This window comes from Phascolarctos cinereus, unplaced genomic scaffold (genome assembly GCF_003287225.1).
Source record: "Phascolarctos cinereus isolate Bilbo 61053 unplaced genomic scaffold, phaCin_HiC Scaffold_726;HRSCAF=1367, whole genome shotgun sequence".
Taxonomy (NCBI): Eukaryota; Metazoa; Chordata; class Mammalia; order Diprotodontia; family Phascolarctidae; genus Phascolarctos; species Phascolarctos cinereus.
In genome coordinates, this window is record NW_027556098.1 from 373,895,707 (window position 1) to 374,013,037 (window position 117,331).

At 43.6% G+C, this 117,331-nt stretch overlaps 4 protein-coding genes and 2 long non-coding RNA genes across 10 annotated transcripts; 4 read left to right on the forward strand and 2 right to left on the reverse strand.

Moving 5' to 3' along the window:
* Positions 1 to 21,988: 21,988 nt before the first annotated feature.
* On the forward strand, positions 21,989 to 41,591 carry PAQR7 (progestin and adipoQ receptor family member 7). 5 transcript variants are annotated; one of them, XM_078145583.1, is made up of 5 exons: positions 22,085 to 22,174; positions 22,352 to 22,473; positions 25,791 to 25,934; positions 27,445 to 27,559; positions 38,811 to 41,591. In XM_078145583.1, the coding sequence occupies exon 5, from the start codon at positions 38,833 to 38,835 to the stop codon at positions 39,886 to 39,888; it is 1,056 nt and encodes a 351-aa protein (XP_078001709.1). In that variant the 5' UTR covers positions 22,085 to 22,174; positions 22,352 to 22,473; positions 25,791 to 25,934; positions 27,445 to 27,559; positions 38,811 to 38,832; the 3' UTR covers positions 39,889 to 41,591. The 5 variants fall into 5 exon arrangements, with proteins under 5 accessions (XP_020838818.1, XP_078001709.1, XP_020838825.1 ...); XM_078145582.1 differs by lacking the exon at positions 22,085 to 22,174 and having other exon boundaries at positions 22,279 to 22,473; XM_020983159.2 differs by lacking the exons at positions 22,085 to 22,174; positions 25,791 to 25,934; positions 27,445 to 27,559 and adding an exon at positions 21,989 to 22,058.
* Positions 41,592 to 42,213: 622 nt separating this feature from the next.
* On the forward strand, positions 42,214 to 54,505 carry AUNIP (aurora kinase A and ninein interacting protein). Its single transcript, XM_020983157.2, is given in 4 exon segments — positions 42,214 to 42,491; positions 50,331 to 50,472; positions 52,350 to 52,846; positions 52,848 to 54,505. Coding segments are annotated over 4 exon segments (1,065 nt in total). The 5' UTR covers positions 42,214 to 42,410; the 3' UTR covers positions 53,193 to 54,505.
* Positions 54,506 to 55,691: 1,186 nt separating this feature from the next.
* Positions 55,692 to 71,725, reverse strand: MTFR1L (mitochondrial fission regulator 1 like). The gene is made up of 7 exons (XM_020983158.2): positions 71,636 to 71,725; positions 70,550 to 70,648; positions 69,902 to 70,006; positions 63,066 to 63,175; positions 60,856 to 61,067; positions 59,218 to 59,539; positions 55,692 to 56,692 (listed from the first exon to the last, which is right to left on the reverse strand). Exons 2-7 carry the CDS (start codon positions 70,562 to 70,564, stop codon positions 56,587 to 56,589), a joined length of 870 nt encoding a protein of 289 aa, XP_020838817.1. The 5' UTR covers positions 70,565 to 70,648; positions 71,636 to 71,725; the 3' UTR covers positions 55,692 to 56,586.
* A 122-nt stretch (positions 71,726 to 71,847) lies between these two features.
* On the forward strand, positions 71,848 to 79,319 carry LOC144454194 (uncharacterized). Its single transcript, XR_013482506.1, has 2 exons — positions 71,848 to 71,930; positions 75,723 to 79,319. It is a non-coding gene; the product is annotated as an uncharacterized LOC144454194 (long non-coding RNA).
* On the forward strand, positions 72,046 to 73,069 carry LOC144454193 (uncharacterized). The gene is made up of 2 exons (XR_013482504.1): positions 72,046 to 72,306; positions 72,564 to 73,069. It is a non-coding gene; the product is annotated as an uncharacterized LOC144454193 (long non-coding RNA).
* Positions 79,320 to 80,284: 965 nt separating the features above from the next.
* Positions 80,285 to 103,987, reverse strand: LOC110206099 (selenoprotein N-like). Its single transcript, XM_020983155.2, has 12 exons — positions 103,739 to 103,987; positions 102,695 to 102,812; positions 100,207 to 100,376; positions 98,653 to 98,865; positions 97,990 to 98,114; positions 96,390 to 96,527; positions 94,319 to 94,400; positions 90,509 to 90,697; positions 89,578 to 89,683; positions 89,236 to 89,348; positions 89,003 to 89,104; positions 80,285 to 83,880 (listed from the first exon to the last, which is right to left on the reverse strand). Exons 1-12 carry the CDS (start codon positions 103,916 to 103,918, stop codon positions 83,710 to 83,712), a joined length of 1,707 nt encoding a protein of 568 aa, XP_020838814.1. The 5' UTR covers positions 103,919 to 103,987; the 3' UTR covers positions 80,285 to 83,709.
* Between the last annotated feature and the right edge of the window lie 13,344 nt (positions 103,988 to 117,331).

The window sequence follows — 117,331 nt, forward strand, 5'->3', positions numbered from 1 at the left end:
CAGTGTTCATAAGAGGGAGGCTAGGGGCAGCTAGGTGGCTTAGTGAATAGAGCACCAACCCTGGAGTCAGAAGGACCAGAGTTCAAATGTGACCTGACACTTACTTAGCTATGTGACCCTGGGCAAGTCACTTAACCCTAATTGCCTTTAAAAAAAAAAAAGAGAGAGAGAGAGAGGCAATTACATCCTCCTATAGACTAAGGAGCAGGTAGGTGGTGCAGTGGATAGAGCTCCAGCCTTGCAGTCAGAAGGACCTGAGTTCAAATGTGACACTTGACACTTACTTAGCTGTGTGACCCTGGGCAAGTCACTTAACCCCGATTGCCTCACCAAAAAACAAAAACAAACAAACAAAAAACCCAGGGAGGCTGGAGTTTGGAGAGGATGCTCACAAGCAAAACAAACCTTTTAATTATGGAGAGCAGATCATAAAGTGAGAATTAAAAGAAGAGAAAGTACAAGAATTAGCGATCAGATGTGGGCTGGATGAAGAAAAGAAGGGCATTTGGAGTGGGACCAGACCACTTCAGTTATATGTTACTAATGCCGATCCCTTTCTTTCCCTACTTGCATTTTCTTTGTAAAAAGATGAGCAGAAGGCAAAGAAGAAAAATTATAAGAGATTATGCTGGGAAAACTACAATTAATCATTGTAACCTTGAATGTGAATGGAAGTAACTCACTCCTCAGAGTTGGTGAGTAGCAGAAGTGGCAAGGTGAGTGGCAAGCTAAAAGAAAATTAAGTTACTAGCAAATCAAACTTTTTCAAAGACCACATCTGTGATGTCAAAAAAAATTGCTTGCCTGATTTAAGTTGCTTATAGTATTTCTAAGTGTAAAAAGTCTCATTCAGTAGGAGAAATAGTACTACCTAAAGCTATTGATATGGTCACTGTGGTACCTGTTGATTTATGTGCAAATGAGTTTCTAACAGTTCCACTGCAGATAGTACAGCAGGAAAGAGAATCACCCATATTTATGAAGATGTTTGCAGTTAGTTAATTAGGAAAATAAAATCTTCCTATTTTGCCCTGCAAGTGGATAAAACAAATTAGAGAAAAGGGTCTTTGTTTAATTACATATAAACAATATTTTGTTGAAATGATGCTAGGGAAGATTTGCTACTTTATAAACCTATTAATGATACGTCAAGAAAAATGTTCAACAATATTGATACATTTTTAAATGGAAACCATATGACAGACTATTGGATTCTGCAGTGACAACTCAATTGATGCCCACTAATTGCAGGTCTGTAAACACTAGTTTAAAATGTCTAATCTACAGACAGATCCAAAGTACTGGAATAGCGGGAAGAAGTACAATGAACTCTTCCCACACCCTCCAACAACAAAACATCCGTACAGACTTAGAAAATGTACCAGACCAAATTTTGATCAGGAAATCCAAGAAAAAAAAATCACAATGAGTAATTTTTCCAGCCCAGGTTGATAGAGAGAGACACACAAGGAAGTCAGCTGATGCTGGGAACAGGGTCTGGCCAAGAACACAGGAGTGTTCCAACACAGGGGCACATAGTAAGTGGCTTAATAAATGCCTCTTGAATTGTTGACAGAGGGAAGCTGTGCTCCAGGGAAAGATGAAGTCTCAGATCCAGCATAGTGGTGATGAGATCTAGAGGTTTGGGGGTGCTGGAACTCCAAGAGGGCGACGTGGGCCCTGCCTGAATGAATTCAACCCAAATCTTCCTCCAGCCAGAGAAAAAGTTTATTAGAGATGTGTGGGATGCCACTCAAATTAAAAATAAAACAAAACACAGAGGTGTACAAGGAGAAACAGAAAGTTAATTTATTATAGCTATAATTATTATTATTTCAAATCTCGAGATTTGGGTGTCCCTCCATCAGTAAGCTCTGATGATGGGAGATGACCCGCAGAGGTAGAAATCACTTTAAATAACCCTGAAGACTCAATTCCCCCCTCCCTCCCCCAACTATGGGCTCACAATCTCACAGGCCAGACTCTAACCTAGGACAAAGGACATAGTATACATCTCTGTATTTCTTAGTTTGTTGAGATAATGTCAAAGAAGCAATAAAAAATGTGCAGTTAGGAAGATAATTTACAGTTGGTTTGGAAGGTCTTAGGGATTGAACAGACAATGCTGGGAACTGGAAGACATCTGAATAAGATCCTGTCAAAAGGAGATAAGGAGAGTAGATAAGGAACCTTTTAAGGGTTTTCTGGAGCCAGATTCCTTTAGGGGCAAAGATGCATTTGAATAAGATTAAAAAGTAAGTTAAGACTTAACCACTAGACAAATTTTAACTACTGATATATGTCACAAAAAATAACTCACAGAAATCTATTCTTAACCCTATCTTACCTTCTGAACTCATTACCTTAATTACACTGAGAAGTCTTCACTGGGACATCCCATTCAGAGATAAACCATACAGGCCAGACTCTTAAGCAGTCTGAGCATTAGTAACTCCCATGGGGAGGAGTGGGCATGAGAAAGTCTCAGCCTTTTGGGCATGAAAGAGTCTCAGCATTTGAATGGGGGCCAGGGTGGATCTTATATATACTAAAGTAACTTTGGGTGGCCAGAGGAGGGGGCTGGGAAAAGAGTGTAGGTGAGAATTCCAATTGGAAGGTCTGAGAGATTGAATAGACAGTGGGAATGGACAATGAAGGGAACTGGAAGGAAGTAGTTTGAAAGGCATCTGAATAAGATCAAGAGGTGGGGTTAGGGCTTTCAAAGGGTAATAAGGGGAGTCATAAGGAACCGTTTGAGACCAGAGTAAGGACTTTCTGGGGCCCATAGACAAAGAGGAGCCAAATTCTTTTTGGCAAAAGGGGCAAAGGTCTTGGCTTCTGAAACTGAATGATGGGCCCATACCCCATCAGAGGGTCTTATCCTGGTATAGGGCACAAGAAGAAGTGCCAACTGGCAGCTCTGTTGTTTACTTCCCAGGCCCAGGTCACAGATCCAGGGTGCATTGAGGATGGGACTTGTGTGCCTCAGTGGCATTCCAGGATAACAAATGGTTGTGGGCATTAGGCAGATTCAAAAGCAAGCTGCAGCTGTGTGGTGTGACCACAGGAAAAGAGCAGGAATTCAGTTCTCCTCTCCAGCCCAGTCTGAAGCCTGCAGCAAAAGAGCCAGAGCAGGAATCCCAGACTGACGGGAGACCAGCTGGCTGAGAGTGGGTGAGTCCAGCAGCAGTCTACTGGAACTCCAGACAGACAAGCCCATGGGCCTGTTGCTCAGACCCAACCCGTAACAGGAACTTGCAGAGCTCCGACCAGGGGTAGAGCATCAGACTTTGCTCTGGATCACACCATTTTGGGAGCACTAAAAGCTTTCAGATCTCCAGTATGAGCTGACCTTGAGATCCTGGAATAGCATAACAAGAAAGCCCCAAGAAAGCACAGCAGGACCAACCTAGACCTTCCTTCCAGAAGTGCACAGAGTTTGGCTTTAATATCGAGTCCCAACTCAGGAAGTAGCCTGGAAGAGTGAGCAAACAAAAGAAGAATTTCACCGCAAAGAGCATTTATGGTGACAGGGGGGCTCAAGGCACAAACCCGGAAGAAGAGAATGATTTCAAAACATATACAAGCAAATCCTCAGAGAAAAGCACAGCTTGGGCATAAATTTGACTAGAATTCCTGGAAGAGATAAAGCAAGAATTTTTTTAAAGAAAGTTAAAATATTTTTATTAGTGAAATGACAGTGCTAAAGGGAAAATAGGAAAAGAAATGAGAGCTCTATGGAAGAATAAATTTGAAAAGGAATGAACAGATTGGTACAAGAATTACAAAACTTTGCCCATGCAACAAATTCCCTAAACACTAGAATAGACCAAATAGAAGCCAATGATTCTCTGAGACAAAAAAAAAAATTTTAAAGTAAAGAAAATTTTAAAAAATAGAAAATGTAAGGTATCTTATAGCAAAAATAATTGATATGGAAAACAGATTGAGGAGAAAAAATTTTAAGAATCACTGGACTACTTGAAAACTATGACCAAAAAGAGAACTTAGACATATATTTCAAGGAATCTTAAAACTACCTAGACATCTTAGAACCAGAGTGCAAAATGGAAACACAGAGAATCCCTTGGTTACCCCCTGAAAGAAACCCCAAAATGAAACCTCCCAAGAACATTCAAATCCAAGGCTTCCAGGTCAGAGAAAAAATAGTGCAAGCAGCCAGAAAGATATGTTACCAAAGAGCCACAGTCAGTATCACATGTGATTTAGTAGCTACTACTATGCAGGAGTGGAGAGTTTGAAATACAGTAGTCCAGAGGGCAAAGGATATAGGCTTATAACCAAGTATATCTTACACAGAAAACTGAGTATAATACTACAGGGGGGGGAAATGGATTTTTATTGAAATAGAGGACTTCTGAACATTCCTGATGAAAAGGCTGGAGTTGTATAAAAACCTTCAAGTATAAATACGTGTAAACATGAATAAACACTGATAAAGGGACTAAAGGGAGATGATAGGTGTCCCCTCAGAAGCTAACTAACATAATCAGGGTTTATAGAGTCCAGTTAGACAAGGCCTGGGAATGGCTCTGTTATGTCTTGGTGATCTTAAAAGAAGCATGGAAAAAGATTGAAGAGTAATACACTGGGGGAAGGAGGGAGGGAAAGGAAGATTAGGGGAAATGATCTCACATGATCAGTTATGCACGTAGAAATCTGTACAAACAATGAGGAAGGCAGAGGAGCAGGTGACTTTAACCTAATTCTCTTTTAGCTGGTCAAGAGAGGGAAGAATACATGTGCACATAGTTGGGTACACTCAACAAAGAAATAAGAAGGAAAGGGAAAAAGGAAGGAGAGGAGTTACAGGGAGAGTAGATTAAGGGAGGTTAGTCCTAAGCAAAAAAATTCTACATAAGGATATACAAAAATATAGCTTTTATTGTGGTAGCAAAAATTTTAAACTAAGGGGGTACTCACTGCTTGGGAAGCAACCAAACAAGTTAGAGTATATGAATATGATAAAATGATATTATGCTATAAGAAATGATGAAGGGGATGGTTTCAAAGAAACCTGAGAAAACGTGTATCAACTGATGAAGAGTGAAGTGAGCAAAGGCAGCAGAATAATGTGTACAATGACAACTACATGGTAAAGACAGACAACTTAGAAAGATTTGGGAGCTCTGATCAGTGTAATGACCAACATACCTGCCTCTGATAGAGAGGTGAAGGACTCAGACTGCAGAATGAGCTGTTTTTCTGACAGAAAAGAATTTTAGTTAAAAAAAAGTACTACCCTATACAATTTGCACACATTACAAGCTTCATAAGCAGTCACTGTATTAAGATACATGAATGAAGTCTACAGACCACTTTTTCAAGTTATGACAAGAATAACCATTTTTTTGGCTTTAAATAATACTTTTCCCCAGTTACATGTAAAGACAATTTTTCACAATCATTTAAAAAATATTGTGTTAGAAATTTTCTCTCTCCCTCCCTCACTTCTCCTCTTCCTGAGACAGTGAGCAATTTGATATAGGTTATACATGTACAATCATGCAAAACATATTACTATATTAGTCATGTTATGAAAGAAGACAGAACCTAAGGGGGGAAAAATACAGAAAGTGAAAAATAGTATGCGTCAATCTGCATTCAGATTCCATTAGTTTTTTTTTTTTTGAGCTAGGCAATGGGGTTAAGTGACTTGCCCAGGGTCACACAGCTAGTAAGTATTATGTGTCCGAGGCTAGATTTGAACTCAGGTCCTCCTGAATCCAGGGCTGGTGCTCTATCCATTGTGCCACCTAGCTGCCCAAAAGAACATTTTTTAATAATGCTTTCTCATTCAATTCATTAATTATTCCCCTGCTGAAATTCCTCCATTGACTCTTTCTGTTTTTTTTTTTTTGCTAGGCAGTGGGGTTAAGTGACTTGCCCAGAGTCACACCGCTGAGTAAGTGTTATGTGTCTGAGGCCAGATTTGAACTCAGGTCCTCCTGAATCCAGGGTAGGTGCTCCATCCACTACACCACCTAGCTGCCCCTCCATTAGTTCTTTCTCTGGAGGTGAATAGCATTTTTCATCATGAATCCTTGAGAAGAGTTAAGTTTATCAAAGTTGATCATCATACAATATTGCTGTTACTCTGTACACTGTTTTCCTGGTTCTGCTCACTTCATTTTGCATCAGTTCATGTAAATCTTTTCAGATTTTCCTGAAATCATTCTGCTCATCATTTCTTATAGTATAACGGTATTCCATTACATTCATATTCCACAGCTTGTTCAGCTGTTCCCCATTTGATGGGCATCTCCTCAATTTCCAATTCTTTGCCACCACAAAAAGAGCTGCTATAAATATTTTTGTACAAATGAGTCCTTCCCCTTCCCCCTTTTAAAAAATGTCTTTGGGATACAGACCTAGTAGTGGTATTTCTGGATCAAAAGGTATGCACAGTTTTATTCCCTTTGGGAATATTTCCAAATTGCTCTACCAACTTTGTTTTTTTTTTTTTAATCCATCAGGAAGAGATTGCATTTTGCAAAATTGTGTGATGATATGAGGGCATCTCCAGATTATTGAATAGACTGATATAATGCCAAGTACTTCTAAAGATATTCAAGTTAAAAGAAGAAACTGACTCTTGGGGGCGATGATGAAGATGAAGCAGATTCATTTTATGACACAAATTTCATCTTGAAATTTTGCACTGAAAAACAAGCTCAGTCATCACATTAATAATAATATTAGTTATTGTTGAGAGACAGCATGGTACCAGCCTCAAAACAGGGGAGACCTGGAATCAAATCCTGCCTGTGACATAGGCTCTATGACCTTGGGCAAATCACAGCTTTTCATCACTTTAAGAAACTCTAAGACTAAGTTTCTTTACAGAGGAATTTCTTATAACAATTAAATCATAGGTCCAATCCCTACTGTTATTATTTTTAGGTGATAAATATCAAGCTATGCAGGATTTTATTTTTAAAAATCAGTTATTTTGTTGCATATTATAAATTCTTCATTTGTGAGAAAAAATGAACTAAAACTGCATAGTTTGTTTTATTAAAAAGTGGACAGCATGACTTTTTTTTGCAGTGAATATAACTACACAAAGTTCAGAAACCACTGTGTAGTCACTTAATAAATATTTGATGAATTTTTGTTTTGTCAAATGCATGGCATTAGCTCAATCTGAAGAAAAACAGTTGTACTTCTTTGTACTATTAATTATTATTTCAAATGTCATTTCTCTTCACCCAGACTTTGAGTGCCTCAAGGGTAGGGACTATGTTATTAAACTCTTTGTATCCTTTGGCACATATCCAATTCCCTGTTTGAAGAAGTTGTGCCTGGCTGAATACCACCTCTACACCCTCTTCACCCTGGCAGTTGGGTTTACTTCACTTTCACCTACAGGCTGCTCTAGATTCTGATACCACTCCTGGCCCTGGCCTTTGGACTGTGCATCCAGTTAGTCTTGCTGCTATTCCTGCTTTAAAAGTTGGTTTTACTGTGATTGAGTTTCCTAATTTACACCTCCACTCTGGCTTGAAGCCTAATATCAAAAAAAACTAAGATCTTAGCAACTGGTCCCATTACTTCCTGACAAATAGAGGGAGAAGAAATGGAAGCAGTGTCAGATTTTGTATTGTTGGGCTCAAAGATCACTGCAGACAGGGACTGCAGCCATCAAATTAAAAGACACTTGTTCTTTGGAAGGAAAGCTACGGCAAATCTGGACAGCATACTAAAAAGCAGAGACACCACCTTGCCAACAAAGATCTGTATAGTCAAAGATACGGCTTTTCTAGTGGCAATGTATGGCTGTGAGAGCTAGACCATAAGGAAAACTGAATCTATGCCTTCAAACTGTGGTGCTGGAGAAGACTTGAGAGTCCCTTGGGCAGCAGAGATCAAATCAGTCAGTACAAAGAAATTAATTCAGACTATTCATTGGGAGGTCAAATACTGAAGCTGAAGCTTAAATACTTTGGCCACCTAATGAGAAGACAGGCAGGACTCATTGGAAAAGACCCTGATGTTGGGAAAGGTTGAAGGCAAAAGGAGAAGGGGGTGGCAGAGGATGAGACAGATGGATAGTGTCATGGAAGCAAGGAATGCGAGCTTGGACAGACTTCAGGAAATAATCAAGGACAGAAGGGCTCGCTCTGCTAGAGTCCATAGGATCACAAAGAGTCAGACACGACTGGGCAGCTAAACAATTTTATGTCATAATTGCTCCCAACACACACATTGACTGGGTTCTCATTAAAGCTTTTTTAAGGATCTCTGTGTATTAGACATTTGTCTCAGCACTAGAGTCTAAGTTAGTATTCTTTTTTTTTGGCTTTCTTTTAAAAGCTTTTGTTCAGTATTTTATTTTTCCCCAGTTACATGTAAAAAACAATTTTTAACATTCATTTTTAAAACTTTGAGTTCCAAATTCTCTCCCTCCCTCCCCAATTCCCCTCCATTGATAAAGCAAGCAATTCGATATAAGTTGTACATGTATAGTCATGCAAAACATATCCATAGTAGTCATATTGTGAAAGAAAACAGATAAGAAAAAACTTAAGAAAAATAAAGCTTAGGGGCAGCTAGGTGGCACAGTGGGTAGAGCACCGGCCCTGGAGTCAGGAGTACCTGAGTTCAAATCTGGCCTCAGACACATAACACTTACTAACTGTGTGACCCTGGGCAAGTCACTTAACCCCATTGCCTAGCCCCAAAAAGGGGGGGGGAAGTGTAAAACAAAAAGAAAGAAAAATAAAGCTTAAAAAAGTATGTTTCAATCTGTATTCAGACACCCATTTTTCATCATAAGTCCTTCAGAGTCATCTTGGATCATTGTATTGCTGAGAATAGCTAAGTCATTCACAGCTGACCATCTTACAATATTGCTGTTACTTTGTACACAGTACGTACATTTCACTTTGCATCAGCCCATGCAAGTCTTTCTAGGTTTTTCTGAAAGCAACCTATCATTTCTTATAGTACAATGGTATTCCATCATAATCCCATACCACAACTTCTTCAGCCATTCCCCAATTGATGGGCTTCCCCTCAATTTCTAATTCCTTACCCCCGGAAAAGAGCTGTTATAAACATTTTTGTACATATAGGTCCTTTTCCTTTTATAAAAAATCTCTTTTGGTATACAGACCTAGTAGTGGTATTGCTAGGCAAAAGGATAGGCGTGGTTTTATAGCCCTTTGGCATTAGTTTCAAATTGCTCAACAGAGTGGTTGAATCAGTTTACAACTCTACCAGTGGTGCATTAAAGTCTCATTTTCCCCACATTGCCTCCAGTATTTGTCGTTTACCTTTACTGTCCTGTTAACCAATCTAATAGGTATGAGGTAGTACTTCAGAATTCTTTTAATTTGTTTTTCTCTAATCAGTAGTGGGTTAGACTGTTTTTCCATATGGCTATAGATAACTTTGATTACTTCATCTGAAAATTGATCATATCTTTTGATCATTTATCAATTGGGGAATGGCTCTTATTTTTTATAAATTTGACTCGGTTCTCTATGTGTCTGAGAAATGAGGCCTTTATCAGAGAAATTTGCTTCAAAAATTTTTTTGGTTATATTGCTAACTATATTTCCCTCCAATCTATCCCCCCTGTTTATTCTATTCTCTCTCTCCTTTCACGCTGTCTCTCCTCAAAAGTGTTTTGCTTCTGACTACCTCTTCTTCCCATCTGCCTTCCCATCTATCACACCCCCCTTCTCTTATCCCTTTCCCTTCCTACTTTCCTGTAGGGTAAGATAGATTTCTATACGCAATTGCTTGTGTATGTTATTCCCTCTTTGAACCAATTCTAATGAGAGTAAGGTTCTCTCACTCCCCCTCACCTCTCCCTTCTTCCCCTCTACTGTAAAGGCTTTTTCTTGCCTCTTTTATGTGAGATAATTTATCCCATTCTACCTTTCCCTTTCTCTGTCTCTCATCCTTTAATTTTACTTTTTAGATATCATCCCTCCATACTCAAGTCACACCTGTGCCCTCTGTCTATATGTACTCCTTCTAACTACCCTAATAATGAGAAAGGTCTTATGAGTTACAAATATCATCTTCCCATGTAGGAATGTAAACAGTTTGAAATTATCAAGTCCCTTATGATTTCCCTTTTCTGTTTACCTTTGTATGTATTTGAAAGTCAAATTTTCTATTCAGCTGTGGTCTTTTCATCAAGAATGCTTGAAATTACTCTATCTCATTTGAATGGCCATTTTCCCCCCTGAAGGATTATACTCAGTTTTTTCGGGTAGTTGATTCTTGGTTGTAACCTAGCTCCTTTGCCCTCTGTAATATCATATTCCAAGCCCTCTGATCCTTTAATGTAGAAGCTACTAAATCTTGTGTTATCCTGACTGTGGCTTCATGATACTTAAATTGTTTCTTTCTGGCTGCTTGCAATATTTTCTCCTTGACCTGAGAGCTCTGGAATTTGGCTATAACATTCCTGGGAGTTTTCATTTTGGGATTTCTTTCAGGAGGTGATTGGTGGATTCTTTCGATTTCTATTTTGCCCTCTGGTTCTAGAATATCAGGGCAGTTTTCTTGGATAATTTCTTGAAGGATCATGTCATGGCTCTTTTTTTGATTGTAGCTTTCAGGAAATCCAATACTTTTAAAATTTTCTCTCCTAGATCTATTTTCCAGGTCAGTTATTTTTCCAGTGAGATAGTTCATATTGTCTTCTGTTTTTTTCATTCTTTTGCTTTTGTTTTATTGTTTCTTGATTTCTCATAAAGTCATTAGCTTCCATTTGCTCCATTCTAATTTTTAAGGAATTATCTTCTTCAGTGATCTTTCAGACCTCCTTTTGCATTTGGCTAGTTCTGCTTTTTAAGGCATTCTTCTCCTCATTGGCTTTTTGTACCTCTTTTACCTTTTGGCCTAGTTTATTTTTAAAGGTGTTATTTTCTTCAGTATTTTTTGGTGTCTCCTTTACTAAGCTGTTGACTTTTCTTGCATCAGTCTCATTTCTCTTCCCAATTTTTCCTCTACCTCTCTTACTTAATTTTCAAAATCCTTTTTGAGCTCTTCCATGGCCTGAGACCAATTCATATTTTTCTTGGAGGCTTTGGATATAGGAGCTTTGACTTTGTTGTCTTCTTCTGAGTGTGTATTTTGGTCTTCCTTGTGTTTTGGGGTTTTTTTTAAGGCAATTAGGGTTCAGTGTCTTGCCCCAGGGTCATACATACAGCTAGTGTCAAGTGTTTGGTCTGAGTCAGGATTTGAACTCAGGTCCTCCTGGGCTGGTGCTCTATCCACTGTGCCACCTAGCTGCCCTTTGATCTTCCTTGTCACCATAGTAATGTTCAATAGTTGGAGTTTTTTTCCTATTGTTTGCCCCTTTTCCCAGCCTATCAGTTGACTTTTAACTCTGTTAAAGTAGGGCTCTGCTTCCAGGATGGAGGGCATATTCTCCCAAGTCTCAGCCAGCTGTTTTCAGAGATATTTCTAGAGACCTGTAAGTTTTCAGTTCTTCCAAGGTGGTATGATCTAATGAGATGTGTTTATTCCTCTCCTGGCCTGTGCTGTAGTCAGTGAGCAACCACAAGCACTCTTTGCTACTTGGAAAACAGGAACTGTGGAATTGTAAGGAGGGTCCCACCTTCGCTACTGCCACAAGCTCTGCTATGCTGGTGCTCCTCCTTGCCCTGGGGCTGCCACCTGACTGTGACCCGGGTCCGAGTATGGGCAGAGCAACAGAGTCTTGCCTCAGTGCTAGCAAAAAGACCCCTGTAATCTCCTTCTGACCAGTTGTTCAACTCCCTTAACATCTGTGGGTTGAGAGCTCTGGAAGTAGCTGCTGCTGTTGTTGCTAATCCATTTACATTCCCAAGACCTGCCCCTGGTTTGCTAGGGCCCAGGCTGTGCTGGCCTAAGTTAGCATTCTTAACATAAAATCCTGAGGTAAATAAGCACCTCTTTGAGGCCTTTAATTTCTCATTTGAGGAAGCAACCTAAATCCATTCTCTTGACAGTCATTATTCAATTTAAGAGGCAGACTTCCTTGGGAATACTCACATCTATATCAATTAGCTAGTATCTTGTAAATTGTAGTTGTTCCTTGCTTTCTTTTGCTTTTATCCCACCAAACCAACCGAAAGGGTCTCTCCCTTCTCTTCCCTCCCAATAATAACTTACAGACAAGTGTTTTTCTGAGCCCCAACAGCCCCATTGTACCTGGCATCATACACACCACTACTCACATCCTCGTTAGCCAACCTTAAATAAATAGGTAAATATTCTAATCTCATGCTCTCATTACCCTTCATTATTTACTGCAATCAAAAATCCCAAAGTGAAGATCTGAAAGTAGAAGTAGCAGATAATACCTAGTTCTCTACCAGTCATTATCCTGGAACTCCTGAAAAGGAGGAAGTATCTCCTAATTTATTGTATAAAAAAAGGAAAGCTGGGGTGTCACCTTCAGAACTGCCATGCCACCAGTCCAATTCAGATGCTGGTTGAGAGGCGTGTAGCATCCTGTTCATATCTTTAGGCTTCTGAAGCCTCTGTTGGTTGTACTGCATATCCTTTAACAAATCTTTTGGACATATCAGTCTTGTACGTGGGCCTTTTCCTCTCTCATACAAATGCTGAGAGGTAACTTAACAATGATTCATTTGGACGTGCCTTTGCCAGCAGATGTAGAGAGTCACTTCGTCCTCAGCTGCCGCTGAGTGGTCCTAATTTAATAGGTTCCACCTAGAGATAAACCACTTTTAGTTGCACTCAACAAATAGAGTGGCAATTACCAGTTTTCATCCTTCACTCTTGTGTTGTGAGGTGAGGTACGTTTGCTCCAAAAGTATTTCTGTAAATGTTTAACCAGTTTGCCATGTGCTCTGAGAACGTCTATCAATCCTCTTCTAGTTTGACAAGAAAGCTCTTCTGTGACTGTCTTGGAGTGACAAGCCCTGTGATCTGTAAACATTATACAGGTTTTTGTTAGGACACTTATTATTATCATTATTATATAATTGCATCCATCTCAAAGCCAAGTGATTTGTTTTTATTAATCCAGTATTTTGAATTATTTATGCCTCTATCTTCAAATCTTCCCCATGGATAATCCAGAGAACACTAATCAATCTGCACCTAGGACAGGGGTGGATTTCAGCCAAAGGGCCACACTTGAGGACCTAGAGGGCCACATGTGGCTACAAGGCCGCAGGTTCCCCAACCCTGACCTAGGATCATAAGATCACAGATCTCCAGCTGGAAGGGATCTCAGAGGTTATCCATACAGTGCTTCATTTCAGAGAAGAGGAACTGAGGCTCTGGGAGGATGATACATCACCCCACAGCGCACAGGGAGTAACACAGGCAGGATTTGAACACCAAGTCCTCCAGCTCTTGAGCCAGTGATCTCTCCAGCCATACCACCTAGTTATCTTTGGGCTTTTGCATGTTTTCAGGTCCAGCCTATCAGATGCTAAAATCCTTGAGGTCAAAGCTGGTATCTCCCTTATCCTTGACACCTGTTTTTGACGCCTCTGTTCATCAGACTGGGAGTTCCCTGAAACTCGGAGGCAGTGGGGTCGCTGTCAGGGAAAGGAAACTAGACCTGGGATTGGAAGTGCTGAGTTGGAATCTATGTAACTGTGGACAAACCACGTAACATCCTAGTGCTACAGTTTCCTCCTCTGTAAAGGTAGGAGTTTAATTCAATACAGCAAACTTTCATTAAGTTCCTAGCTGTGAGAAGTCCCTAGCTGCCAGAAGAGGCCCTAGAAAAGATGTGAGGTATAGATAAGATATGCTCCTTGCCACATAAAAAGATGAACTTTGTGCTCCTAGAATGATAAGCTGAAATAGGCTGCTTCTGCCCTTGAGAGTTTAGTAGGATGATAGGATGGACAGATAGCATGTATTTTTGTGTATCACAGGTAAGTCCATTAGGGTAGTGTAAGCAAAGGGTTGTGTGAGATCTGAGGGGAAAAGGAGGTGGATCTGGTCAGGCAATGTGATAATAGCTAAATGTGGAGTCAGAGGACCAGAGTTCAGTTCCCTACTCTGACATTTATGAGTGGATGATCTCCATCAAGTCATTTTGGGCCTGAAATGAGGGGGTTGGGGTAGATGGCTTTGGGAGTACCTTCCAGTTCTAGATCTAGAATCGCTAGCTTAAGCAGCATGGCACCCTGAAGAGGAGGTGGGCAAGCCCACTTGAGGCCAAGGCACCCTGAGCCCAAGAGCCTTGGGAATAGCAGTGGACCCCATACCATCAGATGTGCTTCCAGCCCAGCCTCCATAGCCTGCATCAATGGGAGAAATCATTGTGTGTGTGTGCGTGTGCGTGTGTGTGAAGCTTCTTTATCATCACCAGCAGCAACTGTTGACCAACTGGCACCAGTTGTTGTAAAGACACAGGAACCCTGAGAGTGGCAGCGCCTCATAGGCCACCAGACCTGACTCTAGCCCAGCCCTCATAGCCATCATCCAGAGAATAAAGTCCTGTGTAGTAGGCAGTAGCCATCCTCACTAACCACTAACCAAATGTCACACCCAGGGCAGCCAAACCCACTTAGCTGAAGCAGCAAGGTACACTGAAGGACAGAAAGAGGCAGCATGTGTCAGGAAAATTAGAGCACTGCCACAGCCTTGACTAGCGTCTCTCCTCAGATCCTGATGGAGTCAGCCAGCCCAGGACTTTGAATCATGGGGATAGTAATGCTTTTAGCATCATCCTAGGAAACAAGCCGTACAGAGATGCCGCTGGGGAACTCCTGTAAGTGCTACAGCTACAGCTACTGAAAACTCAGAAAAGAAAGTTCCTGTCGCCACAGTCCTTGATCCTGTCAAATGGTTCAGCATCAGAAACTGATATGATCTTATCAGTGGAAATGACATTAAAGAAGAGGCATCACCATTTGCTTTGTCTCTGCACCCTAAGGTTCATGAGACTTTTCCATCTAACTTGCCCCTGAAACCTTCCATATGTGTTATCTTCCTCTTTAGAATGGGAGCTCCCTGAGAGCGAGGGTTGTCTTCTATTTGTATTCCCAGTATTTAGTAGTGTATGCAATAAGTGCTTAATAAAGACTTCATTCAAATCATAGAAACAATAATTTCATTCAAGAGAATGACTATAATGAGACAACATACCAAAACCTATGGGATGCAGCAAAAGCAGTTCTTAGGGGAAGTTTTATATCTCTAAATGCTTACATAAATAAAATAGAAAAAGAGGAGATTAATGGATTGGGCATACAACTAAAAAACTAGAAAAAGAACAACTTAAAAATCCTCAACTAAACACCAAGTTAGAAATATTGAAAACCAAAGGAAAAATTAATAAAATTGAAATAAAGACTTCATTCATTCCTCTCTCAGGTCCCTTCTAGCTCAAATATTCTGAATTGTAGGGTTCCATCTTCCCACTTAGAGCAGGTCTCATATACTTGCTACTTGTTGATAAATGGCCTAAATGAGGAAATGGGGTCGTCTGGTCCCTGCCCCTGTGACAGAAACTATCCCAAAGTCTTAAACCAGGTTTGGTTCCTTTATAATAAATTAAAATACTCACACCATCAGATCTGCTAAGATGACAAAAAGGTAAAATGACGAATGTAGGAAAATAGTACACTAGTGTATTGTTTTGTTTATGGAGCTGTGAAGTAGTCCAGTCATTCTGGAGAGCAATTTGGAACTATCCCCCAAAAGCTATTAAATTGTTCATACCCTTTTACCCAGTAATCTCTACCCCAAAGAGACCAAAGAAAGAGAAAAGAATCCACATGTACAAAAATATTTATAGCAGTTTTTCACCAGGGTAAAGAATTGGAAACTGAGGGGATATCTATCAATTGGGGAAATTGTTGAACAAGTTGTGGTATATGAATGTGATGGAATACTATTGTTTTGTAACAAATAATGAAGGGATGGTTTGAGAAAAACCTGGGAAGAATTGCATGAACTGATGCAGAATGAATTGAGCAGAACCAAGAGAACAATTTATACAATAACAGCAATGTTGTAAAGAAAGTCAACTTTGAAAGATTTAGTAATGCTAACACAATGACCCACCACAATTCCAAAGGATTTTTTTCCTTTTTTAAGTAATATTTAAATAATATTTTAGGTTTTCTCCAATTACATGTAAAAACAATTTTTAACATTTTTTAAAAATTTTGTGTACCAAATTCTCTCCCTCCATTACCTCTCCCCTCCCTGAGACAACAAGCAGTTTGATATAGGTTATTCATGTATAAGCAAACATATTAGTCATGTTGTGAAAGAAAACAGACAAAAAAAAACCATGAAAAAAATAAAGTGGAAACTAGTATGCTTTCATCAGTTCTTTCTCTGGAGGTGGATAGCATTCTTCAGCATGAGTCCTTTGGAACTGTCTTGGATCATTGTATTGCTGAGAAGAGCTAAGTCCATCATAGTTGATCATCGTACACTATTTCTGTGTACAATGTTCTCCTGGTTCTGCTCACTTCACTCAGCATCAGTTCATGGGAATCTTTCCACGTTTTTCTGAAATCATGCTGCTTGTCATTTCTTATAGCACAATAGTATTTCTTTTTTTTGGGGGGGGGCAGTGGGGTTAAGTGACTTGCCCAGGGTCACACAGCTAGTAAGTGTTATGTGTCTGAGACTGGATTTGAACTCAGGTCCTCCTGAATCCAGAGCCAGTGCTCTATCTACTGCGCCACCTAGCTGCCCCCAGGATAGTATGTCTTTACAATCATATACCACAACTTGTTCAGCCATTCCCCAGTTGATGGGCATCCTCTCTATTTCCAGTTCTTTGCTACCACAAAAAGAGCTGCTATAGATATTTTTTGTACAAATAAGTTCCTTAGCCCTCCTTTTTATGCACAGTTTTATAGCACTCTGGGCAGAGTTCCAAATTGATTTCCAGAATGGTGGAGTCAGTTCACAATTCTACCAATAGTGCATTAGTGTCCCAGTTTTTTCACATCCCCTCCAACATTTATCATTTTCCTTTTCTGTCATGTTAGCTACTCTGATAGCTGTAAGTTGATATTTCAGAGTTGTTTTACTTTGCATTTCTCTAACCAATAGTGATTTAGAGCATTTTTTTTATGTGACTATAGATAGCTTTGATTTCTTCATCTGAAAACTGCCTGTCCATATCCTTTGACCATTTATCAATTAGGGAATGACTTGTATTCCTAGAAATTTTATCAGTTTTCTATATATTTGAGGAATGAAGTCTTTGTCAGAGGTACTTGCTATAAAATATATTTTCCCAGCTTTCTGCTTTCCTTCTAATCTTAGTTACATTGGTTTTGTTTGTGCAAAATTTTTAAAATTTAATATTAATCAAAATTATCCATTTTACATTTCATAATGCTCTCTGTCTCTTGTTTTGTCATAAATTCTTCCCTTATCCATAGACCTGACATATAAACTGTTCCAAGCTCCCCTAATCTGGTTTTGGTATCACCCTTTACGTCTAAATCGTGTACCCATTTTGGCCTTATCTTGTTATATAGTGTAAGATGTTGCTCTATATCTAGTTTCTGCCATACTTTTTTCCAGTTTTCTCAGCAGTTTTTGTCAGATAGTGAGCTTTTGTCCTCAAAGCCTGGCTCTTTGAGTTCATCAAACACTGGATTGCTATGGTCATATGCTACTTGCTGTGTGTGTATTGTGTACCTAATCTATTTTACTGATACACCACTCTATTTCTTAGCTAGTGCCAGAATGTTTTTATGATTACTACTTTATAATACAGCTTGAGACCTGGTATGGCTAGGCACCTTCCTTCACTTTTTTTTCCCCATTAGTTCTCTTAATATTCTTGACATTCTGTTAATATTTTTTCTAGTTCTTTAAAATAATTATTTGGGAGTTTGGCATGGCACTGAATAAGTAAATTAATTTAGGTAGAATTATCATTTTTATTATATTATCTTGGCTTACCCATGAGCAATTTATATTTTTTCCAGTTGTTTAGCTCTGACTTTATTTGTGTGAAAAGTGTTTTGTAATTGTGTTAATATAGTTCCTGGGTCCAAAGGACTCTTGATGAAACATGCTCTCCACTTTCAGATAGAGAGTGCAGACTGAAGTGCATTCTCTTCTTTCTTTTTTCTTTTTGGACATAAATAATGTGAGCATTTGTTTTTCATTACTAATATATATTTATAATAGGCTTGGTTTCTCTTGCTTCTCAATGGGTGAGGGAAGGGAATGGAGGAGGGAGAGAATTCAGAATGAAAAATAATATAAAATTGACTATTAAAAATAACAAATTAAAATAGTTAAGCAAAAACAACTGGTACAGTAGCTATATATGACAGTGTTTGCAACATTTTACTCTAGTAGTCTCCTGCCACTCTGCCCAGAGGAAGTAGGTATCTCACTATCTCTTCTTTGAGACCATTACTAGCTTTTCAGTTGCTCAAAGTTAAACCTCCTTTCAGTGATCTTTCATTCATACACACACACACACACACACACACACGTATGTATGTATGTATATAATTTATTTGTTTCCAATTACACGTAAAAACATTTTAAACCTTTGTTTTTTACAATGTCGAGTTCAGCATTCTATCTTCCCTCTCTCTCCTCACCCCTCCCTGAGTATGCAATTTGATAAAGGTTATACATGTGCAATCATGCAAAAATTTCCATATTAGTCATCTTGTGAAAGAAAAAACAGACAAAAAAAAACTCACCAAGAAAAATAAAGTAAAATAAACAGTATGCTTTGATTTGCATTCAGATTCCATCAGTTCTTTCTCTGGAGGTGAATAGCATTTATCATCTTAGGTCTTTCAAAATTGTCTTGGATCTCAGTGATCTTTCACTTCCATTGCTGTAGTCATTATATATACACATATATGGCACTTTATGTATATTGTGTGCGACACTTGGGGTTCTGCAGTAGTGGCCAAAGTCCAAATTGGTTTTTGAGCTGGCTTCCTTAAGTCTACAGAAAGGCAGCATGCCACCATATTATCTCTCAAGGGGGTATAGTATCTGAGTTGCCCATCAGGTGGTGTCATCTGCTTGAACCACTAGCCTTGTAGCCACCTTAATTCCTTTCTGGGATATGAGTGGCCAGAAGACCACAGTATCCTCTCTTGTCTATCAGAGGATAACAACCTGAAAACCCTTAAATCACTTCCATATCCCCACTCACTTCATCCCCACACCCCCACCTCTCTCCAATCTACATGATCACAGTGGTTTCAAAGCAGTGACGTTGAACAGTTTAAACCCAAGACAGCTGGGTTCAGAATTTAGCTAGGGGATGATTTGGAATGTTGTTCAAAATATCAAAACCATGAAATCTGAAGGCCCCCCAACTCTCTACTCCACATTTAGAATCTCCTCTCTTAGTTAGCAATCCCTTTTATTTCCAGAACACAAGTTCTAAACCCACGGTGGTCACATCGTTTATTGAATATGGTAAAAATTAAAGGACAGAGATTAAGTTCCCTTACATAATAATGATAACCAAAATTAACATACTGTGCTTTAAGGTTAGCAGAGACCTTCATGGAGCAATCTACTTCAAGTTTCCTTCTGCTTGCCCTCCCAGGTGTTTGGGACGAGAGGAAGTTTCTGAAACGCCTGTAAAGGATGAAAAGGGGGCTGAGGTGTCAAAGGGTATATGTCTGGGACCTAGCTCCAGGTGTCAGACTGTACCCAGGAAAAATAGAGAACTGTGGGGCAAAAGAGAGAGAGAGCAAGCAGTATCTTCCCCTCTAGCTTACCAGCTAAAGAAATGAATTTTCAGTGACTTAGTCCTGACCACTCTACTTTTCTCTTGGCTCTAGGCTATGACTTGCCTCTGCAAGACTAACCTCTGCCCCTCTGGTCCCTGGTCAGCCACTTGAATTTCTGCCCATAGCCACATTGGCAATAGCTACTAGAGTGGCCCAGGCCACCACCTCACCTCGTGGAAACCTGAAGTCGTAGTCTGCAATGACTGCAAGTGCTTCCTCCCTGTGGCCTGCGTGTTGGGCAGCAACAGCAACGGAAGGAAGCAGAGGGAGCCAATTCTGGATGGCCTTGTCTGAATCACATTCCCTTTCTCCTATTGAATGGCTTCATGCTCATTGTAGATGCATACCCCCCTACTCCAGTTTCCTTTTAGAGGAGTGAGGGGAGGAGGAGGGGCAGCTAGGTGGTGCAGTGGATAGAGCACCAGCCCTGGAGTCAGGAGGACCTAAGTTCAAGTCCGGCCTCAGACACATAACACCCACTAGCTGTATGACTCTGGGCAAGTCACTTAACCCTAATTGCCTCACCTAAGTAAATAAAAAGTAAAGGAGTGAGAGGTGAGATCTCCAGGCTTGCTTTCTTCCCAAATCATCATAACCTCAGAATAAATAATTTAAAAGAGACAAAAGGGCACATATACGAAATAAGGTTCCTCTCTGGGCCTTAATTTCCTCCAATGTAAAATGAAGGAGTCGAGAAGTAATATTTCTTCTAGCTCTAATAGTACTTAGCACAGTACTTGGTGCATAGGTGCTTGGTATTAAATGCTAGTTGACTATCATTCCTGGCAACACAATTATAGATTGCAGTTCCCACAATAGGAAGAACCTGAGAGGCTATTTTGTTAAATCAGTCCCTGACCAATAAGCCACCCTCTTTACAAGACCTCCCCTATCACAAGTTCATGCCGTCTTTGCTTAAAGACCTCTAGTCACAGGGTACCCATTGTTTTCTCTGGCTGCGCATTCCACTTTAGATGAATTCTAATCATTAGAAATTTCCTCCTTACACCAGACCTAAATCTGTCCATTTGCACCTGCCACACATTGCTCCTGATTTTGTAATGTTCAGCCAATCAGAGTCTACCTGACAAGTCTACATGACAGCCTTTCAGTTACTTGGCCATTCCTCCTCGTGATTCCCTAGAGAACCAGCTTTGGTTTCATTGATCAATTCTCTGGTATTTTTGGTTTCCAGTTTATATTTTTTCTCATCTAATTTGTGCTTACTTGGGGTTCATCTATCTATTTTGTTAATGTATATTCTGAGATGAGATTTCCCCCTGAGGACTATTTTAATGTGCCTCACAAGTTTTGAAATGCAGTTTCATTATTATTTTTCTCTTTCATATAAGTTATTGTTTCTTTGATTTGTTCTCCAAAGCATTCATTATTCAGGATGTCATCAAATCTTCATTTAAGTCTAGCTTTGTGTTCTCTGTAGCAATTATTTTTTTTCTGCATGATGGCCTGTAAAGGATATGTTTAGTATTTCTGCTTTTTTAAGAAAAAAATTTTTTTTACACTATGTAAAGTTTCTTTGTACCTTGATACATGGTCTGTTTTGTTGAGATGCTCTTAGGTGTTTTTAAATGTTCCTATGCAGAAGACAGCTTCAATTTTTCAGCTTTAAATCCAACAATTTCTTCAGTTCTATATTTTCTTTTTTCCTCTTCAAGACTTCTTTTCTCCAGGCTAAACACCCCTAATTCCTTCAAGTCCAGTTTTCCCACCACTGCTGTGATTGCCCCCCTCTGGACATTTCCTGTAATGTGCATTCAGAATTGCACTCAGCACTTCAAATGTGGTGTGACCAGGTATAGGACAGTGGGACAATCACCCTTCACTTTCTGAACGTTCTAGTTATAGCCTGTAGAATCATTTTTTTTTAAAGATCTAAGCTATGCTCTTCTATGCTTTAGGGTCCTTTCTATCAGGTCCCTTCCAGTTTAGCCAGCAAAATTTTGAGTGAGCACTTTTGGATGGGAGTGGGAGGGAGACGAGGGCGTGATGAGCACCAGGGAGAGGAGAGTGAGTGATGTACCCTCTAAAGTTCCTTCCAACTCCAAGATTCTATTACTTATGTGCAGAATAGCCAGTATTGGCAGCTTTCTGAAGCTACTTAGAGGGCAAAGAGCTGGAACCTTTTTGGAGACAGACAGATAGGACCGGAACACAGGGGGAGGGCGGACGGAGGAAAAGCACGGAGGAGGAGGGATCTATCTAGTTGTCGTTTATGTAAAAATAACGCAGGCGGTGCCCAGAAAGGGATACGGCGTTTGGACATCCGGTTGCCGGATGGTGCTTTCATTCATTCATTCCCCATCTCCTGCTGTGTTCAAGGTTCTTTGCTAGGCACCAGGGGACAGGCAAAGGAGGGAGGGATACAGACAGCCGTGACACTTATTCTCAGCCCCGGGCACTTGGAGATCCGCTCTACCGAGGTCTCCCTATCTGGGGTGAGGATTGCCCAGAGAGGCCGCAGTTCCCAAGGGGGAGGGACAGAGGAGGGGCAAGGGCACGCTGTCTGGGCGGCTCCCTCGTGGGGAGGGTGTTCGGGAGGTCGGGCTGAGGCCGGGGCGGAGTCGCTCCTAGCTCCCTGCTGACTGTTTCTCCTTGCCTCTTCTCTTTCCTAGGTTCTCTGGAGACGGAAACCTGGGGTTGGGGCTGGGGCTGAGATTGGGGCTGTGCCTGCCAGTCTAGGAAAGCGGCGGCTGCAACCTCTCCTAGCCACAGCGCGGAGGGGCTCGGGCGGCAGGTATGTGAGGAGGCCAGGGAAAGAGGGATGGGAGGGAAAGGAGAGGGAGGTAAAAGGAGGGGAGCAGAGAAGCCTGTGGTGAGCAGAGGAGGGGATCGCAGCTGGATTTGAGTGTGCCCACTAGGGCCAGTAGCCCTGAGGGGTCAAGAAGGAGGTGAGTGGTGCACATCTGGGGAGGCCGTGAGCGAAGACCGAAGGAAAAAAATCACTGGATAAAGCTGAGGGTAGGAGAATGAGTTTAAGAAGTAGGAGGTGGGGATCGAGAGAGCCGTGACATTTATTTTCAGCCCGTGCTCTTGGAGAGAGAGATCCTCTCTACCGAGGTCTCCCCAGCTTCACAGAGCACACAGCTGGAGAATGAGTAAGAAAGAAACGGGGTCAGGGGCTTTAAGGGATCTGAGCTTTGCTGATACTTTAGCAAAGCTCGGGGCAGCGGCGGGATGGGAGGTAGGGGGTGGAGAAAGAAGATTGGACACTGCCTCTTAGCTACCCCTAGAAACAGCCAAACCCTTAACACCGGGGGATCCGCTCCTCTGAAAGGAGTCTTTCAGGAAATGGAGAAATAAAGGCCTAGATATATGGAATCCTTAATATTCATAAATTCATAGACATTTATGTCAGAGCTGTGGGGACCCTTAGTACAGAGGAGGATAGGACACAGGTTTAGCAAGGAAAGAGGACCCAAACTTGTCCATCCTTATTTTATGGTTGAGAAAATGGAAGGCCAGAGAGATGAAGTCACACAGCCAGTTAATCCAACGGACAACTTAATACACTTCTGTATGTACAGGACGCTATTGTAGGTGCCCATACTCAGAAGGCCTAGGAGGGCCTTGTGCCTACCCCCAGGGGACCAGGGAAGTGTGAAGAAGTCTCCCAGGAGAAGCTCTGGTATTTCTGAGTTATACATCCTAAAGGGTGCAGAAAGGCCCTGGGATCTTTTTCCTAGAACAAGATGGAAAAAGCTCCTGGATGGAGTGTGGAGGGTGGGAGTGGGGGATGTGAGAAATGACTGGGAAGTGAGTGTGACTAGTAGAGATGTAAAGAAATTATAGCCTCAAGGTTCTTGGAGTAGGACGTATTTCACTTCACTAAGCTTCTATGTTTCCTTGGGCCCTTTGTGGCTTGGCTCAGAACACTGTGTCCTGGCTCAGAGAAGAGATAGGGGACAGAGCATCCTTTCTTCGCTGGGACTAATGCCAACTTCATGATACCTTGGCCAGGGATGCTACTTCTCTCTGTTTCCCTCATCTGTTTTCTCCTCTTTGGCTCTGTTGTGTATGTCTTATGTCCCTATAGGAGACTGAATTTTGGGGAGCTCTTACAGGCTGGTCATGAGCTCCCTAGAGAAAAAAGACCAGATTCTATTTTTGTCCCTCATGTGCTGTGTGATCCTGAGCAGCTCTGTTGGTCTCTCTGTGCCTGAGCTTCCTTATCTTTAAAGTAAGAGTAACCAACTTCTTGGAGTATGCTGTAATTAGGAATTGAGGGATTGTTATTATTCAACTTTTAGCTGTCTGAAATCATTAGAGAAATAATAATTCACATTTATATGCATTCATAACAGCAGGAAATTTTAAAAATTTTCTATTTGGTTTTAGAATGCATTGTGGGATTTACTTTTTTAAAAGCATAGCAGACTTAATAGGGTTCAGCATGTAGGTGAGCCAGATGTTTGGCGGCAGGAGAAAGCCAGCCAGGCATTAAATTCTCTTTGCCATTTATATTCCACAGAGTGTCTAATCATAATGCAGATAATTGAGAATTGACTGGATAACTAGTTCCTCTTTTCTATCTCCCAAGAAATGCATCTTACTCATTAACCACTATATATCCCCCCTGGGGCCCTGGACACCCCCTTTCACAGACCTGCCCTCTTCATGTATTCCCATGTGCAGAAGCCGTATTTACACCCTGCCCCCCAAGGGCTTACCTCATTAGATGCCTTACATACCTCCATCAGGGGCCCCTGTGTCTTTGCCAGGGCCTTGTGGAGGGGCCCCTTGGACTCACCCCCCCCCCCAGGGACCTTGTGTGTGGTTCAGGTAGACTGCAGACAGAGATTATAGGAGTAGAGTGGGGATCGAGATGGAGAACAAGACTTAAGCTAGGTACAGAATCCATCAGGAAGAAAGGATACCTGGAGAATCTGGACAGTGATGAGTGGTAGAGGGAGGGTTTGAAAGTAACATTGGGGAACAAGGAGTAGGTTAACTCTTCCTCCTGGCTCTGGAGAGGGTGCCAAGAGATGGGGTGTTTTTTAGAGAAAGCTAGGTTTCAGTGAGCACCAGGAGATGGAAGGAATGTAAGAGGAAGAGGTCTGGCTAAATGAAAGTTTGTTAACTATAGAGGAGGGTTCCAGAGAGTACAGTAGAAAGCGAAGACAGAAAAGGAAACGGATTGTGGAGGGCTAGGATTGAGTTCACCTTTAGGGGTGAGATCCTCAGGCTGGGAGATGCATTTTGGGACAGCAGGTTACACTTCTGGGAGAAGGACACGATGGCCATTGGACTGTGGGGGTGACAGCTAGGGGGCTGGGCTGGGAAGGGAAGTCAAGAACTCCCTCTCCATGTTGGTGCCTGGGTCAAAGTTCTGGCCATCCCATGCTGCCTTCATGCATATGTGCCCCGTGTATGAAGTACCCCAGAAGGGCCAATATTGGAGCCTTCCCACAGACAGCCACAGCATTATCAGGGCATACTAATGACATTGTTAAACTTTACTTTAAAGGGTAAGATAAGCCTTTTATGGGTACATGGAGTGGAACATTCAGGACCTCAAAAAAGCAACAAAGGCATTTTTCAGGAAGAGAAGAGAAATGATTAACTCAATAGGTCAAGCATGGTTTGTCTGTGTCTGCCAGAGTTGAACTATAAGGTGCCCAGAACAGGGTCATAGTCAGGTCACCCAGCACTTAACAAGTTAGTAGCTTGGACTGAGCAGTGGCCTTAACACAGTCCCCAAATCATAAAGTCAAAGGTGTTTCCCCATTTAGCCAAGTGAATAGGAATGGTATCCAAGAATCTGGATTTTCTGCTTGGAGACGAGCAAACCCCTTTCATTTGGTTGTTGTTCAGTTGTGTCCAACTCTTCATGACCCCATTGGGGGTTTTTTCTTGGCAGAGATGCTGGAGTGCTTCACCATTTCCTTCTCCAGCTCATTTTGCAGATGAGGAAACTGAGGCAAATAGGGTGAAGTGACTTGCCCAGGGTCACACAGCTAGAAAGTATCTGAGGCCAGATTTGAACTCATGTCTTCCTGACTCCAGGCCTGGCACTTTGTGTACCACACCACCTACCTGCCCTTCATTTTACAGATGAGGAAACTGAGACACAGAGCTGTTAAATGATTTCTCCAGAGTCACAGAGCTAGCAAGTGTCTGAGATGGATTTTGAACCTCTGTCTTCCTGATTCCCAAGTTCCTGTGCCCTCTCCACTACACCAAGCTAACTACCATCATGTAAGTAGTGGCATGAGTACTGGATTTGGAGTCAAAGGACCTGGCTTTGAGCCCTGGTTTTGCCACTTTATTATCTATGTTTGTGGAATTAATCTACTGACAAGTATTTATTAAGTATCTACTACCAGCCAAGCACTGGGAATACAAAGATTAAAAGCAAAACCAAAAAGTTTCTGCCCTCAAAGAGTTGATAAGGGAATGTGACAAAGGCTAGAGTTCAATGAGGACTTGGGTTTGAATCCTGTCTCTGCCATTTGCCACCTGTGTTATTTCAGACAAAGTCACTTCCCCTCTCTGGGTCTCACTTTCTTCATCTTTAAAATGAAGGGGCCTGGACAAGCTGATTTCTGAGATCCCTTTTAGCATCTAAGTCAATGGTTCATCCTTCCAGAGATGTTGACAACCGTAATAGAACCCTCAGTTTCTAAGAGGAACATGGCCAAAGTGTGTGATTCCATAACAGTATTCCCTACTGCCTGGCTGCCTATTGGTCAGAGTGGATTTGGGCAGTGCAGAATGGTTTTTACATCAGCTCCTGCCGAACTAGAAGGGCAGACTCGCATCTGCCCACTCCCCACAACATCATACTATCTGTGCCAGTATGGGAGAGGTTATCTGGAACATCCATTATTTTTGATTACCATACCTCCCCCTCTGGGCTGGATCATTGTCTGGGCCCCTGTTTGTGAGCTGGCTTCTGCCTTGGGGTCTACACATAGGCTTCTGCTAATTTTCAAGGCTGTGGGAATCTCAGAGGACTTTTTGAATGGATCCAATGAGCTCTAGACAGTGAACAGTGCAATTATTTAGCAGTTGAGAGATACACTTGACGACAGTGTCTTTAGGAAGTCAAAACCTTGACAACAGCTCAGGCAAACTTCCACCTCCAACCTCCCCCATATCTCCAAGGGTTTCCTTTGGACCAAGGTGAGACTCTCCAGGAATCAGAGTTCTCAGTATTCTTTGAGGCCACAAGACCCTAGGGGATCAGTTGGTACTCCAAGGCTTACTAGAGACTTAAGTCCTTGGGGAGAATTGAATCACTTAAAATAGCTCCAACACAACCCTCTCTAGGGTTTTGGTATTGAGATTTGATGCCTATCCCATTTGGAAGGCTCTAGGTTACAGGAGAAAGCATGCTCTGGTTATAGGCACAGGGCTCAAATTCATGTCATGGCTGAGTATTTTTGTCTGTGTCAAATGAGGGGGTTATCAACACAATTATCAAGTGATTCCAAAAGCCTGAGGGTGAAGCCTGCTACCCACCTTGGGACAGAGGGGATGGATTCATGATGCAGAATGGACAAACATTTTTGGATATGGAAAATATGGGAATTGTTTTTGCTTGATTATACCTATTACAAGAGTTTTCTTTTTTTCCCATTGGGGTTTGGGAGACAAAGAGAAAAAAATGCTTGATAATTGAAAAAAAATGTAAAACTGAGGGGATCTGGACAGGATGACCTAAGTTCTGCTTTTGTTACAAATTTACTCCCGTTTGCATGAGTAGATTGGAGAACACTTCTATTTTCCTAATATCCTGTCAAAAGAGTTTTGGATTGAGAGAGAGCCTGGAGGCCTGAGAACTGGGATTGTCCTTGCTTTTGACTGCTGGGTGATTTGGGGTAAGTCTACTTCTTTGGATCTCAGTTTCTTTATCTGTACGTTAAGACAATATCTATAAATGGCATCTGCCTCCCCTGACCTCTTTCTGATGTGAGGAGAAAAGGTGTGAAACTTTTTTAGGGGAACTTCCAGAGGCCAGTAGAGTGGGGATGGGAACTTCTAGGCTGATCCCTCCTTTACCTAAAGATGAGTAATGGGAGGCAGGTAGTAGGACTGTCCTCAGCCCCACCCTTTGGTGACATCACACAGGACATCTCTGATCCCTGTAAACCCTACCTGTAGCAATCTCACCTGTCTTGTAGCAGTGGAGCATCCTGGGAAGTTGCCTGTTCCCCTAGCAGAGATCATCTGCCCTGGGCTTGAGAGAACCCTCCCCTTACCCCCAGGTGACCTTGGCATGCTTTGAAAGCTTTATCAGCATCGAAGGGTGGGACATTGGGCCGGTGTATTTAATATATTAATTGCATGGCCCAGATGGGCAAGGGTAGCCAGGGCTCAGCAGTCAGACTTGTTGGAGCAGGTTCCAGAGAGGCATCCAGATGCTTCCCCCACCATGCCCATCACCCCATGTCAGGTGTCCATTCCTTATGACCTCCTTTCTACCAAGTCAGTGTTCATTTCACCAGCATCTAGAGATGGGACATGATTTTGAAAAACAGATTCTGGTTGGAAGGACATCCACTATGAAATGGAGCCCCATTAAAGATCTGAAGACTTTCAACACCAGAGCCTCTCCTTCCTGAATAGCCTAGGCTCTCCCTGTTCTCTTGGGCTTTTTCCTGGGAGAGGAGGGGGAGGGAGGAGATCCTGAGATGTTTACTGAGGCCCAGGGAGATGGGGGCTTAAGGAGGTGCGTGATCCTTGAAGGCTGCTGGGAAATTGTGTGTGTGTGTGTATGTGTGTGTGTGTGTGTGTGTGTGTGTGTGTGTTGGGGGGTTTTCTGTGGAGCTTAAGGGTTAAATTCGTAGGTTTGTGAGCTAGAATCTAGCCTAAGTACCTCATTTTACAAAGAAAAAAAACAAGGCCCCGAGGGAGGAAGTAGCTGCCCAAACTTCCACATTTAGTAAGAATTAGTAACTAGCAGAGTTAGGAGATGAAGAACCCAAGGCAGATAGATGGTATAAGAAGATAAAAAAAAAAAGACTAACTTGTAGTCACATTGCATCAGTCACAGGAGCTGAGGACAGAGCCCTGTCCTAGGGCTGAGCCCACTGTGGGGGTTGACAGAGGAATGAGCAAAAGTCCTGGATCTCAGAGAGCTGGGGGACAGAACAGATACTTCAGAAATGGCTTAATGTTTTTAAAGCAACACTAAAAGTCATCCAAAGTAATAAGAGCAAACTAGGCCCTTCAGGGCTTGGGATGAGGAAGCCAAGTTTTCTAGAGGGAGAGACTTGTCAATCTCAGAGCACGGAAGATGGATGGAGACAAAGGATGTTGAAACCAGAGAAAAAGGGTGTGGAGTCAGGGGAATGTTGGGTTTGGATTCTAGCTACCGCCCCTGCTGTCTGAGTGACCATGGGCCAATAGCCTTAACCTGTTTCTTAATTTCCTTTATTTGTAAAATAGGGGTCATTGTTACACTACTCATTCATCACAGGATGCATGAGTAAAGAAAAGGCCCAGTTCACCTGGCAGGGCTTTAGAAATGTGAATTGTGTTTTTGTCATCTGCACCATCATGATTATGGGGTCTGTTTTCTTGTCTTTGGCTCTGCTGTTGTGTTCTCTGGGCCTCAGTTTCCTCTTCAGTAAAATGAAAGGGTTGGGCTGGAATAGATGCTATTTGAGATAGCTTAAAAGTCTGCTTCTGGGAAGCTCTCCTGCTGATCCTATGAGCTCTGGAGGCTTTACTGTTTTTTAAATTTAAAAAAAAAATTTTTTTTCCATATGCTTTTGAGTTGAAAATTTTTCTCCCTTTTCTCCTCCTCACCCTCCCCAAGATGGCACACAATCTGATATACATGCATTTACATACCCATTAAACATATTTTCAAATTACTGATGTTGTAAGTAAAAATTAAAACCAATAGGAGGAACCATCAGAAAGATGAAACAAAACTCAACAGAAGGTAAAAATAAGTGAGAGTGATTCGACTTCCATAGTTCTTTCTTTGGATGTGGACAGCATTTTCCATCCCGAGGCCTCTGGAGATGTCTTAGATCCTTGTAATGCTGAGAAGGGTTCAGTTTAACATTCTTAGTCATTGCATAACGTGGCTGCTATTGTGTACAAAGTCCTCTTGGTTCTGCTCACTTCACTCAGCATCAGACCATATAAGTCTTTCCAGGTTTTTCTGAAGTCAGCCTGTTCATCATTTCTTATAGCACAATAGTATTCCATTACATTCATATACCACAACTTGCTCAGCCATTCCCCAATTGATGGGCATCCTCTCAATTTCCAATTCTTTGCCACCACAAAAAGAGCTGCTATGAATATTTTTGTACATGTGGGTCCTTTTCCCATTTGTTTGATCTCTTTGGGATATAGCCCTAGAAGTGCTATTGCTGGATCAAAGGGTATGCACATTTTTTGTAGCCCTTTGGGCATAGTTCCAAATTGTTCTCCAAAATGGTTCATTTCACAACTCCACCAACAATGTATTAGTTCCAATTTTCCCACATCTCTCCAACATTTATCATTTTCCTGTTTTGTCATGTTGGCCAATCTGATAGGTGTGATGTGGTACCTCAGAGTTGTTTTGATTTGCATTTCTCTAATCAATAATGATTTAGAGCATTTTTTCATATGACTATAGATGGCTTTAATTTCTTCATCTGAGAACTGTCTGTTCATATCCTTTGACCATTTATCAATTGGGGAATGGCTTGTGTTCTTATAAATTTGTCTTAATTCTCTATATATTTTAGAAATGAGGCCTTTATCAGAGAGACTGGTTGTAAAAATTCTTTCCCAATTTTCTACCTTCCTTCTAATCTTAGTTGCTTTGTTTGTGCAAAAACTTTTCAATTTAATGTAATCAAAATTATCCATTTTGCTTTTCATAATGTTCTCTATCTCCTGTTTGGTCATGAATTCTTCTGTTCTCCATAGATCTGATAGGTAAACTATTCCTTGTTCTCCCAGTTTACTTATGGTATCAGCCTTTATATCTAAGTCTGAACCCATTTTGACTTTATTTTGGTATATGGTGTGAGATTTGGGTCTATGCCTAGTTTCTGCCATACTCTTTTCCAGTTTTCCCAGCAGTTTTTTTCAAAGAGTGGGTTCTTATCCCAGAAGCTGGGGTCTTTGGGTTTATCAAATAATAGATTACTATAGTCATTGACTACTGTGTCTTGCATATTTAACCTATTCCACTGATCCACCTCCCTATTTCTTAGCCAGTACCAAGCAGTTTTGATGATTGCTGCTTTATAATACAATTTAAGATCTGGAATTGCTAGGCCACCTTCCCCTGCATTTCTTTTCATTAGTTCCTTTGATATTCTGGACCTTTTGTTTTTCCAACTGAATCTTGTTATTATTTTTTCTAACTCTATAAAATAATTTTTGGTAGTTTGATTGGTATGGCACTGAATAAGTAAATTAGCTTAGGTAGGATTGTCATTTTTATTATATTAGCTCGGCCTACCCATGAGCAACTGATGTTTTTCCAATTATTTAGATCTGATTTTATTTGTGTGAAAAGTGTTTTGTAATTGTGTTCATAGAGTTCCTGGGTTTGTTTCGGAGGTAGACTCCTAAATATTTTATAATGTCTACAGTAAGTTTAAATGGGATTTCTCTTTCTATCTCTTGCTGTTGGGCTTTGTTGGTAATATATAGAAATGCTGATGATTTATGTGGGTTTATTTTATAGCCTGCAACTTTGCTAAAGTTGTTTATTATTTCAAGTAGTTTTTTACTTGATTCTCTAGGATTCTCTAAGTATATCATCATGTCATCTGCAAAGAGTGATAGCTTTGTTTCTTCTTTGCCTATTCTAATGCCTTCAATTTCTTTTTCTTCTCTTATTGCTAAAGCTAAGGTTTCCAGTACAATATTGAATAACAGTGGTGATAATGGACATCCTTGTTTCACCCCGATCTTATTGGAAATGCTTCTAGCCTGTCCCCATTACATATAATGCTTGCTGAAGGTTTTAGATATATGCTATTTATTATTTTAAGGAAGACTCCATTTATACCTATGCTTTCTAGTGTTTTTAATAGGAATGGGTGTTGTATTTTATCAAAAGCTTTTTCTGCATCTATTGAGATGATCATGTGGTTTCTGTTGGTTTTGTTGTTGATATGCTCAATGATGCTGATAGTTTTCCTAATATTGAACCAACCCTGCATTCCTGGTATAAATCCTACCTGGTCATAGTGTATTATTCTTGTGATAAGTTGCTGCAATCTACTTGCTAGTATTTTGTTTAAAATTTTTGCATCTATATTCATTAGAGAAATTGGTCTATAATTTTCTTTCTCTATTTTGACTCTTCCTGGTTTAGGTATCAACACCATATTTGTATCATAAAAAGAATTTGGTAAGACTCCTTCTTCACCTATTTTCCCAAATAGTCTATATAGTATTGGAATTAATTGTTCTTTAAATGTTTGATAGAATTCGCATGTAAATCCATCTGGCCCTGGAGATTTTTTCCTAGGGAGTTCATCAATGGCTTGTTCAATTTCTTTTTCTGAGATGGATGGGGTTATTTAAGTATTTTACTTCCTCTTCGTTAATCTGGGCAATTTATATTTTTGTAAATATGTATCCATTTCACTAAGATTGTCAAATTTGTTGGCATATAGTTGGGCAAAATAATTCCTAATTATTGTTTTAATTTCCTCTTCCTTGGTGGTAGCTTCCCTTTTCATTCTTGATACTAGTAATTTGGTTTTCTTCTTTTTTTTTTTAATTAAATTAACCAAAGGCTTATCTATTTTATTGTTTTTTCATAAAACCAGCTCTTAGTTTTATTATTAGTTCAATAGTTTTCTTAATTTCAATTTTATTAATTTTTCCTTTGGTTTTTCAATATTTCTAATTTAGTGTTTAGTTGTGAGGATTTTTAATTTGTTCTTTTTCTAGTTTTTTTAGTTGTATGCCCAATTCATTAATCTCCTCTTTTTCTATTTTATTTATGTAAGCATTTAGAGATATAAAACTTCCCCTAAGAACTGCTTTCAGCTGCATCCCATAGGTTTTGGTATGTTGTCTCATTATTGTCATTCTCTTGAATGAAATTATTGATTGTTTCTATGATTTGTTGTTTGACCCAATCATTTTTTAGGATTAGATTATTTAGTTTCCAATTATTTTTTAGTCTATCTTTCCATGGCCCTTTATTACATATAATTTTTTATTGCATCATGATCTGAAAAGGATGCATTTAATATTTCTGCCTTTCTGCATTGGATTGTGAGGTTTTTATGCCCTAGTAATGGTCAATTTTTGTGTATGTGCCATGTACTGAAGAGAAAAAAGTATATTCCTTTCTATCCCCATTCAGTTTTCTCCAGAGGTCTATCATACCTAACTTTTCTAATGTTCTATTCACCTCCTTAACTTCTTTCTTGTTTATTTTGTGGTTAGACTTATCTAGTGCTGAGAGGGGGAGGTTCAGGTCCCCCACTAGTATAGTTTTGCTGTCTATTTCTTCCTGTAACTCCCTGAACTTCTCCTGTAAGAATTTGGATGCTATACCATTTGGTGCATATATATTTAGTAATGATATTACTTCATTGTCTATGGTGCCTTTTAGCAGGATGTAGTTTCCTTCCTTATCTCTTTTGATTAGATCTATTTTTGCTTTTGCTTTGTCTGAGATCAGGATTGCTACCCCTGCTTTTTTTACTTCAGCTGACGCATAATATATTCTGCTCCAGCCTTTTACCTTTACCCTGTATGTGTCACTCTTTTTCAAATGTGTTTCCTGTAAACAACATATTGTAGGATTATGGTTTTTAATCCATTCTGCAATCCTTTTCCGTTTTATGGGAGAGTTCATCCCATTCACATTCACAGTTATGATTACTATCTGTGTCTTTTTCTCCATCCTTTCCCCCCATTTATGCTTTTCTTTCTCCTTTTTCCTTTCTCCCCTTCACTAGTGTTTTGCTTTTGATCGCAGCCTCCTTCAGTCCCTTCCCCCTTTTATTATCCCTTTCCCTTTTCTTCCCCTTTAGTCTTACTGCTGCTTCCCTCCCTTTCCTCCCCTCCCTTTTCTTTCCCCTTTTCCCTCCTACTGTCTATAGGGCAAGTTAGATTTCTTTACCTAACTGATTATGTTATGCCCTTCTTGAGCCTAATCTGATGAGAGTAAGGTTCAAACAATGCTCCCCCCCCTTCTTTCTGCTGCTAATAGGATTTTGTGTCTTTTCCTGTAATGTAATTTACCCTTGTCTGCCTCCTCCTTTCTCAGTACCTTTCTAAGATCAGATTGATCCACTTATTTGGATCCATTTAACCCACTTGATTAGATTTTTTTTTATCATTACATCAAAGTCAACTAATATCCACCCTCTTTATGTATACTCCTTTAACAAGGTGTAATAACAATACAGTTCTCAAGGGTTGCAAGTCTCATATTCCCTTGTAGGGGTTTAAACAGCCCCCCCCTTATTAACAACATATTGTATCCTTCTGTCCCATTTACCTTTTTAAGTCCTTCTTGAGTCCTGTACTTGAAGATCAAATTTTTTGTTGAGCTCTGGTCTTTTTATCAGGAAAGTTTGGAAGTCTCCTATTTCGTGAATATCCACCTCCTCCCTTGAAAAATGATGCTCATTTTTGCTGGGTAATTGATCCTTGGCTGCATTCCAAGCTCCTTTGCCTTACAGAATATCATGTTCCATGCCCTGGGTCTTTTAATGTAGAAGCTCCTGTGTAATCCTGTGGTTCCATGATATTTAAATTCTTTCTTTCTGGCTGCTTGCAGCACCTTCTCTTTCATCTGGTAATTTTGGAATTTTGCTATTATATTTCTTGGCATTGTCAATTTGGGATCTCTTTCAGGTGGTGATCGGTGGATTCTTTCTATGGTTATTTTCCCTTCTGGTTCTAGGACTTCTGGGCAGTTTTCCTTTATGATTTCCTGAAAGATACTGTCCAGGCTCTTTTTTTCATCATGATTTTCAGGTAGTCCAATAATTTTTAAATTGTCTCTCCTGAGTCGATTTTCCAGGTCGGTTGTTTTACTGATGAGGTATTTTACATTTTCATCTATTTTTTCATTTTTTTGTTTCTGTTTGACTGATTCTTGCTCTCTCATAGAGACATTAGTTTCCATTTGTCCAATTCTAGTTTTTAACAGATTGTTTTCTTCTGTTAGTTTTTGTACTTCCTTTCTTCAACTGGCCAATTGTGTTTATTAGGGACTGTTTTCTTCAGTGTACTCTTCTGTTAGTTTTTGTCCTTCCTTCTTCAATTGGCCAATTGTGTTTTTTAGGGACTTGTTTTCTTCAGTGTATTTTTTTTCCAACTGGCCAATTGTATTTTTGAAGGACTCTTTTACCTCTCTCATTTGACTATTAAAATCCTTCTTGAGCTCTTCTAAGAAGGCTTTTTGGGCTTCAGACCAGTTCATATTCCCTTTTGTTGTTGCAGATGTGGGTTTGTTGACAATGTTGTCCTCTTCAGAATTTCTGTCTTGATCTTCACTCTTCTCATAATATGAATCTATGGTACATTTCTTTTTACTCATGGTGTTTCTTTATTCCCTGGCCTTTAAAGAGATTGAGCTCTCCTGCTGGGGAACAGAGGGTACTGACCCAAGCTTCTTGTGTTGGGAGCCTAGGTCTTGGTCACTGGCTTTGCGTTCTGGGGCCTCTTATGCTGGGAATTGGAGGCTGTAGGTTTCTGGCAGCTTACCTTGTGTTGGGCTGGAATCAGCAAGGCTGGAACTTTCAGGCAATTCTAGGTTGCCTGCTTTTCCTTTCCTTTAGCTTTCTTCAGCTCCTTTTAGATGGGTGCTGCAGGATGTTTATCTGCCTGGGGCCCCCTGCAGTGTTGTCTCCCTCGTTTCTGCTAATGCACCGGGAGATTCCTTTGCAGTGGATTGCTGAGACTCCTGGTGGTTTTCTGAGCTGGTTTCCACCGGTTCCCCCCCCCCCCTCACTGAGGCACTCGGAGGTCCAGGTGTTGGTGTTTCCCTGCTCTACCACCTGGGCTTCAGGATCTCTTCACAATTGGGGGCTTCAGGGCTCCTACAGCTCACCTGGTGTTGGGTTGGAATCAGCAAGGTCGGGGCTTTAGGAAGCCTTTAGGTTGTTTTCTTCACCTCCTTTCAGATGAATGCCACAGGGTACTTATCTGCCTGGGGCCCCTTGTTTTTGCTGAGGCACTGGGAGACCCATTTGCTGGGCTACTGCACTGCTGCTCCTTGTCTTTCTTCTAGTTCAGGTGTTCCAGGGTTTTTTTTTCTTCTGGTGTGATATTTTCTGGGTTTTCAGAGGTTGATAGGGGAGAGTGACAGCGACTACCTTTTCACTGCGCCATCTTGGCTCCCGGAAGCGGAAGTCCGCTTTTTAAATTTGTTAAATGAAGGGTTGGGCTAAGTAGTTGCAAAGATATCTTCCAATCACTGCATTCTATTTTCTAACATTCTGTCCTAAGGTCTCCTCCAGCTCTGACATTCTGTGTTCTAAGGGCCCTCCCAGCTCTCACATTCTGTGTTCTAAGGGCCCTCCCAGCTCTGACATTCTGGGTTCTAAGGGCCCTCCGAGTTCTGACATTCTGTGTCCTAAGGTCTCCTCCAGCTCTGATATTCTGTGTTCTAAGGGCCCTCCCAGCTCTGACATTCTCTGTTCTAAGGGTCGTCCCAGCTCTGACATCCTGTATTCTAAGGGCCCTCTCAGCTCTCACATTCTGGGTTCTAAGGGCCCTCCCAGCTCTGACCTTCTTGTTCTAAGGATCCTCCCAGCTCTGACAGTCTGTGTTCTAAGGGCCCTCCCAGCCCTGACATCCTGTGTTCTAAGGGCCCTCCCAGCTCTGACATCCTGTGTTCTAAGGGCCCTCCCAGCTCTGACAGCCTGTGTTCTAAGGGCCCTCCCAGCTCTCACATTCTGTGTTCTAAGATCCCTCCCAGCTCTGACATCCTGTGTTCTAAGGATCCTCCCAGCTCTGACATTCTGTGTTCTAAGATCCCTCCCAGCTCTGACATCCTATGTTCTAAGGATCCTCCCAGCTCTGACATTCTGTGTTCTAAGGGCCCTCCCAGCTCTGACATCCTGGGTTCTAAGGGCCCTCCCAGCTCTGATATCCTGTGTTCTAAGGATCCTCCCAGCTCTGACATCCTGTGTTCTAAGGGCCCTCCCAGCTCTGACATTCTGGGTTCTAAGGGCCCTCTGAGTTCTGACATTCTGTGTCCTAAGGTCTCCTCCAGCTCTGATATTCTGTGTTCTAAGGGCCCTCCCAGCTCTGACATTCTCTGTTCTAAGGGTCGTCCCAGCTCTGACATCCTGTATTCTAAGGGCCCTCTCAGCTCTCACATTCTGGGTTCTAAGGGCCCTCCCAGCTCTGATATCCTATGTTCTAAGGATCCTCCCAGCTCTGACATCCTGTGTTCTAAGGGCCCTCCCAGCTCTCACATTCTGTGTTCTAAGATCCCTCCCAGCTCTGACATCCTGTGTTCTAAGGATCCTCCCAGCTCTGACATCCTGTGTCTAAGGGCCCTCCCAGCTCTGACATCCTGTGTTCTAAGCCCTCTCCCATCTCTGAGGTTCTAAGGTCTGTTCCATCTCTGACATCCCGTGATCTGAGGTCTCTAACAGTTCCACCACTGTTGTCCTGAGGGGCCGCCTTGCTGTAATGTATGATTTTTGTGATTGGTGGAGAGGAGAGGGCAGGATGTTCCACTGAAAGGGAATGAAATTGGGAAGGAAAAGTGACAGGTGTAGTGAGTGTGAGTTAGAGAGTAGATAACAAATTGTAATATTTGTAGGAAGTTAGTTGGGAGGAGGCCCCTCCCTACCTAATGGCTGAATACAAAAAAAGAGTGGGGATGCTTAAGAACAGACAGCATCCCTAATTCTGTGTACCATAGGGGAAGATTCAGAATACAGAAGAGAGAGGTGTAGGTTCTTAGGCGGGGTGACTGTAGGATGGTGACACAATGGTCTAGACTGGGAATTTGGCAGGGGGATACACTGATTTGGGGAAGACGACTGTTCTTTGATTTTGGACATATTGCCTCTGATAGGGCTGGAATAGACGGCTACTTCAGAGGCATCGATAGAGGTAATAATTGAGAGAAGACATAGTATAGAGACAGAAGGAAGAGCGGATGCCAGAGGATGAAAGGAGGAAGAAGGGAAGTCAAAGGAAGGAAACAGAAGGGACAGCAGAGAAAGAGGCAGGAGAAGTTCCTGTAGGACAGTGTGAATTTAAGGACAGGTTACAGGCAGTGCCAGACGATGAAGACGGATGGATGAAGTTGTGCTAACCCTTGTTAAGCCTTCTTCCACCAAGCTTTTGTGGAGGCTGTCCATGTAACCAGAATGCTCTGCCTCCTCCTTTCTTGGGATCCCTAGCTCCCTTCAAGGCTCAGGTCACGTCTACTTTCTATGAAGCCTTTTCCAATCTTCTGCCTCTTCCCCCAGATTGTTAGTGTTCTTTCCCCAATCCCCAAAATTACAGTGTTGGAGCTAGAGGATCTCAGTTGGAATCCCACCTTTGCTGACTGTCTGTGTGACTTTTGACAAGTCTTTAAACCTCTTAGGGTTTTAAACTTCCTCTGTAAAAAGAGGAGGATTGAATCAGATGGCCTCTTAAGATGCCTTATGGTCTCTAAATCTGTGGGTCCTTGGACTCACCGCTGTATCATTCCTTCAGTAGAGTATAAGCTTTTTGAGGGCAGGAACTATTCCCTTTTTGTCTTGGGCTCTACCCAATGCCAAGCACAGTGCCTGGCACACAGTAGGCACTTAAATGCTTATTGGCTGTCTGACTGAAGAAGCTTGTTGGATTTGGCATCTGTGAGATCCTTGGTTTTTGAGAGAGCTCTCTGCCATTAGTGGGCATTTAGCAAATGCTCGTTGGCTGTTTGATTGGAGAGGCCGTAGGACTGGGAGATGGGGAGGTCCTTGGCCTTCAAGAGAGCTCTTTCACTAAAATGGTCAGGTCAACCTGCCCGAAGGTACGTGACCTACAGAGGGAGTGACCATAGAGGAAATGGACCACTCTCTTTTGTGTAATACACTGAGCACTTCCCAGGCTATTGTGCTTTGTAAACTTTGAAGTGGCACAGAAACAGAGGCTATTTTCATGATTGTTCTATTTGTTCATTTTCCACAGCTCTCTGCCCTCAGCCCCTACCATGGCCACAGCCGTAGCCCAGAAGCTCAGCCGCTTCTTCCCCAGTGTCCGGCAGCTGGGGCAGATGCCCAGGCTCCTGGGGGAGCTGGCATCCCCCTTGCCAGACAGTACTGTGGGCCGGGCTGAGGTGCCTCGCCTCTTCTGGAAGCCATATATCTACTCAGGCTACCGGCCCCTACATCGCACCTGGCGTTTCTACTTCCTGAGCCTTTTCCAAAAGCACAATGAGGCTGTCAACGTCTGGACCCACCTGGTGGCTGCCCTGGTGCTGCTCCTGCGCCTGGCCTACTTTGCGGGCACCGTGGACTTTGTGGGCGACCCCCACGCCCAGCCCCTCTTCCTCATTGTCCTTGCTTCCATCACCTATCTGCTGTTCAGTGCCCTGGCCCACCTTCTCCAGGCCAAGTCTGAGTTCTGGCATTACAGCTTCTTCTTCCTGGACTACGTGGGTGTGGCCGTGTATCAGTTTGGCAGTGCCCTGGCCCATTTCTACTACGCCATTGAGCCCGCATGGCATGCTCGCGTGGCGGCCATCTTCCTGCCCGCCGCTGCCTTCCTTGCCTGGCTGTCTTGCGCTGGCTCCTGCTATACCAAGTACCGCCAGTTGCCGGGGCTGCTGGGCCGACTTTGCCAGGAGGTGCCCTCAGGATTGGCCTACGCATTGGACATCAGCCCGGTGGTGCACCGCATCTATGTGGCCCAGGCCCTGGGCCAGGAGGACCCTGCCGTGCTCTATCATAAGTGTCAAGTGGCTTTTTTTCTTCTGGCAGCCGCCTTCTTCTCAGCTTGCTCCCCTGAGAGGTGGTTCCCTGGAAAGTGCCACATCTTTGGGCAGGGTCACCAACTGTTCCATGTCTTCCTGGTGCTGTGCACACTGGCCCAGCTGGAAGCCGTGGCCCTGGACTATGAGGCCCGACGGTCCATCTATGAAGGGCTCCACCACCGTGCCCCCCACAACTTCTCTGCCCTCTTCCTCCTGACTGTGATCTGTAGTGTCCTCACTGCCCTCTTCCTCAGCCACCGTGTGAAGCGGGAGCTCAGCTGCAAAGAAGACTGAAGGGGCAATGAGGGGGTGCTGGGTAGGGAGGGTGGAGGGGCCTCGGTGGGCCCAGCTCAAGAGCAAAGCGAGGAGAGCAATCAGACTACCGTAGAAGCCCCAGTAAAGTTGTTTGTATCTGGCCATTGGTGAATCCAAGTACCCTCCCCCCCCTCAGTGCCCTTCTTCTCCCAGTTCCAGAGGGGTGGGGGAGGATAGTAGATCTGGGCTGTGATAGGAAGATGGAATATGAAGCTTTAGGATGATAGGATATTTCTTTGTCTCCAGACTGGCAGACCACTCCCCCTTTCTACCCTGTCCTGTATGCATTCCTCACCCATCTCTCCTTCCATGGAGCTAGAAGAAATAGACTGGTAGGAGAGGTGAATGTGTTTGACTTGATCACTAGTAGGCATGGTCATGATCCCCTCCTTTCTCTGAAGTTACTTTGGGTACAATGGATGTGGCATGTGCTCCTGTCCTTTGGGCAAAAGGGGCATGCATCTGGGTGTCAGATTGGGTCAGAGGCAAAGCCCAGGGCTCTGAGGTTGACTGGAAGGTGAAGACAATGGAGCCACAGATGGATTTGAGAGTGGGGAAAGGAGGTTCTAGGGTGGTCTCAAGACTCAGCAATCCTCAGTGGTAGAGAGAAATGGGGAAAGAGATTTTAGGATGTTCTTGGGATTGAGGTCTTACACTCACTGGGACAGGGTACCAAAGCTTCCTTCTCTCCCAGCAAAGCTGGTGGGCACTTTTCAGCCACAGAAGGGTGCCTCAGGAGGTAGTCTGAAGTGAACAGAGGAACCAGAAGTTGAGTTGGAGGGCTACATAATAGCAGTACTGTTTCCTTCCCGGTGGACACCCTCCCTAGTCCCTACCCTTTGTTGTGTGAACATGGGGGAGGTAGAATTTTTTGTTTCCTTTCCCACTCAGAACCTATCCTTTTTATCCAAAGGTGTTTTCCTTCTTTGGGCTCTAGGCCAAAACCTAGATGAAAACTTAAAGGATAGGTCTGGCTGGCCTAGCCCACCTCTCCTAGCTGTCATGGGTCTCTCTTTCCTGGACCCTGGAGTTACCCGGTCTATCTCTCAGATGATCTCTGCTCAGGTCTTGCCATTCTGGGCTGAATTAGGCTTGACTTCTCCCTGAGCTGGGGGTAGTGGGGGTGGGGAATAGAAATCCTCTAATCCACCTTCTTCATTTAATGAGGAAACTGAGGCCAGAGATGAGAACATACCTGCCCAAAGTCACATGGCAATTTAGTGATATAACTAAGGTTAAAACTCAGGTTCTCTGATCCCCTTTCACTATACTGTGCTACAGCTGTCTGCTTGCTCTTCTTCCAGGGAGAGTCTCAGATCTTTTCAATGAGGCCCTGAGGACTGAGCTGAGGGAGGTACTTGGGGCATAATGCTGTCCTTGGGGGTCAGGGGAGACCCGATGCTACTGCTGCTACGTGTAGGAAAGTGTGTGAGTGGGCTGGGTAGAGATCCAGGCCCTTCATCTTAAGAAAACTGTCCTGATTGCAACTTCCTGCCTCCTGTCCTCTGGCCACAGCCCCACAGAGAGGTCCAGGAGGTTCGAGGGAGGAAGGAAGCCTAAGTCAGCCTTTCCTGAGACACTGGTCTGGCTGGGCAGCATGGGGCAGGGCTTCTTCTTTCGTGATTTTCCGGGCCGGTTGCCTGGACTGAAATGGGCCTTAATAAATATTAACTGAATTTGAATCTGTTGCCTGGCTGACCAGAGCCTTTGTCTGGGGAGGAACACAGTGTTCCTGGTCTGAGCCCAGAGCCCGGCTGGACACTGCAGAGCCCACAGCTCAGTTGACACGACCCGGGCTGGGATGTGAGGCAGGGGTCCAAGCCCGGGGTCTGCTCGTGGAGCGGGCCGTGGGGGCTGCAGGAGAGTAGTCCAGAGGAAGTAATGTCGAAGACTGAGCCATCACAGTCTGCTCGGCATCCAAATCTGGGACGCTGCGGGGGCGGGGCCAACAGGAGGGGGAGGGGGGGTCCAGCGACGGGGGCGGGGCCTGGCCAAACCTCGCCCACAGGCCCGCCTGGCACTGGCCGGGAGAAGGGGGATCCAGAGTGGGTGGACGCCCGTCCAAGAGGCTTGGGGGCGGTAGAAGTGGTGATGGGCGGGGCCTTAAATTGGCGAGGGAGAGGCAGTAAGGAGTTATGGGCCCGGAGCATTGTGGGTGGGGGCTTGTAGGCGGGGCTCGGAGGAGTCCAGGACTGGCCTCGGGCTAGTGGACTCGGGGAGGATTCCCTAGGTAACGGGGGCGGGTCTGGAGGCGGTGGGGGCGGCTAGGCGACTGGCGGTCTGGGGAGTGGCCTGACGCGTGAGGGCGTGGCTCGGAGGGTGGGCAGGTCCAGGGCGCAGGAGGAGGGGCTGTCTTGGGCCGTCCAGCACGCGTTTTTCTCGTTGGGTGCCGCGCGTAGCCCCGCCCATCGCGCCGGCGCGAGATACAAACGGCTCTTGGCGCGCGCTGAAGGTCTGTGTGAGGACGTGGTCCGGCCCGGCCTAGGAGGCCCTGGGCGACCATGAGGAGAAGAGGCCCCGCCGAGGCCGAGGCCTGCGGCGTGTGGCTGGATGCGGCGGCTCTGAAGAAGCGGAAAGTGCAGGTGGGCTCCGTGGGCTGGGGGGACCCTGACGCGGAGGACAGAGGTGAGGGGCGGGGCGTGTCCTGCTGAGGGCTCCGTGCATGTCATGAGGGACAGGGGTCAGGGGTCGGGGAATGCTTGTGTGTAGGAATGAAGGTGACCCATGGTGTAAATGACCCAAGGCTGACGATATGAGAAGGGGGCCAGGGACTCAAGAGAAGAGGGCAGTGTGGAGTTGAACTGGTCAAGGAGTCAGATGGGGAGTAGAGGAGAGTGGGCTAGTGCAGGCAGACGGCCTGGGAGAGAATTGGGGGCTCAGGGGATTGGGGGTGACAGTGCCGGGGAAGAGTTGAGTGATTGTGGTGGGATTAGGGGATCTGCGAGCTCTGCATTTGTGGGTGATGGCCATACCTAGGGTTTGACCATGTGGCTGGGGGGGGAGGTAGAATGGGAGCTCCCGTGGAGCTCGTGGGAAGTGAGTAGGTTGAGGAACGGCGTGGTTCGGCTGTTTGAGAATCACTGTATATTGAAGTCCCCAAGTACGAGGTCAGGAATTAGAGAGGAGGGGTGTCAGACTCACTGAGGAAAGAAGGGGAATGACCTGGGGAGTCAGGAGGCAACAGCTACCAGGATTTTGATTGGGTAGTAGATAGAAATAGCACGAACCTCAAAAGAAGAGAAGGCATGAGTGATAGAGGAAGGTGGAGAACCTGGAAGTAGTAATGGGGAGCAAGGAGTATTTCAGCTTGCCCCCGTAGACTAGGGAGCTGAGGAGAACAGATTTCAGCGTGTCCCTTATCCTTGCCTCTTTGCATTCTCTTGTTGGCGCCGTGCACTTTTGGGAGAAGAGAATTGGGACCAGAGAGAACAAATAAGGGGAATATAAATATACAATAGAACATGAGCACCATTTCTTGATTCTGTGGGAAGATATGACAATAATTGTTTATGTTTGTAGAGGGCTTTTACAGTTTTAAAGTGTATTACATATGTTGTCTTATTTGATTCTCACACCAGCCCTGTGAAGTCAGGTGGTTCATTATTACACCTGTTTTGCAGAAAACTAAATTCAAGTTAAGTTGACTTTAAAGTCATATGGCTTTGTGGGAGGAGTTCAGTAATGAAATTGAGATTTGAACCCCTTCTTCAGCCTCTACTTCCACCCATTTCTCTTAATACTTTCCACATTTAGACCAGCTTTCTTTAAAAAGAAGCTTTGTTTTCAAAGAAGTTAACAACCTTAAGATTTAGAAAGTGCTTCCATATAATGACCCTGAGGTAGGTAGTAGCAAGCATTATTATCCCCGTTTTACAAAGGAGAAAACTGAGGCTTACAACAAAATGAGAATGAGGCTTACAACTTTTAGAATTCTTTTGTTGACAGAACAAAAAAAGTGAACTTTACAATGATCTTATGGAAAGTATAATATAAGCAAATAAGCATGAGGGCTAAGATTTTAGTTGAAGTCTTCTGACTCAAATTATGTTGTACCGAGAAATCAGCGAGCAAGACCCAGACGTAATTTAAAATGTGGGTTTATTATCACGAGACTGCAAGGAGTATGCACACCCAAATCAAGCAGCCCCGTTCAGGGGTCGAGCTAGGGTTTATATGGAAAAGAGCATGAGAAAGAAATGCTGGCCCAGAACACTGATGAGGTAATCCAAAGGTGCAGGTGTCTTTGGGGGCTATGGATGGGAAAGTACAGGGAGTATATCGGACAGGGAGAGAGATGACAGAGGTATGGATCTTTGGAGTCTGGCAGGAGGAAGAGTCCTTGGCCTGGCCAAGGACAAAACTCCTTGGGCTGGGCAAGACACCCCTCTCCCTCTGTCTTGATGAGAGAATGCTCTGCAGTAAGGGAAAGCTTTCTCACAAGACAGGAACTTACTAAGGAATTGGGAGGCTTCCAGAGACATGATCTGAGGGCTGGGGCCTGAGAAGCCCAGCTCTGTGTAGCTGTACCAGGGAGAGAGATAAGGGTCATGCTGAGGGCCCATGCATGAATGACTGCTAGGCACAGTGTCCTTGGGCTGGGGAGTGGTTGTCAGAGACAGTGTTTCTGAGACTAGGGAGAAATTGGGGCACAAGTACAAGCACCGAGCACCCCATCATTACAGGTCAGAGATCACACAAACCAGACCAGGTGTCCTGGTCTCTGGTGTAAACATAAGTATCTAAAGCAATTATGTTGCAAGCTGTCTTATCCATTTGGTTGGAGGCTGTGCTGAGCTATGCAAGAGTACATTTCACTATTGTTTAGATTTAGGAGGAGAGAGGTCTGGGGCAAGATTAAGCAGTAATTTCATGGCTTAAAGGGCCCTACTACCTAAAATGGTAAAATAATGTTCTGCATTACAATTATATTCTGAATTTTTCACTATGCTTTGCTGGTTGAAGATATTTTCTGAAGTTATGTTTACTTAGCTTACTAATGCATAGAAGGAAATTGACTACCTACTCCTGAGCAGAAGGAAGCCTAAGTAAACACATAATATAGTAATTGGAAGATTCTCTAAGTTCCATAGGGTAGATAAATGTATAGATAGGTAAAGTATTTATTAAATGCTCATTATATACTGGCCTTGTGCTAAGCACTGGGGATACTAATACAATTGAGCAATACTGACCTTATCTTCAAGGAGCTTATGTTCTAATGGGAGAAGATGACTCTTTGAAATGCTACTAAGGCTGGGAGGAGAGAATACCCAGAGGGTGCTCTTTTGGGGAGCTTGACTGGATGTGGAGTGGAGACCTCAGTTTTGATGAGATAAGGCAGAGCTCACCTGGCAGAACCTGGGAAGCCTGGTGCTGAGTCCAAGGTTCTGGTGGGGAGGAGGTGTGGATGGTGGTCTGGGTAGAGAAAGCATGGTAAGGAGATGGACAGGAAGTAGTGTAGATGCCTGGATACTGACACAAACTCACCTTTCAGAGCTAAGGGACATAGATATAGAAATAGTGGTTGGAATAGAGAAAGCAGGGTGAGGAAATGGCCAGGAATTGCCTGGGATATAGTTCTAGTGGTTCAGTCCAGTCAGTTTTAACTGTAGAACACTGTAGAGAGTTGGGGTGAATTGCCGGCTGGGCCATGGTCCTGTAGATGATAGCATTAGAAAAAGCATGCTCTATAGCTAAGGTCTGCTTGATGACCTCAACATAGTACTCAAAGTCCCTGCCTTGTTTGCTCTTTGAGATCTGGGATACTTTTTGTTTGTGCACAGTCTTTCATCACCTTACCTGGTAAAAGTCAAAGTGATTTGAGGGGAAGTATCTATCATGTCAAAATTTAGATCTCTACATTGTCACATACTGTTTCTCAAGGCACATACCTATGACTTCCTCAGTGACCCTGCCACTAAATAAATAGACCTTTTTGTCCTTGTATGTTCCTAATGTTCCAGAAGCATCGGTCAGTGGTATGAACCATCTCCTCAGTGACAAATACCTGACAAATACTCTTTGTTGACATTAAGGAAGTATCCTTCACAAACTCCAAACCATAAATTACTTAAGAAAGAACTTCTTGTTTTACAAAAATTGCTGAGAAAACTGGAAAGCAGTTTGGCAGAAATTAGATCTAGGGTACCACCATTCTCCTAGTCATCCAGGTTCTTAATTCTCTTCTCCAAACTCTGCTCACTCTCACTTCAAACATAGGAAAAAAATAAGCATGTATTGAGTTCCTACTAATTGTAAGCACTGGGCTACTTTATAAATATTGTCTCATTTGAGCCTCACAACAACTCTGGGAGATAGGGGCTATTATTATCCCTATTTTACAGTTTGGGGAAATTGAGGCAGGCAGACATTTTTAAATGACTTGTCCAGGGTCACACAGCTAGTAAGTGTCTTTGGCCAAATTTGAACTCAGATCTTCCAGGTCCAGTGCTTTGTCCACTAAGCTACTTAGTAGCCTAACAGTTATATTTAAACAGTTGCCAAATCTTGTCATTTCTCTTTTTATGACAGCTTCTTTCACCTCTTTTTCCAACATGTTAAAGCAATTTTTAACATTTGTTTTTTTAAATTTTCAGTTCCAAATTCTCTTCTTCTCTCCCTCTCCTTCCTCTTCATTGAGAAGAAGCAATTTGATACAGGCTCAGCAGCTTCTTTTCACTCACATAAACAGCCACCGCCCTAGTTGAGGCATCATCACTTCTAACCTGGACCATTGTAATAACCTTCTAATTGGTCTTCCTGCCTGAAGCCTCTCTCTACTCCAGTCCATCTTCTACATAACTGCCAAAGTGCTAAAGCACAGGCCTAATCATGTCACTTCTCTTCCTCCCATATAATAAACTCTGCTAGTTCCACAGTTACCTTCAGGATCAAATATAAAGTCCTATGTATTCTGTGATCTAGCCATGTTGGCTTATTTGCTGTTCTCCTCCTTTTCTCCTGTCTCTGAGTCTTTGTCTTGTCTCTCTCCCATGTTTGAAATGTTTTCCTTCTTCACATGTGTCTCTTAAAATCACTGGCTTCCTTCAATACTTGGCTCAAATGCCACCTTCCACAGGTGGTCTTCCCCTCTAAGATTACCTGCCATGTGTTCACTATGTGTCCTGTGTGTGCCTGGTTATTTATATGTTGTCTCTCCTGTTAGAATGCACACTCACTGAAGAGAGGAGCTATTTTTGCCTTTGTATTCCCAGTTCTTATTACCTGGCCCATATTTAAATGCTTATTAACTGATATTTTGTAACAAATTCAATGGGTATGTGACCTGAATATTAAAGATCATGCTATAAAAATTAGAAGAGAATCAGATCAGGTACCTTTCACAGCTGTGGCTGAGAGATGAACTCTAAATCAAACAAAGGAGAGAGATGATCACAAAAGAGAAACTCAGTAATTTCAGTTACATGAAGCTGTTGATTGGAAGAAAAATCTTTGCACCAGATATCTCTGATAAGAGTCTAATATCCAAGATACATAGACAACAGAAATATATGACTGAAAGTCATATTTCAGTTGACTAGTGGTAAAAGGATATAAACAAAATGTCTTAGAAAGAAGAATTGCAGACTATTAACAGCCATATGAAAGATGACTGCAGCACTAATAATAAGTCCAAATCAAAACAACTCCTCCATCAAATTGGCAAAGGTGACAAAAGATGGGAATAGTTAATATTAGAGGGGTTATGGAAAGATAGGAACACTAATGCTTTGTGAAGTCATGAATTGGTCTAGTCATTCTGGAAAGCAATTTGGAATCATGCTAAGAAATGACAAAAATTTCCACATTCTTTGACCCAGAGATCCCACTGCTAAGCATATAATCCTGGGAGGTCAGTGATAAAAGAAAGGCCCCATACACACATATACACAATTACATATGCATATATATATATATATATATATATATATATATATATATATGTAAAACAGTACTTTTTTTGTAATAGCAAAGAATTGGAGACAAAGTATATGCTCATCATTTGAAGAAATGAATAAATGTGGTATTTAAGGTAAGGGAATATTACTGCTCTGTAAGAAGTGATGAATCTGATGAATATAGAGAGAAACTTGGGGAAATTTATTTGCAGAAGGAGTAAGCACAACCAGAAAAACAATATGCTCAGTGGGGATGAGGAGATGGGGGAAGGGAAGGAAATAAGCATTTATATAGCACCTGCTGTGCACTAATAACTTTCCAAACATCTCATTTGAGCCTTCTAATGATCCTGAGAGATAGGTACTACTATTATCCACATTTTACAGTTGAAGAAACTGAGGCAAACAGCTGTTAAGTAAGATGTCCAGGGTCTGAGAAAGGATTTGACCTCAGGTCTCCCTGATTCTGGGCCCAGTGCTCTAATCACTGTGCCACCTAGTTGCTATAACAATGTAAATAAAAACAATGAAACAATTAAAACGTAATGTTGTAAAATATTATTACTAAGCTTGACCCTAAAGAAGATAAATGGAAAAGGCTTGTCTCTCTCTCTTTGTAGAAGTGAGGGATTATGGGTGTGGAATAATATATATTATTATATAATTTCAGGGTTTTTCTAGAAGTGTTGGTTAGTTTTGATGAACTGGTTCCCACCGCCACCTTTTTTTTTTTTGTTAAGGAATAGCTCTTCGAGAAAGGGGAGGGGAAAAGGATATTTTGAGAAGTGTAGCTGATACAAAACAAAAGATATAAATACAGATTTACTTTTTGAAAAAAAATGCTCTTAAATATGTTCTTATAGGTGATCACATAGCTAGTAGGTAGTAGTTAATGGGTGTTTAACCTAGATCTTTTTCTTCATCTTTATTTCTTTTTAAAAATTATTAACACCAAATAAAACGAGAATTTCATATAAATAGTAGAACAGAAAAAGATTTTACACAAAACTCTTACGTGTTCCTTTTCTTTTTAAGTATATAATAAATTAAAAATGTAATTTTAAAAGCAGTACTATTGATGTTTTTCTTTTGGGCTTTCCTTCTGGGGTATTTTTTTTCCCTCCCTTAGATCCTTCTAGGAAAGTAAATCTTTCTGATACATCAGGCCAACTTGGGAGGTGGCTTTGTGACCAAGCAGAACCAGGAGCTGCCATCTGGAAATATTTGCTTGCTTTTCCTACTAGTAGTATTTTTTTTTTAAAAATTCAATCAATTTATTAGAAAACAATTGAATAAAAAACTAACCAACAAACATTTATTAAGTTCCCATTATGTGTCATACATTATGCTAGGTGCTGGAGATACAAAGAATAAAAAAATTTATATTCTAACAAAAAAAATAACAAACTTCCCCTTGATGAATCCAATATCTCATGTTGTATGGAAACGCAAACTAAATGTTTACAAAATTACTGCATTTGCCATTTTAAATGTAGTATTGTTTGATGTAGACACAGTTTAAAATAAGCCACTTAGTAAATGTCTGCTGGGTAGTTATTAAAACCAAAAGGATTTTATTTTCTACCATTTTGTAATAAATGATAACCATTATGTCCAGAGATGATAGTTCTCATCATTTGAACCAATTGGTCTAAATCCAAATACATGCTTCAACATATATTTGCTGTGAATACTACCTTTTAGTAAGAGAGATCACAAGTCCCTTCTGTGACCTAAAGAGTTTCTGTGACTTTGAGAGTTTTAGTATTCAAATAATTTAATGTCAGCAGTCAATCTGGTGACCTTGCTAGCATTTCCGTAGATACAATAATTCCTTTCTACCTCAGTGCCTTTGAACAAGTTTTCCCTCATGTCTGGAAAACATTTCCTTTTCACCTTGCTTTATAGAATCTTTTCAAACAACACTTCCTAAATGAAATTCTTCTGTATTTGCCTAGTTTTTATCATTCTCTCCTACTTGCAATTATTTGGTAAGTACATTTTGCTTGCTTTAGCACATTTTTTTCTCTTCTCATCAAAAAGAAGGTATGCTCCTTGGAGTAGTAGTAGTATTTTCATGGAGAACTCTAGCCAGCCTCTTGAAAATTCACATTGCTAAGGATAAACATTATTAGGTCAGAGAGAGTAGCTATTGACCCATCCCTACTGTTGGGAAAAACAACTCAAAGTATATGGTTCTACTGATCATGGTTAATAGTATCAACAGTATCATACCTGAAAAAAATTATGGTTTTGTAATCAGGCTGAATATTTCTAGGGAAAGGAAACAAAGCTGGGCTGTATTGGAATACACTGTTCCCTAGAAAACTAGCTGTGAGGCAAATAAGAAGTACAAGGTAGGTGGTTCCTGAAGCAAACTGCCCAGAGAACAGAATAAAGTCAACTCAGTCAAGAGAGACGAGTTCACTAGACTGGAACAAAAGGGTTATAGAGTGTCTCATTTCCAGCTGATGTTTTACATTTTCTTTAGAGCTGATGATCTTTTCCCTCTTTTCTTCTTAGACTCGATTATCCAATCCCATCACCAGAATGCTGCCTCCAGCTCGAGGTGAGAGAGAAGCTATTGTTGGTTTTACTCAAAGAAGAGCTCAGCCTGTGGGTACCAAGCAGACTCTCATTGCATCATTTTTTGCTTCAAAGTCAGGTACTGACCACTCTGGGGGGCAATTGGAGTCCACTTTATTTAGTTCTAGAATCCAAGAATGGAAATGTGTAGGCAGCTGTTCTTTAATGGAAGGAGCACACGCCTGAGTTCAAGAACTGGCTCTATCACCTTTATTGGGTATGTGACCTTAAGTCACTTAAGATCTTTAAGCCTCAGTTTTTCCATCTATGAAATGGGGGTAATCTTATACCACCTACCTTTTGTATTGATTTGCATTATATGGGAATCAAATAAGATAATGTGTATAAAGCACTTTGTAACCACGAAGCATTATATAAACAGTAAGTATTCTTATTAATATTATTATTGCTCTCGTAATTGTTAATAATATAAAACTGAAGTAGCCCATGCACAGTTCTGTAAGAAATAAGAATGAGTACCACTAACCATAGGTATTAGCTGAATAAATATGTCTGTGATATGTATCAGGACACCTTTGAAAAGGCAGCATATGGTACAGTGGAAAGAAAGGAAGTCAGGAAACCAGGGATTTAGTCCCAGTCCTGCCCTTTACTCTCTCTGCCACTTTGATCAGTCATGTCTCCTCTCTGGACCACAGTTTCTCCCTCTATAAAATGTAGGGCTTAGCCTAGATGATGTGTAATGTCACTTTCAAGCTATTAAATCATTATTATAATAACCAGATATAAACTGTAATGTCGCCAGATGAGATGAAGTGGATGTAGTTTGGAGAAGTTTGTGGTGGTGACTTTCCTAGCTGGAAAACCTTTGGGTATGTTACTGGTATTGTCATGGCGATTCCTAGAGCCAAAGGCCCTTTCAAAGTTATGTATCCAAAGGTAGGAGAATCTCAGACCCCATCCTCATCTGTCTGGGGAGGCTGAATACAGATTATTCATTGCCTTTTATCATTGTTTAGCTGTCTTAACATGCTTACAGTGCCTGGTTGGCATTGGATTTGGATGTGGAATCTCTTCCCATGAAGTCCTCAAGAACAAAGAGGAACTGGTGCTCTCCTTCAGTCTGTTCATAGAGGGCTGCCCCATGATCTGAGACCTGATGTCATGGTTATGTTTGTGCTTGGCATTTCCTGAGAGCACTAAGTAAATATGTAGTCACTGTCACTATTTAGCAGAGCACCAAGCTTTTGTCCTGAAACTCATCTTAGGATACCAATAAAGTAACATTTACATTTTAATAGATGTCAGCTGTGTTATACTGTTTTGGAGCTAGAAGGAACCTTAGAACATAGACTAATTGGAGCTAGAAGAGAGATCATCTAGACCAACCCCTTCATTTTAGAGAGGCAAAATGAAGCTCAAGAGAGGTAATGTGATTTGAACAAGGCTTCACAGCTAGTAATGACTACACCTGGACAAATGGACAAATAAACAGGGTGTACTGGCTTTTAGTCCAGCTTACTTTCCACTCTCCTGTGTTTCCTGATTGATAAATGAAAAATAGACTTCAGCAAGTTTTATCTTTCATTGAAATGAAAAAATAGTTTTTCAATACAGTGGAGATGTCAGTTTCTATTTTTGGAAAAAAATTAGTTTTTCAAAATTATCTTGGTGCCAATTCATTTGGTAAAATGGGGTTTTAAAACATTACAATATTTTGATTTATATACAGCTTTTTGGGAACATGTGTTAACGTAATGTGAAGTGCATGTGCATCCTATAAAGACATCTAGCTGTTTGTAGGCTGACCCTGAGCAGGCTTTAGGAATCCAAAGACTTCCTGTAAAATGATAAGGATTTTCTCATGGTGGCTTATTTTTCAAATGTCAGGCATCACAGAGGCCACGCAATGGCCTAGATATCCACGCAGTGATTAGGATGTGTAGCTGCATTTCAGTCAGACCACTAGACTTTTTCAGATATATTGTTTTTCAGGAAAGGCAAATGATGGTGGGCAGGGAAGGCCTGCACCTGGTACAGCAAGTCAGAGAAAGAAGAAACAGAAAAGAGATGTGATGTTGTTGGATCCTCTGTTGGGCCCCAGGGATGAGTGTGCCCAGTGTCCTGAAACTGCAGCTGCTAAAGTCACTAAGGAACCTCAGGAGCTTATCTGCTCTACTCCATCACCCAAAAAGGTATCTGACTGTTGCAGAGAGGCAAGACCAGCTGTGCTCAGTAGCCAAGACCAGAAACTGCCTCTGCCCCAGGTGGACATTGCAGGCTCTGCTGAGGTGGGTTTTGCCTTCACCCAGCACTCCAAAGGCCTTGGTGTGCTAGCCCAGGGAAGGGAGGGTGGGAAAATACATCATAAACAAGGGCAAGAGACCAAGGGCCTAGTGGACAGGGCAGAATTGGAGAAGGTGTTATTTTCCAAAGAAAATGAACAGTTCTCTGTCCTTCCCCAAAGTCACCAAGGAGGCAAAGCAGGGAAGGGGAGAAAACAGGGAGCAGCCCTGGAGGGGAGGGGACACAGAGTTAGTAGAACAAAGACCCTGCTCCAGTCAGGCCTTTTCTTGGGATGGTAAGAGGTATGACCCAGACTTGAAAAGCCGATTGTTCACAGAAGATTCCCAGGGCCAGAGGGTCATTGCTCACCCTCCTCGAGCTGCTCTGCAAGATATAGCCAACTTTCCAAGAAAGCCCCTGCATGCATCCCTCAGTTCTCAGGTTCAGTGCCAGGGCAGGTCTGTCCTGGGCACCTCTCAGTTAAATTCCCAACCTGATATGCTCTTTACCCAGGACTCTCAAGGTAACAGAGTTATCAAGCACTGCTTTTGAACTTTGTTTTGGTGACAGGGCATTACACCCTTAAGTATCCAGATGATAGAAAAACACCCTGATAGCCTTGTGTTGTGTAGTCATTTGGGGTGGGGGTGGGGGGGTGGTAGTCTCAATATAGGCCCTAGTTCTGGATTTGAGGGAATGCAGGCAGTGCCAAATGAAGGCAGTGTTTAGCTTCATTTTATGAGCTTCTTCATCGTGAATGTAAATAAAACAGGCACTTTCACTTGTTGAGGGAGTGGTTTTGGAAGAGACAGGTTGGCAGACACCCTGAGAGAATTATTGGTCTCTTAGCTCTTTGACGAGAACTACCACATTGATTTGAATATAGACTGAATCTTCTCCTAAATCTAGCTAATATTAAAACTGAATGTGGCCTGTCATTGGTGTTATTTTTCAGTGTATGCCTATATGCCATTTCCTTTCAAAGAGATCTGTGGAGTGACCATGGCAGTTAAAGAAAACACTTTTGTGTGCAGGCTGTTCTTACTGTAAAGAAAACCTGCCAGGTTTGATTGACTTGGACCTTTCAAGTGCTTCTGGCTTGGTTACAATTTGATTTCTCCTGGCTGTAATTCCATCAGTATGTCCCTCATCCATACAGCAGAAGCCCTGCTTGCTTGCTAGAACTTTGTGTTAATTTTAACCTGGGGTGAGAACTGGTTTTTAGAGCTTTGAGGATCAGTTGAAACTCAGGTGGAAAGTGTGGTCCATGATTCTCCCTTATAATCTGTTTTTGATAAGCCAGTTTCTGGGATTAGAGACATACAAGATAGTGACCATATGTTGAACCCAAACCAACTCCAGCCCTTTGAAACCCTGGGGACTGTGGCAGCCCCGTAGGAAGTGCTGGGTTTCAGAAAGGTGCACATACCCAACAGCTTTGTGAGGCAAATTATTAGGGCACGTGTTGAGAGGAGGTTGAAATAGAGGTGAAGTGATTTATCCAATAGTCATACAGTTTGCAGCTCTGACAACTATAATCTGAATCTCTTAGCCCCACTACTTAATGACACGAGATTTGTGGAGTGGGAATGTGGTTCAGGTCCCAAGTACAAAGTCTCTAGAAGAGTAGTATGTTTCAGACTTGTATGACATAGAACTGTAATCTCTCCTTTGTTCCAACTCTGTGCTGATCTGTAAATGTAGCTTGCACAAAGACAAAAAAACTTTAAATACAAAGATCAGAAGAAGAAAGCAAATTATTTTGGAAAGTTCATTTTTTAAAAATGTACAGTTACAGTTTTATGGTTTGCTTTGCTATTCAATTCCATATTGTTAAATCTGTAATAAAATTTTTAAAAAAAGTGGATTGAATCAAATGGTCTCTGGGGCTCTATCAGCTCAGTCTAACATTCTGTGAGTCTAAATGGCCCCTCCCCCACCTTTCCTGGGCTCTAACCTGCTGTTATTTCTTTAGATACTATATAACAAGCTCTAGTAGGGTTTTTCAAGTACAGGTAGAAATCATTAGGGGGTGGCTGTGAGGTGGGGTCTGAATTGTAATGATGGAGGTTGGCAGGCTTTTTCAACCTTTGATGATGTGGTTCTACCTTAAAAAGTTATTACGTACGCACCTCTCAAAGAGTGGACACAAAGTTAAGTATGGGTAAAAATAACATTGAATTGGAAGCCCATCTTATTTTGATAGATGTGAGTATTCCCTTCACCAGTGCAGACTGCAATCCATCTAAGCAATGCTGTTTTGTGGCCTTTCTCTGGTTCCTCCCACATTTTGGAGGAACTTGAGGTCCAGAAAAGTTAATTTACTACATTAGATATAGACACCACCAGTTCAGAGCTCTTTAACATTGGCTGCTTGTAATATTCCCTTGCCAAAAGAGGGTTAGTTTAGTTCTTGCTCTCCCGTGGAAGAGAAGAAAAATTTTTCTAAGACCTACGTGCCAGGCACTGTGCTAAGTGCTTATTATCTCATTTAATCCTCACAACTGCAGAAGAGAAGTGAAGTAACTTACCTTGGGACAAACAGCTAGCATTTGAGGAGCTTAACTCAGTGCCTAGTAAGTGCTCATTTACTGACTGAGGCTGGATATATGAATGCAGGTCTTCTTGACTCTTGGCCCAGCTCTGTACCCACTGCCCAACAAGCTGACTGTGGGACTACGCTTAAGTCAGATACACCATTCAATTTCAGGTTGGAGGGAGAGAGGTAGGAAGATGGTGTATTTAGAACTTCCTGCTCTGTTCTGGATGGGAGGGAAATATGGATGGGATAATAGAAGTCTGAGGTCTGCCTGGTCAAGAATAGACTTAAAAAGGGACTTTAGATTGCTTAATCCTGCCAACTGAGTTTGCCCCCAGCTCAGTGTTTTGTTTTTTCCTTTCTCTACAATTCAGTTTATGCTATGTGGAAAGGACCTGGAAGGTATGGACTTGGTAGGGATGATTCCTTATCACTGGGGAAATAGCATGACCGAAGCTGTAGAAGTGACCTGGATGAACATCTCAAAGTACAGACATACATAGCAACCACGGTAACCACTCAAAAACTTTCTTTAATACCAGGTAGTGCTTCACCCCAAACATCACACACGTGCACACACCTTTACTAAAGAGGTCCCAAGGAAGGCTGGGTCATGCATTTAAGTGTGGTGGGTGAGGACTTTGGCATGACCTAACAGGGGTTCAGGTATGAGAAAAAGTAGCCCCAAATGAAGCACAGTCCCCTCCCATCTTCCTCGATGAGATCCCTCAATGGCAGTGGAACAAGACATCAATGCCATGGCAATGGGGAGGCCATAAGGATCTTGGGGAGGTATGGAAAGATTTGGTTTCTTTACAATATTACAAAATGTGTTTTAAGAAGAAAAAACAGCCCTGGCCTGCCAGCAGCAGCCTGTTCATGAGGTGGAGCTACAGGACCTGTAGAAGGCCTGAGCACAGCTGGGCGTTGGTACATGAGTGCAGGGGGCAAGTCTTGGTTTATGACTGGTCCTGAGAAGACCGCAGGGCTCCTCAACACCCTCATCCCCTGCAAGGAAGCAGCTGAATCTGAGGGACATATTGCATGTACCCAGTCGAGACCAGGAGCTGGGTAGATAGTGCAGTGAAGCTAGTCATCGGTCTGGGGCCTATTTTTACATGAGGAAAACAAAAACTCCCATCTTGTTCTTCAATGTAAAACAACCAAAGCAACATGACAGATTATATGCAAGCCCTCAACTCAAAACTATTTTTAGAACACTGCCCTTAAAAGTTTTGCTAAGGTTTGAAGTGTGGGGAAGCAGTTCAGCTTTTCTCTCTTCTCCCCATTTCTAGCCTGTCAGTATTTTCCATTGTGGAAGGACATTTCTAACTGCAAGGCAGAAGTATCTGCTGTAAGACAGCTTATAGAGAAAGGGCCATATATAGGGCGCCATAGAAAGGATTATCAGTTTCCTTTCATGCTGATATCCTCTTCCTTCAGAGCAAACTTTCTCCTCAACACCTCTGAAATGAGGACAGCAGGATCTTCTTCCTTTATCAAGCTCCGATTCCTAGAGGTACAAAGGGTAAAACAATCAGCAGGGAGCAAGATTCATAGGCTGAACAGGGTTGGGGCGTAATCAATCCAGGCTGGGAGGTACTGCTTACAGACCCTACATTTTGATAGCTGATACTCTACTACCCACACAGCCTGCAGGTGTTTTGTTAACCCTGCTGTCAGCTTCTGGCTATCTCACTGCCTCTTTCTCTCTCTCTCAAGCTATTTTAATTCTCAGCAATTCTGGGAAAGGCTGTGTTGAGGGCTTATTCCAGGGGGATCCTGGGAGTTGGCTTGACAGGAAGGAGAATGCAGAAGCACATAAACTTCTTATCATGAGACCAAGGGGAAACCAACAGGGCACTGGTGGAAAGAAGAGTCCTAGTAATTAGGCTGGCAGAGACCTGAAGAGATCATCTAAGTCCCGAACCATCCGTTTTATGGATGAGGATAAGGTGACTTGCCAAAGAGTAAGTAGCAGAGATGGAACCAAGGTCCTCTAAATCCAAATTCTTAAAAGATCTGGGTTTAAGTGCTAGCTCTACTGCCTATTCCAGGAATTGTCTTGGGCAAGTCACTCCTTCCTCAACAGCCTCCAATTCATGTGTAAAATGAGGATAACAATATTAGTACTATCTACACCTTACAACATGATGGTGGGAAATAATGATAAAGTGTGTGTGTATATATGTATGGATACATGTGTTAAATAAATGTGAGCTATTAATGAGCAGGCATCCAGACACCTGGGAAACAGATGCTTCAATTAAATATAAATACCTAAGTACAATGAGGTGGTAATGGGTAACAGAAGTTGTTTAAGACTAGAGCTGAGCTGAGGAAAACCCCAAACAACTAAGAATTTTCAGAGAGTGAGCCTCAACCCTTGGCCTCGATTTGCTTTGTGGACATAAAAGCTGGGGGCAGCTTACTGCCCTGGGAGTCTTGAGGGTTGGGCCATCGAGATAGGAAAGTGGGCAGGAGATAGTGCTGGGAGAAGTCTTAAAGCAGAGCTACAGATCACATGGTGGCTTATCAACTGGCTCCCATGGGAATGGGACAATTGAGGCAGAGGCATGATAGCCAGACACCTAGGTCCCTACAGGTTTGTTCCCACAAACTAAAGAATCATAGAATCAGACTTTAGAGCTAGAAGGCCCCTGAGGGATGAGGATACAGGCTCAGAGAAGGACTGATCCAAGGTTACAGTTACTTAGTAACAAAGCCTAGACTAGAACACAGGTTTTCTGACTCCCAGGACAATGACCTGCCTATTACATCATCTAGTCTTTCAGGAAAAGACATGAGGGGTAGCAATGGCATGCTAGTTGCGTTTTTGGCATAGTTATTTCCTGAAAATTGAACTGGGGAACATGTGAGGGAACCACAGTTAGCACAGAACCTCAAAGCTGAAATGGGCATTAAGTCCAGCTTACTAGGATCAAGAAGTTGAATTCTTGAGGTAATTGAAAACCCAGTAACAGTCCTGGAGAAGAGGTGATAATACAGATCTCCCACACCTCACAGCAGAGAGGCAGGAAGAATGTAAGGGCAGAATACTGTCAAGATGTGGTCACTAGAGCTGATATTTTTGGTTGAGTATTTTTCTTTGTTACAAGGTAGGGTTCAATCTGGATGAGGGACTTCTAGAAATGAGTGATGTAAAAACAGTGTATCAATAAAACATTAAAAAATAAAGGCTTTCAGGGTCGAATAAATGCTCTGGGAAAGGCTGGGTTAATTACCCCCATTTAGAACTACATTAGGAAAGACCCATTAAGCTGCTTGCTTTGGGCAGACAGAATAGCAGTCCCTTCAGAAAAGCTCTATTGAACAAAGTAAGAAATGTTTCCCCTTCAGCCTCCAAAAGCAGTTTTATTCAGCACAGGGCCTTCCACATGAGTAGATATTACTGAACTGAAATACAGTAGTTCTGAAATCTGTTAATGATGATTTCCTCAAGCTGAGGTTCCATGGCTCCTTGGTTAGGAGAGTGTCCCTTGTCTCCTTTGCTTAAAGGTAAAGAACCTCAAACTTTTCTAATCAAGAGGTCTACTGTTCAAAGAACAGAATTTCCAACTCTAATTTTAAAGAATGATGGAGACTGGGGTTGCCTAAATATGAAAGAGAAGGGGTGGGGAGAGGAGGAGACAGAGGGAGGGAAGGGAACAGGGGAGAGGGAGAGAGGGAGATTGTGAGAGTAGGAATGTAAGCATTTGAAAGAATAAGGAAGATGCAGAACAAGCCTCCATCACAGTGAAATATTTAAGCATAGACTGGATAACTACCTGTCAGGAATGTCAGTGGGGTTGTATAGCAGCTCTCTAAATCTGAGCCTTCCAGGTCTGAGATTTTGCTTCTATGGCTACCACATTAAATAAGAGGCTGTTCTGTGCCAAGAAAGCAACACCTTGGAGATTTCTGGAGCCTGTGTGCACAGTGGGTGGCTGGCAGTGCCGAGGGCCGCTGCTGCCAAATGATGGCAAAATGGCACCATGGAGGACAAGCAAGATTGAGTTTCCCACCAAAGCCACTTACAGGTCTTGGCTCTGCTTCATCCGGTGAATATCCTTCAGGATGCCCATCATGTCTGCAAAGCTGCTCGCTTTTGAGAGAGACACACAGTCCTCATCTTCAGCCAAGCTGCAGGCAGCTTTGGAGTCAGTTTTGCAACATTCAGAGCTGGCAGAACAAAGCATGGAAACCGATGGAAGCTCAGGGCCTTCTAACTCAGCCTCCTCTGTGATGTCACTAATGACAAAGGAAGTTGTAGAGTGGAATGAGGATCCAAAACAAGGTAAGGGAGAAGAGACATTTGAGCTTCCTGAAGATAAGAAATCTGGCGTTAATGAAGTCGAAGCTGAAAAAGAAAACAATAGGTATTGGTGGGCACTGGAGCCAAGACATGACATTTTCTTACACAGGAGAGTCAATTGAGTAACAGTTGGGTTGTCACCATGACAACAAGACACTATGGATTCTGCCACAGCCCAGGAAGCACCCATGGCAGGAATCTATAGAAGCATTCTTCCCAGTTATTAAGGAACAGGCTTACAATGTGCTTTTTAGGTAACACTCATAGACTGTTCAAGGTAGAAGGAACTTCACAGATCATCACTTTACAGAAGAGGCCCAGTGAGACGAAGTAACTTGGTTAGGGGCACATATCTAAGTGGTAAAGCCAAAACTTCAATCTCTACAAGAAAAATTCAGTATTCTTTTCACTATGTTCCCCTTGGAGATGGCAAAGAAGACTCCCATTCCCTGCACCCTTCCCTCTGAAAGAAGTCTCTGCTTTCAGATTCTCCAACCCCTAGCCCAACATATTTAATGGGCAGCTAGTCTATTTCAGGTCTACTAGGGGGTCCCTATCTTAAGAGTCATCCTGGCCATTTCTCTCAAACTAAGACATTCCCCACTCCAACCCCACCACAATGACTGGAAACTCTCCCAGAGTCCTGATTTAGAGAGTTTAATCTCTTCTAATATCTCAATTATCACAAAAGAGAAAGAATGTGAGATTTGGGGAGTAGGAGAGAATGTGACTAGTAGGACAGTGGAAGGAAAAGGCTAGATACAGAAATCTGGAAAAAACCCACACAGTGTTCCTGGCTATAGTAGCTTCTTGGAATCCTTTCACCTCTTGACCCTATGCCCAATGTCTCTAGATGAACCCACCTCTATAGATGTGAAGCAACCACAGGGAGACCTGATTTCAACTGGGGAGGGGGGAAGAGAAGGAAAGAAGCAGTAATTCTTGGGAAATATCTTTTGTTGGCAAAGGGTAGGAAGAACCTTTACATTTTAGAAAAACATGAAAACTTAAGGGTATGGACAGAATTGGATATAGATATCTCAATGGCAGATGACCAACGCATAGACTCATACTAAAAGCCCAAGTGCTGAGTTGGTCTGTTAAAGACTTCAGCTTTTGCTCAAACTTGTGACGGGGAAGAAGGCCTGCAACAGAGTGAGGTGCACCTCAAACTTGTTTCCTTGCTGTTATGAAAAACCACAAAGGTGGGCATATCCAGGCTTCAGGAAATCCCTATCAGAGACTATCTGTCCTGTTACCACCACTGCAGAAAGCCACTGGCCTCCTTCTGGGGCCTAGCACTCGGATTCTTTGTTTCCTAGATTTGGTATCTGGTTCCTTGGCAGCTTTGGGGCTCTTACCTGCATCTGCTGCCACAATCTTGGCAATCTGGCTGCGTAGGTGAGTTAGCTCATCTTGTAGTTCAGTGGTTCGGCTCAGGGCTGGTAGGCCAGGCTTCTTCAAGGCCAGGAGCTTCTCTTCTGGCCCTCGAAGGTTGGGCACTGAGGCATTGCGCTGCATGACGAACAGTGGGCTGGGCTTCCATTTATGCCGCAAAGGCCGGGTGTCACTCCTGAAAGTTAGTAGAAAGGCCCATTTTAGCTAGCTGGGCCCACTTTCCTTTTCTGCTTAGATCTAGGAAGCCCATGTATTCCTCCTGCCCATGCCTCCACCCTCAAACACAAACTATCCAACAAGAAAGAAAAGAGAACAGCTCTGAGACTTTCCTTAGGCCCCAGGCTTAGGTAAAATATATTTGAGGTCCCTCCTGCTCCTTCCTTGGTCTGCTTGCTTCCAGTACAGCCCTTCTTAAAGTCATCCTTTACACTGCTCTCTTTTTCAGTGCTTTGTTAAAGGCCTATGGTTGGGGTGAAGACTAACTGGTATTCAATAAATAAGTCTAGTCATTGAATTAAAAGTTGGTATATCTCCATGTATAATACCCATTTAAGACACATGGACCAATGTGTCTGGATTTTGTTAAATGTTATGCCACATTATTATTATTAATTTTAATAACTTTTATGTAGTTTTCAAGGTTTGCAAAGTACTTCACAAATATCTCATTTGATTTTCATGGGGGAAGGAGAGGGAGGTGCTATTACTATCCTCATTTTACAGATGAGGAAACTGAGGTAGACAGAGATTGACTTCCCCAGAGTCACACAGCTAATAATTGTATGAAGCTGGATTTGAACTCACATCTTTCTGACTCTAGGTCCAGTACTCTATCCACTGTACCACTAGCTGCACAATGACTAGATAAAACTAGCTTCTTGTAGTGTCTTAAAATAAGATAACTTTCTAACAGGGGAGAAATACATATGTGAGGTGTACGTTAGAGCTAATGTTGTCCTCCCTGACAATGATCAGCTTTTGGTGAGGATGATATGCTAGGTAAATTTGATGAAATTCAGAAAAATGTTTAGCCGTCTAATTAGCAAAGAACCCCCAGAATTCATTTTTATTAAAGTTCTCTAAAATGTGTTTCTGATGCATAGAGGGCTATGTTTATGTCTAAGCTGTATAGGAATTAAATTTCCCAAGTGCCACTCTGATCTTGTCATCCCTCCTCTTAAAAATCTTCCAAGGTTCCTCACTGCATACTGAAAAAAGTATGAACTTATTAATTAGTTAAATTAATTAAAAAGTATTAACTTATTATACAGCCCAATTCTAACCTCTATTTCCAGATTTCTCATTTTATTCCCCCCTTCACATATTCAGCGCCTCAGCCAAACTGTAATACTCTCTTCTTCTATTCCCATGCTTTTGCTCACAAGCTCTAATGTGTTCAATGCCCTGTCTTCAATTTCTGCCTGCTAGAGGACACTCACAAACTACCCTTTTGTGGAAGTGGAAGGTCCACAGGTGTTACCAATCAAACATGTTTTCAGACTTTTTTGATGTATTGGTCAGTTATGCTTTTTTCCCTTTTAAATTCTATTTGTTAAATGGGATGGCTCTCTCAGAAGTAGTGGAGGAAAGATAACATAAGAGATAGAAGACATCAATAAACTTGCTTTAAAAAAAAAAACAACAGGCAGCTAGGTGGTGTAGTGGACAGAACACCGGCCCTGGAATCAGGAGGACCTGAGTTCAATCCTGCCTCAGATACTTGACACTACCTGTGTGATCCTGGGTAAGTCACTTAACCCTATTGCCTGGTTAAAAGCAAACAAAACAAAACCAGAAAAGCAATCAGGAGAACCTGAGTTCAATCCTGCTTCAGATACTTGACACTACCTGTGTGATCCTGGGTAAGTCACTTAACCCTATTGCCTGGTTAAAAACAAACAAAACAAAACCAGAAAAGCAATCTCTTGCAAATTTCTCAGCGCACTTCACCCGTGCCTTTTTGATGCACTTTTTTCATTCACTTCTGTATCACAGTGTACATGTATTTTCCCTCTATTAGACTGTAAACTCTTTGAGCTCCAGCAATGAGCACAAAGCCATTACAATATTACAACTCTGTACATGGCAAAGAGGCAGGGACTCTACAGTTCCCACACCTTTACCAGTCAAATTCTAGGCTCTGCTACACCAAGGCCTGGCTCCCTTGCTTTACCTGACTCGAGCATAGGTTTCCTCTTCATCTGCTGCTATCCAGGCAATATCAGCCAAAGTAGGGACAGGGGGAACATCGCTCAGATATAGGTCAGAGATGTTGGGTAGTGTCTATGGAAAGAAGCAAAGAGGCTCTTTGGTGGGGCTGGACCAAATAATCTCATCAGAGAAACAACTAATCAAAGGCATTCTGATGAACTTTTTTGCTGGGAGAGAAATCTGGTGATAGCACAAGTGTTCAGAAGTACCACAACATTGTTATTTTCATCATTAGTAAACTGCAACAGCTTGCTACCTCAACAAACACTTCTCTTTAAATACATTAGTGTTTGGACAGTATGTTTGGACAATCAAATCTATTTGCCGCAGGTAAATATGGCTGTACACAAATATAATATATACAAAAGCTCATATATGGCTTTACACAAATATATATATACATACAAAAACTTGTATTTTACACAAATGAAATTCTTCACTATCTGGCAGACTTGTGATCTCAATGTGAGCACTTCTTCCAATGGTGCAGATCACTGCCCAGCTGTGCCTTCTTGTCCTGCATGTCTCCTGTCCCGGTGCTCACGTATCTTTTACAAAGGCCCATTTGTCATGCTGTGGGGGCCTTCTTTTACATCTTTTAACATTGCCTGGACACCATCAGAACACACCAGCTGCCTGCTCACTATACCTGGAGCTCATTACATAGCTAGCCCACTGTCTTGGTCAACCATATTTTCTCTGATGATATCCATGAAATTCACCTGACAAAAAGTCACCTCAAGATTCCTTAAAATAGCAGACTTCTTGTAAATCACACTTCCTACTGTTCTATTCATAAACTATTTTTTGTAAGTCAGGATGCAGCCAATTTAGCAAAGACAGATGTATGAGTTTGACAGATTTACAGCACAGTCAGCCACTGCTCAAGTGACTTCCAAACATCAGGTGGCCTCTGGACATTTAAAACATCCAACACAACATGAGTTTTTATAACAGAGATAGAGAGATAGTCTCCCACCCCTCAAGTACACAGTGCTCTCACTGCTTTCTCCAACCTTTCTTAACACCCTCCAAAAACAAAGGATCTGTTTTCTGTTCCATTCCTACAAGGCTAGGAAGAGAACTCCAAGGCCAAATGCTGCTGTTGAGATGCAGGGTTTGGAGAAATCCCTCACGTGCTAAAACCACCCACTTCCCCTGGTTTCCTTTCTTCCTAATGTTATTCTCTCTTCAACAGCTGTTAATGACTTCCAGAGAGCCTGGGGAATGGGGGAGGAAGGGTAAGATCTGCTTTAGAACTAGCAAGATAGGAGCAGGGAGCAGCTCAGCAAAACCTAAATGCTGTAGACGCAGCCCAGATGAGCCTTCCCTTCTCCCAGCACTTTTGAAAACAAACAGGCCTATCAAGTTACTCAGATGCTCTTGTCCAGAGAAATCCCACCTCAGGGAAGGGAGTTCAAGAGTTTACTTAGAACAAGTTCTAAAGCTCAGATTAAAAATGAGCTCCTCCAAGGAATCTGCTTTGTTTTGAGGCCACACCTGAGGATGAAGTTCCCTGATATCAGCAGCAGAAACATCCCTGGTATGTGAGGCTGATGTACCCTCCATACCCCTGTATAAAACTAAGATGCCTATCTCACAAAGTGTGAAGAAAATACTTTCGAAACCTCAAAGCATATACTCATTTCAGTCGAGTCTGACTCTTCATGCCCTATTTGGAGTTTTCTTGGCAAAGATACTAGAATGGTTTGCCATTTCCTTCTCTAACTCATTTTACAGCTGATGAAACCGAGGCAATAGGGGTTAAGTGACCTGCCCAAGGTCACACAGCTAGTTGTGTGATATCTGATGCCAGATTTGAACTTATGGACATGAATCTTGTTGACTCCAGACATTAGGCCTTAAAGCTGCTCCCTCAGTATAGCTACTCCTACCACCAACTAACCTTGATTAGTCTCCTTAATTCCCTAGCTGGACTATCAGTAAACTCTATTACTGAATCAAGAAGCTTTAGCACAGATCTAAGGGAATGGTGTAAAATAGAAAGTTTAAGGTGATCAGGCTTACAAAAGCTAGGATAGTTTTTCCCCTTAACCTTGTCAAAGGGGTCTACGATTAAGCCCTACTGTTCTTTGCTTCTTCCAACCGTGAGGGCATCTTGGGGGAAGGGAGTGCATTGCCAAACCTCCTTCCTTCCTGATTGTTTTATTAGTGATGTGTTGTTTTACATTAGTCATTTTCAGATATACCGCTACTTGGGGTGGGGTTCCCTCTTCCCCCAATACAAATACTGATTCCTTCTCTGAAACAAAGAAAAACAGCTAAGCAAAACCAAGATGGTGTCTGCATCTGACAGTATATATAGAACATTCCTCACCCATGGTTTCCCCCCTCCTCACCCTTTCTACATTTGAAAGAACAATAGAAAAATCTTGCATACCTCTAAAGAATTTTTACATGTCAGTCAATCCCTAAAGATTTTCTGGCTCCTTATTGGGGCTATAAACAGAATAAAACAAACAAACACCTAAGAGTCATTTTTCACACCAAGTCTCACACTGAGCTCTTCTGACAGCACAGTTACTAGGGGCTGGCTCAGCCATCCTTTACTCATTCTTTCTGTCTTCCTCAATAACACATTTATGAGATGGTTGGCCAGACGTTGGTGCAGGCTCTGTACAACTGAGCTAATTGGTCTCTATGGGAATCAAACGTGTGGCCTTGCTTTCCCTGGTCCCACCGCCTAATCCACTGAGCTGAGGAGCTATTACAACCACCCCAACAATGTGCAACAATGTAATTTCTCAAGTGTTCACCTAGGGCTCTGTCTCTTTCCTGGAACTTCTTAAAAGTGCTTTGCCTTTATCACACTTTCTCTTGTATACTTATTCACATACCTATTGTATCTCCTTCTCCCTGCCGCAATTAGGTTATGAGCACATTTAGAAAGATTGTGTCCTTTTTCAGCTGTGCATCCCTAGCAATGAGCACTGGGCCTTGTTGATGTTTGCCACACTGAATTGTGAGTCACTAAATTCCTTGATTAATTACCAGTGTCCTTTAACCTCTCTGGGCTTCAGGTTCCTTATCTGTATAGATGGCTTGAGGCCCTTTCCAGCTTGCAATACGCTCCTGTCATTTGTGGTTGTAGTCAACATGTGTGCTTACAGTGCCCTGGATCACGTATTCCCTGTATGCAAGACTCATATGCTTCAATATACATAGCACACCTCCTAGCTCGGCGCTCCTTGTTAGACTGTCCTAGCCCCTGACACGAGAGGCAATGAATAAGGGCTCGGTATTTCACTCCTGAGATCAGTGAGACCAAGAGAAATACTTTTCAATAAGCTTTTACGTGTCTAATGTGTAGGGCATTGTGCTAGGCCCTGGGGATTCAAGGACTCAAGAAATGTACATTCCACTGGAGAGAAATGTGAATACAGCTAAATAGAAATGTTTCAAGAAGAAGAAAGTGCTAATGTGGAGGAGAGGGGAAGGTCAGGCAAGGAGGTCATGTGTGGTTGGGAGCTGGCACCTGAGTCACCCTCTGTAGGAAGCCAGGGCTTCTATGAGGCAGTGGTGAGGAGGAGGAAGGGGTGTTCCAGGCCTGGTGGACCCTTTGGGTAAAGGCAGGGAAGGAGATGGAAAGTCCTGTACTTTTGTAGCTCCACATTCTTTGCCCCTTAATGGGACGTATACTTCTTGAGATAGAGAAATGTTTCTTTGTAGTCTTGCACTCCTAGCACTAGCAGCATGCCTCATGTATGTAGTAACTTACTAAAAAGGCAGGCTGGAGCTGGATTATGGAGAGCTTGAATGTGGGGCTCAGTTTGTACTTTCCCTGGAGGCACTGAAGTTGCAAAAGGAGATGGGGATGTCCCATGGTCATATCTCAAATTAAGGAACAAAAATTTGGCAGCTGTGTCAGAGAAGGAAGATAACGGAGACAGGGATACCAACCGGGTTATTGCCTAGTGTGAGCAAGAGCTGATGAAGGCCTAAATTAGGGCAGAGACATTCTGTTCTCCTCACTCATCCCCCCCCATAGCCTAGACGTTGCTGAAGCCTATTGATTTCACCTCTGTAAAGGCTCTGGAATTTGCCCCCTTCTCTCCTTTGACCCTGCCACCTTTCTGGCACAAGCCCTTATTGCCTCAGACCTGGAACTGCAATAGCTGCTGGTGCATCAACCTGCTTCAAGTCTGTCCTCACTCCAATCTAGCCTCCATTTAGCCACTAAAGTGATCTTCCTAAAGTGAAGGTTAGAGCATGTCAGGCCCTCCCCCCCCATCCCCAACTCAGTAAACTCCAGGAGTACCCTATTACCTCTAGGAGCAAATACAAAATGCTCTGTTTGGCATTCAAAGCCCTTCCTAACCTGGTCCCCTCCTGCTTTTCCAGTCTTCTTACATCTTACTTCCCACCATACTCTTCAGTCCAGTGACCCTGGCCCTCTGGCTGTTCCATAAACAAGACACCTCATCTCTTGGCTCTGGGCCTTCTCTCTGGCTGTCTCCCATAATTAGAATGCTCTCTCCCTCCTCTGCTTCAACTACGGACCTCCTTGGCTTCCTTTAAAATTCCAAATAAAATCCTACCTTCTTCAGAAAGCCTTCCTCAAACCCCTCTTAATTCCAATGCTTTCTTTCTCTTAATTATTTCTATTTTTTTTGTATATAGTTTGATTTGTAAATATTTGTTTGCATGTTGTATCCCCCATTAGACTGTAAGCAAGGACTGTCTTTTGCCTCCTTTTGTATCCCCATGGCTTAGCACACTGCCTAGCACATAGCAGGCATTTAATAAATGTTTACTGAATTGAACTGTGTGAAGGGAGAGGATAGTTGTGAAAAACATCACGGAAGTAGGATTGACAAGATTTGACAACTGAATGGATATGGGGAATAAGAGAGAAAGGAAGAATTAAGGACGGCTAGTTCACAGCTCTAACAATGTATTAGAGGCAGTTGGGGCAGGAGACAGGTGCTGGATTTGGAGTCAGGAAGACGAGTTCAAATTTGACCTCAGACCTTACCAGCAGTATGACCTTGGGTAAGTCACTTAATCTGCATCAGTTTCTTCAACTGTAAAATGGGTATAACAGCAGTACCTATCTCCCTGGGTTGTTGAGACGATCAAGGGAGGTAAATTTTTATAGTGCTTAGCACAGTGTGCCACATAACAGGTGATTAATAAATGCTGTTCCCTTCTCCTTCCCCTGTTCCCTATTAGTGTTTGTCTTCCCACACAGCCTAACATTGACTATTTCAGTCTTTTTTCATCACTAATTTGCTGTGTCAGCTAAAACTTCATTAAATTAATTTGTACTTATTGTAATGATCTGAACTAATCTTTCATGTAGTTTGTCTGTAGTCTCAATTCTCTTGACGACTGTCCATATCTTTTCACTGCTTTTCTACTGGCAAAAGATCTTTGGTCTTATATATTCATGTCAAATCTCTATAAATCTTGAACATCAGACCTTTATCCTGAAAAGATTTTCTCCACAGTCTCTCAAGGATCACTGACAGTGACTCCAAAATCTTACCTGCCAGTTCTTTCAAGACCAGTGAAATAGTCCTGGGACAGGTAATAAACTCATCAAGGGCATGAAGGTGCTACCACCTTATCTGTCTTAGGTGTCTGTGCTAAGCAGTTGTTCTCTTTACTAGTCTGAAGAAGACAGCTAGGTTGCAAGCCTAGGTAACTGGAAGAATACTGGTGCCCTTGACAGAAACAGGGAAGTCTGAAAGGGGGGAAGGTTTTGGGGAAAAGAAAACAAGTTCATGTTGAGCTTGATGTCTACAAGGCAAGTGGAGATGCAACACCAGAGATCTGCACTGAACAAAATCGTCACTATTCTGAATTACATGGTGATCAGCACACCTTGAATTTCCTTTATGTTTTCTGAACTGCTTCCTCCAGTCTATGGCCTTACTATACAAACAATTCTTGCTCTACATAAATTTGCATCATGCAAATTCAGGGGTCCTTCTACTCCAGGCACCAAAGCTGGTGTGGCAGGGCTGCAAAAGGGGGAGGTCTGCTGAATGGTACCATTCCTTACCAGAATGGTAAGCAACAACTGGCTGTGTTCTTCAGGTAGGTAGGGCAGAAATTCTTTTCTCCATTTTAGAAATAGGGAAAATGAAATACAGAAGGGGCCAAGAATAAGTAATAGCTGATGTTTGTATAGTACCTTAAAATTTATAAAGTGCTTTACAAACATTATCCCTTAATCTTCACAAACCACATTGTGATGTCGGTTCAACCAGTGTTCTATTTTATAGATGAAGAAACTAAGGCCTCAGAGCCAAGAGCCCTAATATGAATGTGAGTCTTTCTGGGTTTCAAATTCACTTTTCCACTACAGCTGTTGCACTTCTCAGTTTAACAGGGACAGAAACCAGGAGATCCATTCAAAGGTGGGAGTCTGAGTAAAGACACTGAATACGTCAGATTTTTAAAAATGTACTGATCAGTCTTGCTAAAATTTTCCCTTTTCTTTTTAAAAGACTGTTTTAAGGGATGCATGTCAGGGAGGGGAGAAATCCAGGTAACATAAGAAAAAAATACCAATAAAAATCTATTTTTAAAAAAGAAATGGATGTAGTGAAATATGGTTCCTGGAATCACAGATTGGAAGGGACATGAGAGATCACACCCAATGAGGTGTGGTGACCTGACTGAAACTAAAAGACAATAAGGACGAGGACCAAGAGCCAGGCCTCCTGTCCCCTGGCCCAGGGCTCTCTCTATATCATGTTGCCTCACTCGACATCGAGACAAACTTGATTTCTTCCCAGCTTGGCCCTGCCAGCTTTCATGCCCCTTTACCTGAAAGGATGCCCGAGGACATGGCTTCAAGGGCAGGTTAGTCCCAATCCTCCTCACTACGCTTCGAGCAGCTCCATGTGGTTTGTTCTGCCAGAGTGGGATAGTCTATGGAAAAAGAAAATCACAACTCAGTTACTTTCCCCAGAGCCTGGCAACAAGGTTGATTTGTAGAAGTCAATTCTCAGTAATGTTTGTATATGATTATGCATAGTAATATTTAACTCCAGCATGTGAAATCATGATTTTCTTAACATAGGATTTGCATAAGTATAAGTAAGCCAGTTTGGCTATAGTCTGTGAAGAGTAATATGTAAACTGCCTGGAAAAAAGCCTGTGAAAGCCTTTAAATGCTAGACAGAGGAGCTTACATTTTATTCTAAAGGCAGTAGGGAGCTACTAAAACATCGTGAGCAGGGGAGTGATGTGGTCAGACTCAATTAGGGAGCAGAGTGACAGGAAAGGTGGTGGTATAGGTAGCTTGAAAAGTATAGAGTAACTGTGGAGAGTGATCTGAGAAGAGTGATCAAGTTTTACCACTTCTACTCAATGAAGCACACAACATGCCTATCCTCCCTTATGCTTTTAAACAGATGGAGTGTTCTTTGTTGCCCCACCCTGCCAACCGATGCAGATATGTGTGTAACTTACGGAATCTGTTTCCATCTCCGATATCACAGCTGGCTCCCACCTGGCAGGGCTTCTTCATCTTAGGCCATCTTTGGGAACAGCAGGTCTCTATACTGTAAACTGTAAAGCAAGAGTTCCCCCCCAAAGGACATTTAATGGAAATAAACATAAATCTTCTGGGTTCCCAGTGAACTAGGGAATGCTTCAGCTAGTGCCAAGGCCATTTATGTTGGTCTCTGCCACAGAAAAGGTGGTCTTTTTGCAATACTATCTTTGTGAAACCAGGCTGTTTTATGAAAAAGATTTATTGTTAACAAGAGCCCAGCTCTGGAAGTCCAGGTTAGGATGTGAATTCTTTGAGTGACCTAACACTTGACTTCATTGTTTAGAGCTTCTAGTGGGGTGGACAGTAACCTCTGGGAGCCTCGCTTAAAGAGTTAATTTGACGATGGGAAAGAAGAAACTTCTGTTACAGAGTGGAAAACAGAACCTGGATAAAGTAACTTGCCCAAGCTTGCTCTGGGGCTCTGGCCCCTTGGTGACCGTGACCTCAACCTGCCCTGGGCAGCTCTGGTCGTCTCTCTGCTCATCGCAACAGAGGAGGCAACAGCCGAGTGTAGCGGGAAGAACTTAACTGGTGCTAGGCCGAGAACCCGCATCTTTAAGGGTACGACAGCCTCACAGCCCGTCTCACAGCCCTAAGGACCTGCCGGCGACTACAACCCGAAGCGCTCCTTTACCGGAGGAAGCACAGACAAAGCGGGGTACGGGCCCCCCGAGCGCCGGCGCCCGTGGCCAGCCTTCCCGGGCCCGGACCCGCGGCCCTTCCCCCACAGACCCGCAGCACCCTGGGCTCACTCCCTGCGCCGCCGAGCCCACAGCCCGCAAGGTCAGGGCCGGCCCCCGCGCCCCCTCCGCGCTCAGGATCGCGCAGCGGCCCCGGGCCGCGAATCGGGCTCCGGGCTAGGAGGCGCCTGCCCGGGCTTCCGGCGGGCTCGGGGTCCCAGGCCCGGCCACAGCCCCCGGAGGAGCCGGGGGAGGGAGAGGGCAGCGGAATGCGTTGGGGCACGTACGGCGCGGGGTGACCAGGCGGGCGGCCTCACTCACCTCACGCCTCCTCCTCCCTGAATCGCCCGGACGCGGCCGGCCCGGCCCAGCCGCTCACTTCCCCTTCCGCTCACCGCCGTCCCGCGGAAGTGGCCCTTCACGCCTGCGCATTGCACGGTCCTACCCCGGCTCCGGGGTGCTCCTCGCTCCGGGCAGGGGCCGGACCGTGGCGCGTCCCGCTAGCCGACGTCTATGGTCGCGCTCTGGAGGGAGGAGCCGTGACCCCAGGAGATGAGCACGTGGGGAGTAAACAGAGGAGGCGGAGTCAGGTTCGGAGATAGCCACGCCCATTCATGTAAGCCACGCCCCCACTGGTTTGGCCCAGTTTTCCGACTGGCCGCTCAGCCCCATATCCCCCGCCCCGCCCCCGCCCCCGCCCCCGCCCAGCTGTCAGTAGCCGCTCGGATGGAGATTCTCCAGCCGCAGTTCCCGGCCTTTTAGTCTGGCTGAGCGTTTTACATTCATGTTCTCACATACGACAGTGGAACGACGACATGGCCAGGGACACGCCGGCCGCTCTGCCCACTCCCCGGATTGCGTCTTCGTCTGCTGACCGCTCGAATTGTTCCGTCCTTGTCTTCGGCTACGTTCGCTCAGCCCCGGCTCCTCTGGCCCCAAAAGCTTGCTCCTGTCCCCCGGCCCCGGTTCTGCGTAGATTCCGCCATTTTCTAGTAACCTTTGATTTCTTCCTCTTCCTCACCCCTCTGTCCAGGTGGTCACCAAACCACGACCTTTGTGACGCGGCCGTCCCCGCTCGCACCACCTCGTTTCAGGCACCTCTCACCTCCGTGGTCTTAGAGTCCCCTGCACTAGTGACTGTAGTGGCCTCCCAACTGGTTTCCCTGCTTCCAGCCCTTCCCTCCACCGGCATTCTAGAGCTGGAAAAGGGTCTAAAGAGAGCATTCGGTTAAAACCGGTCATTTTACAGACACGTCGTCGAGGATCGCTGGGGTCGAAACACGTCCACGGCCACGTGGGTAGCAACAGCAGGAACCAGAGCTCGAACCGAGGCTTCGACTCCACGACTCACACAGCGTAGTTCTCCAGGACGACCAGTGACATGGGGAGGGGGATGTCTTGACTTGCAAGTGAAATCCTCCCTCCCTCCCTCCCTCCCTCCCTCTCTCTTCTCCCTCTATCCACATGGAGAGTCACACCCTTACATGTTGGTGCTCTGTCCAAAGTATTCTGAATAGGGATTTTCATTGCTTATACTTCGAAAGATATCTTGGGCTTTGTGGCCAGATTTATTTTCCTTCCCTACTTTATCAATGTCCATCTTCTCCCACCCTACCCCCCCCAAAAAAAAAACCTGGGACAATTAAATTAACTCTTGTCTCATGAGGTTTTCATTTATGATTTCTTGAAATATAGCTCTGGGAAACCAGGCTTTGATAAAAAAATAAAGAATAAACCAACTCATTGGGACTCAAATGGAGCTACTTGACTATGCTTTTAAGCACAAATCACTCTGGCTGTCACTGATTAACCAATAATAGGTCTCAGCCCAAAGCTCCCTTTTGGATTTTGATGGCTCAGAGTGAGTGTAAATAGCAATTGTTTCTGTTCTGGCCAGAAACCTTGAGGGTCTTCCCCTCCCAGATCCATTCTGAGAAGGTAAACTAAACCATCTTTTGCCTCAATTCTTTTTTTTTTTGGTTAGGCAGTGGGATTAAGTGACTTGCCCAGGGTCACACAGCTAGTGTTACTTGACTGAGACTGGATTTGAACTCAGGTACTCCTGAATCCAGGGCCCATGCTCTATCCACTGCGCCATCTAGCTGCCCTTGCCTCAATTCTTACCTAGCTTTTAATCGCTGAGACAAACTGAGACCTTAAAAAGGCCAAGGTCTCCCACTGTATCCAGGGCCATCACCAGTCATCCTGATCTGTGTCTTGCCACTGGACTCCGAGGGTCTGGAGGGGAGAGTGAGGCTTTGCACAGCTCTGCCTGACTTAAATCCAATTTATTTGCAAGTCAAGACATCACTCTCCTGATGTCACAACAGTTCTGTCTCCACTACCTCAATCCTTCCTTCAAATTGTTACCTGTCCTTTGTTCTCAAAGATGATGCCGCGAAAGGAAAATGTGTTGGATTTAAGTGAGGGAGGGCTGTGCAAAGTCACTAGCTTCACTTTCTCAGCTCTCGAGCCATGTAGGTCCAGTGGCAGATACAGATCAGAATGACCGGAGATAGCCCTGGGTGCAGTGGGCGATCTCGGCCTTTGTAGAGTGAGGCAGCACCCATTTGGTGACTGAGGCTAGGTAAGAAATGGGGCAGAGAATGGTCTCTTTACCTAGTTAAAAAAATCAGTCTTTGAAGGGGAGACCCTTAGGGTTCTGGGCAAAACAGAAACAATTACTATTTACATTCACTCTGAGCCACGGAGGGCCCAAACAGCGATCAAGTGGGGCTGGAACTGGGACCTGTGTTGGCCAATCAATGAGAGCCTGAATGATCTGGGTTTGAAGCAAGGTCCTTAAGAAAAAAAAAGTTTCAGAGATCAAAATATACATTCCTTTGGGCAGAGCACCCGAGGGTAAGGGTATGACACCCTATGTGGACAGAGAAAAGGAAAGAAAGGAGCCATGTTGCCCAGCTGGCCATTTCCAGTCGGGCGCCCTCTGGGGCAGCTCCTCTTTCTGCTCCCAGAGGTGGTTGTTGTTTGTCCTTCATTTTAGAAGAGGACCATGACCTCAAGGAGGTGATGCTGTGACTTGCAAGTGAATTGGATTTAAGTGAGGGAGGACTGTACTCTTCTGGAACTGTCCTTCAAATCCCTGTCAAAATAAATCTTAATAACCTTCATTGGCCCAGTGGATAGAGTATTGGACTGGGAGTCAAGAAGATTCACGTTCAGATCTGACCTCAGACGTTTACTAGCTAGCTATGTGGCCCGGGGGTGAGTCAACCTGTTTGCCTCAGTTTCCCCATTCATAAAAATGTGGATGATACTTTGACTACTTATTTCACAGGGATGTAGGGAAAAAGTTTTGTAAGCCTCAGAGCACTACAGAATTGTGAGATCTTTTCAGTCCTAGTCCTCAAATACCTCAACCATCTATTCATTTGCTTATGTTCTCTACCAAAGAATGCCCTTTTCCCAGTTGGCCCAGTTGAATTGCTGCTTCTCCTCAGCACAATGCCATCTACATAGATGGTGTTCAATAAACGTTCCTTGTTGACCTGAATGAATCTAGAACCATTTTACTCTTTCTTGGTCCAGGTAGAGAGGACAGGGTTGTGCTTTTACACCCTTTCTTGAGTGATATATTTTAGGCTCTAGGATGTAACTGTAGGGATACCCCCATCCTTTCACTTTTCTGCCACTACCACTAGTCCAGGAGCTGTCACATCCTTGATCTGGGACCCCGTAACCCCACCTCAGGTGTCCCATAATACTCTGAGACTTGCTCTAGCCACAAGCTTTCGTGACATACCATCTCTTGTTCATCTTCATGAGTGCTATCTTGTCCCGAGTGTTCTGTGTCCCAAGGATATTTCCCTGCCTCTTCCGTCCTGACAGTGAACTTAGATCTACCCCCAGACACATCCTCAGCCTCAGAATTCCAAACCAAAGTTAAGATCCAATCATGAACTGACTTGGATTACAATCTCTTCATTTTACAGATGATATGGAGATCCAAATAAAATAATAAGAATTATTGTATTATTATGCAGTAATACAATGTAATATAATGTATAGTTATAATTATTATTTACATGGTGTTTTAAGGTTTGCAAAGTGCTTTAAATGATACTTCATTTGAACCCTGTGAGGTAGCTGCTATTATTATTCCTATTTTATGAATGAGGAAACTGAGGATCAGAGAGGTCAAGGAATTGCCCAGAGTCACACTAGTAGTAAGGGTCTGAGGCAAGATTCAAACCCAGATCTTCCTGACTTCAGAGTTCAGCACTCTATCCATTGGGATATCCTAGCAGCCTAGGAGAGGCAATGACTTTCCCAAGGTCATAAAAAATCACTGGCAAAGTCAGACCCAAACCTCCAGCTTCCTAATACATTCTCCATATTGAAGTTTCTGGGTTGCTATGTTTCTTTTGTTGTTTTGTTTTGTTTTTAGAATCCAGAGCAAGAACATTCCTGGAGAAAACTTTAGCCCCACTGGGGCAGGTGAGAGGTGAGCAGTGAATGATGCCCAGAAGACTAAAATTTGAGGACACAAACAAAGGAATATTTAATTCTGAAAACACAAACTGAAGCAATGCTGATGAGGAGGAAAGCAGGAAACTTGTGTCAAAAGAGAGGTGTGGAAAGTAGAAAACATCTTAGATCCTAACAGGAGATAGAAGCAAAGTCAAAGAGCAGAGGGAGCATGCACGCGGATGTGACTTAATTCTGGAAGAGCGCCAGAGACTGAAAGAGAGGAGTCAAGGAATGGGCCCACTCTTCAGGATGGAGGGGAAGATACCGGGTTATGCCACCATTAGAAAGCATCTCACCTTGCTTTGCTGCTTGCTTGCTGCTCGTCCTTGGTTATTGAAGAGGACCGTGACATCAGGAAAGTGATGCCACAACATGAAATGAATTGGATTTCACTGAGGGAGGGCTGTACAAAGTCACCAGCTTCACTCTCTCCTCCAGAGCCATCGGGATCCAGTGGCCAGATGTGGATCAGGACATCTGGAGATGGCCCAGGATGTGGTGGGAAGCCTTGGCCTTTTCAAGCTAAGGTCTTAGGTCTCAGTTTGACTGAGGCATCACCCATTCAGTGATTAAGGTTTAAGAAATGAGGCAGAGATTGGCCTCTTTACCTAATGAAATAAATAAATGAATGAATAAATAAATAGATAGATAAAAATAGATCTGAGGGAGGGGGAGAAAAATTTTAAACTCGAAAGTTTATGGAAGTGATTGTTGATAAATCAGAATAAATTAATTTAAAAAAAAAAAGATCTGAGAGGGAAAGACCCTCAGGATTTCTGGGCAAAACAGAAACAATTGTTGTTTACATTCTGAGATAATCAGGCCCAAATAGTGACCACGTGGGGATGGCTTGGGACTTATTGTTGGCCAATCAATGAAAGCCAGAGTGATTTGGGGTTAAAGCATGGTCCTTAAGAAAGAAAAAAAAAAGAAAATTCAGAGATTTACATTCCCTTTGGGCAGAGTACTGGCAGGTAAGGGTGTGATGCCCTATGTGGACCAAGGGAGAGAGAGAGAGAAAGCTCTCAAAGTCTTCTCAGAGGTCATCTCCACAACAGGCCTGTGAAGAAGGGACAGTCACATCAGTCTCCTGTATGAGCAATGTGAAACTCTGAGTGGTTAAGTTAATGCACTTACCCACGTGGCAAAGAATTGGAAATTGAGAGGATGTCTGTCCATCAGGGAATGGCTGAGCAAGTTGTGGTGTATGAATGTCATGGAATACTATTGTGCTCTAAGAAATGATGAGCAGGCCGACTTCAGAAAAACCTGGAGAGACTTGTATGGTCTGATGCTGAGTGAAGGGAGCAGAACCAGGAGAATGCTGTACACAGTAACAGCCACATTGTGCGATGACTAACGTTGACAGATTTAGCCCTTCTCAGCAATGCAAGGATCTAAGACGTCTCCAAAGGTCTCATGATGAAAAATACTATCCACACTGTGGGATGCGACTCAAATTACAAAACACTCTCAGAGGTATTTCAAGGAGGAACAGAAAGTTAATTTTTATTTTCTATTCTAGAGAATAGGGTGTCCCTCCACCAGTATGCTCTGATGAGGGGAGACAAATTACAGAAACAGAGGCCAGATTAAATAACCCTAACGGGTAAATTCCCCCCTCCCACCAACTGGCCAATGTTTGGCTCACAATACCATAGAAACTGAAAACAAAATAAACAATACACATATCTATATTTCTTAGTGAGTGGGATTGAGACCACCTACCCAAATAAAAATTCAGAGGTTTCTCTCAGTAGAAACAGAAGTTTTAGTCTAGCAAGTCTAGTGCGAGAATTGGGCATCACCTACCCAGGGCAACCTGGAGTAGGGAGGCAGGCTCCAAGCAGCAAACAAGCAGTTATATACCCTTAGACAAACAACTCCCCCTCCCACTCGTTTACCTGAATCTCTTTATCCCCATTGGCTGAGGTAAGAGACAAACAACTTTACCCAGGATTTAAGAGATACATTTTACCCAAAACAAGCTTGGAAGCTAGCGGATTGCCTCATTTGGCAAAGATAAGGCTGGGGTAGTGGTTACAAAACAAGGGAGGGGGGTGGGCAGCTGGTGTAGGACTTTATTTCCCTAAAAACATAAAATTTACAGGAAAGTGAAACTTAGGCCCAACTCATGCTAAAGCCTTACTACATTTTTGGAGCATAACTTCCATTTTATATGAGAAACTTTCAGTTGTCCCACACTTTAGTTTGCTGAAATAATACCAAAGAAGCAATTAAAAATGTGCAGTCAAGCTAGATGCTATGCTATATAGCCAGGTCACTGTGACTGAAATATAGCAACAGATGTAACAACAAAATACAGGGGGGTTTTGAGGGTTTCAGGCTTGGAAAACTTTAACTGAACAATGACATAGAAGTTGGGGGGGGTGTTACTTGGGGCTGGATTCCCGTAAATCAGGTGATTTCTAGTAAATTGAAACTTAGGCCTGTTGGGCTACTATGCCTGCCTTGAGTCTCGATACAATTTCTATTTATTCTTCTAAGAAGTCTTCACAGGACCCATCATCCCACTCAACAAGAACCATTGACCCTCCTGAGGAGGCTTCACTTCTGAGAGTTCATCTCTCACAACATCCAAATGAGTGGGATGTCCCAGTGAAGACTTCTCAGTATAACTAAAGTTTGGGATAAGACTATCCTAAATCTGGTAATAAGTTCAGGAGGTAGGATAGGGTTAAGTATAGATTTCTGTAAGTTCTTTTTTTTCTAGTGCCATATCAGTGGTTAAAGTCTGAAACATCCCTTCTGCATTTTGTAAGCTATATTTCTGTCATGGTGACCTGGCTAACGTCTAGCTTGACTGCACGTTTTTAATTGCTTCTTTGACATTATCTCAGCAAACTAAGAAATATAGAGATGTATACTATGTCCTTTGTTCTATGGTAGAGTTTCTCATAATGGACAGTTGGTGGGAGGGGGGATTTGCCCATTAGGGCTATTTAATCTGGTTCTTTGTCTCTGTGTCTGTCTTGCCTCATCAGAGCATACTGGTGGAGGGACACCCAAATCTCAAGATATGAAATGATAAATTAACTTTCTGTTTCTCCTTGAATACCCCTGTGTTTTGTTTTTTGAGTGGCATCCCACACACAAAGAAAGAACTATGGAGTTTAAATGCAGACAGAAGCATACTATTTGCTCCTTTTTTCCTTCTGTTTTGTCTTGTTTCCTCTTTCTGGTGGTTCCACCTATTGGTTCTAATTCTTACCTACAGTATCACTAATGTGAAAATATGTTTAATAGGAATGTATATGTATAGCCTATATCAGATTGTGCACTGTCTTGGGCAGGGAGGTAGGGAGGGAGGGGGAGAAAAATTTAAAACTTTATGGAAGTGATTGTTGATAAATCAAAATAAATTAATTTAAAAAATGGAAAAAAATTAACTTATCCATGGCCACACGACTGGCAAGTGTCAGGGACAGGTTTGGGCCTTATTTTTCCTGACTCTAATCACTATACTGTATTCAAAAGAAGATAACTAACTCAATTTTTCTCATTTTGCCTACTGTCTCTGCCAAGGAAAATTATAACTGGACTGCAAAGGGCAGAACAAAAATGGCTCATTAGGGAACTGAAACACAAGATAAAGAAGTAAATAATAAGAAAAGACTCAGCAGCTCTTGTCAGTTCAAGTTTTCAGGTCCCAGGGAACCACATTTTGTTAGCCCCGGAAGGCCGAAGTTGTAGAGGCAGAGCTCAACTTGATGCAACAACTTGCCAGCAATGAGAACTCTCCCAAATCGAGTCTTTGAGGTCTTTGTTTGAGGTCTGCTGTTAAAGGCCAGATAAGCACCAGTCCAGGGAGAGGTTGGACTAGGTGGCTTGTGAGTTCCTTTCCAATTCTAAAATTCTGTGGGAGCCAAGTTCTGATTGTGAAAAGAGGCCTTCTCTTCAGTACAATGCCCTCCAGGAACTGCCACTTAAAATGTTTTTATCTCCTTCCTAAAATGGAACACCACACCCTTCCTCTCCACAGGGATGGAGTCACTGCTGGGAAGAACCTGATGTCATGTTGTACAAACACTACAAATTTGGAGCCAGAAGACTTAGGTACAATTTCTGTTCTCTTTATGTTTGTTACCACCCTTCTTTTCCTCATTAGTAAAATGAAGGGGTCCAATTAGAGGATCTTGAAGGCTCTTTTGAGCCTATGAAAGTTCCTCATTTAACAGGCTACAAAATTGAGGCCCAAATGACTTGGCCAAGATCAGACAGGATTGGATTGGGGGTTTTTGCTGTTGTAAACAAGTTGCTTCCTTGTCAGAGGTTTTTTCCTTGAAGGTCCCTTCTCTTCAGAGAGATACCCTAGGCATCTCTCCTGAAGGCTATGCCGTTAGTTGGCTTTTCAGGATGAGATGTGAAATATCTTGTTCCTCCTGACCTTTTTTTCTTTTACCAATCACAAGTGGCAGGAGACTGGCTCAGCATCAGAGGATAGCACACTGGTCCATGAACATTTCCACAACTTTATTAGAACACACAAGGATGGCACTGGTATACAACAGAGGGAAGGGCGAAAGGGGAACATGAGATGGAGGCTCACCCCCTATGTTCTTCAGGATTAAGGCTCTGGGTCCCATCTATAGTGTACGGAGACATTAGTTAAAAAGGAGGAGGAATACTCAATAGGCCAATACCATAATCAAATGGAGCAATTAATCACATGGGTTTTCAGCTCACTGATATGCAAACCCTCTATTACTTCCACCACTGAATGGCAAGACAGAGTGAATTCTACGGTCTTTTTTAGCCCATACATTGGACACCCTTCAAACTCTGCCTAAGACACGACTCGGGAAATGCTGGGGAAGCACCTTGCTTCTCTTTCCCGGCTTTCTGATCAACAACAGCCTGTTCTACATGCCATACCGTGGATAGACAGCATCACATCTCAGAAGGGCAAAGCAAGAAGCAGAGCTGAGCTGCTCTGTCTCTTCCTTTTCCAAGAAGGGAGCTGTCTGGAAGGCATTCAACCTTTTGGTCTGCAAATAACCTTGCCTTTCAGTTGTTGCTGGGCTGCAGACACTGGGTGAAGAACAGAATAAAAGAGTGGTAATATTAATACTCACTAATGCCACGGACAATTAGATGAGTTGACCCAGGAACCGCATGGGCTTCCATCGTGCTCAACAATGTAACTTGGCATCTGAGAGCGTACTAATGCTTTCCTGGAGTCTGGGGAGAGCTTGGGTGAACTTAGGCTAGTGGGTCCAAAGAAATGTTTCTTCAGCCTTAAAGGGGAGTGGTCAGCTGTCGCCCCTGACATAGGGGGAGTCACTGGCCTAGTTAGGACTGCAGACTTAAGGATGTTGTCATCTGGATGGGGGACCCCTAGGGAAAGGACATGAAGGGCAGATAAGTAATCATTGAGCAATGGTGATGTGTTCCCCCAGAGGAATGTTTAAAAATGTGAAGAGAAGGAAGAGAGTTTTCTTTCCCTTCCAGTTACTGTCGAGAAGACATCAAGCTTGACCCATCTGGGATTTAGGATCAAGCCATCATAAACAACAGTTACAGGCAGAGAACATTAGTCCCTCTTCCTCCTCAGTGGAGTTATCAAAAATATCTACAAACTGTGCACACTAGAAAGTACAAGTAGGAAAAATACTTTTATATGTATATAAAAAAGGTGCTCCAGCACCATGGCCTTGAATACCAACTCAAGAAGTGGTGGCCTGACCTGGATCACGGGAAGGGGGCCTTGGCAAAGGGAGGCGGGGAAGGTGTGGCTCCAAGAGCAGAAGATCGCTTGGTTTCCTGTTTTCTCTAATAGTTATGGCTTTTTAATGCTCAGTCTTTTTCTACTGGTTTCCTGAAAAGCCAGGCTGTTTGGCTGGATCAAATTCTTTTGAAAAGAACCTGTGTTGGGCTGGTAGACTCTCACAGTGCTTTGCACACTAGATGTGCTTAATAAATGTTTCTTGAGCTGGGACTAAAAAGTCCCACTGAGGGGCAGCTAGGTGGTGCAGTGGATAGAGCCCTGGATTCAGGAAGACCCGAGTTCAAATCCAGGCCTCAGACACCTGACACTTATCAGCTGTGTGACCCTGGGTAAGTTACTTAACCCCAATTGCCTCAACAAAAAGCCAAAAAAAAAAACCAAACCAAAACCAAGTCCCACTGGGATCACTTGCAAAAATCCTTCTGCTGGGAGAGGGGCCCTCCGGCTAGGGTTGAGAGGGTGTTGAGAGTCTAGTTAGCCACACAGAACAAGTAGCTTCATTCAGTTTGCTAGAGAGGTGGTGTCTAGTGAGACTGGATCAGTTAAAATGGTAAGAAACTGCTCAGATCATCTGATCCGACCTCCTCATTGTTCAAGCAGGCCTGGAGGGGCAAGGGGGGCTTGTTGATGCTCAGTAAGCGCACAGTAAGCACCTGAAGGGCTGTCAGCTGTCAGAGGGATCAGACTTATCCTGCCTGGCCCCACGAGGCAGAATCAGGAGCAACAGGTAGAAACTGCAAAGAAGCAGACATGAACTAGGCTTGACATGAGGAAAAACTCCCTGACTATCAAGGGTGGAACGTGCAGGTAATGGGTTTCCTCCTCACGAGGGGCTGGATGACACTGGTTGGGTACAGTGGGGGCTCTTTTTTGAGGATGGGTGGACCCAGGAGGCCAACGAGGTCCCTTCCTGCTCTGAAATCCTGATTGTGACTCATGTGGATGAGGAGATCCAGGATTTGAAGCCAGCTCTTTGGCCTCCACATCTAGACTCTTCCCTTTACCATACTGTGCAGTCAAGGTTGCACTCAGGTGAGCACCCAAGGACTGAACTGAATGGGAGGGGAAGCGTCCTGATTTCCACTTCTCAAGGCCAGCGCCGCAGTGCTTGGCTCAACTCTTAAGAGCCAGGTCTCCTTGCTTTACCAACAGGCACTTGGCCTGCGGGGTTGTGGGGCTACCATGCTGCTGGACAGTCACTCAAGGGGCCAGAAAACAAGCAAAGGACACCCAACGGCATGTGGGGAGGACAGGCACTCTGTCCTTGAGGCCCCCGAGGAGGGTGGCAGGCATGAGGTCTGGCCACTCAGGTCTTGCACTGCTTCTACATTGGTCCTCTCATGACTTATCTTCTTCAAGGGTGCCCCTGGTCTCTACCCAAACCTGGTTTCTCACTGAAAAACAGAGACCAGACAGTGTGGCCCCTTAGGGGCTTTCTGGTGACACGGCTGCATCTAGCTTCAGTCTCCCTTTCTCTTCTGACCTGAACCAGGTGGCAGTCTGGCCTGGGCCAACTCCCCCGCATCTTGGAGAAAACGAGAATAAAGAGAATGAGTCACGGCAGACTTCAGGGGAGCAGAAAGGCTGTTCAGGAAGGACAACGGAGGGTGAGGCAGCTGCCAACAGGCACGCAGCTTGGTGCCTTCCAGACCGAAGCCCAGCTCTCCTTCCCCGATGCTCCTCAGCCCAAATGCACAGGATTCTTCTCTTGATGCTTTGCTTGCTTTTGAAAAACGAGAGGCAATAGGACAGCCCTAATGGAGAACAAAAGGAAGGGTCCCAGGGCTGCCAAGTCCTCAGGTGCCAGGGCCACCAGAATGGGTCTTTCCCCACAGGAAACTCTAGATGCCAATCCTATTTCTTTTCTAAATTAATATTTAGGGCTCAAAGCAGGAGCAGCTGGAGGAAACATGAAGAAATGGAACCTGAAATAGGGAGCCCTACACCACCACTGGGGTTTCCAGAGAGGCCAAGGCCAGTTGCTGCATCTTGTGGAAACAGTTCTGTGGGACTGAAATGTGTGAAGGAGCACTCTGGCTTTAGGTTCAACTCCGTCCTTGTAGCTGATGGGGAATTTCAGTCACACCTGGGGACTGAAAGAAGCCAGCTTAGAAAAAGAAAGTTCATCTAGCACTGTGCCCTTTTGGCTGGGGTCCTAGGGCTGAAGGAAGGGCTGGGCTCGGCGAAGTCCCTCCTTCAGGAATCGTGCATAGGTCGTTGTGGATGGGTCTTCAAAGGTTGATGAGAAGCTGAAGACACCAGTCTCAATATCTTCTGGCTTCAAGGAAGTGATGTCCAGGAAGTAATTGGCATTAATATGATGCACCTGGGAAAGAAGCAACAGGTAAGAGAGGGTTAAGCAGAGGACTCACAAGGCTTAGCGTGGCTGGATCCCACTCTTAGCCACTCAGAAACAGGCAGCGGAAATCATGTTCTTGCTCTGGTCTCCCTGGTTAACAGGATGGGAAAGCTGTAGTTTTGGCTTGAGCCCTGCAGTAAAAGGTATTCCTGGAGGGCAGAGCCAAGATGGTGGAGAAAAGTTAGGGACCTGCCTGAGCTGTCTCACATTCCCTCCGAACAACTTTAAATAATGCCTCAAAACAAATTCTGGAGTGGCAGAATCCACAGAAGGGATGGGGTGATTACGGGAAGGGGGCCTTGGCAAAGGGAGGCGGGGAAGGTGCAGCTCCAAGAGCAGATCGCTTGGTTTCCTGTTTTCTCTAATAGTTATGGCTTTTTAATGCTCAGTCTTTTTCTACTGGTTTCCTGAAAAGCCAGGCTCTTTGGCTGGACCTAGAAGGTTGGCAGGAAAGATCTGCTGCACTGAGATGAGAATGGAGTGTAGTCTGGTGCAGACAATTCATTGGCAAGCCAGCAGCAGCTTTCATAGCTCTCAGCCCACAGACATTAAGGGGGTCGGCCAACTGGTCACAAGGAGATTACAGGGGTCCTTTTGCTGGCACTGGGGTCAGGACTCTGTTCCCTTACCCAGACATGGAGACCAGGGTCACAGTCCTGTGTTGCAGTCCCAGGGTGAGAAGGAGAATTAGCACATCAGAGCGGATAGCCCCAGGGGAGCAGAGACCCTGGTCACAGTTCTGGAGCAGAAAACAGTGCTTGTGGTCTCTCATAGATCACAGGCCAGGAGAATAGTAAACACACCTCTCCTTAGATCATACCACTTTGGAAGAACTGAAAACTTACAGAATCCCATAACTAGCTCTGAAAACAACAGCACAAAGAGCCTGAAACTTGGGAAAGTGCCCCCTTCAACCTGGGAGCAGAGCCCAACCTTAACGTAAAAAGTCAAGAAATAGGCTAAAAAACGAGCAAACAACAACAAAAGAACCTGACCACAGAGAGTCACAATGATCACAGGGAAGACCAAAACACAAACTCCGAAGAAGACAACAAAGTCAAAACTGGTATATCCAAAGCCTCAAGAAAAGTGTGAATTGGTCTCAGGCCCAAAAAAATAATTCCTGGGGGAGCTCAAAAAGGATTTTAAAAATCAAACAAGAGAGGTAGAGGAAAAATTGGGAAAAGAAATGAGAGTGATGCAAGAAAATAATGAAAAAAGAGTCAACAGCTTGGTAAAGAGGCACAAAAAATACTGAAGAGAATAATACCTTAAAGAATAGGCCAAATGGTAAAAGAGGCATAAAAATCCACTGAAGAGAACACCTTAAAAAGTAGAATTGCCCAAGTGGAAAACAAGGTATAAAAGCTCACTGAAGAAAAAAATTCCTTAAAAAATAAATGGAAGCAAATGAAAAAAATATGGAAGAAATTGTAAACTATCTCATTGGAAAACAATTGACCTGAAAAAAAAAGGTCAAAGAGAGATAATTTAAGAATTATTGGACTACATGAAAGCCATGATAAAAAAAGAGCCTAGACATCACCTTTCAAGAAATTATCAAGGAAAACTGCCCTCATATCCTAGAGCTAGAGGATAAATTAGGAATTGAAAGAACTCACTGACTACCTACTGAAAAAGATCCCAAAATGTAAACTCCCAGGAGTATTGTAGCCAAATTCCAGAGCTCCCAGGTCAAGGAAAAAATACTGCAAATATCCAGAAAGAAACAATTCAAATAATCATGGAGCCACAGTCAGGATAACACAAGATTTAGCAGCTTCTACATTAAAGGATCAGAGGGCTTGGAATATGATATCCCAAAGGACAAAGGAGCTAGGTTACAACCAAGAATCACCTACCCAGCAAAATTGAGTATAATCCTCCAGGAGAAAAAAATGGAAATTCAATGAAATACAAGACTTTCAAGCATTCCTGATGAAATGATCAGAACTGAATAGAAAATCTGATTTTCAAATACAAGACTCAAGAGAAGCCTAAAAAGATAAACAAGAAAGAGAAATAATAAGGGATTCTGTAAGGTTAAACTGTTTACACTCCTTAATGGAAAGATGATATTTGTAATTCCTAAGAACCTTACAATTATTACAGTAGCTAGAAGGAGTATATACATAGACAGAGGTCATGGGTATGAGTTGAATATGATGGGATAGTATCTCAAAAAACAAAATTAAGGGATGAGAAGGGAATGCATTGGGAGAAGGGGAAAAGACAGAGAGAATGGGATAAATTATCTCACAAAAAAGAAGTGCAAAAGAGCTTTTACAGTGGATGGGGAAATGGGGGAGGTAGGGAGGAGTGCTTAAATCTTACTCTCATTGGAATTAGCTCTAGATGGGAATAACATACACATTCAGTATGCTATAGAAATCTATCTTACCCTACAGGAAAGTAATGAGGAAAGGGGATGAAAGAAGGGAGGCAGTGATAGAAGTGAGGGCAAATTGAGAAAGGGAGTAGTCAGAAGCAAAACACTTTTGAGGATGGATAGGGTGAAAGGAGAGAGAGAATAGGATAAACAAGAAGAAAAACAGGATGAACAGAAATACATAGTGCAGGGAATAGAGTGTTGAGCCTGGAGTCAGGAAGACCTGAGTTCAAATCCAACCTCAGACACTTCCTAGATGTGTGACTCTGGGCAAGTAATTTAACCCTGTTTGCCTCAGTTTCCTCATCTGTGAAATGAGCTGAAGAAAGAAATGGTGAACTACTCTAGTATCTTTGCCAAGAAAAAAAATAGGGTCATGAAGAGTTGGACACGACTGAAATGACTAAACAACAACAGAATCATAACTGTGAAAGATTTCTTACAGCAAGTGTCTCTGAGAAAGGCCTCATTTCTCAACTACATACAGAACGGAGTCAGTGTTATAAAAATAAGGAAAAGCCTTCAGATATTCCCCAACTGAAGAATGGTCAGAGGATATAAACCGGCAGTTTTCACATGAAGTAAAGTTATCTACAGACATATGAAAAATGCTCCAGATCACTACTGATTAGAGAAACGTTAATTAAGACAACTCTGAGATACCACCCCACACCGATCAGATTGGCTAATTTAACAGAAGAGGAGAATGACAAGTGTTGGAGGGGATGTGCGAAAACTGAGACACTGATGCAGGTAGAGTTGTGCACTGATTCAACCATTCTGGAGAGCAATCTGGAATGATGCCCACAGGGCTATAAAAAACCACTATAAAACCCTTTCATCCAGCAACACCACTACTAAGTCTGTATCCCAAACAGACAAAAAACACAAGGGAAAAGGACCTATTGGTCCAAAAATATTTATGGCTGCTCTTTTTGTGGTGGCTAAGAATTGGAAACTGAGGGGCTGCCCATCAATCAATGGCTGAATGGGTTGCAGTATATGATTGTGATGGAAGACTACTGTGCTATAAGAAATGATGAGCAGGACGCTCTCAGAAAGACCTGGAAAGACTTACATGAACTGACACCAAGTGAAGTGAGCGGAACCAGGAGAACACTGTACACAGTAACAGCGGTACTGCATGATGATCGACTGTGAATGAATTAGACATTCTCAGCAATACCATGACCCAAGACAATTCCTAAGGGCTCATGATGAAAAATGCTATCCACCTCCAGAAAGAACTGATGGAGTCTGAATGCAGATGGAAGCAGAATTTTTTCAACTTTATTTTTTCTTGGTGTTTTCTTTTACAACATGACTAATATAGAAACATGTTTGCTTGCTTTCTCAAGAAGAAGCAAGGAGGGAAGGAGAGAATCTGGAACTCAACATTTAAAAAAAAGTTAGAAATTGGGGTTTTTTTACATGTAATTGGGAAAAAATAAAATATTAAATAAATACAAAGGAAAAAGAGATGTTCCTCCTCTCCCACCCTAAACCTTGGCTTTGATCATGTCACTCTCCTGCTCAAGAACCTATGAAGCAACTAGGTGGCATAGTGGATAGAATGCTGAACCTGGAGTCAGGAAACCCTGAGTTCAAAACCTCTCCCAGGATAATTACTAGCTATGTGATCCTGGGCAAGTTATTCAACCTCTCTCAGCCTCAGTTTTCTCATCTGTACAATGGGAATAATTTGCCTCACAGGGCTGTTGTGAGAATTGAAAGAATATATGAAAATGTATTGTAGACTGTAAAGTGCCATAATACATTTTTTTTATCATTATTATCATCATTTCTCCCTTTCATACCAAATCCAGATGGCCTGGCTTTCAAGTCTCTCCATCCTTAACTCCTCCTATAAACCTTCTACTCTAGGGTGGCTTTCTTTTCCCTGTCCCTTTAATAAGTCACACTCGTTCCCTGATTCCATCTCTGCCACATTCCTGCAGGGAATGTCCTCTCTATCCCTGCTGTTATCAGAATTCCCTGCAGCTAGGAAGCCTCTCCTGACTGCTCTGTCAGTATAATTGTTCAATTCATGATTCCCTTAATTTTTTTTTTTATGTGAGCAGATTTTCTGGAATTGAAGCCTTCCTCTGATGCAGGAATTAGTGGCAGAGTAGACAGAGCATAGGGCCTGGAGTCAGGAAGATCTGAGTTCAAATCCAGCCTCAGACACTTACTAGCTTTGTGACCCTGGGCAAGTCACTTTAATCTGTTTGCTTCAGTTTCCTCAGCTGCAAAAAAGGGATAATAAAAGCATCCACCTCCCAGGGCTGTTGTGAAGATCACATGAAATGATGTTTGGAAAGTGCTTGGCATGGTGCTTGGTACACAGCACACGCTATATGAATGCTGACCATTGTCACTGTTGTTGTTACATGTTGTGGAAGGGCATGGCAGGAGCCTGGGCCCTGGAAGGCCGTGGCAGCGCCTCCTAAGGAGGAGCTCCCAAGAGCCCCCCCCACCCATGCACCATTGGAGCTCACCCAAGGTCAGCGGAGAAAGGCTCACTGCAGAGCCGGCCACCAGGTGAAGTGTCTGGCCACGGTCACTTACGACCACCACACAGGGGTGGGTGGGGAGCGGTAAGTCTTGTTGTCCCCCCTCCTCTGCCTCCAATTAGCCAGCAGGCGCTCAACCGATGTGTGAGGGGGACAGGCGGGCAGCTAAGTGAGGAGGGGCACATACCACTGTCCCATTGGGTAAGCAGATCATCATCTCCACGGGGAAGCTGTACTTCTCCAGGTGCAGGTTGGCCAGCTCCTTGTGGAATTCATTTTCTTGGTTGTTCTAGGGAGTTAACAGTGGGACAGTAAATAGTTGGGTGGCTCAGTCCTGAAACCTCGCCCCCCCACCCCCACCCCAGTGCTCTCCCTCAGTGCCATGGAGCCGGGGGAGGGGCCTCCTTCAGCCCTGCTCACCTGAAGCTCCTCCAGCTCCTTCACGAGGGACCAGCTGCTGATGAAGTTGTCGTTGAGGAGGGTGAGGATGGGCGAACTTTCCAGGACTGTCTCCCGGAGAGTCCGCCCTGAACCTGCTCCAGGGAGAAAGCAGGATATCATTTAGGGGATAATGTACCTCACCCCAAGAGCTAAGGACTAGTCACAGTCTCCACTGGGACTCAGCTCTAACCATCTTCGTGACCATCGAGTCCTTCACAACTCCACCGCATGAATCGGCTGTCTTCTCAGACAGGTGGTCTGAACTCCCTCTCCTTGCCCACGCCCTTCCCACTTCTCTCCTGGCCAATCCCAGCCCTTCACCTCAGCAGGACTGGTCATCTAGGGCCCCCCAGAGCAGGATGGAGTGCACCAGTTTGTTTTCAGCCTTGGCTCGGTCAAATGCTTCAGTGAACGGCAGGTAGGTGACCTAGTGGAGGAGAGATGGAGATTGAGAGCCCTTTGCTGTTGGGGGGACCTCTTGGCACCTCTCTACCAAGAGCTCCCTGCCCTATGGTCAGGGTTATCCTCTCTTCACAGAGACCACATACTTATTGACCGACTGACCAAGGCTAAGGCAGGGACCACAGGCGCGTTCTTTTCCTGGCAAAGCTTCCTCCCATGAAGCCCGTGGAACTTTGAGTTCTGGCGGGAGAACTTCCCATTGCCTGCCCTCCTGCTTTGAAATCCCATTTCCTTCCAGCCCGGGAGCTCCCCAAACCTCGGTGGGTCCCAGATCTCATCCCCCCGGGAGCTCCCTAAACCTCGGCGGGACCCAGCTCTCGTCCCCCGGGGAGCTCCCCGAACCTCGGCGGGTCCCAGCTCTCGTCCCTCCAGGAGCTCCCCAAACCTCGGCGGGTCCCAGCTCTCGTCCCCCCGGGAGCTCCCTAAACCTCGGCGGGACCCAGCTCTCGTCCCCCCGGGAGCTCCCTGAACCTCGGCGGGTCCCAGCTCTCGTCCCTCCAGGAGCTCCCCGAACCTCGGCGGGTCCCAGCTCTCGTCCCCCCGGGAGCTCCCTAAACCTCGGCGGGACCCAGCTCTCGTCCCCCCGGGAGCTCCCTGAACCTCGGCGGGTCCCAGCTCTTGTTCCTCCAGGAGCTCCCCAAACCTCGGCGGGTCCCAGCTCTCGTCCCCCCGGGAGCTCCCCAAACTTCGGTGGGTCCCAGCTCTCGTCCTCCCAGGAGCTCCCAAAAACATCTGTTCTGAAGGGTCAGCTTAGGAAGGGGTTCTGTCTTCTGCTCTGGTCAGGCCTCACCTTCTTGAATGGGTACATGGCAAGCTCCAGCTGCTGGGCTGCCTCCTCCCAGCTGAGCTCCCGCTGCCACACAATATCCTCAAACACAAACTGGATGGGCTCCCCAGAAGGCAGGCGGCTGTCAATCACATTGCCATTCTCATCCTGGATCACAGATGGCACCGAGGGGCCCTGGGATTCGAGCTCCATCTGTGAGGAAAACGAAGCAGCCAGTGATGAATGAGAGAGCCCCAAGGAGTGGTGCTGGCTCCGTGTGGGGCTGAGCAAGCCCTTTGGTTAGGGCTTCGGCTCCGGCATTGTGGGGGTACTGCAGAGGAAGCCAGTACCAGACAGATCAGATGAATGGAAGAGACAGGCCGTGCCTAAACACAGCTGATCTAAGACATGCACAAGGAAATCAGTCTGACTACAGAGCTGTATGGAATGGGAGGATAGGAGTCTGAACCAGTTAAACATGGCTAGTTAGACAAGCACGGTGCCAAGGGGTAGGTGTGATCCCTAGATGGGTTAATCAGATTGGCTGCATTTTTGTGCCAGACTGCCACCTCTTGCAAATACGAATGGTCAGTTATGAGAAATGTTGGCTCAGTGCAAGACTGTCCCCAGGACGGAAGGAACAATGGGAAGGGCTCATACGCGTCCTGCTTGCACTAAGAAAGGCCCTTCCCACGTATCAGGTGTGCAGCACAGAGACGGGGGCTCTAGGTGGGCAATGAAGCGCACACGGTTGGTCAGACATGGTCAGAACGTTGAAGTGATCACGTTTTAAAGAAGCATCAACAAAACATTTATTCTTGTCCTTAAAAACCTTGGGAGAGACCTACTCTACATTTCTTCTGAAAACAAGGTTTTATCAGGAAGCTCATGAACTTTAAAAAGACTGATAACTACATTTTCAATATAATTAGTTATCTTTGTAATCCTATTTATTTTATTTAATGCATTTAAAATCCTTATTCTGAAAAAAGATCCATGGGTTTCCCCAGACTGCCCAAGGAGTCTATCCATGCAACGTAAAAGGTGAAGACATCCCAACCTCTGACCTTTGGGCAGGTGTTGCCATATGAAGGCACCTTTTGTCTTGACCTAGGAATGGCCAGCAGGACACCTGGCTGAACTCTGACATGGAGATGAGAAAACATCAAGCCTTGGGCCTCTCTTGGACACTTCAACAGCCATTTATCAAGTATCTATGTGGTAGGTGCCAGATGTTGGGAATACAGACACAAACGAAACCGTTCCTGCCCTCAAGGAGCTTATACTCTACCAGAAGGATTTGGGAAGTAATACAAAGTAATGTGAAGAGGCAGAAAGCACTGGTGGAGAGATCAGGAAAGGGCTCAGGCAGAGCCTGGCTCCGAAGGAAGCTAGGGATGCTGAGAGGCAGTGATAGGGAAGAGGGACAGCAATCCAGGTGTGTGAGGTACAGAGGCAGGAGATGGAAAGTCATGTACGGCACCCAGGTGTGGGCCAGTCTGACTGGAATGTAGAATGTATGAAAGGGTGGACTAGGAGATAAGAAAGGTGGGAGCAAGCCTGGGGTGGGTTTCAAATCCTAGGCTGAGGAGTTTGTATTTTGTCCTAGGGGTAATAGGGAGCCACTGAAAACTTTTGAGAAGAAGACTGACCAAATCAAACTCCCTCAGACCTGCCCCAATGTGGAGGAAGCATTTTATGGGTCTTTAAAATCTACTACCCTGGGAGGCCTACTTTTCTAGGAGAAGCTTCTGTGGAGGGACGGGCCTGATTAGCACTGGATGCTAATTTTGGAATATTAGGGAGTCTGAGAGAGAAGAGATTCCTGTGCTACCCCCACGTGACTGCAGAATTGCCAAATGGAAGAGAAAATGGTGGTGCGTACAAAGTCAATAGGAGATGCTAGAGGAGGCACTGCTCAGAAAGCAGGTCTATCTAACTCCAGTCACACCAACATACATGGAGGCAGGGATCCCTCAACAGTAGCTGGCCTCCCTTCTTATAAAGAGCGAGTTGGTGGAGGCCCCCAGAGGCAGCTGGCAGGAAGAGGGAGCAAGTCCTTGGGACGGGACAGAGCTGAAGAGGCGGCAGCAGCCAAGCTAAGGCAGCAGGTCTGAGGATGTAGGTGACTTGGAATGGAATCGGTGGCTATTACAGAGGTAGGGTGAGTAGACCAAGTAGACCAAGGTGCCTTCTTACTGAAGAGACTCTTGACATTTCACCATGAATGGAATAACTGCTAACACCAAGGCTGTAACTTATCCAGAGAACTGGCTTACACCTCCCCCCGAAACCTCCCCCCCCAATAAAATAGTGTTATTTACATAGTAAAGGAGACAGCGGAGTTATCTCTGAGCCTACAGAGTCAAAACCCTTGATCCTAGCAGGCCACACACATCTCTCAGGGGACAAGTGCCTTCCCAATGACTCTTCTATTCCATTAAAGGGCCATTTCCCCACTCAGCTTTGTAAGGTAAGTTGTTGGTGGTTGTAAATCTCTATCTTTTATGGACTATTCTATTCTAAGATTTCCTCTTATTTACGGTAGCAGCTGCCAGGTCTTGTGTGATTCTGCCTGTTATTTCTTGGTCCTTGACCTCTTTCTTTCTGGCCATTTTCAGTATTTTTTTCTCTGATGTAGAAGCTTTGGATTTTGACTAAGACATTCCTGGGACTTGTCCTTTTAGGGTTTCTTTTGGGTGGTTATCAGTGGACTCTTTTTATCTTTACTTTCCCTTTTGATTGTAATATATTTAGGCAATTTACATTTATGATTTCTTGAAATATAGTGTCTGGGCTTTATTTTTTTTGTTGTTAAATCATAGTTTTCAGGGAGTTTAGTGATTCTTAAATTATCTTTCTTGACCTGTTTTCCAGGTCAGTTATCTTTGCTATCATATACCTTACATTTTCTTTTATTTAAAATTTTTTTTCTTTTCTTTTTTTTGGCTATCTAATAGAGTCATTAATTTCTGTTTGGTCTATTCTAGCTCTCAGGGAATCTGTTACTTGGGTAAGGTTTACCATTTTCTGTTTTAAGCTATTCTTCCAATTCTGTCCCCAGATTTTTTATCTAACTATTCATCTCTTGCTGAATTTCTTCTAGGTATTAATATAGTCCATTTATTCCTCTGAATGTCTGCTTTAGTTGTTATGGAATAACTCTTTTCTTGGTTTGATCTTTAGGCATTTTTAGGTGGGAGCTCTCCACTTTAGCTGCCTCCTTAAAAGAGCCTCTGCAGGCTACAAGTATCTCTGGTCTGTCTCTGGTCATGCTAGGAAGCTTCTGTCTTGTTTTTCTGTTCTGGTTTGGGCTTTGATGGCAGGGCCCCCTTTTCTATTGCCTGTGGGATTCCGGCCATTTGAGTAGTTCTGGAGTAGATAAAGTCACTTCGTGGTGTTACTGACTGGATTTTTTAATTGTTACTAAGTCTGGTACTATTTTTAGGTTTTTTTGGAGTAAACTATGCGGGAGCTGGGTTGCCTGCCCCCTTAGGCAGCTATCTTGACCAGAAGTCCTTATGCTACTATCCTAGGGGGACATGCCAGGGTTTGGCTCTTCTAAGCTGTACCTCAGCAGGGAACAAGCTTCCTCTTAATCAGAGAGTGAATATCTCCTCTCATAGCTTACACAGGTAAGTGTGGAGCCCTATGCCCTCCCAATCAATGCTTTTACTCTATAGCTAGGAGGGAGATGGGGCAATAGATGCTATACTCTGACCTTCCCAGACAAAATTTAGGCCCTGGGTAGTATAACTAACTTGAGAGGATGGAGACAGGGAGCTGCGGAAATGGTGCAGATGGGCCTGGCCAACGCAGCAGAGCCATGCGTACCTGAGGGAGGTAACCAATGTCGACTTCCATGCTGCTCTTCTCATTAGCTCCATACAACCACTCCATGTCCACATTCAGAGACCTGGTAGGAAGAACCTGTTTGAATAAGGAGCCAAGTAGGGGTAGGACAGAAAAGGGGCTTGTTCTTCACTAGGGGCCAAGTCACTTATCCTCTCAACACCAGTCTCCACATTCACAGCCAGGCCGGCCATATCACCAGATCAATGGGGCCATGACTAAGAAAGCTGGCTAGAAAATGGAGCTCTAGGGTTAGGCAAAAGGACTAATGCAGGTACAGGGTCCGACTCTTTGGCAGAAGAGGTGAGCTATGGGATAGGAGGATGGCCAGAAAGGTCAAGGCCCAAGTAGGAACTCTATTAGTAAGAACAGGGTTTGGGTGGGATTCCCAAGGGGAGGGGAAGGCTCTGGAGACATGGCCTAGGGTTAAACATCTGTACGCTTAGCTTAGCTCTTCAGTTCCCTGAGGATGGGTATCCTGAGGTTGTGCTGCACATGCACCTTGGTGGCTGGGGCAGCCTACCTGACATTCACACCTTCTCCAGGGTTTTTGCTGTGTGCCTAAGGATGCCTCTGAGCTGGAAGGATTCTAAGATGGTGAGCTTCTCTCTGGCCTGAAGCAATGTTTGCATCTGCCACTTGGGGGAGCTCTAGGACTTACTTTCTCCCTGGGTGAAGCGGAACAACCTCAGGTGGGGATTTGGGAGGACTGAGGAGCCCTTAAGGCAGAGATCGTTAGAAGGTGTACAACTAGGCAATGCAAATATTCCCATTTTACAGATGATGAAAGTGAGGTCTGGTCACATTACCTATTAAGTATCATCGCCATCATTTTTTTTTTTCTGGTGAGGCAATTAGGGTTAAGTGACTTGCCCACGGTCACACAGCTAGTGAGTGTCAGGTGTCTCAGGCTGGATTTGAACTCAGGTCCTCCTGAATCCAGGGCCAGAGTTCTATCCACTGCGCCACCTAGCTGCCCCATCATCGCCATAATTTGCAGTTCTCCTTCCTGACTTCCAGTTCAGCAGTACTTCTGTAACATTATTTTCAGGGCCCCAGCCCTTCTGCTGGCCTGCAGTCACATTAACTGGAGCCCTGACGTCCACTCTAAGCTCAGAGGACTCTCTGAGCTCTTCATCTCTCTCTGGGTGGGGCACACAGAACAAGAGGGGAATCGGGCTTGTGACTTGGTGGAGGGTCTATATGAGGACAGTCTGGTAGCCCCGCTGACCCCTGTCCTCCACCCCCCCCCCACAGCCCAGCTCCCAATTTTCTCATTCTCATTCCATCACAGCCATCTGCGGCCCTTTCCTTCTTTACTGGGGAGGGGGCAGGTAATGCCTGAGGGGTGCAGGGAAGGCAGCCCAGGGGAGTCCCCTGCCCCTCCATTCTCTTCCAGCCCATCCTCTGGAGCAGGCCTGCTCTACAGCCTCAGAGCTACTTCCCCTACCTCACATTTGCACAGAGCTTCCCCCTCACTCCATCCCTGGGAGGTAGGTAAGGCAGGGTTATACTCTCCTCATTTTTCAGATGAGAAAACTGAAGACTAGAGAGGAGAAGTGATTTGCTGAGGTCACGAGCTAGTAGTGCAGCTGGGAAGAGATGATTCCCGATTCCTGGCCTCGGGTTCCGTCCATTGCACTATGCTCCTGTTCCCTTCTCTATATAGGGAAGGTGATGGCAGAAATGCTCAAAGAAAGTGGGCAAGACGGGCCCAGGGCAGTTGTTTCAAAGCGCGTTGGGGACAAGTGCAAATTGTTAGGTTAGAGACACTGATGGAAGAGCCAGATGCCAGCAGGTGGCTGACGCACGGGGCTGATTTGGCACAATGTCCCACTTAAGACCCCCCCCATTTCCTCCTGGCTAAAGCAGCTGGGCTCCAGATCCCTCCCAACAGATCAGTTCCAGGGAGTGAGGAAGGGGAACTGAAAGAGATAGTGGTAGCAGCTACCAACATGGCACAAGCCAGAGCCCCACATTCCCAGAAAACCCCAAAGGGATACATGTCTTTTGGGCCTCCCGATCCCCTAGCCAAGTTCTCTCAGGATCCTACCTGTGGTTAGGCACAAAGAGCTTGAATTCACGGACGTGGGTGGCATCTTTGGTGAGGATGATGTGCCCAGTGAACTGTCCTGGAGAGAACCAGAAGGGAAAGTGGGGTGGCTCGTTGAGTTGGAACTCAGCATGGATCCTGTGGCCGGAAGGGAAGGAGGCACAGCTAGGAGGAGGCACTAGTTGCTTTCCACAGTGGGCTGAGGGAGGGTAGCAGGGTTTCAGCAGAGGATGTCAGAATCCCCTTTCTGGCTTCCCGCTACATATCCGACACCTTCTACAAACACAAGGTGCTTTACCGTGAAAAATTACACCTTACAGGACTGGACAAAGCTGTTTTCACATGCCTCAGAGCTCACACAGAGCTCTGGTTCAAGAGAACCAGAAAGGGAAATGGGAGAGTCTGTTAATTTGGAATTAAGTATAGATCCCATGGCTGGAGGAAAAGGAAACACAAGCAAGAATGGGAAGTAGCTGAGTCCTGGGGATGGCTGGGAGGAAGAGCAGGGTTTGAGCTACCGAGTGTCCTCCTCTGCCCCTGCAAAGGCTGCCTCAGGTGAAGTGAACCATTCAGGAGAGGTTCAGTTCAGTCACATGGGAGAGTGGAAGGGCAGGAGATAAACTACAACAGCTGATATTTATATAGTACTCACATTGTGAAGCACTTTACAGATGCTATCTTAGTTGATCTACAGAGCAACCCTGTGAGGTGGGTGCTTCCCCCCATTTTCAAGATAAGAAAACTGAGGCTTGAAGAGGTCGAGTGACTTGACCTATGTCGTATAATTAGCGTTTCTGGCTAGTTTTGAATTCAGATCTTCCTGACTCCAAGCCCAGCATTCTATCTTCGATATCAGTGGTGTCAAACTTAAACAGAAAGGCGGCCACTCCATACAGAAGGATCCCTGTTCCTGCCTCATATTGACTTAGTTTTAAAATGTAACATTATTTTGGTTATGCTGTACTTTTATTTATTTTTTTAAATGCTTCCCAATTATATTTTAATCTAGTTTCTGCATTCCACATGCAGATGTCAGGCTGCCTTTGACACCTCTGCTTCTTCTTAGGTAAAAGTTCTGTGAAGAGGAGAGGACTCTGTGGAAAGAGGAAGCGGGACAGGAAGTGGAGGGGAAGAGGTAGTTTCACCTTTGACTTTTTTATCCCCAGAGCCTAGCACAACGGCCGGCACATAGCAGGCGCTTCATAAATGCTTGCTGAATTGGAGGAAGCTGGCTCCACCTGCCCGAGGACAAAAGTACTGCACAACTTAAGGAAAGGCAGCTCTTGCTGCAGCATGACCTAGATAACTGAAATCTGCAGGTAACTTTCCCCAGGACAGTGATCGGATGTCCCGTGGTCCAATCAAGGCTCCCATTCAGCTTATTACAGAGCCTCTGCCCTCCCCTCAGCCCTCGGAGGATGGGCTATGTGAGGAGCATGAGAATGGCATCCATGCGATCCACGAGTACGTGATGCAGCCTCCCCGCAGCGTCGGAAGACGGGTTCTCGAACAGCAGGTGTTTCCAGTGCAGTTCCCTGCCCCACAGTCTTGTCTTCCTTCCCCTCCCCCATCCTGGATCACCAGAGGGGCCAGTGCTCACCTGAAAGCCACCGTGTAATAGGAGTCGCTGATGGCCATGAGGCAGGCCACTGCGCCCTGGGGCCCAAAGCGGGTCTTCACAAAGGGCCTTGGGTGGAACATGCTCAGCAGCCTGTGGATGACGACCTGTGGGAGACAAGGTACAGCCCCCTGAGAGGCTGGCCAGAGCTCCTTCACTAAGGATGGGCCTCAGTGCTAGTTTGGCACCTGGCGGCAGGGCCTTTTGCTTCATTCCATTTGCCAATGGGTTGGGGCAAGGTGCCCTTCCTGGAACACTTGGAAGCTCCTCTCCTTTGGGTCCCATGCCTCCACCACTGCTGCATGGGAACTATTCAGGAGCCTGCTGGTCTTCAACAAGTGGCCCAACACCATATCAACCCCAACAGCTCACCTAATACCCCCCATCTTGTCCCTGATCTGATGCTTGCATCTGTCCCAGGGCTCCAGGGTCTCTGCTGACTTAGGTAGCTTAGTTTTAGAAAGGTCCATGCCCTTTCCCCTACTTCCTCCAGTTGTTCCCAGAAGCTTGGAATGAAATGGAAAAGCTTTTAGCACGTGTCTACTATGTGTCGCATTCTGTGCTAAGAACTGGTAACAGAAAGAAATAGAAAATGGAGGCAGTCCCCGCTCTTAAGGAACTCTGGAGCTAGAGTCCCTTCCTTACCTCTCTGCCTTTGGGAGGAGGTGGGTAGAAGCGGTTGTTAGAGAGGTATCCAGTGAAGATGCTTAACTCACTGGGGATAACCCACCAGGGCTCTCCCAGCTCCATGTTGCCCTTGGGGGGCAGGAAAGGCTTGAACTGGCGAGCAGAGAACTCCATGAGCTGTGAGGCAGGGGTCTTCCATTCTCGAAGCCCAGACAGAGCAAGATGAGAAACCTAGGAGGCGGCAAAGGGTCAGGTGAACAGAGCTGTGAGATGGAAGAGTTGGGTCCACCTAGCCACTGGCAGGCCACTGGGGTGGTTCTGCCTGGCAGAAGGTTCAGGAGCATAACCAGGGCCTTCACCAAAGAATCTGGAAGTAGCATGAGGGTGGGAGGCAGGAAGTGACTGGTCCTGTGCAGTTGTGTTCCAGCTGTGTAAGAGTTCTGACTCCCAGCCACTTGGCCTCTAACTGCCTGGTATTTGAAGCCCCCGGGGCCATCCCCAGTTGTCTTGAGCTACATCTGGCCAATGGACCCAGCTGGCTTTGGAGAAGACAGTGAGGCTGGTGACTCTGCACAGCCTTCCCTCACTTAAACCCAACTCACTGGCATGTCATGGCATCACCTTCCTGACGTGATGTCCTTGGAGAACAAAGGGCAAACAACAATTTGAAGCCCCCATGCACCTCTCCAGCCGTACCCCCACCCTTCTACCAGGCCTGCTCTGCTAGAGCCCATTCTTCAGCAGAGGCGGAGATGAGGCTGTCAGTAAAAGGGGGAGGGCCAGGTGAGGCAGCGAAAACTGCCCCAGCAGCTCCCAGAGAGATGAACTTAAAGCGTATCTCCTCAAACCACAGACACAACCTCTTGTGGGGCTTTCCTCTCCTGAATGGCTGGGAGGAAAGCTGGATTCGTTAGGGCTTTAGGGTGACTTGTGGGCCCCGGGCTCTATAGTCAGCATCTTTTGTATGTGGTAAGTCAGCTCTCTCTTTCATTTACCTGTATGTTTACTTTACAGATGATTGGCCACAGATTTTTAAATGCAGGCTGGCTGACCACCAAACCCAGCAAAACTTCAGCCCACCCCTTCAATTCTGGGGTCCTGGGTACTTAGGGAGTATCATTTCATTGCTGTATCAGAGTAAACATTACAAGATGGGAGGTCTGCAGTCAATAAAACCACACCATCAAAATGTATCCCAGAGTCAAATCAAAACAACGTCAGGATTAGCTGCCTCACGGTTCTACTTCCACTGGTGGGGACTGAACGATCCTAGATTTGGTACTGGAAGGGAGGGTGGAGACTGCCGGGGGCAACCTCTTTACTTAAGAGAGGAGGAGACTGACCCGCCCAAGATCGTACAGGCACTAAATGAGAAGAGGCAGGATTTGAAGCTGGTCCTCGGACTCTAAATCCAGCATGAAAAAATTCAGCGTGGCTACAGGACTATTGGCCCACGTCCTCCTGGGTAGGCAGCATGACACCCTGCACATCCCCGCTTCCCAAGTCAGGCCGACGGGGGGAGAAAGCAAGAGACAGACACCTCAGGATCCCCACTGCCTGCTAGTTACTCACCCCCAGAAAACCATCTTTGCTCTTTGTCATGGTCTCCAGGAGCAGGGGCTGGAATCGGGCCACTACGGACAGCTTCTCCTCTGGAAACAGGCTCTCTTCTACGTACAGCATCTCACTGGAATCAAGTGGGGGCTTCTCTTCTTCCTCAGAGTCAGTGACAGGCATCGACCCTAGGGGGAACAGATGGAATTAATGCTCTGCCCTGCCACGGGGAAACCTGTGTGTGTCTGAGCCTCAGGGCCTATCCTGGTGGGACGGGACCCCACATCTTCATTCCTTTCCCCATCCTACTGGCGAACATGCCCATCTGTGAGGCCATTTCTTTAACAGTGCTGGGCCAGAGACAGGAGGGAGAAGACTTTGGGGAAGATGGTAAAGTAAAAAGCTGCAGAGTGTGTGTGTGTGTGTGTGTGTGTGTGTGTGTGTGTGTGTGTGTGTGTGTGTGTGTGTGTGTGTCGCGCGCGCGCGCGCGTGTGCATGTATGTCCACTCCAGACTAGCCCCATCTAAACTGCTTTGAAAACACAAAGAACTTTCTAACAACAGAAAACACTCAAGCCAAGGAAAAAAAGGTAATGCTGGGTCCAGTTTGAAGAATCCTACAATACCAGAGAACAGCGCAGCACCAAAAAGATGGAGAAGCCACCTGCCAAGAAAGAACTGAAAAAAACAAACAAAACAAAACCAACTGAGGAAATATCAATAGATGAGACAGAACAGATAAAAACCACTTTTAAAGAAATGAAGGCAGATAGTCACTATGCAAAGGGGCACCAGCGGTTTAAAGGAAGATGTCGAGAAACTGGTGAACATAAGGAAAAGCCCCCTTCAGAAAAGAACATACCAGCTACTCTCAGAGCAGAGATTCCGCAAAAGGAAGACGGACTGGAACAGACTGAACACGAAGGAGAACAGGCAGATGGCAGCAAAGGAGAGAAGCTGTGGACTGAGAATGGACAGCCTCTGATCAACAAACATCCTAGGGCAGAAGGAGAGCAGCTTGGGCCTAAAGAAGCAGGATGGCAGAAAATGGGAATGATAACAGCCTCCTTCCCAGGCTGTGAGGAAAGTGGGTTACATGAATGTGAGCGAGGAATACATATGGAGAAAAAATTGGAAATAAACTTCCTGACCTAAAAAGACCTCAGAGTCAGCTCAGAAGACAAAGGAATCCAGAAGACACTGACTAAGAACTTTCCTGCACACAAGACTCCACCACCAAGCTTTGTAAAGCTGAGGACTTCAGTCACTGTCCCCAGCAGGCTTAATGAAAGTAGGCTGAACTGAACTGTTGAAAGGAAGCCTGTCCAAGCAGAAAGGAGAAAGGACACATTAAAAGGGATGGCGGAGGATGACCTCAGATTGCTCCAGCAACAAGGAGAACGGAGAGGAAAAAGAGCCAAAATCGACATGATAAGTCATTTATGCTGGAAAAAAAACCCAAAAACCAAAAAACAAAACCGAATCCTCAGTGTTGAAGGCACCATAATGAAGTCCTCCACAAAGGCTGACAATGACAGAGAAAGCCTGCACTCACCCTAGGGGCTGGGGACAGCAGCAAAGCTGCTTGGGCAGGAGGAAGGTGGTGCAACTTAGGACAAAAGCCCCGTTCTGCTCATCCCATGAATATTCTAGATAACCTTCCTTCAATGGGATACCAGACTGCACGTCCACCAGCATCCTCAATTAAGACGGAGGCGAGCCTCCCACAGGTGAGCCTCCCACAGCGGCGCTGGAGCTGGAAGGGGCTGCAGGGGTCACCTAGTCAGACCCTATCATTTCACAGGTGAGTGACTACCAAGGGCATACATGTAATAAGCCTGGATTCAAACTCAGGTCCCAGGACTCTAAAAGTTCAGTGTTCTTTCCACTGTGACAAATGATCCTCGTGAGTTACTGGGGGCCAGTCTTCTGGCTGGTTCCTAAATAAACTTCAAATTCTTTTGTCTGGTATTCAAAGCCCTCCAAAATCTGGTGCCACCCTATATTTCTAGTTTTATTTTTGGTTATGCCCTCATTCCAGACCTATGCCTATTATCTCCTACTTCTCCAGGTGAGGCAAAAAAGATCTGTTAAGCTTCTGCAATATTTTTTTTTAGGGGAGGGGGAAGATGGGGAATAGTGTTCTGTTCTAGCTGGTAGCAATGGGAGTTGTGAATAATAAAAATAAAAACTAGCATTTATATATTGCTTTAAGGTTTGTAAATTACTTTGCATGTGTTATCCCATTTGATTCTTACAACAATCCTGGGAGATACCTGCTATTATTATCCCCAATTTACAGAACAGGAAACTGAGGCAAAGAGAGGTTAAGTTGCCCAAGGTCACATAATTAGTGAGTGTCTAAGGCAGGATCTGAACTTCCTGACTCCCAAGTCCAACACTCAGGCCATTATACTATCTGGCTGCCTGTTTGCAGAGATGTTGCTTCCCTTACCCTCTACCTTCATATCCTTCTCATCCACCCATACCCAGCCCTCTCCCACTACCTGTGAATTTCTCAGCAATGGGCTTGAACTCTTCTGGGCTGATGGACAGGTCTTTGTCTAAATCCAGAGAGGAGAAGAGGAACAGGCCTTCTGTCCCCAGGGACTTTAATGCTGCCTCCTGCCTCAGAGCAAAATAGGGAGATAATCATTCAGACAGACAATCAGAAGGCAGTTATAGAGTTATACAGGAGGATAATCAGGCAGACACAGATAGGTAGCCAGCTGACCAGACATACAATCAGACAAATATATTCAGACAGACAGACAGGCAGGTAGGAAGACACTGACATATTCAGATAGATACTCAGACAGGTAGGGAGACACTCGAGGCATGTAGGTAGGCAGGCAGACCCTCAGCCACATAAACACTCAATACAGGCATGCAGACTGAGAGGCAGAGGATCAGAGAACTGGACAGACACACAGAAGTAGGCACTCAGGTGGGTGGACATTCAGATGATACTCAGAGAGAAAGACACTCAGAGAAAAACACAGACAGACAAGCAGACAGATACTTATGCAGAGAGACAGATATTCAGGCAGTCAGAGAGACAGACACTTAGGCAGGCAGAGACAACCAGACGGGTGGGCACCCAGAGGCGGGCTCACAGACGCTCAGGCAGGGAAAGAGGAGAGAAGAGAGGAGAGAGGGAGACAGAAATTTAGACTCTCTGTGTGTGTGTGTGTGTGTGTGTGTGTGTGTGTGTGTGTGTGAGAGAGAGAGAGAGAGAGACAGAGACAGAGACACAGAAACGGAAAGAGAGAAGAGAGGGGGAAAGGGGAGGGGAAAAGAGAAGGGGAGACACAGAAGAGGGAGAGAGAAGGGAAGAGGGGGACCCGAGGGAGGGGGGAGGCACACACTCAGGCAGACCCTCGGTCGGACACCAGCCGACCTACACGGGTCACACGGCTGGCCAGACCGTTAGTCAGACAGACAGACAGACAGCCTGGCGGGCGGGCGGCGCCCCTTCCCCCCATCGGCCCCGCGGGGCCCCCGGAGCCCCCCAGCCCCTCCGTCCGCCAGCTCCCCAGGCAGGGCCTGACCCTCCGCGCCGCGGCCTGGGCCTCCCGGTAGCTCGCGTATCCCCGGGCGGCGGCGGCGGCGGCGATGGCGGCGATGGCGGCGAAGAGCGCCCCGAGCAGGACCAGGCTCCAGCGGGCCGGGCGCTCCGGGGCATCCGGGGGGCCGCGGGGCTGCCGGCCGGGGCTGCGGGCTCGGACCATGGCGACCACGGCGGCGGCTCCCGGGATCCGGCCCCTCGGCGCCAGCCAGGCCCCTCCGAGCCCCCGCTGTGAGGCGAGGGCGGAGCCACGCCGGGCAGCCGGGAGGGCGGGGCCTGGTCGGGGGCGGGGCCGAGGCTAGGACCACGCGCTGGGGCTGAGGAGAACCCTCCGAGGAGGAGAGGAGGAGGAGGAGGAGGAGGAGGAGGAGGATCATCCTGGGATGGGCTTGGCCCCGTGGGGCAGAGGGTGTGGCCGGACAATGTTCAGTCGTGTGACCCAGTGGAGCGGGTCAGATGAGGAAACTGTATCTTGTCCTAGAGTTTGAGAAAGCCGAGGTGATTGCTTGCCCGGTGTCTGCAGTCCACACTTGAAAGGACATTCTATTCCAGACAGAAAACTAAAAGCACTCACGTTAGCATTGCTTTGCTTGTTACAGTTTGAGAATTCAAATCGTTTAGGTATTTAATGAACACTATAGTTAAAATTTTTTTCAATGAATATTATTTGAGTCACTTTTAGTGTTAACTGAATTCCACTACTAGCTGGACTGAGCTGAGTTTTCCCAAGTTGGATCATTCTTTGCTGCGTGTAAATCACATTCAGGTCAGCTTATTATGTCTAGGAAGACTTGATACACATTTGGCAGCTTCTGTTCATAATCAAAACCAACTCTCCATGCCTCCAGGTCTTCACGGCCTGCCATACCCCTGCATTTTGGTTCCAGTCTAGTTGCATCTGCTTTCTCAGATTTTACTGCACTTCTTTTTGTCAGCTGTATTTGACCGTCCACTAGAGTTACAAAATCAAATAGCCTTTCCCCTTCTCTACCCAATGATAGAATGAATTGTGGCATACATTTTCTTATCAATTTGACTAGCCAAAAACTTCTGGGATGGGTTAGAGGAAGGATTCAGCTGAATTCTCCCAATATTCCCCTCCAAACAACTTTAAGATAATGCCTTAAATTGAACTCTGGAGTGGCAGAGGCAACCAAAGGTCAGGTCAAAGGTGACAACTCTTCCAGCCCAAGAAAACTTTAGAGGTCAGATAGAGAGATCTACAGCATGAGAAGAGAGGCCCAGATCCCATGTGGATGAAACACCAGTGGTGGGAAGCAAGGCAGAAATATTAAAAGTCTACATTTCAGACCATAATGCAATAAAACTTACATTCAATAAAAGGTCATAGAAGCATAGATTAAAAATGAATTGGAAACTAAATAATCTAAAGAATGAAGAAGTCAAAGAACAAATCATAGAAGCATCAGTTTCATTAAGAATAATGACAACAATGAGAAAACATACTAAAATTTGTGGGATACAGCCAAAGTAGTACTTAGGGGGAGCTCTATATCTTTAAAAGCATATATTAAGAAATGAGAGAAAGAGCAAATCAACAAATTGGTCAGGCAACCAAAAAAAAAAAAAGGAAAAAACCCACAAATGAAAAATTTCCAATTAAACAACAAAATGGAAATCTTGAAAATCAAAGGAGATAGTAATACAATTGAAAGTTTGAAACAACAACAACAACAACATCGAACTAATAAATAAAGCTAGGAGCTGGTTTTATGAAAAAAAAACATAGCTAAACCATTGGTTACCTTGATTTAAAAAAGAAAAAAAACAAATTACTAGCATCAAAAATGAAAAGGGTGAATGCACCCAATTATATGTCAGTAAAACTTGAAAATCTAGGTGAAATGAATGAATAGTGACAAAAAATTAAGATGCCCAGATTAACAGAAGAGGAAATAGAATGCTAAAATAGTCCTATCTTAGTGTTAACAGGATTTTTACTGAGCCATTCTCTAACCTGAGAGTACTCAGTGCTGCACAAATCAGACCTAGAGACAGGAGTGCCAGTGATCAAGTGGTTTAATTAATCAGTTTCAGAGTGAGGAATGTTCTCATAGCTGAAGTAAAAGCACAGGTTATACATTTATTTGTTTGTTTTCTGTTTTTGCTAGGCAATGGGGTTAAGTGACTTGGCTAGGGTCACACAGCTAGTAAGTGTTATGTGTCTGAGACCGTATTTGAACTCAGGTCCTCCTGAATTCAGGGCTGGTGCTCCATTCACTAGCTGCCCCACAGGTTATATATTTAAATCATAAGTAGGGAAGGAGGGGGGGAAGGTGGAATACAAACAATCAGTGGCTTTCCTCGAGCAACCCCTAAGTCTCACAATACAACAATTCTGTTGTCAAGTCTTTGGGGGTCATGACCACCTCCCCTAGAGAACAGAACCAGAGCTCAGTGATGGAAACAGGTTCTACAATCTTTAATTCACTTCACTTAAGGTCCAGTGATTGCAAACATTGTCAAAGTTTTGACTGGTCAGTTTAAGCTGCATTGTGAGCTCTGACTCCCAAGCCAGAGAGGCAGCTCTTAAGAAAATGGAATTATTGGTATATTCATTACACATATCATGGCGATTAATGTGAAAATTATAAATTCCCTTCTCATTGGAAAAAGAAATTGAACAAGCCACACATGAGTTCCCTAATGAAAAATCCCTAGGAACAGATGGATTTACAAATGAATTCTACCAAATATTTAAGGAACAATTAAGCCCAATTCAATATAAACTATTTGAAAAAAATAGGTAAAGAAGGAGCACTACCAAATTCTTTTATGACACAGGTATGGTTTTCATACCTAAACCAGGGAGAGCAAAAACAGAAAGAAAACTACAGATCTGTTCCTTAATGAATATTGATGCAAAAACTTAAAATAAAATATTAGCAAGCTGGTTACAGCAGTATATCACAGAGATCTTACACAATAACCAGGTGGGATTTATACCAGGAATGCAGGGCTAGTTCAATGTTAGGAAAACTCTTAGTATAATTGACCATATCAATGACAAAAACTACAAAAATGTAAGACTATCTGAATAGATGGAGAAAAAGCTGTTGACAAAATACAACACCCATTCCTATTAAGAACATTAGAAAGCGTAGGAATCAATGGAGCCTTTCTTAAAATGATAAGTATTATTTATCTAAAACAAAGAGAAAGCATTATCTGTAATGGTGATAAATTTGAAGCCTTTCAAACAAGAGCAGGGGTGAAGCAAGGATATCCATTGTCACTATTATTCTGCATTTTACTAGAAATGCCAACTTTAGCAAGAAGACAAGAAAAAGAAAGTGGAAGAATAAAAATGGCATACTTGGAGAACCCTACAGAATCAACTAAAAAACTAATTGAAATAATTAACAACTTTAGAAAAGATGCAGGATACAAAATAGACCCATATAAATCATCAACATTTCTTTTTTAAAAATTTTATTAATTTATTTTGATTTATCAACAATCACTTCCATATGCTTTTGAGTTTAAAATTTTTCTCCCCCTTCCTCTCCACCACCCTCCCCAAGATGGCACACAATCTGATATAAGCTATGCATTTACAGTCCTATTAAACATTATTTTCAAATTACTGATGTTGTAAGTAAAAATTAAAACCAATAGGAGGAACCATCAGAAAGAGGAAACAAAACTCAGCAGAAGAGAAAAAAAAATGATAGTGATTCAACTTCCATAGTTCTTTCTTTAGATGTAGAGAGCATTTTCCATCACGAGGCCCCTGGAGATGTCCTCAGATCCTTGTAATGCTGAGAAGGGTTAAGTTTATCAATATTAGTCATCCCACAACGTGGCTGTTATTGTGTACAAAGTTCTCTTGGTTCTGCTCACTTCACTCAGCATCAGACCATAAAAGTCTTTCCAGGTTTTTCTGAAGTCAGCCTGTTCATCATTTCTTAGAGCACAATAGTATTCCATTACATTCATATACCACACCCTTGCTCAGCCATTCCCCAATGGATGGGCATCCTCTCAATTTCCAATTCTTTGCCACCACAAAAAGAGCTGCTATGAATATTTTTGTACATGTGGGTCCCTTTCCCATTTGTTTGATCTCTTTGGGATATAGCCCTAGAAGTGCTCTTCAGCAATAGCGGTCAAAGGGTATGGTTGGATCATTTCACAACTCCACCAACAATGCATTAGTGTTCCAATTTTCCCACATTTTCTCCAACATTTATCATTTTCCTGTTTTGTCATGTTGGCCAATCTGATAGGTGTGATGTGGTATCTCAGAGTTGTTTTGATTTGCATTTCTCTAATCAATAATGATTTAGAGCATTTTTTCATATGACTATAGATGGCTTTAATTTCTTCATCTGAGAAATATCTGTTCATATCCTTTGACCATTTGTCAATTGGGGAATGGCTTGTATTCTTATAAATTTGTCTTAATTCTCTATATATTTTAGAAATGAGGCCCTTATCAGAGAGACTGGTTGTAAAAATTCTTTCCCAATTTTCTACCTTCCTTCTAATCTTAGTTGCATTGGCTTTGTTTGTGCAAAAACTTTTCAATTTAATGTAATCAAAATTATCCATTTTGCTTTTCATAATGTTCTCTATCTCCTGTTTGGTCATGAAGGCTTCTGTTCTCCATAGATCTGATAGGTAAACTATTCCTTGTTCTCCCAGTTTACTTATGGTATCAGCCTTTATATCTAAGTCATGAACCCATTTTGACTTTATTTTGGTATATGGTGTGAGATTTGGGTCTATGCCTAGTTTCTGCCATATTCTTTTCCAGTTTTCCCAGCAGTTTTTTTCAAAGAGTAGGTTCTTATCCCAGAAGCTGGGGTCTTTGGGTTTATCAAATAATAGATTACTATAGTCATTGACTACTGTGTCTTGCATATTTAACCTATTCCACTGATCCACCACTCTATTTCTTAGCCAGTACCAAGCAGTTTTGATGATTGCTGCTTTATAATACAATTTAAGATCTGGAATTGCTAGGCTACCTTCCCCTGCATTTCTTTTCATTAGTTCCTTTGATATTCTGGACCTTTTGTTCTTCCAAATGAATCTCGTAATTATTTTTTCTAACTCTATAAAATAGCTTTTTGGTAGTTTGATTGGTATGGCACTGAATAAGTAAATTAGAATCATCAGCATTTCTGTTTGCTACCAACATAACCCAGTGGGGAGAGGTAGAAGGAGAAGTTCCACTTAAAATAACTGTAGACAACATAAGATATTTGGAAGTCTATCTGCCAAGACAATCCTAGGTAGTATGTGAGCACAATTACAAAACACTCTTCATGCAAATAAAGGCGGATCTAAAGAACTGGAGAAATGTTAGTTACTCATGGGTAAGTCAAGCCAATATAATAAAATGACAATTCTATCTAAATCAATTTATTTATTCAGTGACATATCAATCAAACTATCAAAGAATATACGAAAGGAGAAAAAAAGGTCAAGAATGTCAAAGGAACCAATGATGCGAAGGAAAGTGGCTTCAGAGTACTAGATTTCAAACTATATTACAAAGTAGTAATTGATTAAGAAACAGAGTCATGAATCAGTGGGACAGATTAGGTACACAATACACAGTAATAAATGACCATAGTATTCAAATGTTTGTTGAACCCAGAGATCTAAGCTTTGGGTAAGAACTCACCATCTGACAAAAATTGCTGGAAAAACTGGGAAGCAATTTGGAAGAACTAGGCATATACCAACATTTACACCTTATACAAAGATAAAATCAAAATGGATAAATGGTTTAGATTTAAAGGGTGATATAAGTAAGTTGGGGGGCATGGAAAAATGTACCTGTCGGATCTATGGATAAGAAGAGTTTATGATCAAATAAGAGATAAGAGAGGATCATGGGAAGTAAAATGTATTATTTTGATTTCGTGAAATTAAAAAGCTTTTGAGCAAACTGATGAAGTCAAAATTAGAAGAAAAAGAGGAAACTTGGAAAAAGAATTTTGTGGCACGTTTCTTTGATAAAAGCCTCATTATCAAATATATAGGGAACTGAATGAAATTTATAAAAATAAGAGTCATTCCCCAGTTGATAAATGGTCAAAGGATATGAACAGGCAGTTTTTAGAAGAAGAAATCAAAGCTGTCAATAGTCACATGAAAAAAATGCTGCAAATCACTACCACTTAGAGAAATGAAAATTAAAGCAACTCTAAGGTACTACCTCACACCTACCAGACTGGCTAATTTGACAGAAAAGGAAAAGAACAAATGCTGGAGGGATTGAGGAAAAATTGGAACACTAATGCACTGTTGGTGGAGTTGTGAATTGATCCAATGCTCTTTCTGGAGAGCATTTTGGAACTATGCCGAAAGGGCTACAAAACTGTGCATAGCCTTTGATCCAGCAAATACCACTGCTAGGTCTGTATCCCAAAGAGATCAAAGAAAAGGAAAAAGAACCTACATGTCCAAAAATATTTATAGAAGCTCTTTTTGTGGTGGCCAAGAATTGGAAATTGAGAGGATGCTCATGAATTGGGGAATGGCTGAACAAGTTGTACATGATTATGATAGAATACTCACGTGCTATAAGAAATGAGCAGGATGGTTTTGGAAGAACTTGGGAAGACATTAACTTATGCAAAGTGAAGTGAGCAGAACTAGGAGAACATTGTACAAATGACAGCAATACTGTAGGATGATCAACTGTGAAAGACTTAGAACTACTCTGATCAAGACAATGAGACAATTCCCAAGGACCCATTATGAAAAATGCTATCACCTCCAGAGAGAAAACTGAGGAATTGTGAATGCAGATTGAAGCGTACTTTCTTTTTGAACTTTATTTTTCTTCCTTTTTTTTTGTCTGTGTTTTCTTTTGCAACATGGCTAATATGGAAATGTGTTTCACATGACTTCACATGTATAATGGATATTAAATTGCTTGCCTTCTAAACGAGAAAGTAAGGAGGAAGGGAGAGAATTTGGAACTCAAAAAATTTAAAAGTGAATGTTGAAATTTTTTTTTACATATAATTGGGAAATATTTAATAAAATAAAATATATTGGAAAAAAATAAGGTCAAGTAATTTTATAGCCTAGCTAAAAAAAAAAAGTTTTTTTTGACTAGCTAAAGCCACCAATAAGCCAGCATGAATCAGAAGGCAGGTCCTATTAAATGCAGAGTGTGGTGTACCCCACTAGCAGTTGATGAGGAATGCATTATTCACAATTCAGCAAGCAATATTTATACATTATATGGCTATGAGATTATAATAAAATTAGGTAATGTTTTTAAATTGCTTACTATAATATCTGGGATATAGTAGGCACTATATAAATGCTTATTCCTTTCCCCCTAAGAGTTTGTAGCTCAGAGCTGCTTCAATCTGCATTTCTTGGTTCAATTTGATGTAATCTGGCCATGTCACAAACACACACACACACACACACACACACACACAACACACACACAATCTAATAAACTCCTTTGGCTCCCTGCTCTCTCTGGGATCAAATATAGAGTCCCACTTGGCATTTAAAGACCTTTATAACCTGGCCCCCTCCTAACTTTCCAGTCTTCTTAGAACTTAATTGTACTCAAATACTCTATGATCCAGTGATAATGGCCTCCTTGCTCTTCCATAACCAGCACACTCCATCTCTCAGGTCCAGATGTTTTCTCTGGCTATCCTACATGCCTGGAAAGCTCTATCTCTCCTCATCTCTGCCTCCTGGTTGCCTTCTGAATGTTGATTACCTTTAATTTCTCCTCCATATAGCTTGCTTATATATAGTGTTTGCATGTTGTCTCCCCCATTAGGTTATGAGATTCTCTAGGTCATAGGCTGTCTTTTCTTTGTATCTGTCCTAGCACACGGTAGGCATTGAATAAATGCTTGTTGACTGGCTGACTTGAAGGAAGAGTCATTCCATGAAGCAGAGGTGAAGGGTGAGAGGTAAATGCATTTCAGGCACGGAGGATGGCCAGGGCAAAGGCACAGAGTCAGGAGACAGAGCATTGTGGGTGAAGAAGTTGTGGGTAGAGAGTGTCAGTTTGGTTGGATCAGACTACGGGAGAGAGAGTAACGTACAATGAGCTTGGAAACATAGGCTAGGACAAGGCCTTGTACAAAGGTCTTTAAAAGCTGAAACCAGTAATTTATATTTTATTCTAGAGGCAATAGGGAATACATTGAGTAGGGGAGTGATGTGGTCAGATTTGTGCTTAAGGAAAATCACTTTGGTAGCAGTGTGAAGAATGGACTAGAGCCAGGGAGACCACATAGGAGGCAGTTATAATAATCTGGGTGCAAGGTGATAAAGGCCTAGCGACAGAGTCTGAGTGTTCAATCAGGCCTGCACAACCTGCAACCTGCTAAAGGATTTCAGGTGGCCTTTGAAAAAATGTAGAAAAAACACATCCTTTGTATGTAGAGGAAATTCAGGCCACAGGTTGTGCAGGCCTGGCTCAGATAAACAATCCTTTTAATAAAAAATGTCCAACCCTCAGGTAAAAGGCAATCCACAAAGCAATGAAAAACAGACCAGGAAAGTAAAAGTAAGAAAAGGTCTCCAGCAAGAAAATTCAAAGCAATTGGCAAGGAGGTACCCTGGGGTAACCTTCTGACTTGGAAGTCCCCAAACTGCTTTTGTATTCTCCTTGCCCAAACTGGGTCCCAAGTCGATCTACCTAGGGGAAGAAAATTAACTCAAATTGTTTGATCCATAGAGTCTTGGCTCACAAGTCTCTGGTTAGTGTTGGTTGGTGTTGTGGGGATGTAGGGGTTAACTCCCCCCTCCCCCCCAGTTCCACTAGAGCCCTGTCTCACAATAAAGGGGTTGGATGAGAGAGGTCTTATAGAAGTAGAAATGGTCAGATTTAGCAACTAATTGGATATGTGGTGTGACAAAGATTCAGGGATAATGCTGAAGTCAAGAACCTCTGAGACTGAAGAATGCTGATGTCTTCCATACGAATGGGACATTATAGTTAGGGGGGAAAAAGACAGTTGTATAAAAATAGAAAAGCAAATCAATGGAACAGAGTAGACATATGCTACACAGTAGTAAATAATTATAGTAACCTTGTGTTTGATAAATGTAAAGATTTAAGCTTTTGGGATAAGAATTCACTATTTGGTAAAAATTGTTGGGAAAACTGGAAAGCAGTCCGGCAGAAATTGGGTCTAGATCAATATCTTAGACCACTTACCAAGACAAGGTCAGAAATGGATGCATGACCTAGATATAAAGGGAGATATAAGAAAATTAGAAGAACACGGAACCTATCAGACTCATGGATAGGAGAAGAATTTATGAATAAACAAGAGATAGAGAACATTGTGAGATGTAAAATGGATAATTTTGATTACATTAAATTAAAAAAGTTTTGTTCAAATAAAGCCAAAGTAGCCAAGATTAGAAAGAAAGTGGAAAATTGGGAAAAATTTATAGACAGTTTTTCAAATAAAGGACTTCTACCTCAAATATAGAGAACTTTGTCAAATTTATCAAAATGAGTCATTCCCCAACTGATAATAGTCAAAGGGATATGAACAGGCATTTTTTCAATGAAGAAATCAAAATTCTCTCTCTCTCTCTCTCTCTCTCTCTCTCTCTCTCTCTCTCTCTCTCTCTCTCATCATATGAAAAAATGCTCTAAATCATTCTTGATTAGGGAAATGCAAATTAAAACAGCTTTGTGGTATCATCTCACACCTATCAGATTGTTTAAAATGATAGAAGGGGAAGATGACAAATGTCGAAGGGGGTGTGGAAAAATTGAGACACTAATACACTGTTGGTAGAACTGTGAACTGATCCAACCATTTTGGATAGTAATTTAGAATTATACCCAAAGAGTATAATTTGGTGGTTTTCAAGCTGGCTTTTTTTAAAGTTGCATGCCAGATTTGGTCATCTGTTCTTTCTCTATTTTAGTGATGGAAGCATGTAGAGCTATACATTTTCCATATTTTGGCATGTTGTCTTATTGTTGTCATTATCTTTAATGAAATGATTGATTGTTTCTATAATTTATTCTCTGGCCCACCCATTCTTTAGAATTAAGTTATTTAGTCTCTAATTAACTTTTTATCTTTACTTCAAAGGTCCTTTGCTGAATAGAATTTTTATTGCATCAGTTTTAGTAAAAGATGCACTTAATATTTCTATTTTCCTGTATTTGTATATGAGGTTTTTTATGCCTAAATATATGGCCAATTTTTGTGAAAGTGCCATGCACAGCTGAGAAGTAGGCATACTCCTTTTTATTCTCATTCAATATTCTCTAGACGCTTATTATGTCTAACTTTCCTAACAATCCTATTTAGCTCCTTAACTTCTTTCCTCTTCATTTTTTAGTTAGATTTATCTAGGCCTGAGAGAGGTAAATATTGGCACCTCACTCTTCAAGTTTTATTGTCTATTTCTTCCTATAATGCATTTAACTGTCACTTTAAGAATGTAGATGCTACGTCATTTGGTGCACATATGTTTAATATCAATATTCATTGTCTATGATACTTTTTTAAAGCAAAATATAGCTTCCACATTTATATTTTAAAATTATTTCTATTTTTGCTTTCGCTTTGTCTGAGATCGTGATTTGAACCCCTGCCTTTTGTTTTTAACTTCAGCTGAAGTATAACAGATTTTGTTCCAGCTTCCTATTTTAACTCCATGTTTATCTTTTTGTTTCAGGTGTGTTTCTTGTAAACAACATTGTGGGATTCTGGTTTTTTAATCCATTCTGCCATCCTCTTCCATTTTATGGATGAGTTCATCTCCTTCATCTTCATAGTTTTGGTTGCTAACTGTATTTGCCTCCATCCTATTTTCTTACACTTTTCCTTCTCTTTTTTTTTTCCTGTCCCCTCTTTATGATTCTGTTTAGATTCTAGGTAATGCTTCCTTTAATCTACCTTCCCTATAATCCTGGGCCTCCTTCCCTCTCATTTCTCTTTTTTTCTTTCCCTCCTATTTCCCTGGTGGGTAAGATATATCTTTTTTCTCTAGATCTCACTTCTTTTCCCATTTTCTTCCTCTAACACTCTCATTTGGTTTTTAAAATCATTATTAGCTCTTTAAAAAACTTCGCTTTAATTCTTCTAGAAATTCTCGTTGGACTTGTGTCCAAGCTACAGTTTTCTTTGAGGTTTTGCTTGTATATTTTCCCGAGTTGTTCTCTTTTTCTGTGTTGGTGTCTTGAGCATTCCTGTCATCATAATAGCTCTTTGCGGTGGTATTCTTTGTTTGCTTGTTCTTTCAGTCTACTTGACTTTGGACTTTGTTAGTGCTGGTCTCTGCACACTTCTGATGTGGGGGGATGTCTGGATTGAGCGTTGTTCTTCTTACATCCTTCTGCAGCTTTCTCAGCTTAGGCTGAGGGCCTACAAGTTTTCAGCATTGCTAAAGTGATGTGATCTGGGAGTGAGATCCGTTCATTGCCCTCTTGGTCTGAGCTATTTAAGTTCCTGATCCAGATTTGGGTCTGTTGCCGTGTGGTTGAGTGTCAGTAAACTGCTGCCGGGCTCAGTCGCTGTTAGCTTGCTGTAGGTTCAGAGCAACTGAACTGCTGGCTCCCCTTTGGTCCATGACTCCTGCCTCCTTTTCCACTGCAGGTTTATATGCCAGGCTACACACTAGAACTGAGCCACTTTGCCCCTAGGACCAGGCTCATACAACTACTGTTTCTGAACTTGTTCCTTGTTCAGTATACAACTAGGGGGAATGCTCACAACTGGTCCTCTCTTCCCTGGATCAGTGACCCAGAACTGGGTGGAGTGATGGAATCACCAGATGGTGCCCATTCCTGCCCCCATTGATCCCCCAGGGATCCTCTGCCTTATGCTTTCGGCCCTGGTGCCCTGTCTTGCCCCTCTCTCTGTTCCTTGGTGCTAAATGCTTCGTACCACACACAATCTTAGCCAGATCCCATCCCCTATGTCTACAGACCTAATTCCTCTAGCCAAGATACTCTGGAAAAATGACTCACTGTAGCTTTTTCTTGGCTTTACTAATCAGGGAACTTCCCTGATAAACTCCCTCCCTTACTAATTTTCCAGGTCTTCTCTTCAGGTTTTTCCCCTAGGAGACCACAGTTGGGAGGGGGGAAGAGGAACTGCCCCTGTACCGGCAATAATTTATAGAAAGGGAGAACTGAAGGTTTAATCAGACAGGTTAAGTGACTTAAATATTCAGAGCTACATGCTAAACTGAGTGGTTTAGGTTGCAGTCCCTGCTAGAAACATAGGTATGTATAACCAGCTTCTGTAAGATTCATAGCAGGAGTCAAGGTCTTCTGATTCTTACTTCAGTGCTCTTACACATTCCACAGCCTCTCTAGACTTTTGGCAATTGGATTAATGCACTAAGGGGAAGGTGTACTCTCCCATTTTTGTGCTTCTTTGGAAGTCCTTCATCCAGTTGGTTAAATGACCCAAAGCTACCATCATGCCCAATATCACTACCCCTATGTGGTCCTTAAAGGGGCCTACCAAGTGCTTTTTGGTGATGTTTGGTATAGGTTTTCAAAGCCTTACATCATTGCTAGGAAGAGTGCTCTGCAGAAGATTTTGACTAACCAACCGATCCTATAAGTAACAGGCCCCTGTTATTTGGGCCATTTAAAGAAAAAGCTAAAATGGAAGGCCCTGTGGCTTCATCAGAAACACACTAAGGAAAAGGAGGCAGGGAAAAACAAGAGAAGGGGTAGTAAGGCAGTCCAATGATCCACTGATGCCAAGACTGATATCTTAAAAGTGTGGCAGCCCACCAACCTCTCTTACACTGGGATTAAGACTAACACCTCCAAAATGGAACTAAGAAGGGGAAGGGCTGCCATTAGGAAGCCTTGGGCATGATGATCTTTGAGTCAACAAAGGAAGGAATCCATGATGGCATAAGATCCATGGGTCCACACTTCAGTGTAGCTGTGGTTAGAGAAATGCCTGGATCAAAGCTGCTCACATATTTTACAGGGAGGAGAAGGAGTCCCTTTCAGGAGAGTGAGGTGGGTTTTCTATACCTGAGCTAACAGGAATCACTGATCAGTTAGGAAATTAAAAGTTTCTAGTCTATAATGCTCCAATTACAGAAATTTTCAAACATGGAGGTCCTAGAAGAGGTGTAGCAGAGGAGGATGGGCTACTAGGATAGAAGAGGGGGAATTACTAGGGAATAACTAGGGAGCCTGTTTGATAAAGACTAGGCTAGAAAAAACCAGAGGTGTTTGGGGACTTCAATAGACCTCAGACCAGAATTTTTTAAAATTTATATTTCATTTTTTCAAATTATACATAAAAACAATTTTTAACATCTGTTTTTTAAAAATTTGAATTCTAAATTCTCATTCTCCTTCCCTCCCTTCCTTGAGAAGGTAAGTGATTTGATATAGATTATACACATGCAGTTATGCAAAACATATTTCCCTGTTAGCTATGTTGTGAAAGGAAATGCAGACAAAACAAACTCCAAAACACCAAGTTGCCAAGAAAAATAAAGTAAAAAAAAGTAGGCTTTGACCTGTTTTCAGACTCCATCACTTCTTTCTCTGGAGATGGATAGCATTTTTCATCTTGATGTCTCACAGGGTTATTAG

Bases quoted from the DNA above. Each gene is read 5' to 3' on its own strand.
- PAQR7 (XM_020983159.2), top strand. From the start codon at position 22,014: ATGGTGCTTTCATTCATTCATTCCCCATCTCCTGCTGTGTTCAAG. The intron at 22,059-22,351 runs GTTCTTTGCTAG...TCTCTTTCCTAG, and splicing joins CATCTCCTGCTGTGTTCAAG to GTTCTCTGGAGACGGAAACC. The intron at 22,474-38,810 runs GTATGTGAGGAG...CATTTTCCACAG, and splicing joins CGGAGGGGCTCGGGCGGCAG to CTCTCTGCCCTCAGCCCCTA.
- MTFR1L (XM_020983158.2), bottom strand. The intron at 61,068-63,065 runs GTAAAGCAAGGG...ACTAACTTTCAG, and splicing joins GAAACCTATGCTCGAGTCAG to GAGTGACACCCGGCCTTTGC. The intron at 59,540-60,855 runs GTAAGAGCCCCA...TTTCTTTTTCAG, and splicing joins GATTGTGGCAGCAGATGCAG to CTTCGACTTCATTAACGCCA.